We start from the raw sequence: 144,179 nt of genomic DNA on the forward strand, positions 1-144,179 counted from the left end.
AAGATTCCGTCGCAACGAAAAACGCCTTTCTTTTAGTGATGTCCAGCCCAAATCCTATATTATTTCAGTGACACTCTCTCCCATATTTCGCGATAATACAAAACGTGCTTCCATTCTTTGAACTTTTTCGATGTACTCCGTCAGTCCTACCTGGTAAGGATCCCACACCGAGCAACAGTATTCTAAAAGAGGACGGACAAGTGTAGTAGATCTGTCACATTTTCCAAGTGTTGCCAATAAAACGCAGTCTTTGGTTAGCCTTCCCCACAACATTTTCTCTGTGTTCCTTCCAATTTAAGTTGTTCGTAACTGTAATACCTAGGTATTTAGTTGAATTTACAGGTTTTACATTAGACTGATTTATGGGGTAACCGAAGTTTAACGAGTTCCTTTTAGCACTCATGTGGATGACCTCATACTTTTCGTTATTTAGGGTCAACTGCCACTTTTCGACCCATTCCGATATTTCTTATAAATCTTTTTGCAGTTTGTTTTGATCTTCTAATGACTTTATTAATCGATAAACGACAGCGTCATCTGCAAAAAACCGAAGACGGCTGCTCAGATTGTCTCCCAAATCGTTTATATAGATAAGGAACAGCAAAGGGCCTATGGCACTATCTTGGGGAACGCCAGAAATCACTTCTGTTTTATTTGATGTATGTCCGAATATTACTACGAACTGTGACCTCTCTGACAGGAAATCACAAATCCAGTCACATAACAGAGACGGTATTCCATAAGCACGCAATTTCACTACGAGCCGCTTGTGTGGTACAGTGTCAAAATCCTCCCGGAAATCCAGATATACGAAAAAGATCTGAAATCCCTTGTCAATAGCACTCAACACTTCATGCGAATAAAGCACAGATTAACGCAGCAAAATAACTACACACTAACACGTCAGCACCCGAAAACTTCATCACCAGGCATGACGCCACAATTTATTACGACTTTACCACTAACTCTATTCACAACATATTTTGCAGAGAATACGCACATACACCGTTAACTGTACCTGCAAAACTATATCATTGTACGGCAAATAGTTCAGGAGATATGACGTCATAAATATTGAGATGCGTGCAAAACCAGCTTTTACTTGAAAAGGAGCGCAAATTGCCACTATTATACTCACCCAGTGTTTGATACTGACAGTACTGAGCGACATCCGATAAACTTTAAACATATCTTCAACCCTTTTGTAAACTTTTGCTCGTTTACATACTTCACGTCAAATTCTTAACAGATTAATTCATTTGTAAAGTCATCATACGTTTGGAGCTGTTTAGTACATGGGAATTCGATCCTTTGAAGAATTATGTAAAGTGAAGGTGGAGCAGGATATTGGTGTTTAACGTCCCGTCGACAACGAGGACATTAGAGACGGAGCACAATCTCGGATTAGGGAAGGATGGGGAAGGAAGTCGGCCGTGCCCTTTGAAAGTAACCATCCGGACATTTGCCTGGAGTGATCTAGGGAAATCACGGAAAACCTAAATCAGGATGGCCGGACGCGGGATTGAACCGTCGTCCTCCCGAATGCGAGTCCAGTGTTAAAGTGAAGGTGGATGAGGAAGAAAGAAAGGGGAACGGAAGGAACTCGTAATATCAGCTGCATCGGGACATTTATGCGGAATCGGCGGCGGTGATGAAAATGTGTGACGGACCAGAACTCGAACCCGGGATCTCCTGCTTACTAGACAGTTGCGTTAACCACTGCGTCAAGTAGACACAGTGTTGCCGGCCTCTGTGGCCGAGCGGTTCTAGGTGCTTCAGTCCGGCACCGCCCTGCTGCTACGGTCGCAGGGGCTGTGGATGCGTGTGATGTCCTTAGGTTAGTTAGGTTTTAAGTAGTTCTAAGTCTAGGGAACTGATGACCTCAGATGTTAAGTCCCATGGTGCTTAGAGCCATTTGAACCATTTTCGACACAGTGTTCATCGAAAATGCACAGAATACCTCGGCAAGCTCTCCGGCCGACTCACATTCATACGTAGCGTCACCTGTCCAGAGTCCCCGACCACGTTCTCCATACTCTCTTTTTAGATTTTCGCCACAAGTCGGAAGATATTGTGCACCCGCAGTGAAGGCTGCGCATTTATTGCCCATCGAGGCGAATCAGTTATATGGATGTGTGGAGTCTACTCTTTTGAACATGTCCAGAAGAACAGTCTACACGCATTCATATACACTGAAGCGCCAAAGAAACTGATATAGGCATGCGTATTCACATACAAAGGTACAGGGTGTTTCAAAAATGACCGGTATATTTGAAACGGCAATAAAAACTAAACGAGCAGCGATAGAAATACACCGTTTGTTGCAATATGCTTGGGACAACAGTACATTTTCAGGCGGACAAACTTTCGAAATTACAGTAGTTACAATTTTCAACAACAGATGGCGCTGCAAGTGATGTGAAAGATATAGACGACAACGCAGTCTGTGGGTGCGCCATTCTGTACGTCGTCTTTCTGCTGTAAGCGTGTGCTGTTCACAACGTGCAAGTGTGCTGTGGACAACATGGTTTATTCCTTAGAACAGAGGATTTTTCTGGTGTTGGAATTCCACCGCCTAGAACACAGTGTTGTTGCAACAAGACGAAGTTTTCAACGGAGGTTTAATGTAACCAAAGGACCGAAAAGCGATACAATAAAGGATCTGTTTGACAAATTTCAACGGACTGGGAACGTGACGGATGAACGTGCTGGAAAGGTAGGGCGACCGCGTACGGCAACCACAGAGGGCAACGCGCAGCTAGTGCAGCAGGTGATCCGACAGCGGCCTCGGGTTTCCGTTCGCCGTGTTGCAGCTGCGGTCCAAATGACGCCAACGTCCATGTATCGTCTCATGCGCCAGAGTTTACACCTCTATTCATACAAAATTCAAACGCGGCAACCCCTCAGCGCCGCTACCATTGCTGCACGAGAGACATTCGCTAACGATATAGTGCACAGGATTGATGACGGCGATATGCATGTGGGCAGCATTTGGTTTACTGACGAAGCTTATTTTTACCTGGATGGCTTCGTCAATAAACAGAACTGGCGCATATGGGGAACCGAAAAGCCCCATGTTGCAGTCCCATCGTCCCTGCATCCCCAAAAAGTACTGGTCTGGGCCGCCATTTCTTCCAAAGGAATCATTGGCCCATTTTTCAGATCCGAAACGATTACTGCATCACGCTATCTGGACATTCTTCGTGAATTTGTGGCGGTACAAACTGCCTTAGACGACACTGCGAACACCTCGTGGTTTATGCAAGATGGTGCCCGGCCACATCGCACGGCCGACGTCTTTAATTTCCTGAATGAATATTTCGATGATCGTGTGATTGCTTTGGGCTATCCGAAACATACAGGAGGCGGCGTGGATTGGCCTCCCTATTCGCCAGACATGAACCCCTGTGACTTCTTTCTGTGGGGACACTTGAAAGACCAGGTGTACCGCCAGAATCCAGAAACAATTGAACAGCTGAAGCAGTCAGTACATCTCATCTGCATGTGAAGCCATTTCGCCAGACACGTTGTCAAAGGTTTCGGGTAATTTCATTCAGAGACTACGCCATATTATTGCTACGCATGGTGGATATGTGGAAAATATCGTACTATAGAGTTTCCCAGACCGCAGCCCCATCTGTTGTTGAAAATTGTAACTACTGTAATTTCGAAAGTTTGTCTGCCTGAAAATGTACTGTTGTCCCAAGCATATTGCAACAAACGGTGTATTTCTATCGCTGCTCGTTTAGTTTGTATTGCCGTTTCAAATATACCGGTCATTTTTGAAACACCCTGTACATCAACAGGCAGAATACGACGCTGCGGTCGGCAACACCTATATTAGACAGAAAATGTCTGGTGCATATGTTAGATCGGTTACTGCTGCTACAATGGCAGGTTACCAAAATTTAAGTAAGTTGGTACGTGGGCGTCCAGGGGTGCCCTGGGTTGAGGAGGGGATGGGTGGGGGTGGGGGTGGGGGGTGGGGGGAGTTACACGATTGTCCAAGGCAGATCCGGACCTTTTTTCTGTCAAGGAAAATTCGACTAATTCGAAACAAATAGATTTCAATAAATCTTTGTTTAAAATCATTGACTGAGAACTGGCGCATGAAGAGTTCAAAAAAATGGCTCTGAGCACTATGGGACTTAACATCTGTGGTCATCAGTCCCCTAGAACTTAGAACTACTTAAACCTAACTAACCTAAGGACATCACACACATCCATGCCCGAGGCAGGATTCGTACCTGCGACCGTAGCGGTCACGCGGTTCCAGACTGAAGCGCCTAGAACCGCACGGCCACACCGGTCGGCGATGAGTAGTTCCATTCGTTTAAAACTCAGCAAGCACGCTTAGTCGCCCTCCTACATACTTACGAGTACTTTCGATACTCCGACGATCGCATGCGCTGCACCGGCGCCTCGGCCATTAGAAAGTTGTGCGCAGACGAGTCACTCTGCAAGTGTACCTTTCATTCCACAAGTCTGGGCCGCAAGCGTAATGTCTCGATACTGCAGTACATTTATTTATTTCTCGAGTAAAGACCTGCTACCTGTTGTTATATCGTAAGTCGTACATTTTGTAATTTTACGTGCTATGTCGTACAGATTCAGTTTTATTACTGCTACATTTTTGGAGAACTTTATAAAAGGATAAAACCAGAGAAAAAAAAGAAAAGAAAAAAGGGGAAAAACAGAAAGAAGTACAAATCTATATACAGGGTTATCCATTGATCGTGACTGGGCCAAATATCTCACCAAATAAGTGTCAAACAAAAAAACTACAAAGAACGAAACTTATCTAGCTTGAAGGGGGAAACCATAGGGTGCTATGGTTGCCCCGCTAGATGGCGCTGCCATAGGTCAAACGGATATCAACTGCGTTTTTTAAAAATAGGAACCCCCAATTTTTATTACATATTCGTGTAGTACGTAAAGAAATATGAATGTTTTAGTTGGACCACTTTTTTCGCTTTGTGATAGATGGCGCTGTAATAGTCACAAACAAATGGCTCACAATTTTAGACGAACAGTTGGTAACAGGTAGGTTTTTTAAATTAAAATACAGAACGTAGGTACGTTTCAACATTTTATTTCGGTTGGTCCAATGTGATACATGTACCTTTGTGAACTTATCATTTCTGAGAACGCATGCTGTTACAGCGTGATTACCTGTAAATACCACATTCATGCAATAAATGCTCAAAATAATGTCCGCCAACATCAAAGCATTTGGCAATACGTGTAACGACATTCCTCTCAACAGCGAGTAGTTCGCCTTCCGTAATGTTCGCACGTGCATTGACAATGCGCTGACGCATGTTGTCAAGCGTTGTCGGTGGATCACGATAACAAATATCCTTCAACTTTCCCCACAGAAAGAAATCCGGGGACGTCAGATCCGGTGAACGTGCGGGCCATGGTATGGGGGTTCGACGACCAATCCACATGCCATGAAATATGCTATTCAATACCGCTTCAAGCGCACACGAGCTATGTGCCGAACATCCATCATGTTGGAAGTACATCGCCATTCTGTCATGCAGTGAAACATCTTGTAGTAACATCAGTAGAACATTACGTCGGAAATCAGCGTACATTGCACCGTTTAGATTGCCATCGATAAAATGGGGGCCAATTATCCTTCCTCCCATAATGCCGCACCATACATTAACCCGCCAAGGTCGCTGATGTTCCACTTGCTCAGCCATCGTGGATTTTCCCTTGCCCAATAGCGCATATTATGCCGGCTTACGTTACCGCTGTTGGTGAATGACGCTTCGTCGCTAAATACAACGGGTGCAAAAAATCTGTCATCGTCCCGTAATTTCGCTTGTGCCCAGTGGCAGAATTGTACACGACGTTCAAAGTCGTCGCCATGCAATTCCTGGTGCATAGAAATATGGTACGGGTGCAATCGATGTTGATGTAGCATTCTCAACACCGACGTTTTTGAGATTCCCGATTCTCGCGCAATTTGTCTGCTACTGATGTGCGGATTAGCCGCGACAGCAGCTAAAACACCTACTTGGGCATCATCATTTGTTGCAGGTCGTGGTTGACGTTTCACGTGTGGCTGAACACTACCTGTTTCATTAAGTAACGTAACTATCCGGCGAACGGTCCGGACACTTGGATGATGTCGTCCAGGATACCGAGCAGCATACATAGCACACGCCCGTTGGGCATAGTGATCACAATAGCCATATATCAACACGATATCGACCTTTTCCGCAATTGGTAAACAGTCCATTTTAACACGGGTAATGTATCACGAAGCAAATACCGTCCGCACTGGCGGAATGTTACGTGATACCACGTACTTTTACGTTTGTGACAATTACAGCACCATCTATCACAAAATGGGTGTTCCTATTTTAAAAAACGCAGTTGATATCCGTTTGACTTATGGCAGCGCCATCTAGCGGGTCAACCATAGCGCCATCTGGTTTACCCCTTCCAAGCTAGACGAGTTTAGTTCTTTGTGGTTTTTTCGTTTGATGATTATTTCATGAGATGTTTGGCCCAGTCACTATCAGTGGACCACCCTATATACAGTTTTGTCTGAATTTGTTGCTAACATAGATAACAATAATAAATAAGATGCACGATTAGTTGTAAATGTATTGTAAGTTAAAATTAAAATTGTATTTAACGAAAAATATGAGAGATGGCAATAAATTTTACTTATATATCATGTGAGAGTTCTTCCTTTTATACCTTCTATGTGTTTGGTATACATTTGTTACATACGTTGTCTTGAGAGTGGTAACACTTTATTAATAATGTATTGATTAATTAGGTTACAATCTGTTTCCGAACTTCAGGTAACAGCGGAGACTTGTAATTGATTTAATATGTCATACTCAGCTGCGTCAGGCGCAAGTGTTCGATAAAACTTAGAGCCAGTCACACCTGAGGTAGCAAAAGAAGAAGATATATTATATCTTCAGACAGTGTTACATCTTATGAAATGGTATAACAAACAACTACAAAGACAGTTACACTTTCGGACTGATTCGGCTTAATGTTGGAAAATCTTAACTTACTTTTACTAGATTTGTATGTGTGTCTCGTCTTCACATCCTGTGTGTGATATAGCATCTGAGTAAGAGTCTGTGTTTGGATCTGAGTCGTTTACTATGTACTGGAGATTTGTCAGATGTGGAGCCTGTCTTAGTCTAACGTATGACCTCTCCTGTTTGTACACTGCATGTAGTGCTCGCGATACTTCATCTGCGATGTTGTTCATAGAATTCCAGTCATCCTGTCTCAATATTAACTGTCTTATGTCTCGGTTCCCTAACCTCAGTGTTACGTGTCCTAGGGTATCGCAGATGAGCACTGTGTTTTCAGGTGAGCCATACTCACCACAGGCACAAGTGTGAGTCCACTTTAGGCCAAACCTATGGAGAGGTACAGGATGCGGGCCATGGCCCTTGAGGAAGTGGACCATGCCGCGTGTTAGGTTTATGTACTTCAAATTCATCTGCTCTCGAATACTGGGGAAGACAGTAGCTGTGTCCCATTCTGCCTGCCATATGTCAATCCTTCATTTGTTTAATTTCCGTTTGTCGATTATGTCTTGTCCAGGTATTTCCCTTATTTTGTCGTGTCTTCCCCTCTTCAGCCATTAGGCCGCTGTTTTGTGGCGAATTATAGTGTCCATTGGGAAAGCTCCAAGTGCAACACACAGTGCCTCAACCGAGGTCGTACAGTACATCCACTTACGTAAGTTTGTATCATTTATGTTCGTTAAGATTTCTTACTCGTCATGGTTTTATTTGCCTATTTCTTTTAATTGAACGCGTGTTAATAATCACGCTGTTAAGCGACCTAAAACTGTAATGACAACGTTCTACTCTTCTTTCCAGATGCGAAAAGCCAAAATGCAAATTCATGTTTAATTGCTATTTTCAAAATAAATATTCAGTGTTAAAAAGGGGGTGCCATAACAGGGAAGTGGTCTGCACAATTTGTTCAACAACCATTTCCATTGAAAACAAGGGTAGCGCGGGATACAGTGGAAATCTGCGAACTTGTCGTCGACAGACTGTATGTGCCCGGGAAAAAATTCGATCTGACCTAAATGTCTAGATTTTCGAAGTCTTTGTGTGGGGTCGGCAATTTAAGTGATGGCAGGGCAAGGCACTTAACGGCGTCACAACTTTGGGGTCATTAAGGGTGGCAGAGAACAGTCGAGACAAAGTGTTCCGAATAGCGCCGACTTTTAACGATCAGTACTAAGGGGCCAGTAGCCAACTTATCACGTCCTTGTTATACCTAGTGTATTGGGGGCTCATAACATACTAATTTATTTAGGTTACCTATTAATTATAGGATCTGTATACATATGCAGCCCGAGATGCCGCCCCACAAAGCAAGTATTGGCTCTTGGGATAAAATGTTTGACGACCACTGGTCCAGAGAGTTTGCGACTCAAGCATAGAAAGATTCTCTGAGCACGTCGTTTGCCCGGTGAGGAGAACAGTGGCGGGGAGAGAGGGGCAGCCATGGATTTGTTAGCAGCCCGTAGGACAATCCAATGAGAGTGCGATTCTAAATAACCTTTTTTCAAGTCAAAATTAGTAACTTCAACAGTATAATGCAATTTTTAAACGATTTCAACGCGTATTACCCTGAGGCGTTACTAGGTTTTGATCCTAACACTTGTGTAAACCAGATAGCTTCGTAACAGTCGTCTCTTCTGTATAAAAGGGTTTGTTATAGCTGTGAGATGCTTATTGTAAATAGGAACATGTCTTTCAGAACAAGAATACGAGGGGCGTTTGAAAAGTCCGTGCAAAGTCCGAGAGATGGCACCACCGGCGCGTATTGAGGTCATGTTTAGTTAGTAGCATCTTTGGAAAGAACGCACACCAAGTTTCAGCCAAATTGGTCTATTTCTTTGTGTTTGGCATTCGTGTGAATCAAGGAAGTCGAGTGATTGTCAAAAAATGGACGAAAAAGAATTTCGTGTGGTGATTAAACATTACTTTATGAAAGGCAAAACGCCTCATGAGACTAAAGAGAAGCTTGCTAAACATTAAGGTGACTCTGCACCTTCGATTAGAACAGTTTATGAGTGGTTTCAAAATTTTAGGAGTGGCCATATTGACACAAGTGATGCTGAACGTTCTGGACACCCTGTGGAGGTTATGACTCCAGAAATCATTGATAAAATCCATGATGTGGTAATGGATGACAGAAGAGTTAAGGTGTGTGAGATTGATGGTGCTGTGGGCATCTAGAATGAATGGGTACATAGTATTTTGCATAAACATTTGGACATGAGAAAGCTATCCGCAAGATGGGTTCCATGATTGCTCACGCTTGATCAAAAACGGCATCGTGTGAAGTGTTGCAAGGATGGGTTGCAGCTTTTCAGGAAGAATCCGCAGGACTTTAAGCATCGTTTCGTCACTGTGGATGAAACATGGATGCATTACTACTGACACCAAACACCAATCTAAGCAAAGGGTTACCAAAGGGAGAATCTGCACCAAAAAAGTCAAAGATCATTCCTTCAGTCGGAAAGGTTATGGCGACTGTCTTTTGGGACTATCTGGAATAGCGTAAAACTACTACAGGTGCATATTATTCATCGTTATTGGATCGTTTGAAAACCGAGCTGCAAGAAAAACGCCGGCAATTGGATCGCAAAAAAAGTCCTTTTCCATCACAAGAATACACCAGCACACACCTCAGCAGTTGTGGTCGCAAAACTATTGGAAATAGGATTCCAACTCGTTTCATATCCCCCCTATTGTCCAGACTTGGCTCCCTCAGACCACTATTTGTTCCCCAATTTGAAGAAATGGCTGGCGGGACAAAGATTTTATTCAGATGAGGAGGTGATTGCAGCAACTAATAGCTATTTTGCAGACTTGGATAATTCCTATTATTCAGAAGGGATCAAAAAATTAGAAGAGCGTTGGACAAAGTGTATAAGTCTAAAAGGAGACTATGTCGAAAAATAAAAAAGGTTTACCCCAAACATGTAAGTACTTTTTATTTTTGCACGAACTTTTCAAACGCCCCTCGTAAATTTTATTGTGGCCTTCCTTACCAACAACTAAAAACTGACTCTTTACTGTGCCATATCAATATCAATAGTTGATTTTCTTTTTTTCTGTGATATTTCTAAATAACCGCCACATCCTTGTCTCAAAGCTATGGGATTACATTTCTAAAGTTCCAGTGTTATCAATCACCAACAACATATCTGCTCTACTCACACTGACGCCAATCAGTCTCAGAAAAAAGCTGCAACCTCAAGGAAAATTATGTGAGGGCGTTCTGAAAAGTAATGCCTTCGAATTTTTTACGTGAAAATTCTTAAAACTTTAAAATACACTGGCGGGAAAAAAAATCGAATAATTAACGTAGAGTAATGAAATTTCTGGAATACATTTGTCTCGGTAACATATTTAAATGATTAACACTGCAAGATCACAGGTTAATGTAAGCGCGATATAAGCCATTGCAACTGTGAAATGCTGGTACATTAACAGCCGATATAACCGCCAGAATGTTAAAGGCAGGCATATATTGTGCTGTATAAGTGCAGTGTGTCAGTTTGTGGGCTGGAGTTCCATGCCTGTCGCATTTGGTCGGTCAATACAGGGATGGTTAGTGCTGGTTGTGGATGAGACTGGAGTTGTCCAAGGATGTCAGATATGTTCTCGACTGGAGATAGATCCAGTGATCGATCAGGCCAAGGCAACATGTTGACACTCTGTAGAGCATGTTGGGTTAGAACAGCGATATGTGGGCGAACATCACCCTGTCGGAAAACACCCCATGGCATGCTGTTCACGAATGGAAGCACAACAGGTCGACTAACCAGACTGGCATACAAATTTGCAGTCAGAATGCTCCCGCCGACATACGAAATCGCGCTCCAGACCATAACTCCAGGTGTGGGTCCAGTGTGTCTAGCACGCAGACAGGTTAGTTGGACGCCCTCAACTGGCCCCCTGATAACCAACACGCGGCCATCACGGGCACCAAGGCAGAAACAGCTTTCATCAGAAAAGGCAACAGACCTCTATCCTGCCCTCCAATGAGCTCTCGCTTGACACCACTGAAGTCGCAATTGGAGGTGGTTTTGGATCAATGGAATGCGCGCCTCAGGACGTCTGGCGCGGAGCTGGCCTTGAAGTAATAGATCTGTAACAGATCGCTGTGGTCACTGCAGTGGTTGCTGCTACAGATGCAATACGATGTGCCAGAGCCATACGCTGAACACGATACTCTTCCTTCTCGGTAGTACCACATGGTAGACCAGATGTACTTGAGGACAATATTGTGGAAATGGAAGAGGATGTAGATGAAGATGAAATGGAAGATACGATAATGCGTCAAGAGACTGACAGAGCACTGAAAGACCTGAGTCGAAACAAGGCCCAGGGAGTAGACAACATTCCATTACACCTACTGATGGCCTTCGGAGAGCCAGTCCTGACAAACCTCTACCATCTGGTGAGCAAGATGTATGAGACAGGTGAAATTCCCTCAGACTTCAAGAAGAATATAATAATTCCAATCCCAAAGAAAGCAGGTGTTGATAGATGTGAAAATTACCAAACTATAAGTTTAAGTCACAGCTGCAAAATACTAACGCGAATTCTTTACAGACGAATGGAAAAACTAGTACAAGCCGACCTCGGGGAAGATCAGTTTGGATTCCGTAGAAATGTTGGAATACGTGAGGCAATACTGACCCTACGACTTACCTTAGAAGCTAAATTAAGGAAAGGCAAACCTACGTTTCTAGCATTTGTAGACTTAGAGAAAGCTTTTGACAATGTTGACTGGAATACTCGCTTTCAAATTCTAAAGGTGGCAGGAATAAAATACAGGGAGCGAAAGGCTATTTATAATTTGTATAGAAACCAGATGGTAGTTATAAGAGTCGAGGGACATGAAAGTAAAGCAGTGGTTGGGAAGGGAGTGAGATGGGGTTGTCGCCTATCCCCGATGTTATTCAATCTGTATATTGAGCAAGCAGTAAAGGAAACAAAAGAAAAATTCGGAGTAGGTATTAAAATCCATGGAGCAGAAATAAAAACTTTGAGGTTCGCCGATGACACTGTAATTCTGTCAGAGACAGTAAAGGACTTGGAAGAGCAGTTGAACGGAATGGACAGTGTCTTGAAAGGAAGATATAAGATGAACATCAACAAAAGCAAAACGAGGAAAATGGAATGCAGTAGAATTAAGTCGGGTGATGCTGAGGGAATTAGATTAGGAAATGAGACACTTAAAGTAGTAAATGAGTTTTGCTATTTGGGGAGCAAAATAACTGATGATGGTCGAAGTAGAGAGGATATAAAATGTAGACTGGCAATGGGAAGGAAAGCGTTTCTGAAGAAGAGAAATTTGTTAACATCGAGTATAGATTTAAGTGTCAGGAAGTCGTTTCTGAAAGTATTTGTATGGAGTGTAGCCATGTATGGAAGTGAAACATGGACGATAAATAGTTTGGACAAGAAGAGAATAGAAGCTTTCGAAATGTGGTGCTACAGAAGAATGCTGAAGATTAGATGGATAGATCACATAACTAATGTGGAGGTATTGAATATAATTGGGGAGGAGTTTGTGGCACAACTTGACAAGAAGAAGGGACCGGTTGGTAGGACATGTTCTGAAGCATCAAGGGATCACAAATTTAGTATTGGAGGGCAGCGTGGAGGGTAAAAATCGTAGAGGGAGCCCAAGAGATGAATACACCAAGCAGATTCAGAAAGATGTAGGTTGCAGTAGGTACTGGGAGATGAAGAAGCTTGCACAGGATAGAGTAGCATGGAGAGCTGCATCAACCCAGTCTCAGGGCTGAAGACCACAACAACAACAACGCTGTGGTCACTGCAGTGGTTGCTGCTACAGATGAAATACGATGCGCCAGGGCCATACGCAGAACACGATACTCTTCCTTCTCGGTAGTACCACATGGTAGACCAAAGCCCAATCTTCCTGCGACCGTACTTTCTCGTGACCACTGCTGCCAGCAATCATGTACAGTGGCTACATTCCTTCAAGTCTTTCTGCAATATCACAGAACGAACATCCAGCTTCTCGTAGCCTTATCACATGACCTCGTTCAGACTCAATAGGGTGTTGAAAATGGCGCCTTTGTCGCCTTAAAGACATTCTTGACTAACATCAACACCTCCACGTCGAATCTCAAAGGTAACTAACGCTCGCGTCCGTTACAGCGTGTTTTTAAAGGAAATCTGATTTGCATCCTCGTAGTGGCGCTAGTAGTGCCACTCTTATGCGACTGGCGCCAAATCTGAATAGAGTGGAAACAGGCCTACCAACTTTCGTTTACATCGCAGAACCCCTTCATCGTGTTGTGATTTTTTTTTTTCGCTGTTGTAGAAAAAACTATTATTCTACATCTTTCTTCTTCATGCCTACACTCTTGTTTCTCAACATAGTCACTCTGGCGACGAACACATTTCTCCCAACGAGAGACCTTGATACCGTCAATGTAGAATGTTTTGAGTATTTTGACGGAGCCACAACCTCATCTCTTCTTGCACCACTTCATCACTACCAAAGTGAAGCCCTCGAAGGTATTCTTTAAGTTTGTGAAACGATGAAAATCGGATGGGGCCGAGTCGGGACTGTATGGAGGATTATCGATGACAATGAACCCAAGGCTGTTATAGATGTCGTTGCGCTCATGCTCGATCTGACATTGTCATGCTGACGGAGAGGATACTCCATGTATGGATGAAGTCTTTGATTTCGAAACTCGATTACAGCACGCTGTTTCTCACGCATGGACATAGTTACGTTACATCCCACCCTGTAATGCTCTACCGGCAGAGCGCTGCAAATTCGTAGACATGAAGAACAAAGATGTTGAACGTTAATAACGTTTGTTTTATTTAAAAAGCTGTAAGAGTTTTCACATAAAAAATTCAGAGGCATTAATATTCAGCACGCTCTTATATTATTTATTAATCTAGTGGCTAGAGATCAGATAAACAAAGCACAGATACGCTTATTCATCCGAACTCAAATATATATTCGGCATACAGTATGATCAACTTTATCCAGACAGTCTTATGTAACGCGCAACTGAAAAATTAGATATCAGTAGACACGGACCCGCCAGTATTTAAGGATATGTTGAGTATTTGGTTTAAAACGTAATCTCCAACGGTTTATTAAAAGACAGGGTATTTCAAAATGAATATACGGGTTTTAAGGCTGTGTAGCATTTATTACAAAATGGCTCAAAAGGCTCTGAGCACTATTGGGACTTACCATCTCAGGTCATTAGTCCCCTAGACTTAGAACTACTTAAACCTAACTAACCTAAGGACATCACACACGTCCATGCCTGAGGCAGGATTCGAACCTGCGACCGTAGCACCAGCGCGGTTCCGGACTGAAGCGCCTAGAACCGCTCGGCCACAAGGGCCGGCCATTTATTACATTTAACTTACAATTATAAATAATACATAAAATGAAAGAGCAACTTTAACAGTTTTTCTTAAAAGTTTTCAATGTGAGCACCATCGTCACACAACGAGTCGATAGGTGAGTTTTTCCAAAACCTTGATCACTATGCCTATAGAAATTGTTGCAACAGTGCTATTTCTGAAGTCGGATAGATCACCTGGTAGCGAAGGCATACACACATCGTCCTTTATGAACCCCCATGGGAAAAATCGCATGGGGTCAGATCGTGTGTGAACAAGAAGATCATATAAAACTAGTTCTGTCATACAGCGCCTTGCGGCCAATCCAGCGGTCGGGTACAACGTCGGTTAACAAGTTGCGTACTGTGCTATGCCAGTGAGATGGCGAACCATTTCGCTGCTGAGAAACACCAGTTATTGTTGCTTCACCGAAAAAGTCGAGAGGAGTCTCGTTGCAACTGTACCATCTCGTGGGGATTTCCTTACCCCCAGACACACAAATTATGTGTGTTCGCATTTCCATTTACGTGAAATGTCGATTCACCACTGAAGACGACACGATCCAGAAAATCTTCCTCTCATGCAGCGAAATTTCGTTGACAAAGCTGGCACGTAAACCGTAGTATGTAGGCTTTAGAGCTTGTAAGAAATGCGAACGACAAGGACGAACTGATTCCTTGGGACTACGCGTGATGGACTCTCACTCGTTCAAGTGTGTGTTTCATTCATTCTTGGTCGTCCCATACTCTTCCCTTTGCGCACGGGTATACAAACAAATCTGTTTGAGCTGCTCTTTATTTTTGATGTGTTATTTATAACTATAAGTGGAATGTCATAAATGCTACCAAGCCTTTCATTTTGAAACACCCTGTATATTCCTGGCTACTACGCTGTGGTCGGATGAATTTCCTGTTGAAACCCAACGTTTCGCCTTCGTCTGCGGTCTCGGTAGTCAGAAAATCAGAGTGAGCATCGGACATACGAAAAAGCCTCAACTCCTCCTTGAAGATATTACACTACTGCCCATTAAAATTGCTACACCACGAAGATGACGTGCTACAGACGCTAAATTTAACCGACAGGAAGAAGATGCTGTGATATGCAAATGGTTAGCTTTTCAGAGCATTCACACAAGGTTGGCGCCGGTGGCGACACCTACAACGTGCTGACATGAGGAAAGTTTCCAACCGATTTCTCATACACAAACAGCAGTTGACCGGCGTTGCCTGGTGAAACGTTGTTGTGATGCCTTGTGTAAGGAGGAGAAATGCGTACCATCACGTTTCTGACTTTGATAAAGGTCGGATTGTAGCCTATCGCGATTGCGGTTTATCGTATCGCGACATTGCTGCTCGCGTTGGTCGACATCCAATGACTGTTGGCAGAATATGGAGTCGGTGGGTTAAGGAGGGTAATACGGAACGCCGTGCTGGATCCCAACGGCCTCGTATCACTAGCAGTCGAGATGACAGGCATCTTATCCGCATGGCTGTAACCGATCGTGCAGCCACGTCTCGATCCCTGAGTCAACAGATGGGGACGTTTACAAGACGACAACCATCTGCACGAACAGTTCGACGACGTTTGCAGCAGCATGAACTATGAGCTCGGAGACCATAGCTGCGGTTACCCTTCACGCTGCATCACAGACAGGAGCGCCTGCGATGGTGTACTCAACGACGAACCTGGGTGCACCAATGGCAAAACGTCATTTTTTCAGATGAATCCAGGTTCTGTTTACAGCATCATGATGGTCGCATCCGTGTTTGGCGACATCGCGGTGAACGCACATTGGAAGCGTGTATTCGTCATCGCCATACTGGCGTATCACCCGGCGTGATGGTATGGGGTGTCATTGGTTCCACGTCTCCGTCACCTCTTGACGGCACTTTGAACAGTGGACGCTACATTTCAGATGTGTTACGACCCGTGGCTCTACCCTTCACTCGATCCCTGCGAATCGCTACATTTCAGCAGGATAATGCACGACCGCATATTGCAGGTCCTGTACGGGCCTTTCTGGATACAGAAAATGTTCGACTGCTGCCCTAGCCAGCACATTCTCCAGATCTCTCACCAATTGAAAATGTCTGGTCAATGGTGGCCGAGCAACTGGCTCGTCACAATACGCCAGTCACTACTCTTGATGAACTGTGGTATCGTGTTGAGGCTGCATGGGCAGCTGTACCTGTACACGCCATCCAAGCTCTGACTCAATGCCCAGGCGTATCAAGGTCATTATTACGGCCAGAGGTGGTACTGGGTACTGATTTCTCAGGAACTATGCACCCAAATTGCGTGAAAATGTAATCACATGTCAGTTCTAGTATACTATACTTGTCCAACGAATACCCGTTTATCATCTGCATTTCTTATTGGTGTAGCAATTTTAATGGCCTGTAGTATAAATGAAGATGGTATCTGTTCTTTCGGACATACTACTGGTGACCTTGGAGCTCTCGAAGAATGAAATTACAATGAAATCCAGACAATCAGCTGCTTACAGGCATTGATAAATATCAACGCGGACAGTTGAAACTCTGTGCTCTGACCGGGACTCGAACCCTCCAACTTGCTGTCCACACACTACATTTGTAGTGCCCCTGCCTACTACACTCCACATCGACTGTTGGTGCCGTGACTGTGAAGTGGAAATGCGAAGGAACAACCGAAGCTAAACCAACACCAGGCAGACATCATATACTGATGGACAGCGAACTTTGATCATTAAAGGGTGGAAGAACAAAACTTTCAACAAAGTGCAGATCAACTAGTACATTGACTGTACATAGGGAGCTAAAAGAATGGGGTACGATGATCCACCAGCGCCTCATAAGTCACATATTTCTGTAGTCAGTTCTAAGCAAGACTTCAGGAGGTGTACGAGGGGCGGTCGGAAAGTTTCTATCCCTACATAGTTTCCGTAATGTCTCACACAAACAACATCACCTGCTTTTATGGGTTTGTGGGTAAGCAAGTCAAATTTCGCGGCTCCAGCTTCGTTAATTTTGCCGCTAGGATGCGCTGTATACCCTAGTGTAAGCAAAATGGCGAATAACGAGAGAATCAAGAACCGTGCTGTGATTGAATATCTTTATTTGAAGGGAATGAGGCCGAAGGAAATTGCTGAGGGCATGCGGAATACACTTAAGGGCAGTGATCCGTCTTATATGAGGGGGGACCCAAAAGAAACCGGACTCCGAGGGCGCTGCCACTCGTAGACGTAGTGCAGGGTTCTCACGCTAGATGGTGTTAGTAGAGACCTTCATGAAACAGCTGTGCAGACGGCGTCAGTGTAGAGCTGAGCGTGCAAGTGTGGTATTGTGTTTCTCTGACTGTTGGCGGGTTACCTCTGCGAAGTAGTTATGGCAACTTTAAAGGAACAAAGAGTGTGTGTGAAATTTTGTTTCCTGCTGAAAAAAACTGCAACTGAGACACACCAGATGCTTCAGGAAGCTTTCCAGGAGGACGCTATGAGCCGCACACAGGTTTTCGAGTGGTTTGGGCGCATTAAACGTGGTGAGATGTGTGTTGAAGACCAAGCTCGTTCTGGACGCCCTTCAACATCGCGAAATGAGGAGAACATTGAAGAGGTCCACCAAAAGATCAACGAGGATCGTCGCCAAACGATCGACCAAATTTCAGCAGAGACGAATCAGTTGGAGCTCGTGCCAGCGGATTTTGAGTGAGGATTTGCACATGAGACGTGTTGCTGCTAAATTTGTTCCGCGCCTTCTCACACAAGAGCAAAAAACCATCCGCATGAATGTGTGTCAGGACTTGAAAACAGAGATTGCACGTGATCCTAACTTCTTGAACAAAGTCATTACAGGGGATGAGAGTTGGTGTTACGGATATGACCCAGAAACCAAGCAAGCGTCAAGCTAGTGGAGGACTCCCAACTCTCCCAAACCAAAAAAAAAAACAAGGCAAGTGAGGTCAAATGTGAAGACGATGATCATTGTCTTTTTTGATGTTCGTGGAATTGTGCAGCGGGAATTCGTACCCCCTGGCCATACTGTTAAGCAGCACTTTTACTTGGATGTTTTAAGGCGTCTGCGAGAGGATGTGAGGAGGAAACGCCCAAAACTTTGGCGATCAGGTGATTGGTTTCTGCATCACGACAACGCTCCAGCACACACGGCCTTACGAGTGACCCACTATTTGGCATCTCAGAGGTGGTCTGTCGTTCTCCACGCTCCGTATTCGCCGGACCTAGCCCCATGCAACTTTTTCCTATTTCTACGAATGAAAGAAACCCTAAAAGGGAGGCGTTATGACGATGTGGAGGCGGTAATAACAGCTTCGCAAAGGGCACTGGACAATAATAAACTTGAAGAGTTCCAAACATGCTTCCAACAGCGGGAAAAGAGACTTGACAAGTGCATCGCATGTAATGGAGAGTATTTTGAACGTGACTGAAGTAATTTTGTAAAAAGGTTCATCAATAAATTTTTTATGACAACAATCTGGTTTGTTTTGGGTCCCCCCTCGTACAACAGTTAAAAAATGGGTGTCCGACTACAAACGTGGAAGAACAAATGTGGAAGATGCGCCAAGGAGCGGAAGACCTATCAGTGATGAAACAGGGACTGCAATACACGATACGATTTTGCAGGATCGTGAAAACAACGTTTCAGCACATTGAAACCGCATTTGGAATCTCCCATGGGTGTGCTCATGACATTATTGTGTATATTTTGGGAATGTGGAAAGTTTCGTCTCGGTGGGTACCGAGAGACTTTAATGCAGGTCAGAGATGGGAGTGTGTGCAGTGTTGTGAAGAAATCATCCGCCAATTTGAAACGGATGAAGGCGGTTTTCTTGCAAGGTATGTGGCAATGGACGAAACGTGGGATCACCACTTTGTTCCTGAAACAAAACAACAACCACAACAATGGAAGCATCCTTCATCCCTCACTCCAAAAAAATTTCGGGTGCAAAAAATCAGCCTGTAAGGTGACGGCATCGGTCTTCTGGGATGCAGAAGGGGTAATTATGATTGATTACTTGCAAAAGGTCGTTAATATGAATGCATCGTACTATTGCACCTTCCTGCACCGTTTGAGAGAAGAGATTAAGAAGAAAAGGCGCGGAGTTCCTTTTCATCAGGACAATGCACTGGCGCACAAAGCCTTCGCAACACTGGAAAAACTGCGTGGCTGCGGGTTCAACGTCATCCGCCATAGTCTCCAGATTTGACTCCATCAGACTTTTTTCTTTTCCCAAACCTAAAAAAAACTTCAATGCACGATTTGGCAATGATGATACAGTGATTGATGCTTTGAACGCTTGGTTGCACTCGAAATCGAAGACCTTTTATTTGAATGGTTCGCAGAACTTATCTGAGCCTGCCCGCAAGTGTATTAGTGTACACGAGTATTATATTTAAAAATAAACTGGTATTATGAAATTTCTGTCATTCTTTATTTGTTAGGCTAGAAACTTTTCGACCACCCTCGTAAAGAACGACGCCATTGTGCAGTTGATGACTGGATAGGAGTGATCTGGAGTGTTGAATTACCCTCTACTCTGCAGCAGTGTGTTTCGCGGGAAGTGAGTAAGTGCTATTAATAACATTGCATTCCTTGAAAGTTCCTGGCAGATTAAAACTGTATGCCGGACCGAGACTCGAACTCGGGACCTTTGCCTTTCGAGGGCAGGTGCTCTATACCAGCCATTGCGTTTCTTTTTCACAATTTGACGATACTAATTATTTTTTAAAATATTATTGTGGTTTCTGTGTTATTAGTTACGATTCAAAATCACTGCATAAAACAACTTTTCCTCATTTTTTAAAAATTTTGCCAACCTCGAAAATACAGCGTTCTGACAAAGTACCAGCATTTCGTCAGAGGAAAAGTTTGACAACCCTTGTCCTACGGCAGTCCGATGGAAGGGTTTGATGCAAGCCTGGAGAATGCCATCTGACATGTGTAGTGCCACATGGAAGTACGGACGAGGTGGTGTTATGGTATGAAGGCGTTTTTCGTGTTTAGTGTGTGGTTCACTCGTTGTGCTTAAGAAAACGCTAAATACGAAAAGGTGTGTACACTTTTTAAGGCACTGTGAACTGCGTGCAGTAGAGCATCAGTTTCGAGTCGATGACTGTGTCAGCGTGACAATGCACTCTTTCATAAAGCAGCATCTGTGAGGCATTGGCTTATGGACAGCAACATTTCTGAAACAGACTGGCCTGCCCGAGTCCCGACCTCTGTCCAATGGAACACCTTTGGGATGAGTCAGAACAATGGTCTTCAAATCGTGGGCTGCATGCAGCCCGAATCCAGTAGTCTTGGGCCCAGTGGGTCTCAGTCGTATTTTGTAACATCCGTCTAGAAACTCACAGCCGAATCCAAAAACGCTAACTAACGTTCAGAGCTTCTTAAGCGTGTACCTTTCTTGCCCAGTAACGAACAAAATACTTAGAATGATATTTTAAAGATGAGCTTCAGTCTTGATTGACGGTGAATTCGGCCGTGAGCTAAGTAAAGTTTGCGCGTCAGGGGCAGAGTGATATGCAGCACGGCCGTTGCAGGGTTAATAGAAGTGAGAGGGGGAATATTTTATTGTTTGTCTTCCAGTGCTGAAGATTCACCAGTGTGTGTGCAACTATCACCGATCAACTACTATGGTATAAATGTCAAGCGGAAATCACATGGATTCGTGAATATGCATTATACAGACGATCATCTTCAAATGTGGTACGCATTTGTAGCAAATAATATGCAATCAAATTAGGGATCCTGTAATACACTTCAATGAGTAAAAGAAAAATGTCATTCAAAGCATTTAGTAAGGATTTGTGATTGTGTCTCATACTGCAGTTACTGTTATTAGTTGATTTGTGGAGGTTACCGGTTAATAGTAAGAATGGTAGGGGAAGGTGGTAAAGTGACCAGGGCGGGAATACCTATTTTTTGCCCACAGCGTTGCTACCTGCCAGGAAGTGGTCAAACTAATTCTAATATACATCGCCATTGTTGTCAGTGACACAGACAGACGAAGCTTGTTCAGCTATTTTTTAGTAAAAACGATTTTATTTTTTAGTTGCGTGATGTAAGTCATTTATACAGGGTGTTAAAAAAAGGTACGGCTAAACTTTCAGGAAACATTCCTCACACACAAAGAAAGAAAATATGTTATGTGGACTTGTGTCCGGAAACGCTTACTTTCCATGTTAGAGCTCATTTTATTACTTCTCTTCAAATCACATTAATCATGGAATGGAAACACACAGCAACAGAACGTACCAGCGTGACTTCAAACACTTTGTTACAGGAAATGTTCAAAATGTCCTCCGTTAGCGAGGATACACGCATCAACCCTCCGTCGCATGGAATCCCTGATGCAGCCCTGGAGAATGGCGTATTGTATCACAGCCGTCCACCATACGAGCACGAAGAGTCTCTACGTTTGGTACCGGGGTTGCGTAGACAAGAGCTTTCAAATGCCCCCATAAATGAAAGTCAAGAGGGTTGAGGTCAGGAGAGCGTGGAGGCCATGGAATTGGTCCGCCTCTACCAATCCATCGGTCACCGAATCTGTTGTTGAGAAGCGTACGAACACTTTGACTGAAATGTGCAGGTGCTCCATCGTGCATGAACCACATGTTGTGTCGTACTTGTAAAGGCACATGTTCTAGCGGCACAGGTAGAGTATCCCGTATGAAATCGTGATAACGTGCTCCATTGAGCGTAGGTGGAAGAACATGGGGCCCAATCGAGACATCACCGACAATGCCTGCCCAAACGTTCACAGAAAATCTGTGTTGATGACGTGATTGCACAATTGCGTGCGGATTCTCGTCAGCCCACACATGTCGATTGTGAAAATTTACAATTTGATCACGTTGGAATGAAGCCCCATCCGTTAACAGAACATTTGCACTGAAATTAGGATTGACACATTGTTGGATGAACCATTCGCAGAAGTGTACCCGTGGAGGCCAATCAGCTGCTGATAGTGCCTGCACACGCTGTACATGGTACGGAAATACTGGTTCTCCCGTAGCACTCTCCATACAGAGACGTGGTCAACGTTACCTTGTACAGCAGCAACTTCTCTGACGCTGACATTAAGGTTATCGTCAACTGCACATGAATTGCCTCGTCCATTGCAGGTGTCCTCCTCGTTCTAGGTCTTCCCAGTCGCGAGTCATAGGCTGGAATGTTCCGTGCTCCCTAAGACGCCGATCAATTGCTTCGGATGTCTTCCTGTCGGGACACCTTCGTTCTGGAAATCTGTCTCGATACAAACGTACCGCGCCACTGCTATTGCCCCGTGCTAATCCATACATCAAATGGGCATCTTCCAACTCCGCATTTGTAAAACATTGCACTGACTGCAAAACCACGTTCGTGATGAACACTAAACTGTTGATGCTACGTACTGATGTGCTTGATGCTAGTACTGCAGAGCAATGAGTCGCATGTCAACACAAGCACCAATGTCAACATTATCTTCCTTCAATTGGGCCAACTAGCGGTGAATCGAGGAAGTACAGTACATACTGACGAAACTAAAATGAGCTCTAACATGGAAATTAAGCGTTTCCGGACACATGTCCACATAACATCTTTTCTTTATTTGTGTGTGAGGAATGTTTCCTGAAAGTTTGGCCATACCTTTTTGTAACACCCTGTATCATTCTCGTTACCTCACTTCTATGGCGAGTAATAATTTGTTAACATATCAATAATTAAATAACGCCTTTTGGCCTGCACATGTAGTTCTTTGTTATTTATTTCAATTTGACAGGTCCTTCTGTGGATCACTCATGGGGACATGGCGTCCGATTGGGAAAAGAAGGCACAGTACGCATCGAGAAAAAGAGGCCAAGGTGTTCACCCCAATAAAAGTTGGTTACTTTCAAAAAAAAGCAAACAGTACCGTGGATAAAACTGATTTCTAAAACCATTTCATATACAAAGCTATCGTCTGCCTTTCTACCCATTTTTGCCAATTTTGAATTAATTAAGTTATATTACTTAAAACCGTCTATGTTATATTATTTTCGGCCTAATACAATACGCCGATTGTAAACGGTCTGCTGCAGACGCTCGGTATTCGTTCAGACACTAGGGTGTGAAGATGCTTAGAGAATGTACCCGGGATCAGAAAAAAAAGATGAGATCTTATTGCGATGACACTGGCCGCAGTACCCGCTTAGGTACGGAAATTAGTCACTACGTGGTAAGCTTCATTCAGTAACCATGGTTTGGTGAAAATTGAATCTCTCTTTGAGTGACCACTTCACACACTCCCCCCCCCCCCCCTCCCCCTTTCTTATGCGGCCCGACGTGTCGCCCTAAAACGTCAGTATTGGCTCTTAAGCAAAAAGGTTTGACGACAACTGAATTAGAACGTCGCTCCACACCCCAGCGGCCAACAATGAAGCTTATGTTCTCTGGTTTCGGTTCTTGAGGAAGAACGCGCTACCATTCAGCCACGTTATTGATAGTGATGCCAGCAGATCTCAAGCTGTCAAATGCGAAGGGTGGATACACGCCATACTGATGTCCACTGGGTGTCCAGATACTTTTGATCAGATAGTGTATGATCAGCATTTAATCACTATTATCCATCACAGCGAAAGACGGCTGAGTTACAACACTGTTCTCGTTTATCTAATTGGTTGCTTAATGGCAACACATTAAGCGCGAGTGCGCACTTCGCGAAATTGATTTGACTCAATTTTATCGCTGCAAAACATAAATACCGAGACAGAATACAATGCAATCTGACATACCCTCTAGTTGCTGCGATAATAATGGCTATTGTTTCAAACTTTTCTCTTCGACCACTGCAAAAATGGTATAATACTGGATACCGATCTGCGACTTCTTTACAAATACGGTGGATGTAGATTGTAAGTCATCGTGCAGCCGTGTGTGTGTGTGTGTGTGTGTGTGTGTGTGTGTGTGTGTGTGTGTACTGTAACGAACCATTTTGACAGTTTTAATGCCTGTAAATCCAGGCATTTTTAATTCTACAAATTATGCCATTCAAGTAAGCTCTAGTGATCTCCATGTCCCGAGTCACTGATTCAATGTGTCGACACAGCCGTTTATCCCTAACGAGTTTAGTAGAGTCGTGAAAGGTGAGTACGCTCATCGCGTCAGACAAAGGCAACATGTTTTTAGTCCCGGTCCCGCAGAGTTTTTGTCAGAAATTTCGGAACCAAATAATTTTCAGACTTAACAGCTTTGTTATGCTTCGTCAAACTGACGAACTTTGCGAGAAACACAAATGCTTCTTTTTTTTTCTCGCCACTTTTTGTACTGATCGTACGCTACGCACAAGCATGCGCTCCTTAACTATTTTTTCGAATGTTTCAGCTTCACCTTTTTGATTTTCCACTTAACAGTCCCTCCATAAATTTTCTCTATCCTCACCATTTCTTTCTGCAATCGAAAACTGCCTCCTCGGTTACGTTCCATTTTTACTTTTTCTTTTCGTAAAACGTCCTTCCAAGACGTGATGTGCGCCCTTTTTAAGACTAAAGGACTTTCAAACATCCACTGCTTTTTAACTTTCGCATCATCTGTGCAAACAGACCGCTGTCACATGCCTAAGACACTAAAACTAGACCACGCGGCTGCTACGGTCGCAGGTTCGAATCCTGCCTCGGGCATGGATGTATGTGATGTACTTAGGTTAGTTAGGTTTACATAGTTCTAAGTCTAGGGGACTGATGACCTCAGATGTTAAGTCCCATAGTGCTTGGAGCCATTTGAACTAAAACTAGACTCATTTTTCGGTATGCGGATAGTTATTTATCGCTCATCTCTTAGTAACAGCCCCACGTCTAACGCATTCTCAAATGTTTACTGAAAGCTCAGTCGCCTAAAAAGAAATCTGCAGGAAATATATTCCCAAGAGAAAACTTGGTATTTAGTTATGGAGCACATATTAATGAGCAAACTGGTGGCAACAATACAAGGGGCAGCTCGTGAAAAAATTGAGCATGTAAACGGGAAAAGTGGCAATCACCGGTACGGATGCGAATATTCATTCCCGTTGCAATGTATTCTCTATTTCATTTCCGTAAATGAAGAATTTATTAACCAAGCTGCTTTATGAATGCGACCCTACACAGGAACGCATCACAAATCAACTCTTCAAAACTTTCCTTCAATAAATGTTTATCTGCACGATTTGAACGCTACCAATTTAGGGGGAGGGTAAACGAAACAAAAGAATGTGCAGCATAAATGATACGTATGTATTCGTAATATCCTGTTGCCTATATTTCACAAAGGATACTCATATCCAGTGGCAGCAGTAGTTAATTATAGTTAGTAAAAACGTCAAGACGTATAAATTGGAATTACTAACTTGAAATGCCGTAAAACTGATTGAAATGATTATAACATTAAAGTTCACATCTAATATTATCTTCTCTCTCCCACCCCCAGTTTTCTGTAAATGAAATTAACCCTGACTGACATGAATCTATACGAGAGATCAATCTTAGAAGATGAAATGAAAGAAAGTGCAGACGTGTGTGGGACAACAAACCGCAAGAAACAATACAACCATTGTTCACTTTTTAACTCTTCACTCTGACATTACACGCACATTGCAACATGCAGTAACGTGGCTTTGTATAGTTGCAGATATACATCACGAGGCCATTGCTTTGAAAAATATTAACCATAAAACTTATCTGTCGACAGACGGCAATACTTTTCTTAGTAATGTTATTCTTGTGTTCATATTTCCGTCCAAATTATATCAAACGACGCAGAAAACTTTGAAACGAAGCGCGGCAAAACTCAAAAGTGACTTATCTCTCAAACTTCCATTTCGATACCCTTACCCATAAGGAAAGTTTTTATATATTTTGAACATTTTAATACAGCCGGCTGCAGCTTCCTAGCGTCACTCACACGGGTTAACAAAAATGCAAGTTTTTAGGAAAAAACATCCTTCAATGTATACTTAGCATATACACACTTAATTTCAGTCTCTCTCTCTCTCTCTCTCTCCCCCCTCCCCCCCCCCCCCACACACACACACTTTCTTAAATACAGGCCTTTTTGACTGCACAAGCATAATTACTTTATTAAATGGTAAGACGTCAAATGAAATTCTACATTACTAATAGTTCTCCTAATAACAGTTGCCACCGATCTGCCAGCAACCTGACTCCATCCAGCCACAAGATTTAATTTGGAGAAAACTTCAACAATGACATAATACTGAAATGTACGCTCTTACTTTCTTAATATGTTGCCTTTAAGTTAACAAATTTTCATACCGCCTAAACTTGTTTTCATCCGAAAACTCGCATCATACAATGATGGATTCAACTCAAAATCGTTGTAATTTTTTATGTGAATCTATCTTTTTCGTATCAGCTTCGTTAATTTTGCTAAAACGCACAGAGCACGAAAACTCACACCCACTGAAGGCCAGAATGTGTACGGAAGGTAATTTTATGCAATCTAAAATAGTGTTCGTTCGGAACTACGTGTTATCACACACTAAACACGTTTGATATTACCTAATCGAATTCACCATCCAAATTATATACGGATAATCTTCTGATTTTGCGCGAGAAAAAGTTTCAATAGCCCACGTTTTATGTGCTGTACGGAACATTGTCTCCCGTAAATGTACCAACAATTTCAATGCCACGTTTAATACGTCAGCACGCACGAAAATCTACGCCTCCAATCATTTCTTTCTTCTCACATATAAACAAAGTTATGTAGGTTATAGTCAACGCGTGCCAACGAAAATGAAAAACTTATTTCTCTAACACAGCTTCAGAAATTATGTTCAATGTATGTCCGTAACACAGCTATTCTCCACAAGAAATATTGTTATATCTAACGCAGAGGACCGAAACTGGTTACACATGACTTTACAGCTTTCTCATTTGATACACTTATCAGCGCAATGTCTGCTAAAACGCGTTGCTCAACGTCTACAGACTCGTACCACACCTCACTGGAACACTGATCTCTTTAGTTTAACCTTTCCTTGTCGTCCCACCTCCAGCAATCGCCTAGCTCACACTGAGCTTACCGCTGTTATTTTACACGCCACTCGTAATTGTTCGTACATTCTCTTTCAAATCGATGTCGTTGCAGTGTTCACAAGAGACGAGCGAGTCTATTACATTTGTGTCGAGCATACGTAAATATATCTGACAGTCGTGGGTACATAGTCTGCCGCAGAGCTGCTTTTGTCGCAGTAAATAATATCATTATTTTTACTGAGACCATAAGCGGCAACATATTCACAATTCCAACACGTCTGTTGTGTGATGGTGATACACTGATTATTCCACGACTATACGTCGCACTACTTCTCTTGGCTCAAGTATAAGTTTACAAGCTGACAAGCTGAATGTATTCATCCGCTAACCTCAGAACGCGTTTCGAGGGCAGGCAAATGATGTAGAATGCAGAGACCGTACCTTAATTGCTCGTAGCTGTGTAGACCCAGTGATTCGTTTTTAAAAGCATGGAGCAAACTAAACCGCTGCCGCAGAAGCTATTCATTTCTACTGTTTTGGAAAATAAGGATGAATTAGAGGAGGTAAAAATAATTGCATGTTTTATTCATGTTAGAATGTACAAGGCGGCCATAATGGATTGCTGGTTTTACTTCCTTCAACTGTCGTTTGATGGCGCTAGTATTGCTTTGCGAGGGCTATTTGAATACCTGTAAATGAAATCCCATAAATGAAAAAAAGTGTGTGTGCGTCTGCTGTGTTACTGCTACATGGTGAAATGTTGTGCTTCTTGATAAGAATATAAATTTTGAGTTGAAACAATATAACTTTTAGATTTGAAAGTTTTATGTATGCGTGTTAGTACAATACTCACTTTGGAAGGCCTTCTGAAAAATTACATTTATGTGTGGTTACTGAATGAGAAAAATAAACAGTCAATAACCACAGAGTACGTGAAATTAATTTATAAAACTTGTGTCGTGTGGCTGTTTCAATAAGTGTTGTTATTGTGGATAGCACTAGTGATGGAATACGTGTGACACCTTCATTGATATGTTGCTTTAATGTGTACACACTCCAGTGAACACTCTGAAAGTTGAACTGTAAATGCTTTTTAGTGTTTGCCTCAATAATATTTATTTTGTTCGGGTTCTGAGCTTAAGAACCTGAGAATTTTAGCTGCCACTAAATGGAGTAAGTTCTTAGTCATAAGCTTCATTGAATTAACCAGTATCAGACACATTAATGTAAGACTCAAAATAGTGCAGGATATAGACCACTCAATTTAGTATTGGATAGGTTTCAGTGTAAAGCTGTGTAAACAAAGTTTTCTCAAGATGTGTATTATGTTGAAGTCATCATTTCCAATTGCAAATCCCATTGTTTTACTGCCATTAAAACTATTTTCTAGTACAATAATAGAAATAGTTGATAATATGTGATAAAATTTTATGTTTTTACATAAATGAGAGGCTAAAACTTTATATCCACCTGTTACGTTATACAGCATAATTCATGCAACAAACATTGTTTTGAGTTGTCAGTAGATTTGATGCCTCTATTAAAGTAGTTATGTGCACATTCTCAGTATGTTCCTTTTATTTCCAGAAATATGAGAAGTGCTATGCATCACTGCAGTCACTGGTGTCTGGTCTTTCTGAGAAGGAGGCACAAAATGCACTTAATGCAGCTGTTTGCAAGGATAAAGTACATGAAGAGCTTTCTTTGGGCCTGCTGTATGCAATACTAACAGAACCTGAACGGGCACCTCGGTGGTATCGTGATCTTACTTTAGTTACCCGCGATGGACTGGCACATGTGCTTGCTAGTCTCACTCATCTTGTTATGGAACGATACCTCAGACTTACTGATAGAGCACGTTCCCAACTTTTGTGGCTTGTTCGAGAAATGATCCGTGCTTCTGTTGCTAATGTGGACTCACTTTGTTGGAGCTTGCAGAGGCATGCTGCAGGAGGAGATGTCTCGCCTCGTAACCTTGTTCTTGTTGAAGCTCTGCTTGATCTCTACACTGAAAACAGGTACTGCGAGCTACTATTTTAATGACCATATTGATTACCATTGTATTATAGAAAAGTTAAAAATATAATGATAAAATTAAAATTCATAACCAAATAAGAGGCATATCACAGTGATTACTGTAAAGTTGGTTCTAAACACTATCTCTTTTAATATTTATATAACTTTCGTTTTAAAATATGGTGAAGTAACAGCAGAAGAGTGGTTTTGTTTAAAGACCATTTTTATCAGATGTTTGGTCTCTATATTGAACCAGTGTCGATTTTGAGCTTTTATTTCAGCATTGTGTGTGTTTGTATAGTGCACTTTATTCTGTTTATACCACAAGTAATTATTTGTCACTGTTGTCAAATTGTAAGTAGAACCTATCAGATTTTCTATTTGTTGTCTGGTGTGATGTGGCAAAAAATATTTTTACTCTTTAGAGGATTATTACCATTTTGTCAATTATCACTTTGTGACTATATGCCTACAATGGAGTTTTCCTGGTTTATGTACCCCATGTCATAAAATCTGCTTATGAGGTACCAGTATCATTTTTGCCTCTTGCATTTTTTAATATGGGAACTCCTACATATCATGTTCTCTAATATATTTTCTGTTTCTTCTGAAGTTATAAATGTCCTGATTCCAGTGGGTTTAGTTCCAAACACCTTATGGCTTTTGTGAATATTTACGATTGCAGGTTGTGATATGAGTAGGATCTGAAGTAATTATTCAGAAATAGAAATGAAACTTATTTAGAAGAGTCTTGATTCTGCATCTGAAATTTATAGCTTAGGCCTAGGACATGTTAGAGGAAAAAACGTCTATTTTGTAAGAAATATATTTTGCTTGTAGTATGCAAAAGCCATGTACCTTGTGAGGCTGTAGAACCCAGTCTGCAATGCTGACTGCTTCCACAATACGTATCATTTTACATTAGGCAGATACAAATCTATTGAACTGACAATGTGTGTGTACTAAAACAAGTTTTCTACTTGCCTGTGAATGCAACTCTGTCACGCAGGTGCATTCCCTCTATTTACTTGCACTTTCCGAGCATTAAGGCAAGCCTTCAGGGTGCTATAATTAATCAAGATGTTAGCGAACACAAACAAATACATGTTGGCAGTGTGCTTTAGTTGACTGATGAGCATCTGGTATGAAAGAATTGAGAACTGTTCTTTGGTTGCATTCCATACTTGAGAATAGCAGCTTTGAAGTACATTACCATGGGAAAAATCAAAGAGAAATAATAGATTGTGGTTGTTAAAATTTTTAAACATAATTCAGGAAATTGATGCACCAGTGATGGAACATTGAATCTGGCAATTATGTTTATTTTTATTGTTGTTGGAGTAGGGCATTATTTTGCTGATATCTGTATTTCAGTACTATTTGTTTCCTGGAAAATTCCAATAAACTATGAAATCTGATAGCTTCTTAGGGGGTGTTAACTTTTCCCCAGATATGGAAGTAGGCCTATTGGTTATTGTGTAATATGAAGAATGCTCTAAATTTTGTGATTTATTGCACTACTTAGTAATTAACATTCGCAATAATTTGTCATTGATGAGGAGCTTAGTGGAGTCAGCTTCATCAGTAGAAGATAATAACTCACTGTAAAGTGTAAATTACCACCTTGTGCCTGTGCATAAATTTTAACCAGTTGTATCCTTTGGTTTTTTGTTTATTTATTCATTAATTCATTGTCATGTAACTTATACTGTACACTCGACAAAAGTTATTGTGAATATGTTTTGTAGGACATATACTATCGTAAGAAACTGCAGCTATGAATAAATTGTAAGTTAGTGTATATACACAATTTATTAGACTAAAAGATTGTGTTGGCTTTGTACCTCGTTGCTTATTTTCTTGTATGTTATTTATCAGCTGCAGCTTATTACGTAAACCATTTTGATTTCATGTTGCACCTGAAAAGCGAAGAGATTTTTTTCCCTTCCTTGTTGTAAAAATGAATACCAAAGATAGTAATGTCAAACCACTAAGGAATGTTTAATCATTACCCTCGTCATTTACATCTAGTTTAGACATCACTGGTACCACAGTATGGGAGGTAATGATTTTCATCCTAAGATTGTAAAGATGATGTCTGAATAATGTGCTTTATGCATGTTGCCTTAAATCTGTTGTTCATTTTCCTTCATCTGTGTTGATTGCAAGAGATACATTCTCTTGTTTAATAATCAAAAGGGAAAAAAATATTCTAATAATAATAGATTGTATGCTTTACAGTAACTTAAAAACATTGTGGTCAGTTGAAATATACTGAGAAATTCCTATTCACTTCTCATTAAGGCAACAAATTGCGGTCTTATTCTGTTGGTAATTCTTAAAATAACTTTTTGTGCCTCTGTCTGGTTAATTAATATTCTATATTTTCATTCCCTAGGGCATGGCTGGATAAGTTTCCGCTGCTGACTGCTGCTGCTGCTTATACATTTTTGCGTCTTATAGAGGACCATTTCTCACCATCACTGGCTGCCCTGCGGCAGCGTGAAGTTACATTCGTTGTGACATTGTTACGAGAGCGTTTCTCAGATTGCCTGGCCATTGGCCGTGATCTTGTACGATTGCTTCAAAACGTTGCACGAATTCCAGAAGTTGAGCAATTGTGGAAGGATATTTTGCTGAACCCACGCTCTTTGTGCCCAACATTCACAGGTCTGTAGAACAGCTTTTCCTTTCTTCTTGTCCGAAATAAGATAAAAATTAAATATTCCCACAGCCACTTTAATTCCACTCTTCAATATATTCCTGTTTAATTGTTTAACACACAGAGTCAGGTGGCGGAGTGGTTAGCACACTGGACCTGCATTTGGGAGGACAACTGTTCAAACCCGCGTCTGGCCATCCTGATTTAGGTTCTCCGTGATTTCCCTAAATCGCTTCAAGTAAATGCCTGGATGGTTCCTTTGAAACAGCAAGGCCAACTTCCTTCTTCATTCTTCCCTACTCCTATTGCTGTTTGGTCCCTTCCCCCAAATCAACCTACGAATAGTTTAACAGCAGGCGCTGTTTACTTAAAAATATTTTATGAGTTGGTAACATTCAGACCCAGAAGCAACCATGTAGATGTTGTCCTGTTCAATTAAGTGTATTTTACCCATCCCCCCCCCCCTTTTCCACACACACACACACACACACACACACACACACACACAGAGCTGAAATTATAAAGTGTTACCCAGATATAAAGTATGCTTTTTATCTGCAGTGTAATCTTCTAAAGGACAGAAAAATGTGTAAATACTACTCAAGAAGGTATATTAGATTACATCTACAAATTAGTAAGTTCAGTGCTAGTTTCTTAAGATAAGAATAATAAAAAAAGGGACTTATACATACTTTTGTTGAGCCCAGCATCAGAGAGTCAAAGAGTTAACAGGTACTTGTCTCGTCTTGCTAATATGGTCACCTATTGGTTACACAAACAAACTTGAACTAAGACACAATTATTCACCAGTATGTCTCATAACATTTTGGTGAAAATGTGGAAAACTCTGCACACAACACAAATGTGAAATTGGCAGTGTTGCAGTAAGAAAATATTTGGATCATGATTGGAAAGATTTTTTTGAATGTGTAAACAAAACGGGAGGAAAAAATGATTCACTGAACTTCATAAACTCGTTCACCTTTTTGAGATGAAAAACACTTTTTTTTTCTTCAATTATATATCTGTACTAAATGTGCCTTTCTAAAGGGTATGTTAACACAGCATGAGATGGTAGTATACTGAATTTATTCTTGTTCTATAGGTATCACAGCTATGGTGACTGTGTTTGAAAAGGATCTTCAGTATGAAGATAAATAAGAAGAAAAGAAAATTAGAACAAATTTTGTAGTTACTAAGCAGTACATCGTGGTATAATGATACATTCAGTTCATTTGCCATAAGGTTTTTATCTCCCATTATAAAGTTCCTTATAGAAGACAAATATGTATCAGTTTGTCATGATCATTTGTGATAGACCAAATGAGTCCTCAGGTAATGTGATGATAATGTCAGCTCTGATGTGGATATAGTACCTATATGATCTGATAAAAAGGAATCCCCAATTAATCACACAAATTTCAGAAAAATGTTAGTGGGATTCATTAACAGTCATATTTAACAGTTTGCTTTTATAACATTTAAGACTAATGGAACTTTCATTTTAAAATTAATTATATTTGTCATGATATGTGATCTCATGAAAGACACATGTTTTGTGTGTTGCTTTGTTGTGCCAGAGTAAAAAACAGTTAATATTCAGTTTTCATATGTGCATTGCTTGTACACAAATTAGTGAGTAATTATTGGATTTTTGGGCAGGTGTCCTTCAGCTGCTACAGTCCAGGACTTCAAGGAGGTTTTTACAGTCTCGTCTTACACCTGATATGGAGAGAAAGCTGGTCTTCCTCACTTCACAAGTTAGATTCGGTTATCACAAACGGTATCAAGAATGGTTTCAAAGGCAGGTGAGTCTTGTTTATAGCCAGTTTTCTGAATTAGGTAGATGTCTTTCTTCCTGACACAGTTGATAAGTTCTCTAAATATTGTGTCTAATTTGTTAATGTCTATCCTTTTACACAGCATTTTTCTTGACAAGTTTTATCTTTAATGTTTGACTATTGTGATGAGATAAACTATTTATTGTCTCCAGAATCAAAGAAAGAATATTGCGTTTGTGTGTGTGTGTGTGGGGGGGGGGGGGGTGATAACATTACTTATCCTGCAAGTTTCATTGTTAGTTGCTCTTCAGCTCCCATAAAGAACTGTCTACAGTGGAAGAAGAGAAATCCATGTAAAAACTGTCACATGTGTTTATACCCAACAAGCCATCTTTTGGTGTTAGTAGTGAAGGTAATTTGTCTATAACTGCCCCTTCCCTCTTTCCTGTTCTAGTTGTGAATGTCCCATGGGAAGAATTATTGTTTGTAAACCTCCAAGTGAGGCGGAATCCCTCCAATTTTACCTTCATGCTTTTTTTTTTATGAGATATACATTGGAAGAAGCAATTATTGGTCAACACTTTTAAGAATTTATGCTCTTGGAGTTGTAACAGTAAACTGGATTGTGATGCCTCTCGAATGAAGTTATGAGCTTAACAAGAACAAATGTACTACTATTGTTTTCAGTGAGCTAATTAAAGACTTTGTGTGGATCATAAAATTTACTCTGAAAACTTATGTATTGAGGAATTAATGGCTTCCTTCTGGTGTAGGCGGAGCCAGATCACCTACAATGGGTTACAATACCAGTTTTAAGTCTTACTCGCTCAGAACCATCCTTCTGTAAATAGATGTTATTAATTGTTACTTACTAAATGAAAAACTGTGTGAAATTTCATGTTCTCCAGGTGTATAATGAACAAAAATGGATTCAGCTCATTGATGAATGGATGAATATATTCAGTTTGGCTTATTGTGCCTTTTGAAATGTCTGCTATTGTGTTGACTGGTAAACAAGTAGTTCACGTATTTTCACTCCTTATTGTCACGTGGAATTATCTTCTGGAAAGTGTAGCTAAAACCAATGAAATATTTAACTGAATTTTCCATTGGTGCATGGCAGAAAATGATGATAATGTCAAAAGAGGAAGAAACTTCCTAATGTTCTGCAAAATTATATTTATTTAGTCACAAACCGGCTTTCAGCTTCTCAGGCCATGTTCAGGTGACAGGTACATGTCACAAACACAGATAAACAAGATATTCAATGTACAAAGGTATCATTTGTACAGAAAATACGAAAAGGACACCAGTGTTTACATGGGAATACATTCTACATGACAAAAAGTGTAATATTTTCCTAAATGTTTTCCTATGTAAACATTCTGCGTCATTTTTGTATCTTGTGTACAAATAATATCTGTCTATATTCTTTCCTGTATGGCATAATTAGCAACCATTTATCATCACTTGCTCTGATGAGTACACCAAACTATAGGGAAATGATCACACATTCGTATAAGCCACCAGTATACTAAGTTCATGAAATGAACACACTCTAACAAGTCCAGGATTTAGCAAAGTCAGCATAACAACACAACAATTCCAAATCAGTAACCACTTGAGACTGGAAACAAAGTCATCTTGGCTGTGCAGTGGTGCAATACAAACAGCTACAAACTACAACAAGGAATGACGCATGCCATGAGTGCAGGCCACAAGCTCAGCGGTGTACAATTGCCACCACAAGACACACACATATCGGTGGTGCCTCCCCTTTCAATGGTGGCCCGCAGCCACCACTCAACCTCAGTACTGACATGTCTGCATCTGTGCTTGGAAGGGAATTCAGAACAGTGTCAGATACAGTGTGGCAATACTGGAATCTCCCCCAATGGTTTGAGTGGCACGACCCCCACGGACAGAGTAGGACATGACACCAATTACATGGATTGAGGCTGGTAATAATCTTTGGGGTGCAGCTCATGTTGGCCCACAGGGAAGTGGAAGTTGCGTGTGTGACAGGGTGGTGCCAATGGGTTGGTCTCATCAGCACCTCGTCCCTAGAACACACACTATTCTGAGATTATTCGGAGCGGGCGGTGCCCGCCCGCTGTAGGGACAGGAACCACACACCCGATAGGATGAGAGGGAGGTGATCCTTCTCAGTTCACTCCCATCACTTGTCAGTATCTACTTCTCATGGATGCCTTGCACTAGGTCAAAGGGTAGAGGGGAAAGAAGCAGACCCAGAGGCTGGTGCGGTTTTGGGATGAGTCCAGTGGTGGTGCCACATCAGTGCCTGAGGACATTTCGGGATTGGCACATAACACTGTAGGCGGAGTTGATTCCGGTGACGGACTAGCCTCTACTGGCTGACCCCATCTTGAACATCTGTCGCCCCCTATGCCCACCAAGATGCCTCCTGGGATTCTGGCCAAATGTGCAGGCCCCCACGCGAGAGCCAGCACAGTAATGTGGTGGGGCACAGAGGCTGCACCGCCAGATGAAAGTGGTAGGCGCTTGTGCAAAATCTTGGCTGGACTATGTCCATTGACAGACATGGCCAGGAAGCTGCTGAGTGCATTCCTTGAGTTCACTGATTTCAAAATGTTTTCACCTCTGCGACTTGAGTGTCCTGAACAGCAGCTTGGATTCCAAACTGGATGCTGGGTGAAACAGGGCAGTGGTAGTATGTTCAGTACCATTATATCTACAAAAATCCCCGACTGCTGAAACTGTGATTGTGGACTGTCAGAAACCAATGTAGCTAGGGCTCCTTCTATAGCAAAGGTAGTAGATAAAGGCCAGGCCATGGGCCCGGAGGAAGCTGTAGACTGCCGCGCTACATATGCGATATTTTAAAATGCATCAGTGAACAAGAGCAATACCGCTTCCTGGAGAGGGCTGGTGAATGGCAAAATCTACATGTTCTCTTTGCCATGTGTGGTCAGGGTGGCGCCATGAGTTAAACTGCTGTGCTGCGGCCAATTGGCTATACACAGAGGCGTAGCAGTTTCAGATGGAATGTTCAGTGGCGGCACCAATGCCTGGCCAATACGTGTGATGCTGCACTATTGCTTTCATTTGGCACATTCTTCAGTGTACTGTGTGGAGGAGTTTCAATACGCGGGGGTGGAGCACAGGAGGGACAACAGCCCAACATTCTGTATTGTCTGTGGCTAACATAATGAACCTGTCTGTAACATTAAGTCTTTCCCTGAGGGAAAAGTAACTGTACCATTCTGGGTCCGTGTCTTTAAGCAAATGTTCAGACCAGCCCTGCTGCACTGTGGATGACACCCTGTGTAGGAGCACGTCCCAGCTTGTCTCTGCCGCCCCGTTGCCCACCTTAATAAGGAACTCATCAAGGTTGTGCTGTTGCTTTGTGTCCATGCAAAACACAGCATTTCATGTCTGTCAAAATTGGCGTCAGAACCACATGGCAAATGAGACAAGGCATCAGCATTAGAGGGCTACGTGTCATAAGTGTAGTGACTAAGAAACAACACCCACCGCTGCAACCATTTTGTTTGGAGTTTAGCTTGGGGCCCAAATGATGACAGGAGAGGCTTGTGATTCATAATCATTGCAACTTTGTACCATAGAGGTAGACAGGGAATTTCTGGACACCAAAGATGATGGCCACACCTCTTTTTCAACTGTGAATAATTTCACTTTAATGAGTTCAGTGTCTTAGAAGCAAATTGGAAAGGTTGTTCTGTGCTGCAGGCAAATTTATGTGACAGGACAGCACCAGCACCACAATCAGACGCATCCTTGGCCAGTGTTAACCATTCGCCCAGTTGGAACATCACCAATCAAGGGACCAACCTGAGGCTCTTTTCGGGTCTCACGAACGCCCGTTGGCATGCCTCTGACCACATAAACAAACCACCTTTTTTTTACGTAACTGGAGTAAGTGGGTGAGAAATATGAGCAGCACTTGGAATGAATTTAGCATAATAATTGATTTTACCCAGAAAGGATTGCAGTTCTTAAAGATTCTAAGGCACCAATAAATTAATAAAGGCAGTCTCGTGGTCTTGTGTGAATGTAAGCCTGTCTTACTTAAAATGTGGCCCAAATACTTGAGTGCCAGCTGGAAGAAACTACTCTTGGCGAGACAACAACATTGGTCATTGGCTTGCAGCCACTCAAAAAACAGTCATAAATTGTGCAAGTGCTGCTCCCTTATGGCCCCTGTATCTAACAAATCTCCAAATAATTGACACAATTAGGGATACCCTGGATGAGTTGTTCTAGATACCTCTAAAAAATTGCTGGATTGCTAGTGATCCCAAAAGCCAATCTGATATATCTGTGTGTGCCAAATGGATTATTAATCACCAGAAACTGTTTTGTAGGCTAACCAATAGGTAACTGAAAATATGCGTCAGTGAGCTTAACTTCTGGAAAGTATTGGGTACAAATGAACGTTTGCTTGTGCATTAAAGTTAAGCTTAAAAATGCCACAGATATGAAGTAACCCATGAAGCTTTTGTACAGTAACCATAGGCATTGCCCATTGATTAGACGACACTGGAGAGATAACATGCATATTCTACAGCTTGTCTAGTTATGCCTTAACTTGTTTGCTCATGGTAAGAGGTATCAGATGAGCTCTAGAGAATTTAGTCACAGCCGAATGATACAACAACATGTGTGCTTGAAAATTCGTAGCACAACCTAAGGTAGGTTCAAACAACTGTTTGAAATTTTCACACAACACATGCAGTTCCAAATTGGAGTGCATTAGAAATCTGATTCGCCTGATCTTGAATTTGGAACCTGAAAAGCGCGAAAGAATTGAGACCAAAAATGTTAGTAGTCGTCCAAGAATTATCTGCAGGAAAGGTTAGTTCTGAGCTATGTTTCTGTATTTAGCCTGCACCCCATAGTGGAACTGAATGGCCGTTGTACATCAGCACTTTGCACTACAGTGCATGCAGTGGCAGGGAGCCAATGCACCAGTAAATATCCCAATTAATTATGGAGGTGGTTGTGCTGGTGTGCAGCTGGAAGACTACCATTACCCCGTCGCTTGATATACTGCATCCCACCTGCTGTTGTCCTTGGCAGCGGCAGGATAGCATGCTAGCAGCTGAAGTTGACACCCACCAGCCCAGGCAGTGATGCTAGTGATGATGAGAGCCGCACTCGGGACATGCTTTGCCATCACAACTTGTGCTGGGGTTCTCATACGATGACTGGAGAAAAATTCTTCAGGAGCCATAGCTTACTTTGGGACATGCCAACAGTGGATTAAGCACTTCTGTCTTTACATATCATCAGTGTGGAGGGTGAGGAAGTAGTACCTACTGAATCCCATGGCACCGGACTACCAGACACATGGGAGCTTGATGAATCAGTTGAAGACGTTGACTGAGAGCCAAGAGACGAACAGTGAGCACAACGGTGACTAACTACTGAATCCTGTATCACCAGACGCACAAGAACTCGTTAAATCAGATGATGACCGTGACTGGGAGTCATCACTTGATCGAAGAGTATGATGACAAGTAATACTGCTACCGACATTGAAACCAGAAGAATCATCGAACAGAGCTTGTGCTGAGGCAGTCACTTCTTATGCCTTAGCAAAGTTTCTAAAGCCTTTGTACTAACTGCAAGATCTGGAGCCAGGCAGATTATAATGTATCAAATTAAAGCATCTGCATAAAACATATCACATTTTTGACAGGCCATGCTGCATAGGATTATTTACTTTGCTTAACACACTGATTGAACTTGAGGCTAGCTGCAACAATGTGTGTTTGATGACTATAATATTCAGTCTGCTAACTTCAGAAAACTTCAAACTACCAGGATGCACTTAATTTTTGCACCACTTCGTACAGTTTACTACTACATGACAGAAACAGTGCACAACGGCGTTCAGGATCATCTGTTTGACTTGCCTTGCTGTGTAGTTCAAAGTGTCATAAATAGACATTCTATCTCTTGCTTTCCTCATCAAAGAAGCGAATGGTACAAGGGGAAGGCTTAGAAACTACAGCTGTTGCCTCAGCATCCATAGGTCACTAAACGAAACAGCACAGTCGGAAAGTTCCTGGTCATCAGTTTTCTATCCTGCTTGGTGTAGGTAGGAACTATTTATTGTCACTTGCTGAGGGGGCTACAACAAACCACAGGGAAATGAACACTCATTCCTGTAAGTCCACATGAGTCTTGAGTTCATGAAGTGAATGAAGCACTGATAAGTTGACATACCAGTATGACAGTTCCAAATCAGTAAGCATTTTAGATCAGAAACAAACTAAGTCAACTTCGCTGTGCAGTGGCACGATACAAACAGCTGCAGAGTGCAACAAGCAGTGACCCACAAGCCCAGGCTACAGTTTCATCGGCAGTCACTACCATGCAATGCCAAGTGAGGCGAATACATCGGCAGTTGCTCTGCTTACAGGAGTGGCCCGCAGCTGCCACTTGCGGCCTTAGATGTGTCTACATCTGTGCTAGGTGGGAAATCCGAATCACTGTTGGATACAAAAATATACCTTGCACATCATGTTTATTTGTGTTTACGACATTCAGTTGACCTGAAGCTGTCCTAAGAGACCAAAAGCTGGTTTTTAGCCAGATAAATATAATATTGTCGAGCATTAGGTAGTGTTTTCCTTTTTAATATGAATGAAATGTTTATTTAGCAAAATGAAGCAATCCTGATATTGTGTAAAGCAGATAAATGGACGTCTTGGAATGGTGTCTTCAAGGAACTTGGAATTCCTACACTCACTACGCAATGTGTCCCCTGCTAAATGGTTGTTGTAGCTAATAATAAAAAGCTGCTTCAGATGGACAATTATTAACACTTTCACAATACAAGGCACAAAAATAATATACAAGTACATTTTCTCTGCTTGTTTGGGGTTTAATGTGGGACATATGTTCTCAAGCAAAGACCTTTAACAGACTATACAAAATAAACATTTGGAAATTCCGGCAAATCCAAAATACAATTTTAAAAAATCTCATTCACTAACCACACAAATTATCTAAGTTATATAGATCCCAGGAGCAAAAATATCTGAAATATCTGTTAGTAGCTTGAAAAGTAACAATTTCCAAAATGGATGAACATCTGTTCTCACAGCATATAGATAAATTATGTTCTTTGGTATCTGTGTTCTCCTGTAAACATTAAGCTAACTGTAAACCAGTAGCTACTTAGTAGAACAGAAGAAACATCACTTTTTTCCGCTCATGGCCACTGCTCTCCAGCTAATTCAGTTATGTTCATTTATAGCATATGTAAGCACACACAATACAGTAGTTCCATAGTAGTCAGTTCCTAGTGTAGTATACAATAATTTCTGACATATAGAGATGTTCTGGGAAGATTTCAAAAATCTTATCAATCAACCTACTTGGTTGCAGGATTTGTCCATTAGCAACTGAAAAATACCACATTTTTTAGACAAATGTTTAATAAAGAAACTTGAATAATAGAATAAGAAGAAAATATGTAAATAAGAGGAAATGGGAAAGAGGTTTCTTGCTCAGAGTCCAAATAAGGCATACATTAAAACTGAAAGTTTGATACATGAGGAATCATGTTGATAATGATTTTATTATCGGTTCTATTTTCAATGGGGCAGTAGACAGGCGAAGTAGGACACAGGGACAAAATTCACAAATAACATTTAACCAGTTTGAGCTGTAGTTATTGAGGACAGTTGGTTCCTCTTTTGTATTTAGATATTTGTTTCTGGTGTTGCTTTCAAAGTTATCATCATTCATTTTGTAATATATGTATGTTTTTTACTTTAGTTTCTTGTCTTTCGTTAAATGGTTTTCATTTCATTTATACCTGTATGCCACAAAAATGGAGAAACAGGAGTGCAAGGCTGGTGAATGAGGTTTATTATTGAGGTTATTGATTAAAAATCCTAAAAATTAATAGAACTGTAAATACCACAAATTATTTTTGTTCCATTCTTTATTGGTGATACCTAAATTAGCAAGTTCTGTTTTTAAGGCAAGGAGAAGAATACAGTGGCTCGTTGGACTTATCTTCATAAAATTTTGTTTCAGTACCTGGCAACACCTGAATCACAGTCTTTACGCTGTGACCTAATCCGATTTATTGTTGGTGTTATTCATCCGACAAATGAATTACTGTGTTCTGATATCATACCACGATGGGCTGTCATTGGTTGGCTACTTACAACATGCACATCTGTTGTGACTGCTTCGAATACGAAATTGGCATTATTCTATGACTGGTTGTTCTTTGATTCGGACAAGGACAATATAATGAATATAGGTATGTCTGTTTCAGTGTGTGACCAAAATTAGATAAGCTGTGAATAACTGATGTGTGGCTGAACATCTGTATATATTTCACTCTGTCCACATGCTTCTTTTTGTGACATTCATTTCTGAATTATATTACTTGTCAAATAACATGGTTATTTTTTAATTTGTATTTATTTTTGTTCTAGTAGTTGTTCAGTATTTAACGTTTTTTCTCCTTGAATAATTTTACAAAACTGATATACTGATCATAGAGATACCACAATTATGTGTTAGTGTTCTATTCAAGAGCTAGATGATCTGTTTTGGAATCCAATCCACTGAACCATTCTAGAGCTTGGCTCTTTCAGCCAAGTCGCAACAACTTAGGAGTGTGGCAGAGGAGGGCGGGCGGGGGGGCTTTCAATTAACACACAAACTTTTTTTGGTTAGTTCATTTTTTTAATGTGTTGATTGTCATGACTGCGATAGAGAGCACTAAAAGGGTTTCCTGTTTGTCATGTCACTTTGTGTTCATGTTTCGATGTGTGTTTCCGTTAAGTGTTTGTGTTCCTTCTTAATCTTTTGCATTTTTTGTGGTTTATATTGGTGTATTTGTTTGCATTTGTTGTTGTTTAGGTGACATGATTGATGCTATTGTGAATATTTTCTGTATCTGTACATAATTGATCAAGTTACTTGTCAGAGTGTCTTAATACCCATTATTCACTGCTGCTTGGAGCCTGTTACTGTATTAGATGTATTTCATCATGTATCGCTGATTTGCTATCCATTTGTGCTCATCTGTGAACAGTTATTTGATGAGCATAATGTACAGGTGATTTTTGCAGTTAATGCTGTATTCCTAATCATTTAATTCTTATAATGTTGTTTGATTACATCTGTAGTTCTTTAATCTGTTGTTTTTTTTTCTGCAGAACCAGCAATTTTGGTAATGAACAACTCAATGCGGTCCCATCCAGCTGTAACTGCAACTCTACTTGACTTCCTGTGTAGGGTGAGTTCTTTGTAACATCTCTTCTTCGAATTAAATCATAATATTCCATGTTGTACATTTCCTTTTTTAAGGATGGATATGTACTTCTAGATAATAAATCCACAGTTTAGAGGATAAAAGACTTGACTTGATTAATAGTAGTGTAACACAATCTACAGTGCATCTCTCTGAGGTATGAAGGGGAAGGAACTGCTGAATGAAGTGTCAATATTAATGTGAAGACAATGAAAAGAAGGATAAGTGTTTAATTGCAGTAACTTAAGGAGGTCTTCCACAATACAGAACAGAAGCTGAAAGTAATAATTTAAAGAAAAGCTAAAAATTCATGCTCCAGATTGGTAAATAATAACTCATTATATTAGACAGAGAGAGAGAAAAGTGATGTAAGTCGGAGGAAAAAAGAGCAAAAAATGCAACATGCTAAGTTAAATAAAAAAATAACAAAACTAAAAAAGGAAGGCCAGGAACAAATGTGGATGCCAAATGTGAGGTGTGTTTTAGGAGGGGATACAAGTTAAGTGAAACTTGTAATCATCTTACGACAGAAATGCATTTGGTCACTTAAGAGGAAAGGGCAATTCCATGTCAAATCAACAAGTGCTACAACCTGACCTTCTCAGATATTTCTTAAATTAAGTATGCATATATTACTCATAAATCATGAAACAAATTAATTTTTTCACATTTTTCTGACGAAAAGTTACTGAGTAATGGACCTTCAAAACCCGAAAAAATGACAAATTTTTGACTCGCGGAACAATGTTGTTTTCTTTACAACTCGTGTTCTAATTAAGCTAGAACAATAAAATTTACTTCATTAGAAAGCTCTTTTAAAGAGCTTTTATATGATACCAAACACCATTAGTTTAATATATATACACAAACGGTTAAAAAACACATCATTGTTGAATTTACTGAATTTTGAAAAACTGTATTTTTAAAATTCTCAAAAAATATATGTGAAAGATACACTTTACATCTACATATTCTGAAAGTTACAACTTGGGATGAGCATGGGATCACTATCAAAAGCAATTTTACGTTAAGGGTGGTGCTTTAAAAATTTGTAAAAACTAATTTATTTTAGATATTAGGCCTACTTCTCACCAGCTGTATGTTGTTGTAAAATGTGGAAATTAAAAATAATTATAATTGATAAAAGAACATATGTTTTATGCTTGTGTAATTAATGAATACAAAATGAAAACTTTTTAAAAAAATCACAGAAAGATGAATACCTGAGATTAGACCTAAATTCAGTTAGTAATTACTATTATTTACAAATAGGCGTCCTATTAGTGCACTTCTTCATACTTTGAACTAATCAGTCTATTGCACATCAACATTTCTGCACTGGATAACTTATATGTTCGCCCTGTAGCAGTTTTAGGGTTCACGATTGCCACTATTTCCCTACTGCTTATGGAAAGAATGTCTGGATGACTTGGAAATGTAAAAGATGGTGACGGTCCATGTGGATGTAAGAAACTAACTGTGCTTTCATCCTTCCCCTGATTTTTTTTTTTTCAAGTACACAGGTTAACCACTAGTTTCCATTATAATCACAAGCAACATATCCTTTTATGTCCTTGAACAGTATTGTATCACTCTCAGAAACTGTCGCCAGTTCAATTTTACTATCATCAGAGTTTGAATACACTTTTGTAATTATTTTGTCCTTGCTAAAAGCAATAAAAGTGTGAAGTTTTTGATTCCCTACAATTTTGCAGCATTTCTCAAATCTCTCCTTAAGTTTCATTTCTTCATTTTTGTGATCTTCTTTAGTAGCATACTTGAAGTTCATTCCTTCTATGTTATCCTTGAAAAACATATAAAGTTGTTTTGGTGTTATTATTTGATCAATGTATGGCTGTTGCAGACTTGCTCTAGCTGCAAGTCGTTTAACTGTTCCACCAACACCATCACTAGCTCCCTTCCCATGCGAGGCGGCTGAAAACTGCCATTCAGCTTCAGTCTGGAAATCATCTTCATGATGGCACAGGTTGATAAAGTTCTTCCTATTTTTATGCTCCATCAGAGAAATAATATATATTTTTTGGTTTTCTACCGAATTTAACAGTCAGGAAGTCCATCAAGTACGATTGGAACAAATGCACAGCAACAGTCTCATGTCTTAGGCATTCTGATATGATTACAAGACTTGTGTGCTCGAGTTTGTTCCCATCCTTGTAATAATCAACAATGGGATGAATCGTTGCTTGCATGTTTGTCCAGTGATATCCTTGAACTTCATCCTGGATGACAAAGGAGTAATTCTCAGAAAAGTCACAGATCGCTAAGACCTCGCCTTCTTTAAGTTCATTTCTCAGTCTCTTTTCGAAGGTTGATTGTTGACTAGCAACAAATGAATGTCGAGTAAGCGATTTTAATTTATCACAAAAAAAAAAAATCAGTAAAATTGTCATATGATTTTATGATTGTTTCTAGAGATGTGTGATCAACAGAAACCCATTTCTGATAAGTTATATTATCAATATCATTAGTATTCAACATATCTTGTAAATATGTCTTAAATGTTTCTGGGCCAGGGCAGAATTTACATTCACCAAAATGACAAGCAGGTAATGACGGATTACATACAACTCTTGCAATGCAGTCTTTGTAAGTTTTTATTGGATTATCTTCATCCTTTGTCAGCTGAGGAATGTTACATCCAGTCAGCTTGAGTTTGAAGTTTTAGTGGGTAGTACACACACACACACACACACACACACACACACACACACTCTCTATGTGTACCACTAAAAACACAATTTTTGGGACGTAGGTCTGCAAACTTCGAAAATCCAATGTAGAGCTCTGGATGATTGTCTTTAAAGTTCATGAAAATTTCTTTCAAATTACTTCAAACTAGCCGTTTTTGTACTTGCAGTTTTTCTCCATTATCTCTCACAAGCACAAAATCTTTTATCCCAGGCATTGCCCTGCTTATCTCATCAGAACAATAAAAGTTTTTAACAAAATCAGCAGTTGTTCGATCACGAGTCTTGCCAGGTTTTGGGTTTGGTGAAGACATAATTCCCTTGGCCTTCACCAAATCTTTTGTTCTTCGAGCCATGTAATTTGTTACGTTAAATTCATCTTGAAGCTTCTTAACACTCCAGCTTTTAGGTAAAATGGTAAGAATTTCCATCTGTTTACTTCGAGATGTACATGTACCAAATTTATCTTTTAGCTGACTGATCATCTCAGATTCTGCATAATCATGTACCTCTTCTTCTTTTTCAGAAGGAAGCAATAATACCTTTGTTTGAATTGTTGAAGTTAATTTAATTAGTTTTTCCTTAGGATATTTTGCTTCACACAGTTGTTTCTTCTTAATTGGCGATTCACCAACGAACTGCAAAGAAGCATTCAACCTTTCTAAGGCCACACTTGCTGCAATGTCTTGTACGTCACTATCACATAAAACCTTTTCACTTTGTTGTTTCACCACAGAATACAGTAGATCATCGTCATTTTCTGTGCTAGACGTATAACAAATTTCTACTCGTGCAATTTTTTTACGGCGGTTGTTACACACTTTTTGATTTAAAGTTAAGAAAGGTTTTCTTGCTATCATCCATTGTGAAACAGGCCGTAAGTTTTTCTTGTGGTTATTGTGGCCCTTTTCATTAAATGGATTATAGCACAAAGCTGAAATTTTAGGCATTTTATATTTCTCAAGTGAAGAAACTAATTTAAAAAATTGTTTTTGAAGTTGAATGCCCCAGCTTTTTATATTCAATACTACACAGTATTATTTCTCTATTCTTTCACTTCCTGTAGAAAAAATAATTCATTACGTTAATAGTATGCAAACATTAACTGGTTGTAGGCATACAAACTTACAGACTCTTGTGAGGTTTGTACAAAAGTACCTTTACGCTAGATTCAAAACACATTTCAGAGTTAATCACATAATTTCACTACAGCTGCCTCACAACAAAAGAATGTGTGGGTCACTTTTAACAATAGGTGAAAATTGCTGACAATATTAACCAGAGATAAAATACTGAATAGATTGCAGATAGTAACAGCAAAGAATCATTTTATATATAATCTTTAAAATGAGAGATAGCTTCTTTTTTCCCGTGGTTTTACAGCTATTAATAAATAGTTAGCACTTAAGTTTAATAAGCAGTTATTCATTTCAAAAGTACAATTTGTGGACCATGTAACAAAATCTAACACTGTAAAATTTTCGTGTGTAGCAAAATAATAGAAATTCACCTATCTGACTGTGATTTTGGAGAATCGTGGTAAACATAAAATTGCTTTTGATAGTGATCCCATGCTCATCCCAAGTTGAAACTTTCAGAATATGTAGATGTAAAATGTATCTTTCACATATCTTTTTTTGAGAATTTTAAAAATACAGTTTTTCAAAATTCGATAAATTCGACAATGTTGTTTTTATAAACAATGTGTATTTATATATTAAACTAATGATGTTTCGTATCATATAAAAGCTCTTTAAAAGAGCTTTCCAATGAAGTAAATTTTATTGTTCTAGCTTAATTAGAACATGAGTTATAAAGAAAACAACATTGTTCCGCGAGTCAAAAATTTGTCATTTTTTCAATTTTTGAAAGTCCATTACTTGGTAACTTTTCATCAGAAAAATGTGGAAAAATTAATTTGTGGTATTATTTGTGAGTACTATAGGCATACTTAATTTCATTTAAATCCAAGAGGGTAAGGTTGGAAACGATGGTTTCATTTGTTGATTTGACGGGAATGACCCGAAAAGAACACTGGTAACAAATAAACATAATGTGTTTTAATTCTCTATCTTGCTTTCCCTTTCAGAGCAAAATACCACAAGGGGGAAGATCACTAAATTATTGAACTCTTATATTTGTCAACAAATTTAATTATATTTATGATGGGAAGAGAGAGAGAGAGCCCTCCTCACACCACAACAGATGGAACATGTCAGCGTGCCTTATACAGGCTGTCGGTGTGATCTTAGAGCGCCAAAGTGACGGCCTAGATGTTATATTGCGAGTACATCATTTTGGGTGTGTAAAACAGCTGCCACTCAAGTTAACTGCCATAAGTAATGTTGTTCGATAGTCACCATTTACTATTACAGTTGTCAACTATTGACGGAAGGGCCACAGAAATCTGTCACTTGCCAATTTAGTGCTAGAGAAAAACTGGTGAGGAGCTGAACCATCAACCAGGATCATCACCACACTTTAGGATATAGAAGCCATGATACCATCTGTTTATCTCCACTCTACGCACCTTTCCACGCACAGAGATTAGTGTGGTGCAGGAACACTCCAATTGGATACCCGAAACATGAAGAACTGTCACATGAACTGATGAGTTATGTTACACATTGTTGTGTATCAGTGGTGGGGGTACATATTGAAAAATACCCTAGATAATGTATTCTGCTTGCCAAGAGAATATTGTTGAGCAAATGGTGCTAGTATTATTTTGGACGTTTACAGGGACTGAAATGGGCTACTCATATGTCTGCCATAGTCTTGCACCAGTGAATGATAGAAGACCCTACTACCTGATCATCAACATTTGCTTGTTCACCTACAGCATTCTACAGCTGACATATACTTTCTGCAAGAAATGCATTATCCTATTGCACCCAAGTTGTTTTATAGTGGTTTGAGTGTGTTGTATTACTCTCCACCACACGTTACCTCTGAGCATATCTAAGATGCCACTGAGGCAGACAGGCACAGCTCTTACCCAGCTCAGGCAGTCTTCATGAGTTGTGGGTGGTGATTACATATTCACATATCAGGATGTCTGTGTATCGTTTCACTGTCTTGTGAAGTTTGAGAGGCACCATTTGTTGTTGCTGTAATCAGGACAAAAAAGGGTTATATACACTACTAGGTAGATTTGTTTAATGCATCCTCAGAGTCTTTCATGGCAGCATAACTGGATAAAATCTTCTCGGTTTTCAAGCTTTGTCAATTCCCATAAAATTCTCAAGCTTTCGATGGCTAGCTCCAGCTTCGTCAATAGGAGTAAAACTACTGACTGCCAGGGCTGGCTCTATTTCCCACTTATATACCTATGATTATGGCTGCTGGCACCAATCGGAGGGGGCTGAAACGACGAGTGTTGGAAGGCAAGTTGAGCAGCTCCAGCCTGCCACGGGACCGAGTGATGTCAGGTGGTGCAAAGGGCCAGCGCCACATTTGAAACTGCCGCTCCTGCCTCCCTGCAAGCGTAAGCATCCACTGTTGCTTCCTTTCGAAAACTCAAGAATTTTATTTGAATTGATGCAGCTTGAAAACCAAGAAGATTTTATCCTGTGTTTAGTGAAGTTACTTATGAATATATACAGGTTATTCTTTTGATGAAAGCTTAATTCACTGTGTGAGTGGTACAGTAGTAGAATGTTGACTTAGTAATTATGGGCCACATTTTTGTCCAGTTTTATTTTTTCCCCCAACTTCATTTCTCAATATGTTACATAACTCAGTGGCCTTATAACAATGGTAAATCCTGTCTTTTCTTTTTCAAAATTAATCTGATCTTGCTGCCTGTGGATCAGTGAAGCATATTTCTTAATAACTGCCCTATACAGTTGTCACCAAATTTTTGTCATCAGAGATCCAATAAAACTCTCAAGATTTAAAGAACAAATAATTATAAATAAGAGTATGCACTGAAAATTGACAAAGGTTAGTTCAGTTTAACAGGAGATAGGTTAGGAATATCTCTCATGTCATGTAAGATTAAGCTTGGGAGAATTTGCCAGCACACCACTTTTTACTTATTGTGAGCCTCCAGACATTGACTGACAAGATCTTCTCTGTGTGTATCATAATTGTCATGCTGTAAGACAAAATTGATATATTCATTCTTGTGTAAATTGTCTAATATAGTGATCTTTGATATCATCCTTATTTCTCTGGCCTTAGTCAGTCACAGACCCATGAAGAAGTGAAAGTACGTCTACGCCTTCTGCAAGAGTGATATCACATTATACAAACACCTATCCACTTGGGTACCATGCCATTTCAGTGATATTATATGGGTGGCGACACCGCACTGTTTTTTGTCAGCCCACTGCACATAGAAGACACAACTTGTGTGCAGACTGTTGTATCTCGTCTTATGCACATGTGGGTCCTCAATTGGTTGATGGGAGCATAGAGCATAATGCATTGTTAACATAAACACAGACAGTTATCTTTTATTCTAAGTACTTGTAACGTTAAGAAAAGAATGAATAGGTATCTTTCTGGTAGCAGTTGACTATAAATGTTCCTTGTGAAGACATATGCACAAGTTCTGAATTATCAGTCAGACTTCATGTTATAAATGATAATTGCAGAAGTCTGTAAGCCCTGGTCAACAAGTACATGAGGACAATGAATAGCACGTACAAGAAGAAGCCACAAGTGAGCACAGGAGAAGCCATTTTTATTACTTAAATATATTTGCCACTGGGCCTCGGAGTGGTTGGTCCCTTGCAGATTATTGGCGACAGTGTTGATGTAGCACCCCTTTTGCCACAGTGGTGCTTTTAGGAAGCACAGTGGCGACTAGCATCGCACATATTTCAAAATGCAGTCAACCGGCGGTGGTCGATATCACACAGACAAGTTGGATTTACACATCTAATAAGTCAAATTCTCATTCACCCATGATTACGGTACATATTTTCATCTCTAGTTTGTAAGTGTTAGGCTTATGCTGACCTGACATGCAAAACCAACTTAATGAAAGTGTATGTGAACTATTCTTGCAGGTACTGCTTGGCAATAACATCCACAACATGTACTATTGGTGTGAAATGTTCAACTGCTTCCTTGAATAATTACTCAAATCTGTCAGTCTGTAATAGTGAGTGTTGCCAGGAACTGACCTCAACTGTCATTTTGCAAAGTATTCATAATTCTTTCTCAAATGCCACACATAGAGCCTTGTCTAGCATGGGCATGGATAGCAGCAGGCCGTCAACATAGACACCCCCCCCCCCCCAACCTTTCCCATGCCACTTCTATATGCCAGTCAAAAAGTTAATAATCAGAGTGTAATATCTGAGATGTACATTTTGCTTGCTACACAACACTCTCCACCCTTCACCCCATCTCAGTCAGTTCCAAGTGCAAGACCTTAATAACCCTCTCCCACTTCTCTTCCTGCCTCCCCTTCCTATGCAGACACTAACCAGTTACCTTTTGTCCATCTCTTGCCAGTCTTCCTAGGCATCTGTCTCTCTGCATATTTTGTTTGTACTTGATTTCCTTCTCACTTCCTTCAACATTACTTTCTTCTTCAGTCTCTCTTCTTGCCTCTCTTACTGCCTTTCATCATTTTTATAGACGACCGTCTTTCCATCAGTCTTGCATACCATTCCTCTCTCATCTCCCCCTACTAGGGCCCTTTGTTTTAAGTAAATTTATGTATTTTTCATGTGATGGTCCATTTAAAGGTAGGAAGCCTTACACTTTTGAGAATAGATTAGTTTGGTTTCTATTTGATTATTTGATATCTTTGCCTTTTGACATAGCTATGTTGTAAATGTTACTGAAATGTTGCAGGTCACTGCCACCTATATAACAACTCTGAAAGAAAATGTCTGCATTTTGTGTCTCTTTAGTTGATATCCGTCCACATTTGGCTTGTTACTTGTGTTATTTTTACAATGTGTTTGGTTGTACATTCTATGTCCATACCTGATACAGGGTTAATTTATTAATGTAATAATTAATTGAATTTCTTCCATGTGCTAGATTTTCAAGCACATTTTTCTCTTGTAGTATATAACAAACAACTTATTCAGTGAACAGAATGCAAATACATATTATTGTTAAAAGGTGCTGTGTTTGATGAATAGTGTGCGCGACAAAAATTTAAAAAAGATGAAAATAAAGAAATGTTGTCCTAATGTAAAATGCTGAAAAAAATTACTTTGTTACAAAAAAGTATTTTTTAGAACTTTGTTTTTCTTTCAATCCATGGAAAATATTAAAGCAATACATTCATAGTTAGATAAATATAGAAAAGGCATCTATATAGGACAGTCATATGAAAACAACGCAGATGGATAAAAGTAAGTAAACTGTTCATTATTTTTATAAAGTAATAACCATAACTGTTAATATATTTAACCCACTGTGTTAAAAGACAGTGCCTTCATGGAAAAATGTTTGTGGTTGCCTACACAATCACAGTTTTACCCAGACTTGCATCTCTTCATCCTGAACAAATTGATGGCAATGTTTTTCTTCAGGGCTTCAAAATATGCGGAAATCACACGGGGAGAGAGATTGGGACTGTATGAAGAATGTGTAATGGCTTTCCAGCGAACCTTCTGTAGTGTACTCGAAACAATATTGGCAACATGTAGGCCCACCAACATGTTTTGTTGGGAAGTTCTTACACATTCTCCATACAGCCCCAATCTCTCACCATGCAATTTCCATATTTTTGGAGCACTGAAGAAAGACATTCATGGTCGTCAACTTGCTTTGGATGAAGAGGTGCAAACCTGGGTAGAGTTGTGGTTCCATAGGCAACCGCAAATATTATTTCATGAACCATTCACCGTCTTGTCTCACAGTGGGCTAAATGTGTTAACAATTGTATTGATTACTTTAGAAATAATAAATAGTTTACTCGCTTTGTTTTTCAATCTCTCTCATTTTCATTTGACTGCCCCTTATACTTACCACTTGACAAGAAGCATTCAGATGAACTGCAGATGACCACAATGCTAGCTTAACACCTTTTAGGTAGGGTTTTCTACTTAAACCTTTAATAGTTGTCAGATGACTGAATCACAAATTCTGAAGGCTAGCATTTTTGTCATCTGTTCTTGTCTCGTCATCTACCTCTTTGCCTTTATTTTGAAGTTAATTTTCTTTGTTTGTGAAATATAATTTTACTAAATATTCTGTGATTACTTACAGATTGTGCCCAACTTTTATCCTGCACTGGCAGAGAAAGTGCGTGCTGGCATCTATGCATCCCTCCGTCAGATCCTAGATAAACGAGTACTGCCATCATTGTTTCCCTTGTTTGATAACCCCAAACTGGATGGAGAGCTGCGTGCTATGGTCCACGATGTCTTCAGGGAGTTCTGCCTGCCACCTTCTTCAGAAGGTATTGGCTCAGAACGTTCCTTGTACTCTGTCTCTAGGCGTGCATGGATACAGCCAGGCAAGTGGTATATCTGCTGTCTGAGATGCTCGCGTTGACAACCGAGAAGGCTTCGGGCTTCAGAATTATGCTTTTAATTTATTTATTACAATCCAGACTGCTGTCAAATGATGCCTACAGTCTGCTGCAGGTTTTGTGTTTTATTATGTGTGTTTTGTTGGGTCATTTTCAGAAGATGAAAGTGTATGAATTTTGAAAATGCTATGCCAGTGTTGTGTTAGCCATGTTGAATTAGGAAATGTTATTAGTGGCGTTTGGGCATGGGTTCCTTCTCTTCTTCAATAGAATACACAATGAAAGTGTAGAGGGTGGGTGTGGGGAAACTTTTTTCGTTCATATACAATTCAGTTTGAGAAACACTAGTCTTATTGAAAAGAATATTAACTATGTATATATATAATGGTGTTGTGTATATTATAAAATACATCATTTTGACCTGTGCTGCAGTTTTAAAATTTGTTATTATTTTTAGCCCCAGTAATATTTCAAACTGTACTAGAAAAATTAAATGTGAACATTTTCAATAAATTACAATGGAAATTCTGGGTCCAATATAAACAGTGCAGTGACTGACAATAACCACTCACTGTATTGAAGAGGTGCCAAGCAACGGACAGGCACACAAGCAAGGAGTTGGATTTGTAGCTTTTGGCCCAGCTCTCCTACAAGATATGCAGTTGTGAAGTTTGGAAAGTAGGAAAGCTCTGTTAGCAGAAGTAAAGTTGTGAGGATAAGTCGTGACTCATGTCTGGAGAGGACAGTTAGTAAAAGCAAGGATCTGGGTTTGAGTACTGCTCTGGCACAGACTTTCAATCTGCCAGGAAGTTCAAACTGGTATGTTAACAGTGTGGAGAAAGCTAGTGTATCATTGTTTAATGTGGCTGTCTCCATGCTAGTGCTACAGTAAATAGTTCTATAATTGCTGTTTTTGACGTTAGGGGGAACACTGAGAAGAAAAGAGTGCATTTAGTGGTATGTTTCAAGAAAGTGGTGAATTGGTAACACTCTTATATTCGTTATCCTATCCAGTTTCCCACATCTGTTTCATACCTACGTGCACTGCCTAGTTTATTTCACTGTTCTTTTCTGAGTATTGATCTTGTACTAATTTTTCCTCTGATTTTATTATTTTGAGATATCCACATTTTTTTCCATTAAGTTCCATCCCACACACTTCTGTTTCTTTCCAATGGTGTAACTGCAGCTAGGATCTGCTCTTGACTGCTCCTCAGCACAGGTCCTATGTTGTTCAGACTCCGTTTCTTCTGGTATAGTTGTTAAAGATTGTTTTCTTCACCTTCTGTACTTGCATTAAGTTCAGTGCCATACTGTTTCCATCACTTAACCAACAGATTATCACACACATTTTCTTTTCTCCAAATCCATCAGTATTTCTGTTATTTGTTTAGAGACATAAAACAATACTTCTTTCATCTTGATACAGTTTGCCTCAGCAGATTTAAATTCACATTTTTGAAATACAACAACACACACACATTACAAATCTTTTCTATACGTGGCTCCAATCTTTCTTGGCCCTTACTTCTCTTGCCAACATATTATGTAACCTTATGTTTTCCATTAAGCTGTCATAGTTGATTTTTTTTTTTTCCCCCTAACTCACTTGGTGAGTGAAATGGCACAATGGTAAGACACAGAAGTTATTCAGGAAGGCAGTGACTTATTATCTGACTATCCAGATATAGGTATACAGAGATCTCCATAAACTGCTTAAGGCAAATACCAGGATGGTTTCTTTGAAAGGGCATAGGCGATTGCCTTCTTAATCCGAACTTGGGCTCCATGTCTAATGGCCCCATTGGTGATGGGGCATTAAACTTCACTCTTCCTTCCAGTTCACTTAAGCCTGTCTTGATGAGATGTGTATTAATTATTAAATAAACACTTTTTTAAATACTCCATAGTTACCAAGTGTGAACTGAAAAAATTTCCAGTTGCCACCATACAAAAAATGTATACATTATTGCAGTTTACCTTTCAGAGGCCTCACCCATTTGATTTTTTCCTCTTTGCTATACTTAAGTTTACCCATTCTCTAATCATGCACAGGTTGGCATGTGGATGTTTGCATTCATTTTTAATACACATCAGGTATTCCTGCATGCTACCTTACACAGTTATTGAAATATCATTGCCTGACAAATAAAGTGAAACACCCAGAAGGAGAGGAAGAAATAAATTTAAACCTAACAATTTGAGGAGGGGTGTGATGTTATTTTAGCAAATACAAAATTGAATCAAATTTACAAAGAACTTGGCAGTATGACCACCTCTGGCCTGGATGCATGTACTGATTCTGTTGGGAAGGGTGTCACAAAGCTGTTGCATCCTATCCTAAGACAAGGTGACCCACAATTGTTGTAACTGACCCTTGATATCCTGGATAATGGCATTGGGACAGGGTTGACAACCAAGCTGACTCTATACATGTTCTATTGGGAACAGATCTGGGGTTCTTATTGACCATGGGAGTACCTCAACATCACGCAGACAGTTCATAGAGACTAATCATGTGTGGACAAGTTCTGTCCTGTTGAAAGTTATGACATGACACTGTCAAATTAGAGGTAACACATGAGGATGCAGTATATCTGTGACGTACTGTTGTGTTTCCGGAGTTACCTCAATTACTACCAGTTGTGACGTGAAGTCAAACCTGTACACCATGAAACCAGGAGTAAACACCACTGTGCTACTCCAAGACATTGGAAGTATGGGACTTCTTCCCAGGTTGTTGCCATACTTGCTGTCAGTGATCATCCAAGGAAGTTCAGAACTGTGATTCATTGTTGAACACAATGTGAAGCCATTCATCAGCAATCTGTACTTTCCAGTCGTGGTGCTAGTGCAAATGCAGCTGTTTTTGTAGTGGTATTAACGGCAACCTATGCGTGGGAAGGTCTGTGACCAGTGATGTTGGATGGCACGGAATGTTGCAGGGAGTCTGTTAATTGATGTCGGGTGGCAGGTGCAGATGTGAAAAGGCTACATTGTACTTGGTGTGGGGTATGACCTCTCTTTTGGTGGTCAGTCATGGTCGACCAGCACCTTGGTGATGAGTATGCCAGCCCTCAAATTCCCATGCAGGTCAACGCTGGGTCACAGCCACATCTGAGTGCCCCATAGATCTTGGTATTTGACAAATCGACCAGGAGGTCGAATGAAGACCCACAATGATGAATTTCTTTACAAACTCGTGTCAGATGTTGATGACGCTGTCGTATTTGAGTAGGCGGCATCTCCGTGTCCTTCCCCGCGATCGCTTTACATCTGATGCTGTTCAGGGCCCTTATATATCGTACCTCGTCTGGTAACAACACTAAACACAAACAACAATAATGCATTCTGGTGACCATTGTACGTGTTACACGGAATTGCAGCTGTGATCATTTACATACCCTGTGCTGTTGTGTATGAAGTTACATTCATATTTGACCATGCCTTCTGAGTTCTTCACATGTTTCATCAGGCGGTGTATATGGATGACAAAAGCTTTTCTTGTAACGTAGAATAACATCGTTCAGACTAATAACCATTTATAGTGTTCAGAACAGCTTTTTATAATAGCTTAAATTTGACATCATCAAAAATAACATTGATATACCTCAAATTTTATGCTGGCTCCTTGTTACATTCATTTTCCACTTAATTCAGAACTTGTTTATGGCACAGTTCACACACTGTTTTTAACATTAGATTTATGCACTCCGTCAATAGAAAACATCACAATTTTTTAAAAAACTGTATGTTAACAACAGGAGTCAAGTTAGAAGATCCTGGAGTCAATGTGAAGGATGAGCCAGCTACCGTGACAGACCAGGATACTAATCACGATGATGCAGTGGATGGTGATGGGCCAACTGCTCCAGGTAGCGTCCAGCACAGCTCTGAACCAACCTTTAGTGATGATGATGAGGATCCACAGGGCTCTAGTTCTGCTCCAGTACTTACACCTGCCACAGTTCTCAGTCGTACACATGCACCACGTCTGCACTCTCTGGACGAAGAAGATGACGATGACATTCCCCTTGGTAAAAATGAAACTTTAAACATATCTGTGAACTTAACACCAGTTATTGCTACTATAAATTTAGAAGAGCTGTTGATGTTTGGTTTTGTTTCTCAGTTAGTTCAAAAGTAAAATGTTTGTCTCATATTCTACGTGCTGGAATTTCTGATTTCTACTTGAAAATCACAACTGAGCTACCAACAAGAAACACTGAAAGTAATAAAATATTGTCGATAGCTTTGATTAAGCATAGGCATATCAACCCTCTATTCAGTGGGTTAGCGTTCAGTCTGCTGTGTGCTGTTCCACTTTACTTTGCTTGTACGATTCCCTTACTTTTATGTTATATAATGACAATATTATGAAAAGGGTAGATTGCCACTTACCAAATAGTGGAGATGAGTCGCAGACACCCACAACAAAAAGACTTCTAAACAAGCAAGCTTTCAGCCAAATGGCCACATTCTCTCTCTCTCTCTCTCTCTCTCTCTGTCTGTGTGTGTGTGTGTGTGTGTGTGTGTGTGTGTGTGTTTTGTCTAATTCAGAAGAAGGCCATTTGCCTGAAAGCTTACTTTTTTAGCAATCTTTTTGTTGTGCCTCTCTGTAACTCAACATCTGCACTATATATGGTGAGTGGCAATCTATTCTTTTCATAATACTGTCATCATTCCATCCTGGATTTTCTATTTTATGTTATATACGTTGATATATTAATTTCAGACACTAAAATACTATTGAAAAATCAGTAGTGTATTAACTTTAATTTTCTTCATTATACAAGGCAGTGGACATTAAATTTCGGAATACTTTTTTCACAGCAAAAGTTCGTCTCAAAGAGAAGCCAACTGCAGATTCTGATGCAGATGCAGATATCATTCAGCAGTTGGATGGAGATTTCCGGTTAGCTGTAGAGTCTCTACATACTGAGACAGACAACGAAGCCAGGTAAACAAATTTTTGAATATAGTAAACGTGCTATACTTTCATTTGTACATGTTGGTGAATGTATGATTTTACTGTGATGTAGTAGTAAACTGTCTAAATATGAGACAAATGTATCCACAAGTCATAATTTTCTGGTAATTTAATACATGCAGCTTGTGAGCAGTCAATAGAGCAGACAAAGCTCCAACTGAGGCAAAATTACCCTTCAGTCACTCATAATACACTGACAGTATACTTCAAAGCATTAAAAATGTCTTCTTCTCTTGCAAATACATAGCAAGAGAGCCCTTCTAGCATTGGAGAGTCCAGTAATGCATAGAAGTTGTCACAGTAGCCAAAGGAACATAAGTAAGCACATTGTAAGACGCTGTACTGTCCCCTGCTATGCTGTTTGATTGAAGGATTGTTGAACTAAAATGTAATTAATGGTTCACCTATTTCCATCCACTCAGATGGTTTTGTGTGTGTGTGTGTGTGTGTGTGTGTGTGTGTGTGTGTGTGTGGACAGTAATTTCTTAGGGTGTTGGAAAATGTGAAAATTAATGGGAGCAAGATTTACCAGAGTGCAAGACAACCCTCCACTTTTGAAAAGGCTTCTTGAGAGATTTTTTTAACATATTGTGACTTATCAGAGTCACAAACTGTTTTATTGACAAAGTATCTGCCTAAAACATCAATGTTATACTTATTCTGAACTTAGGCCATTTATTGTTTGTCTATACAGTGGAACTCTGATGTTACATTCGCAGATTTTACATTTTTCATTATTCTAAACCATAAAGTAATAGCCTTCATGAAAAACCCGTGCTAAAAATTCTCTGATTTTACGTTTCTTCCGAGTAAGGTTTACTTCAGTTCTACAGTCTTACTTGACATCTCACTTGACTTCATCCAACTAATGTAGTTTCATGTAACTGAACAAGATAAAAGTGGCTCAAAAGACAGACTGTTTGCATGATGGCTGGTGGTGGAGTTAAGAAAATATCTTAAGCTGTTGCGGGGAGGGAAGCTCTGACAGAGGAAATACTGACGTAATCCACAATTAGCGTTGCCAGAGCAACTTACAGTGTTTAGCTTCACCACGCAATTGTGATACAACTACTGCTAGATTATGACAGCATTGGAAAAATACGACAGTTGATACGACGTGCTCCAGAATAAGGCAGTACGTGATGAAGGAGACTAGCTGCCATCTTATAACCCAGTCTTGTCTTTTTGCGTGTACTTCTGATATACTGCATTCAGCAACAAGATCGATCATCGACCTTTTAAATTCAACCGCTGAGTCTCAAAGCATACGCTCAAAGAAACAGCTATTTCTGGTTAGAAGCTGTTATTGGCTCCTGAATTGTTACATCACCTAACAGTCCGCACAGCCACCACACCACAATAACACTCCGAACTCAAAAAATTTAGCACTGACCTAACGTTACAGTTGGTAGAAGAAAGGATCAGACGGGCAATTTTTTAACTGTAACACAGGCAATACTGCATGTGATTGGGATGTTGCAGCTTATGTTCTGTTTCTTTTTGGTTTGTAGGTATAGACAGAAGTACTGGGATTTTTATTAGGTTGGTGTACTTTTCCATTTTTTTTTCCAATTTTTGCTATTTCCCTTGTCTTCCTGGACCCAAAAGTGCAAAATATATTTTTGCAGATGCCAGGCAATGGAACGGTTGGTGCAGCTGATAGTCCAGGAAGATGACATTGACTCTGAAACTACGGCTGTTCTGGGGCAGTGTCTTGCTGTTGTATTAAAAGAGCAATTTGAAGGAACAGTTTTCCCAGAGGAAGTCAGTGATGAGTAAGTATTCAGTGTGTAACGAATGCTCATAATAATTGCAATTATTTGTACAGTTGCTGAAAATTACAGCCATGAACAAATAATAAACTTGCACAATAATTTTGTGGTAGCATGTTTGTTTTTCTTTATTTACATTAAATTGACTGTTGTAATTCTGACATTACAGGAGCATAGAGGACAGTATTGGGAAGCCACTATTTGTACTATTACGGAATCTTATTCAGTTGCCTGAAGATGATAGCAGGCGGTTACCATTGCTAGCAGTCCTTGCAGAACTGGCGCCCCAAGCACAACGTGTTGGCTACTTACTCCTGTACTTCCTGAAGGCCTGGTGAGTGCAACCATCTGTTGTTATATTAATTGTGAGACGGTGATGTGACAAGGATTGATTGTGAGTGCAGTGATCTTTGAAACAGTTGTGTTGATCATATATATCCACTTCCAGTAATCAAATTGTGCTGATGATAGTGCTCTGGCTTTTAATGGAAGATTGTAGTTATATTGTACTATACCAAAACTATTGAGTGAAAATGGTACATGCAACAGAAGCTCCTAAACTGAGTATTTTGAGATGGAGGGGGGGGGGGGGGGGAAGGATGGTACAAGATAATGACTGAGCAATGTGTTTGAAGTCAGTGTGTGGAACCTGCTTATGTTTTCTTACTGCTGCATCAACATTGGTAGCAATACTTGAAAAACAGTACACAGTCTTCTGTGATGTATTCAGTAAAGTGTACCATTGTTTACAATTCATGACTGGCTGTCGATGATAGTTCAGTACTCGTTACTGGAACTTCTGATGATTTGTATTTAATGTATTATGCAGCAGCATGAAGTGCTCAAAAAAAAAATCAAGCAAATGCAGAGGGAAAAGTTTCACAACATGCATCATCCTTACTGTAAGAAACATTTTTACAGTGAATAGAAAATTATAGAAATATCTAAAAACAAAGATGATGTGACTTACCAAACGAAAGCGCTGGCATGTTGATAGACACACAAACATACACACAAAATTCAAGCTTTCGCAACCAATGGTTGCTTCATCAAGAAAGAGGGAAGGTGTTATAACCTTTAATCACTAATAAATTGCGTGGATATACAACTCCGTATCTGTAACTCAACTGCCGTGCCGTGACATGCGGCCAGCGCCGTTCATAGCCAGGTGGCGCTCCCGCGCTCAGCCCAGCTGCGGAGTGCCTCTATCGCCGTGTTCGCGTAGTGATGTAGCGGCACTTTTAAATCTCGTGGCACTGTCACAACAGAAGGAGAGGGAAAGAAGAAAGGATGTGGGTTTTAAGGGACGGGGTAAGGAGTCATTCCAATCCCGGGAGCGGAAAGACTTACCTTAGGGGGAAAAAAGGACAGGTATACACTCGCACATTCTCACATATCCACCTGCACATACACAGACACAAGCAGACATTTGTAAAGGCAAAGAGTTTGGGGCAAACTTAATGGGGTCATTGTGGGGATGTTGTGAGGGTGACATGGTATTATTAGAAGGTGGAAAATGTAACATGAGGCTGAAATGCAAATGAAAATAAAAATATATGGGGAGAGATGAAGGTGAACTAGAGAGCAACTGGAGATCTGGTGTGAAAAAAGTCGAAAAAGTGTTGGTTAAAGCTGAGCTATGTTGATCCTGTGGTGAACTTTGGTTGGTAAACAACGATGTGCCCAAAGGTTAGGTGGTTGTGTTGCAAACTCTTTGCCTTTACAAATGTCTGCTTGTGTCTGTGTATGTGCGGATGGATATGTGTGTGTGTGCGCGCGAGTGTATACCTGTCCTTTTTTTCCCCCCAAGGTAAGTCTTTCCACTCCCGGGATTGGAATGACTCCTTACCCTCTCCCTTAAAACCCACATCCTTTCATCTTTCCCTCTCCTTCCCTCTTTCCCGATGAAGCAACCGTTGATTGCGAAAGCTTGAATTTTGTGTGTATGTTTGTGTTTGTTTGTGTGTCTATCAACATGCCAGTGCTTTCGTTTGGTAAGTCACATCATATTTGTTTTTAGATATTTTTTTCCCACATGGAATGTTTCCCTCTATTATATTCAGAAAATTATAAAAAGTTACCTGTCGCCATGCCGTTGCGATGGAGCACATTACCAGGTGCTCATTAGATATGTTTGCCACAGTCATTGAAGTCTGGACATCTTTTTGTCCAGGAGTTGTGGTTTCAATGTGCTAGTTCACTATCTCATTTTGATATTAATATCTGGGAGCATTTGAAGAACAGATACTCTCACTGTTGGTTTGGAGGGTGGGGTCCTGTCCCACATCTAGTGTGATAACTGAATTGCTGTGCAGTAGATGTTTTGCTGTGAGGTTATTTTTAGTCGGATTGGTGTGTAACAAACCAGCAAAAATTGAAGAAGAACAAGTTATTAAGAGTCCTAGCTGTCTGTATCGTTTTACAGCAGGGAAATCTGAGAGACTATAGGAAATATTTAGGGGTTTTTGTCAGGTACGTATTGAGACTGGCATTTGCCTCTTCGAGCAATTGCTATGAGCTTAAGTTTGTTGGACGGTGTGTTATTCATTCTTATAAAAACTTCATATTTGTTTGCATGACAGGAAAATTCAACCGTGAAAACTGATTTATTGAGACAGAATTTCTGGCAATTGTGTACTATCAGGAGACAAAATGTTTAATTCTGCAAATAGATACATATAAAAAGTGACATGCTACCTGACTTTCAGAACTAATAGTTCATTCCCAGCAAAGGAGTGAGTGATAGAATGAGGAAGTTCAAAAAGGAAGGGCAGGTTGCTCAGACCTAATCTTATTGATATTTCCCTCCACCTCACTGAAACCCACATCCAGACCTCAGTTCATATAAAACCAACCAATAAGCAACAATCCCTACACTTTGACAGCTGCCATCCTTACACATCCAACAATCTCTTCCAAACAGCTCAGACATGCACAGCAAATATACCTGCTGTGACACTGAATCCCTCAACAAGATAAAACACATTGAGAGAGAAAAGTTTCACCACAAGAATCAATAACATCCCTCAGGCTTTCCTCTCCTATAACTACCAAATTTCCCTGGCAGTAGCTTCCTCTCACTCTCCAACTAATAGTTTCCACATCCAAAAATCTCAGAAACACCCTCTTGTCACCCAGTACACTAGGCCTATTCATTTGAAACTTTACTCTGCAAAGGTTACTTCCTCATCTCAAGTCCAAATATGAGATCCTCTTTCCCTGATATCCTCTCCACGTCAACCACTGTATCCTTCCATTGTCCTAACCTTTGTAACATCCTAATCAACCCTACCCTAAGGCTCCTGTCCATGCAATTGACACTGCTGTAAAATCTGCACCATGCACCACCCATTGCCATCTGCTCCTGCCTACTAGTGGGTAAATCCCACACAGTGCATGTTTTTATGAACTAACTTAAGCCCATTGCTCAGTTGTCTAGGCATGACCACCACTAAACAAACTGATCGCATGAACAGGCGTAGAAGTAGTGTCAGCACCCAGTTGCTTGTTGAACGTACTCTGCAGCATGACTCAAGCCCTGAACATTTTCTACACAATGCATGCTATCTGCACCCTCCCACCTGATTCTGGTTTCCGTGATCTCCAAAGATGGGTACTTTCCCTCAAACACATCCTTGCAGCCCAACACCCTCCTGGACTTATCTCTGGTTACATATCCCCCCCCCCCTTTACACTTTTTTATTATATATTTTTTTATTTATTATGAAATTTTCCCCAGTTCTTAATTCCACCATTCATTTCTCTTCTCCCAAATCTGTCTTTACTTCTCACTCTGTCCTTATTGTTTCTAGACAGAAGCTGGCACATTGCTTAGCAGTGTAGCATCTCTGACCTCCTTTCTCTGACACTTCCTCCTTGATGTTTGTCTGCCTTCTTCTTCATTTCAGGTGGGTACCTCCCGTACTCGGGTCTGAGTCACCTGCCCTTTTTAACCTTCCCCACTCTCTCCCTCTTCTCTTCGAAGAAGAAAATGTTAGTTGTTGAAAGCTAAGCAGAGTGTCACTTTTACTTTTCTGTGTGTCTGTCAGCAATACTCCACATTTTGCCTCGTAAAGATAAGTACTGGCCAGCAGTTCTGTCTTATTTATTTCCAAGTGTTGACATGTTATTCCAAAGTACTCATCTTTGTATCCTCTATTATGTATATAAAGTTGATCATTAAGGTTTGGGACACCCTGTAATTAACTAAAAGTTCTTCTTTATAATAATGTAAATTTGCTGTTTTAGCTAAATGTATACTTGCTAATCAAGAAGTAATTTACTTTTAGTTGCACAGCTGCTATGAACTTGTTGAATTTTAAAAAATATATTTTTTTCAAAACTAAAAATATTTTGTTACATCATAATTAATGAGTTTTGTCTTTTATTAAGACCTTATGGGCTCATAGGATCTATGGTTTTAACAGTCAACAACTATAACAGTTTTGATTAATGCCTTTTCATTTTCAGTTATTGTTCTGTGTTCTCCTGAATTGAAGAATTTAAAAGTAAGAGGACATCAAAGGAGGAAAGATTTGTAGTACAAACCTGTTCATTTTTAATTCGAATAAATTTGCATTCTTTCTGTGCAGAGTAGATTTCTTTCCAGTAGGTGATGAGGATAGTTGTGATCTTATAATTGCAGTGTGAAAGATACGTCATTATCTCGTCCATTCTACATCTACATATCGTCGCTAGGCAATGAAAACCTCGTAACTCAAATTGGTCAAATTTTACAGGAGAAACAAAAAACTAATTATAGAAATCACATGAGGACCTGATTAGTTAAATGTAGTGGTTTCTGCTACACCATATGGATCCGGTCATTGGTACATAAGACTTTATTATGCACTTCAAATTGTCTGCTGGTTTTTGGAGTTACGAGGTTTTCACAGTTATTTTTTTGGTAGTGATGGAGATAAGAGGCATGTAATGAGTGCACGGTTAAGAATTGAAATGACCTTGTTTTAAAAAAACTTACTTAAATTTTACATTATTTGTGTATTATGAAACGTCTGTAACGATACATTGTTACAGATATAAAGTGAAATGAATAATTTCACTTTGATCAAAATATTGGAATCTGGATGTTAATAAATTGCAGTGTTTAAAAAACATAGAAACAATGTTGTTAGCTTTAATTAACCTTTTCTTACTGTAAACATATGTGCAGTTTATTAACATTTATTATTGTTACTATTGCTGCTACACTGACAGTCATAGGTGGCTGTAAACAAGTATAATTTTGGCTGCATTTTTTAATGCACGGACATGTTCTCTCATTACAAATGTGAGGCAGTGTGTCATAAAATGAATGCACGTCCTTAGGAAGGACCAGCTTTAGTTGTTGCAAATGCGTAAACTTTTCTGCGCTGATCTTTAGTGGTGAACTGTAGAGAGGGGGCACTGTAAGTGAGCTGGGTATGTTTGACATCCTTCTTGGAAGTGGTTCCCATGTATCGCTGAATTTCAGTTTATATTCCATTTTTCTGGAGGGATCATACTTGAGACACCGGGTATCAGTCACTGTTGGATCCCCAATTTTGGATCCTGGCCGAATAGATGAATACAACGAGAGTTTATCATAGGACTTGAAAAACGTGTGGTCCAAATAATTGACAACATAAGGTCTAGGACTTTGTCTTGCGGTAGCACAAACTTCTACATAGCCAGCAGGAGTATAAATGTGGCTGTTTTTTAACTTCCTTTCTATGGTGGAGTGCATAGAATCACACTCCATTTGAGTGTGACCTTTCTCCAGAAATTTTTGCACTATTGTAATGCCTTTCTGATTGGCGAGATAAGCCAGTGCATTACTCATGACTGAGTTTCGATTCTGGTACGTGCATCCGTCGCTATAGAAAATAGCTTCTGAATCATTTTGGACGTACGTTTCTATAAAATGCACGAGTATACTGGCAAATTCCGAAGCTGTTAGTCCACCTTCACTCTCGTGCCAAAGGTAACAATAACCATCGTTACTTTTTAAATCATAGATGGTAAAGTTGTGGACCTTCAGTTTGCTTTTATAGTACAGTGCAGATGCTTTTAGTCTGGGAGAAAGGAGAGGTGCTTGAAGGTCCATTGTAAACACTCTAGCTGATCCTAATTTATCACTGTTTTTCGCTTCCCTTGCCTCAGTTTTTCGGGCCATATGCAAAGAGTATTCATTGTCTGAGGGATTGCCTGTCTGGTGAGAACAACAAAGATCGCACTGGTCCTTTTTAGGTGAAAATAAGTTAAGATTATTTTCATCGAATACCTCGCAGAACTGTTTGTAAGCAGCTGGGATTTGTCCTCTTTTCTTGCAAAATTGTATATATTCCCTATGTAGTTCTGATTTACTCTGCCAGTTAGGTTCCAAGTAGAGTTTTGTGGAAGAACGACGGCAGTAATGCGATTCCAGTTTCGGCAACTCTGCAAAAAATTCTGATGCTGATTGTCGTCCACCTGAAACTTTCGTTGGTCTCTCCTGCATTTGAGGCCCTTCTGCAAGCGTTCTTCCTGATGCACTAGATGCCCATGTTCTGACACTCCATTCGCCTAAGCACAAAGTATTCAGAAACATAGTCTTGCAGACAGTTTTTCTCTGTCCTTCTACTACAAAATTGTAATATAGTGTGTTAGAACGGTGAGATTTATTAGATTCTGAATTATTTCTGCGTCTTTTAACTGAAACGTAGTAGACATGGCTTCTAACAAAAATTTTTCTTTCACCCCAAGACATATCCTGCCAGAAATGATTAAATATTCGCTGTGTCTGCTCCTCTGTAATATCCTTGCAATTCCTGTTCTGATTTAAGGAAGAATGTTTACAAGTACATCGTGGTTTTATTTCCCTCCTGCTCCTGCTCGTTTTTGGTCTCTTTTTGCCAAACTCATCTTTTTGCATTCCTAAATAATCCTGTCCCCTCATACGTTTTTCTTTCTGCAAACTTTGAAGTGATTGATTGCTTTTCCTTTTACGGCGCTGCTTAGTACTCTTCACTCCCACATCAACTTCATCATCGTCGTCTTCCTTGCTCTTGTTACTGCTATGGTCATTTTCGTTTTTATCTGGATCGTACGCATCACTACTGCCACTGGAGATATCATCCTCGCTGCTGTGTTCGAAAAGACTTTCAAACTCAGAAGTGGAATTCGCCTCTGTATTGGCTTCTTTTTCCGCATTATCTGTAGTGTAAACCATAACGTCATCAATAACATTTAAATAATTTAATCACCCCAACTTCCAAACAAGGATCTTACTTCCAGTTACAACAATATAAACTACGGTTTACCTCCATTTTGTAGGTCTACCCTTTCTTTTGGTGTAGGACAAGGAGGAACCTGACTAGAATCTTCTTCCGGTGATTTTATACGATATGATCCGTCGGCTTGTTTCACAAGGTGAAGAGTGAATTTACTCTTTTTACCCATAGCTGAAAACAAAGTAGTTACTGTAGAATGTATAGGATTCTGTTCAGTTCTAAAATTAGAACCTCCTATGTACCGAGCGCATCCTGCTTTACGCGTGATGAAAAACTCATAAGTCAACATTGTATTTAATGAGGTCATTATTAATTCTGTATATTAAAATACAATACATAAATACCTAGAAATACTAACACGTACCTGTAGCAATAAAGCAGTGTTGGGTCTGTCAGTCAAAAACGTTACTATCACGTCAAAAAACGTTTAAATCTCGGAGTATGTGTTCGCCCTGCACACTAACAATGGCGATTATCGGAGGTACGAGGTTTACAGCACAAACTACATATCGCTGGAGATGTGAGGTTTTCATTATTGCCGCTAGATGGCAACACCGTTCAACTCGAAGATGGAAGGTTTCAACAGCCTATGTGGCATAATTTTCTACATTTGGTAATGCAGTTACGTGGATTTCATTGTCAGATGGAGTTACGAGGTTTTCATTGCCTAGCGACAATATATACCCTGTTAGCCACTATAGCAGTCTGCTACAGAGGGCACAATTCGCTCCAAAGTCATATTTCCCCCCCCCTCTGTTCCACTCATGGATCGCGTGTGGGAAAAACGACTGTCTGAACACCTCAGCATGAGCTCTAATTTACCTTATCTTTGAATGGTGATCATTGCGCGATTTGAAATTTCATTGTAATAATATATGCTCTACATCCTCGGCGAAGATCAGATTTTGGAATTTAGTGAGCAGCCCCTTCCATTTAGCACGTCGTCTATCTGCAAGTGTGTCCCACTTCAAACTTTCTATGAGAATTGTAATGCTCTCACAATGGCTAAATGTTCCAGTCACGAATCTTACCGCTCTTCATTGGACCTTCTCAATCTCTTGAATCAGACCCAACTAGTAAGGGTCCCATACAGATGAACAGTACTCTTAAGACTGGACAAACCAAAATATTGCAAGCAATTTCCTTTGTTGAAGAACTGCATCGCTTAAGGATTCTACAAATAAACCACACTCTAGAGTTCGCCTTAACCCATACTTGTGTAATGTGATTGTTCCATTTGATATCATTTCGAATAGTCACACCCAGATACTTGACTGATGTTACTGCTTCCAAAGACTGGGCATTTATTTTGTACTCGTTCATTAATGGAGATTTTTGCTTTGTTATACGCAGTAGGCTACACTTGCTAATGTTGAGAGATAACTGCCAGTCATTACACCACACATTTATTTTCTGCAAATCCTCATTGATTTGTTCACAACTTTCGTGTGATACTACAAGGTGTACAACTTTGCTTCCACCATTTTTTCCCCAACATTTAACGCTTTAATGAAACAAATTGGTTACACGCGTATCATTCAAAGTATTTTCATTCACTGGCCACTACTTTCTCCCATCTTTCAGCCAGTGTACGAATCCCACATCAAAAAAGTTGTTTATCTTTTGAAGCGATCCACGAATCAATCCAATGTGTGACTTCTTCATGAGATCAGAAGTGTTAGTCAGGCAGGCCATGCACCATTGATCTAAACAGGTGATAGCCAGTGGGAGCAATGTCTGGAGAGTACAGCAGATGAGATAGGACTTACCAATTTAACGTTTCCAAGTACATTTTAACGTCTTTTGCAACCTGGGGTCAAACCTCATAGTACACGACACCAAGCTGGTCCCACCAAATGCAAAGCATGATCTTGGAGCCGTGAATATTCGGTTTGGCCGTCGATGTGGAAGCATGGCCGGGATATCCCCACGATTTTTTGCGTTTAGGGTTATCGCAATAAACCCATTTTTCATCCCCAGTCACCATGCAGAAATCCCTTCCGTTTTTGTCTCCGAAGCAACTGTTCACAAACGCACAACGCCATTCAATGTCTCTGGGTTTCAGCTCATGCAGGACCCAAGTTCCTTCTTTTTCAATCATGCCCATAGCCTTGAGACATTTTAAATGCTCATAGCCTTCAGACATTTTAAATGGTTTGCTGTGCCAATTCCACTAATTGTGCCAATTCTTCTTGAGTTTGACACGAGTCTTCACTCAGCAACGTCTCCAACTCTGCATCTTCAAAAACATTCTCTCTTCCACCACTGTGCCAGTCTACAATGTTAAAATCACCGTTCTTGAATCGTTGAAACCAGTCACAACATGTTCTTTCACTAATAGTGTCCTTACCATACGTACTAGAGAGCATTTGATGAGACTAAGCTGCTGTTTTCTTCATATTGAAACAAAACAGGAACACCTTCTGCAAATGAGGAGGATTAGGCTCGTAAACTGACATTTTCAATCAAGAACAACTTTATGATGCGAACACAATGTTTGAATGAGGTTATGTTGACCGAAGTCCAAGCAAACTGCGTGATGCCTGCGATCTGTTTCTTTCGACCTCTACTTACCGTTGTCGCTATCGGCAAACAGCGGAAGCGAAGTTGTACACCTTATACTTTCCTGTAGACTACAGCATCATTGGCAAACAGTCTAATGCCGCTGTCAATACCTACAACCAGATTTTTCTATGTAAATCGTAAAAAGCAGCTGAACTATTACGCTACCCTGGGGCACACCTGATATTACGCTCGTTTCTGCTGAAGTCTCCCAATTCAGGATGACATACTGCTCTCTGTCTGTTAAAAACTTTGTATCCAACTGCATATGTCATCGGATAGACCATAAGCGTGCACTTTTGGAGCAAGCGACAGTGCGGAACTGAGTCGAACGCCTTTCGAATGTCAAGGAATATGGCATCAACCTGGGAGCCGGTATCTTGAGCCTGTTGTATATCATGCACAAAGAGAGCCAGCTGTGTCTCGCATCACCACTGTTTCCTAAAACCGTGCTGGTTTCTGCAGATGACCTTCTCAGAGTCTAGGAAGGTCATTATGTCTGAACACAAAATGTGTTCCATGATCCTGCAACAAATCAATGTCTGTGAAATTGGCTAGTAATTGTGTGCATCTGATTTTCTACCCTTTTTATAGACTGCTATGACCTGGGCCTTCTTCCAGTCCCGTAGAACTTTCCGCTCTCTGATAGATGATGGATAAGAATGGTGCTATATTGTTAGCAAAGTCAACGTATAATCTTACGGGGATACCGTCTGGGCCAGACGCCTTCCTGGTGTCTGAGGATCGTAACTGTTTTACAATCCCAGGTACACGAAACACTATGTCAGCCATCCTTGCGTTTGTTCAGCTGAGAATTGTGGGGATAATGCACCTTGAACCTCATTTCCCTAAAGTTTCTACTGTTGCCCATTGACCCTCCTGAATTTATTACTATTAGAGTCAGCTTTTAAGTTCCACACAAGTGTCCAACACCAGATAGGCATCCCCTGAATTGTAAGTACACGAGGAATTTCTATTTTATTGCACGTATCTACCACATCTTTTTTCTTCCACTCCTATGTCTAACATGAAATCCTTATAGTGAAAAACTTTTTTATGAAGTAGGCAAAAGCAGGACTTCAGTCTCACTATCCTACCTTCAAGAATAGTATTTTGTGTGATCTATTCTTAAATGTGCTTGTTAAAAGTTTTGGATACCCATATCGCTTCCAGTCAAAATCACGAAGAACCAAGTTACATGCATTAATATTTTATCTATTTGCATTCTTCTAGCTTCACAGTCTGCAAATGATAGAACTGATTAATAAGTATATGGATCAGTTATTGATCTCCTTACTTTTTATTTTGTATGCTAAATTGATTACAGCTAAGCAGATGAAAAGATTCTCTAATTTTACATTCCCATTGTAGTAACTTTTACAGCCAAGGAATGAGAAGTCCTGAACCATTTCGATTAATTCATTGTGAATCTGAATTGTTATGGCTACGCTCTGTTCACTTTTGCCTTTGTAACTGTGATGAGACACTTCATCTCTTTTAGTTTCTCTAATGAAATTTGCCTAAACGTATTAAATGTCCTTAATGTTTCTCATAATCATTATTCATATCTGGATGAGACTAGTCAAACCAGCCTTTCTGTACATGTCATGTATATAAATGATGAAAATCACCTATAATATTTGTAGAGATTTGTTTAATTTTCTTAGGATTTCTGAGTTATTCAGTGAATATTGGTATTATGGATTTTCATTTCCAATGCTTTAAAAATTTAAAATGCTATCATAATCTATTCATTAAGAGGTATGAGCTTGTGTTTAAAGTTAAACACAATAAGATAAATATTGCTGTTAGAAAATATGTGTGTGTGTGTGTGTGTGTGTGTGTGTGTGTGTGTGTGTGTGTGTGTGTGTGTGTGTGTGTGTGTGTTTTAAGCAGAGTAACTGATGGTGCAGAAATAACTGGACTTTATGCATCCAGTATTTGAGAATGAGCACACTTTGTGACTTCCAACAGACTTTACACGTAATTGCTCTCCGAAACACTTTTTTGAGTTTCTCACTGTGACTGAAAAGTTTTGCAGTATAAAGCCAAAGAAATAAAAAAAATAGCTATGGTACATTGTTGAAACCACTTCAATCATTTGTTAATAACGCTGTTTATTAACCACAGATGCACATTTAGTATCACTGAAGTGTAATTTCAGTTTAATTATATAAGCAGTCTGCACAAGCCAACATTTCCACTGAAAATACCAAATATTTCCATCCTGTTAAACATGCTCTACCAAGTGGGTTCTGGTCAGAATTTATATAATGGCGTGAGATAGATCGTGATTAAATAGCTCTGAATAGTCAGCTTTCAGATGTTCTTTTTGGACTGAGTGCAGAAAGCACAAAACATGATCTGATTTATAGTTGAGTTAATTGTTTACATATTAGTGCAATTTCTGTTTCATTTGTCCACAAAAGAATAATTATTGAAGTAGAAAGCATTAAGTTGCAGGTCTGGCCTTTTTTTCTTGACTACATACATCTGCTTGGTTTGCATAATGTTATTTTGTGATCTCTTTTTAGTAGCAAAATTGTATTGTTTGGAATTTTCACATTTCATTGGTGAAGAAAATTAATTCAGCATTAATTACAGTCTTCAGCAAAATAAATGTAGTTTAAAAAAGTGTGACTGTGTAGTGCAACAGAATATAAAATAGATGATTACATTTATATATATATGCCCCATAAAATGCCAAAACATTGTCTTTAATACTTCTCTTTAGTATCTAAAGCCGCTAGTTTCTGTTGATTGTTATGAAGTTCGGTGAAACCTCTATATAACGTTTTTCAAGGGACCACAAATTCTGAACACTGTATAGAGGAAAATACTATAAAGAGGAAAGCTTCCAAATAATAATTATAGGGCATTACTGAAGATCGGGATACCACTAATCAGCTTTGACAAATGGTGCCATAGATGACATTTTAAACTTTCACAATACTGTAGTATGATATTCATTTGCAAATGATCAATGTATCAAATGATTAGTTTTTTGTAATTAAAACATGGGGCCCGGTAGGTTGATGGGTGAAAGTAAATAGCGCCAAAAAGATCACAAGCAGAATGTGTGTCACATGTAACGTGACCAGGTTCTGCCGCTGACATATGAAACATGCTGAGTGCAGGCTTTCCGAGCCAGTGCAAACTGTGGATCCACAGAACGGAAAACGATGTGTCTACATCCAGTCACTTAAATGTTATAAAGAGGTAAATAATTGACCAGGGGTCCAAAAATATGAGCATTACATGGAGGAAATTGTAATATAGAGGAAACACAGTAAAGAGGAAAATTTAGCATTGTTTATATGGGCTTTTAGTCGGGACAGAAAAAAACAGATGTAACATAGAGGAAAACATTATATGGAGGAACGTTATAAAGAGGTTTCACTGTATTTAATTGTTTTACTGTAATGTTTTTATGAAATGAAGCAGTGTAATGTATAACATATTTTCTTCTTATATGTTACTAGCAAACTGAATGACGGAAAGGCATCAGTCTACAAGGATTTCTGCCAGACAATGGACAAAAAGCTTGAAGATTGCCTCCTGGAAGATCTTAGGGTAATACAACAGTTTAATAAAACAACCAATTTTTACACTTTTTAGATTTTAGTGTTTGTAAATAATGAATTGTTGATTTAGTTAGATATGTACATGCGTCTCCAAAGTTAAATGAACAGTGTTTTAATAACAGAGACAGTTTCAGTGAATTCAAGATATGTTTCTCATTATTGTCATGAACTTCTGTGGTTGACTGATGGAAGTGAATGCACTGGCAGAGAGCAGCACAGAGTGAGAGGTTGGGGACTTGAAATGGGAGAAGTTGATAGGACCGAGGGGCGGAAACTGTTCGATGAAGGGCATGGGGACAGTAGGTTGCTGTAGGTTGAGGTCGGTATGATTTGGGGAGTAGAGAATATGTTGTAAGGCTAACTCCCATCTGCGCAGTTCAGAAAAGCTGGTGATGGAAGTGAGGATCCAGATGGCCCGGGTCATGAAGCAGCCATTTAAATTAAGCATGTTATGTTCAGCTGCCTGTTGTGCCCCAGGGTTGTCCACTTTGCTCTTCGCCAGAAATTGGTAGTGGCCATTGTCCTGGTGGACAGCAGTTTGGTAGTCATATCAATATAATAAATCTGTGCAATGACTGTAGCAGGCTGTGCAGATGAGAGTCATCCTTACAACACATTCTCTGGTCACAAAATTACCCTGGCCTCAGCCTATAGTAACCTGCTGTTCCTGCACACTACTCCCAACAGTTTCCATCTCCCCTGTCCTATCGCCTCCTCCCAATTCGCGCCCCTCACGCTCACTGCATACTGCTCTCTGCCATTCCACCAACCGGTCTTTTCCCTTCTCTGCTCCTCTCTTTTTCTGCCCCCCCCCCCCCACCTCATCCCTCCCTCTCCTACAGACATCAGACTCTGCACCTGACAGCCTTGTCCTGTCACCCAGTTTCTGCATGCTCCACCAGCCAGTGATGATGCTGACGACTCTCCCCCACTTGTACCCTGATATTCCTCCCTCTTCCCCACCTCATTGTGCCTGTCTGAAACTCAGCGTGCTATCTTACGTGAGTAGCAATCTATCCTTTTTATAATATTGTCGAAGTTACAAAGTGTTTTTTTTTACGTAAAGTACCTGCCTAAAATTTAACAATGTATCTATTCCAAACTTATGCCATTTGTCGATGTAACTGATAAGAGGTGAGAAAAGAGGCAGTGAATTTTCAATGGTGAAAATCAAACCCTTCCTTTCTTCGCTGTTGTCACAAATATTCAGCTGTTACATCTGAATATGTTTCAATTTCCGACATTATGCTTAAGATTGTGAGAAAACAGCTGTATTCACTGAATACATAGGGTATTTTGTATGTATACTGATATGAGAGTGTGACAATATTCCTTCGTCTGTTGCTTCCAAACATGTCATCTGCCAGCTGCTCTCTCATTGGCTATGTAAACCATCAGGTGATACAACCCCCTTTGTTCCTTTCATACCTTGACAACATTACTGCACAAAATACATAAGTATGCAGTTGGCCCTTATCTAGACTTTTACCATCTGTGTGGTGTCACCCACAGAACAACGTCTCACGCGAAAATTGGTACCTCACAATGGCACCACAAGGAAAGATAGTCATTGCCGATGCATCAATCAATCGGAGACGTCAGCGTAGACACACCCCTATGCGCTTCCTTACGCTGCCACAGCTGGAAAGTATTTATGTCCAAGTGCAGTGCTGCTCACCCAGTGTCTATGTAATCAGCACATACTAGTAATCATCACTAATGATGACAGTATCTTCATAGCACAGATCCAGCTGTTTGCAGATAGAACAGTTATTCTGAATTCCATATCATGTTACAGACAGCTGTACTCTGTTGTGATTCTCTGATTCTGCAGTGAATGTCGTGGTAATGTTATAAGTGTCGCGATGGCATCAAATACGTGTCATCTGTATGGCCACTAATTGTTTCCAAATTTAAGTATTTACAATGTTAGTGTGTTGTAATGTCTGTTTGACCTCCTTCTGAAGTACTCTAGTTGCTGCAATACACCACAGCCTCCTGTAGAAATAAATGCTTACTATAGCTGATTATTCATCCAATTTTAAGGTTAGTTCAATTCAGACTACAAATGGGGTCAGGAAAACTACAGTTTTAACTTGGTAGATATTCATAAAAAGCTGAGGCACATGGTACAAATTCCCTTGGTTGGGAGTTTGATGACATTTGGTGCCGCTTCACCACTCCCCTCCCCACATTCTTCCAAGTTCTCAGGCAAGCTGGTATCACTGTTCCCCCTTCATCCCCTACAATTTTTTAAAATAAATAGTGGTGTTTTTTAGCTTCATTTGGCTGCTTGAGTAATTTTCTTCACAGTTCAAGAAGTCTTGTTTTGTGCTCAAATCTTTTGATCACTTTGCGATCTAGTGACTTCTGTTAGTATTATCTCTATCAAGACGTGTCTTATTGTTTTAACATACTGTGGATTTTATTAACAAAAATAACTGTATTAAACACAAATTGCAGTGTCTCAGATGCAGGTCATATGTAACAAAAATACCTACATGTACACGGCTACTGTACAGTTTACACTTAAGTGCCTGGCAAAGGGTTCATCCAACCACTGTCACATTATTTCTTTACCATTCCACTCTCGAACAGCGTGTAGGAGAAACAAACTCTTAAATCTTTTGTGCAAGCTCTGATTTCTCATATTTTATTACAGTGATAATTTCTCCCTGTGTAGGTGGGTGTAACAAACTATTTTCACATTCGGAGGAGAATGTTACAGACTTAAATTTCCTGAAAAATTCCTGTCGCAACAGAGGACGTCTTTGATTTAATAGCTGCCACCCCAACTTGCCTATCATATCTGTGACATTCTCTTCCCTATTTCGCAATAATACAAGGCGAGCTGCCCTTCTTCTTTGGACTTCTTCGATGTCCTCCATCAATCCTAATTGATAAGGATCCCATACTACATAGCATTGCTCTAGAAATAGCAAGACAAGAGTAGCATAAGCAGCCGCTTCAGTAGACTTGTTACATTTTCTAAGTATTCTGCTAATAGAACCTCTTTCATTTGAATTTCCAACAACATTATCTATGTGATCATTCCAATTTAAGTTATTTGCAATCGTAATTCCCAGGTATTTATCTGAAATGACAGCCTTTAAATTTGTGTGTGTTATAATGTAAGCGAAATATAAAGGCTTCCCTTTAGTATTCATGTAGGTCACCTTGCACTGTTCATTGTTTATGGTCCATTGCCACTTTTTGCACAATACAGATGTATTGTCTAAATCTTTTGCAATTGGTTTTGGTCTTCTGATGCGTGTACTAGATGGCTGCTCTCTCCTAAATCATTTATATAGATTAGACACAGCAGAGGATCTATAATACTTCTGTGAGAAATGCCAGATATCACTTCTGTTTTATTCAATAACTTTCCTTCATTTGCTACGAATGAATCCAGTTGCACAGCTGAGATTATTCTCCACAGGCACGCAATTTGATTAGAAGCTGCTTGCAAAGGATGGTATCAAAAGCCTTTTGGAAATTTAGAAATATCAAATCAATTTGAGACCCACTCTCAATAGCACTCATTACTTCGTGTGAATAAAGAGCTACTTGTATATCATCAGAATGATATTTTCCGAATCTGTGCTGACTATGTGTCACCAGATCATTTTCCTCGAGGGAATTCATAATGTCCAAATCCAGCATATGTTCCAAAATCATGCTGTAAATTGATGTCAGTGATATGGATGTGTAGTTCATTGGATTACTTGTACTTCCTTGATTGAGTATTGGTGTGACCTGTGCAACTTTGCAATCTTTTGCACATCTGGCAATCTACTATCTTTAGCATGGGTCTAGCTGCTGTAATTTATTCTCTTGATAGCAATTACTGTCAGTTTAATATGATTTATTTTGTTTATTAGGGATTTATTGTTTGATTAAATTTCTTTCTTATTTTGTGTAAATTTTACAATTTTGTTTCTAAGTTGATTAAAAGTGGTAACGTTGTTAATCATTAACATAAAATGTGGAAAAGATTTGAAATGTTCATTTTCAGTCCATGTGGTAAATCATTACAGTCTCTCATATCTAAATAAAATATAGCACCAGGTTCATAGACAAGTAATATTTTTCGAAGAACAACATCTTTACCTTTGACTGGTAGCTTTACTTAAAAGTCAGTGTGGTTATTTATATGTGCATACATGGCAACACTGTTTGGGGACTCCTGTTAGAAATTTCTTCAAGTACAGGAGAATGCAGGTGATGGGATTTAGTGCTATTTCCAACTGTGTTTTGTGAAACTGTCCATTTTTAAGCAGAGCTATAGCTTGTTGTTGTGGCTTGTTTGTAATTTCCCTCCATGTCCTTTTCACTGACACCACATCAAATGTCAAGTGATTGTATTAGAATACTCAATACCGTATAGAGCACTGTGGCTTATTGGAAAAATCTCAATCCCATTTGAATGCATGTATCGTTTGCCCAGCCCTAAAAATAAGTCTTTATGTAACTTCAGTTGTCAATGCTTCACCTGTAAACATATTAACCTACTAGCAAACCTAGCAATGCTTTGAAATTGCTAAATATTTACTGAAATTGGACAGACATTGTAAACTCCAGCTCCGCCCTTTCTCTGTCCATCACCTCCTCCTTCCCCCTTCCTCTGTCTCTCTCTCTCTCTATGGCCATACTGCCCCCTTTGTCCCTGCTCTGTCCATTTCGTCTTTCCCATTCTCTGTGGCCATTTCCTGCCCCCTTCCTCTCCTCTCTGTTCCTTTCCTCTTCTCCCTTCTCTCTGGACTTGAGCCTTGTTTATTGTCATTGCAAACAAAACTTTGTTTGGGAATTGAAATTGCTTAAAATGAGTGGGTAAATAGGTTGGAATCATTGGTGTACAGGGTATGAGAGCGACCTGTCCAGCTGCGGGATCTGTGAGAACACTAGCTTCAATGACAATATTTTGCATAGTTTTAATTTGTGAATGGGTGCAACTACAAAGTTTGAGATGATTCAGATTCTGTAATAGCATACCAATCATAACTCGAAAATCCATAAATATGGCTTCCCAGTTTCCTGTTGAAACTATGAGGAAGAAAACAAAACAGCACATTGTTGTGTGTATAGTTTTTGTTTCATCTTAGAAAGAGAAAGAATATATATGGAAGAAACAATTTGTTTAATGGTTTAAATGTCCTGCTATTATAGTTAAAACTGGGAGAAAGAAAACTAAATCGCCAACTTTCACAGCACAGCATTGTAGAGCATTTTCTCTCTTGAAGTTGGTTTTAACAGAAAACCTGTACATTGTTGTTTAAAAAATTATATAGCCTTTGTCCATCTGAATGTTTATTAAAAATATGAAGTAAATCCATCAAGAACATTTCGATATTTTTGCTAACAATGTCTTGTCTCTATATAGTAGGATAAATCACAAAATGTAAGAACGTTGACCCTAGCAGCAGTAGTTAATCAGTAAGTTGATCCCATATTTTTTTTAATTAGAAATTTGTGAAATAAAACCTCATCTTGTAATTGGTTAAATACAGTAATTGACTTTGGAAGGGCCAAGAGCAAGAAGCTGTAGTTATCTTCAGAAACTGAAGTGGACTGTGTAGTTTGCCCGGGTTATTTAATCATCTAACACAATTTTGTTTCGAGGTCTCTGTTTTATATATTGCCTTCAAAAAGGTCTTATAAAGAACAATACATTTTGTCTTCACAACAACTGCAGCTTCTTTTCACAAAAGTTACACCCTCTGGCCTACTACTAACTAGAACTGCTAACAACTAACACCAAGCATAATGTGAATATAAGTATCAACCAAACAATGCTTTCTTTTGCAATAATTGTCACAGTATAATTTATTGTAGAATTATCATTATAAGCAGAACAGAGAATACTAACATTCAAATTATTAATAAACAAATTGTTTGATTTACTTTCTATAAATTGCACATAAACAATATAAAAGTCAAAAAATGTTATAAGTAATTTTTATATAATTTCATATTCATGTGACTAGTTTGCAAAATTGTTTAGTTCATAACAAATGACTAAAATATTCAAATTTACATTGCTCACAGTTGCAAATTAATTTATATACATTTTTATTTTTCTACTGTAGTTGTTTATGTCCAGTGGTATCAATAGGTGTATAGGTAGCTAGATTTCATTATGACACATCACACAGTGATGGTGTTTGTTGTATGGTACTGTGGATAAGAATTCACTCATATTCAGCATCTTCCATTCAACCTACCAGATACAACTTGATTCAATGTTTATCTAATTTTAAGTGGGCAATACTTTTTTGAGTCTAGTGGTATTGTCAACTATAGCAGTATGCTCGGCTTCTTCGATGTACCAGGATATAAGCTGAAGAATATGTTGTGCAGAATTTTTAGCATGCATGCAGACAGCATTTTGCATTTGCTGCTCAACATTTGTAATCATCCTCTCTGCCTAACAGTTTGATTTGGGGTTGAAGGAATCCATTAGACATTGTGTAATCTTGTTGTTTGTAGAAAATTCTTTAAACTCTTGCCACAAACTGTGGTCTATTATCTGTTACCAACATTTGCAGTAGGACTTTAGTAGTGAGATTTTGGCTATATCTCGTAACTTTGCTTTAACCAAAATACAGGACATGTTGACTGCGTACAGAATGTTGGAATATGCATTCACATTGAGAAAACCATTGTAAATCTAAAAGCAGCCCACTATATCCGAAGTTAGTTTAATCCCACTGTGTGAAAGGTGGAGACTCGGAGATGTAACATCACAATGAATGCCGATTTAGATTCACACAGATATGCCATTCATTTTATGGCAGTGCCGATTCTTGGCCAGAAACAGTAATGACTAGCAATTTGCTATATTTATAATACTTTGCAATGACTATGATGGAGCGGATATTAATCTCCCCCTGCAACACCAAAGAAATAGAGGCCCAGAAGTTGATACGTCCTATCTGCACTTTTTTTTCCCCCCCTGGCTCCTATATGTGTTGAGTGCTTTCAGAACAGGTTCTCGAATCTTGTGAGCAATTTCAGCTTCATCTGCTGGAAACACTGGAAGTATTTGTTGTGTCCACTTGAAACATCAGTTCCTCACAGGTATTAAAAGATTTGTTTGAAGGTGCCCATGATGTGGTCTGTGTATTGATGTCAGCTTGGTGCACTGTTAGCCAACAGTGGAGTTAATAATGGTAGTTGTGAAGTAGTAGTGCCCATCTCTGAAGTCACTAAGTCATTCATTCTTAAACGTTTTGGTCATGCCAAAATTGGGTAACTTAAGATTTATTGTCTGTGATCAGCTGGACTTTTATCCTGTATAAATATTGGTAAAATTGTTGCACAATGTCTATCATTCAGTGTATGAATCTTTGTACCAATCTATATCCAGTGTCTTTGATGCCCATGCAGTGGAGCAGTCCGAACTAGTTCCTTATGGGAGAGTACTACTCCAATACCTCACTGTGAGCTATCTGTAACAACTCGTAATAGCTTGGCTGGAACCATATTGGAAAATGCGTGGTATTGCAACAGTTGTCACTTCAGTTTCAGTTTATTGCTCACAATACATAGTTTTACAAGCATGTGCATTTTCAACTAAGTGTAAAGTTTTTACAATTACAATTTTTTTAGTTTACATTATTTCTTATTACATTATAATTCATAATAAATTCAAGTTATAAGGGCACTTTTGGATAAGCCACTGCTTGACTCGCTTTTTAAAAGTATCCCCTGCCAATATTGTAATTTCATTTGGTAACAAGTTATTAAAAACAACTCCTTTGTTATAAGGGCTTTTCGCTGGTAAAGTTCAGCTTCAGTTAACCATATGAAAGTTTTCTCTGCCATGTTTCATAAGTGTGAATATCCATGTATCTTTTTGTGATCTTAGTATCTTCTTCCACTAGCATTATAATTTCTAGTATATACATGGCATAAACTGTGAGAATATTGTGTCTGATGAATAGGGGTTTGCAAGAAGTTCCTGGGTTTACTTTTGCTATGATCCTCAAGGCTCGCTTCTGCAGTATGAAAACTCTTTCATATTAGTTTCCCACCCCACAGTACTATTCCGTAAGCAAGAAAGTGTACTCTAATCCATAATATACAGTCCTAAGCGTTTCAGACTTAAGATATGGTGATAATCTTCTTAATACAGATAGTCTGGGTGTTATTTTTTTCCAGAAGTACTCAGCTTGCTGCTTCCATGAAAGTCAATCATCTATGCATAAACCCAAGATTTTACAATCTGTAAAGGTTTTTAATAGGTCTTTACAGGTTTTTGTAGAATTTCAGCAATCACAGTATTTTGTCTGTGTGGACCACTTGGTTTGAAATGAAGAATATTACTTTTTCTGTGTTTACGTTTAGGTTGTCTCAGACTGGGCTCACATAGCAGACACCAGATGTATCATCTGCATACATTGCTTATTGTCAAGAGAACTTGGTAAATCATTTACATAGCATATGAATAGGACTGGACCGGAAATGGAGCCCTGAGGAATATCAAAATGTATATTTCTTATACTTGACCTTCTCCTCTCCAGTATTTCTCCATTAGTGTTTATAATCTCCGTGCACTGCTGTCTAACCTTTAAATGTGTTTCTAAAAATTGCATGAGTTTTCCAGTCACACCACTCTTCACAATTTTTGATAAGAGCACCTCGCGATGTACTCAGTCAAAAGCCCTTGAGAGGTCCAGGAATACTCCTGTTGCTTGGGATTTTTCATTTATTTTTTCAAGTACATGATGGAGGATTTTTTTTTTTTTTTAATTTTATTTTCTGTATCAGTTAGCTGAAAGATGAGATTAGGGCAATGGGTCTGTAGTTCTATACATGCTTTATTTCCCCCTTTTTGTGTATTTGTTTCACTACAGATAGTTTTAACTTGTCAGGGAACACACCATCTTCGAAAACACAGTGTATTAGATGAACTAGTGGTTTCATTAGTTCATGTTTACATTTCTTCAACAGATATGGAGAAATTTCATCTAATCCTGCTGATTTTTTGTTTCTGAGGCTGTCAATTAGCTGCAGAATGTCATATGTGCTTACTGCGGGTAGTGCACTGCAGTTCTGATTGTTACTGGACTTAAATGTGTACTGTACATCCTGTTTCATAAATACATTATTTTCGACAGTATCTATGAAGTAATTATTTAAAAAATTGCTCACTAGAAGAGGATCAGAGATATCATTATTCACAGTTAATTGTACATTATTAATTTTAGTTTCCATTTTATTGTTTCTGATTTTATTTGCAATTGACCAGCAAGTCTTCGAAACATCTGAACCTCGTATCTGTTGGCTGATTCTTTCTGATTTTAATCTCCCGATTTCTTTGCGGTACTTATATTTGTACTTCTTGCAGAATTCTTTATGTAACTCTGAGTTAGTCAGTCTGTGTAAACTATACTTGTTTTCCATTTTTTCTTTCAGATCTTTTGTTTGGCTCTGCTTAAATCAGTCAGAATTTCTGTGAACATGTTCCATTTATTGTAGACCTCAATGGCAGTCATAACTGATTCCCATGTTTCCCGGCTTAAACAGTGTCTTAGTGTAGCAATGTTATTTGCAGATAGTATTACATTTTAGCACTAGTGTTTGGTCTAAATGATCTGAGAGGTGACCATTTATGATGTATGTTGAAATGGTGTGGTCATAATTTGTAATAACATGATCAGTTGGACTACTATGTGTGTTAGCTATTCTTGTGGGTACTTGACAAGATTTACCCTTCTACAGCCTGACATTAATTTACTTAAAACTCCATCAAGTGATTTCAGAAAAGCATCAAACTTTCCACGGGGGGAGGGGGGATCTGTATATACACCTATAACATAGAAAGGAACGTTGCAAAATGTGAGTTTAAGAACTGCAATTTCGAAATCTTTGTCAACACAGAAATTGTTCCCCCGTAGCACTTTTTCTGTTGTGCTTGTGAACTTACAATTTCTTGCATAGATGGCATCACTACCTTTATTGTGTGTTCTACAGTAGAAAGTAGCTAGATTGCAGCCTTTAAATTTGCAATATTGAATGTTGTCCATTGTTTTCTGGTGTTCTGTAACTATTATTACATGTGGAGATAGTCCTGTGATGAATGATTCAAAAGCATCTATTTTGTTTCCTAAACCCTGTACATTATAATGCAAAAGTGATAAATTATTCTTGTGTGGACTGAAGTCTGTTTGAGACACATATGAAACACACTTGCATTTGGTGTCGCACTGGTGGAAGGTTTTATTGTACTAAAAAAACATTGCTCTAGTCCTGCTGATGTATTGTTTTACTGACTTGGCATTTCATGGTTGATTCCCCCAAGTATTCATTATTTTTGTCCTTGAGAGGGATGGGCTCTGTAGCACAACACTGCACATTGACTAAATCTTTCCCTTGTCTGTTGATATGTAAGCCATGGAATGTGTCGAATCTTCTTCCTACACAGCTTATGTCCACAATTGTAACATTTTTTGATCTTATGCATATATTTAGGATCTGTGTATTTGCGCTTCACAAATCTTTATTTATACACGATCAGATTGGCAAGTCATGCCAGTGTGAAACAGCGAAGATGATTATGTTTGAGCTTCTCAGCTCATGTAGCCTTCTTTTGAGTGAGATCACCAGGTCTTTCATTTAATCTCCTTGTATGTGTCGTCACATTCTTAGGACCCTACAAATGGTACCTCTTTCTGGTGCCACTGGTGTAGTGGTGTTAGTTGGTTTTTGCTTAATGAGTTTTACACTATAATTGATTTTATCAAGTATTTACTGAATTTATCCTAATTTGGTTGCTGTGAGCCATCTATCTCCCTCTCTGCTGCTTCCCAATACTTCCCACCACCTCCTAGTGCCCTGCACATGTCTTTTCACTCACCACAGCCCTCCCTCCCTTCTTACACTTTACCCACAGTAACCTATTTGGGCAACCTCTAATAAACAGTATTGATTATTACTACTTATTTAACAATTCCACTATCAATGTTGTTGTTGTTGTTGTGGTCTTCAGTCCTGAGACTGGTTTGATGCAGCTCTCCATGCTACTCTATCCTGTGCAAGCGTCTTCATCTCCCAGTACTTGCTGCAACCTACGTCCTTCTGAATTTGCGTAGTGTATTCATCTCTTGGTCGCCCTCTATGATTTTTACCCTCCACACTGTCCTCCAATGCTAAATTTGTGATCCCTTGATGCCTCAGAACATGTCCTACCAACCGGTCCCTTCTTCTTGTCAAGTTGTGCCACAAACTCCTCTTCTCCCCAATTCTATTCAGTACCTCCTCATTAGTTATGTGATCTACCCATCTAATCTTCAGCATTCTTCTGTAGCACCACATTTCGAAAGCTTCTATTCTCTTCTTGTCTAAACTATTTATCGTCCATGTTTCACTTCCATACATGGCTACACTCCATACAAATACTTTCAGAAACGACTTCCTGACACTTAAATCTATACTCGATGTTAACAAATTTCTCTTCTTCAGAAACGCTTTTCTTGCCATTGCCAGTCTACCTTTTATATCCTCTCTACTTCGACCACCATCAGTTATTTTGCTCCCCAAATAGCAAAACTCCTTTACTACTTTAAGTGTCTCATTTCCTAATCTAATTCACTCAGCATCACCCGACTTAATTCGACTACATTCCATTATCCTCGTTTTGCTTTTGTTGATGTTCATCTTATATCCTCCTTTCAAGACACTGTCCATTCCGTTCAACTGCTCTTCCAAGTCCTTTGCTGTCTCTGACAGAATTGCAATGTCATCGGCGAACCTCAAAGTTTTTATTTCTTCTCCATGGATTTTAATACCTACTCTGAATTTTTCTTTTGTTTCCTTCACTGCTTGCTCAATATACAGATTGAATAACATCTGGGAGAGGCTACAACCCTGTCACACTCCCTTCCCAACCGCTGCTTCCCTTTCATGTCCCTCGACTCTTATAACTGCCATCTGCTTTCTGTACAAATTGTAAATAGCCTTTTGCTCCCTGTATTTTACCCCTGCCACCTTCAGAATTTGAAAGAGAGTATTCCAGTCAACATTGTCAAAAGCTTTCTCTAAGTCTACAAATGCTAGAAACGTAGGTTTGCCTTTCCTTATTCTTTCTTCTAAGATAAGTCGTAGGGTCAATATTGCCTCACGTGTTCCAATATTTCTACGGAATCCAAACTATTCTTCCCCAAGGTCAGCTTCTACTAGTTTTTCCATTCGTCTGTAAAGAATTCGCGTTAGTATTTTGCAGCTGTGGCTTATTAAACTGATTGTTCGGTAATTTTCACATCTGTCAACACCTGCTTTCTTTGGGATTGGAATTATTATATTCTTCTTGAAGTCTGAGGGTATTTCGCCTGTCTCGTACATCTTGCTCACCAGATGGTAGAGTTTTGTCAGGACTGGCTCTCCCAAGGCCGTCAGTAGTTCTAATGGAATGTTGTCTACTCCCGGGACCTTGTTTCGACTCAGGTCTTTCAGTGCTCTGTCAAACTCTCATGCAGTATCCTATCTCTCATTTCGTCTTCATCTACATTCTCCTCTATTTCCAAAATATTGTCCTCAAGTACATCGCCCTTGTATAGACCCTCTATGTACTCCTTCCACCTTTCTGCTTTCCTTTCTTCGCTTAGAACTGGGTTTCCATCTGAGCTCTTGATGTTCATACAAGTGGTTCTCTTTTCTCCAAAGGTCTCTTTAGTTTTCCTGTAGGCAGTATCTATCTTACCCCTAGTGAGATAAGCCTCTACATCCTTACATTTGTCCTCTAGCCATCCCTGCTTAGCCATATTGCACTTCCTGTCGATCTCTTTTTTTGAGACGTTTGTATTCCTTTTTGCCTGCTTCATTTACTGCATATTTATATTTTCTCCTTTCATCAATTAAATTCAATATTTCTTCTGTTACCCAAGGATTTCTACTAGCCCTCGTCTTTTTACCTACTTGATCCTCTGCTGCCTTCACTACTTCATCCCTTAGAGCTACCCATTCTTCTTCTACTGTATTTCTTTCCCCCATTTGTGACAATTGTTCCCTTATGCTCTCCCTGGAACTTTGTACAACCTCTGGTTCTTTCAGTTTATCCAGGTCCCATCTCCTTAAACTCCCACCTTTTTGCAGTTTCTTCAGTTTTAATCTACAGCTCATAACCAATAGATTGTGGTCAGAGTCCACATCTGCCCCTGGAAATGTCTTACAATTTAATGCCTGGTTCCTAAATCTCTGTCTTACCATTATATAATCGATCTGATACCTTCTAGTATTTCCAGGATTCTTCCATGTGTACAACCTTCTTTTATGATTCTTGAACCAAGTGTTAGCTATGATTAAGTTGTGCTCTGTGCAAAATTCTACCAGTCGGCTTTCTCTTTCATTTCTTTCCCCCAATCCATATTCACCTACTATGTTTCCTTCTCTCTCTTTTCCTACTCTCGCATTCCAGTCACCCATGACTATTAAATTTTCGTCTCCCCTCACGACCTGAATAATTTCTTTTATCTCATCATACATTTCATCAATTTGTTCATCATCTGCAGAGCTAGTTGGCATATAAACTTGTACTATTGTAGTAGGTGTGGGCTTCGTGTCTATCTTGGCCACAATAATGCGTTCACTATGCTGTTTGTAGTAGCTTACCCGCACTCCTATTTTCCTATTCATTATTAAAGCTACTCCTGCATTACCCCTATTTGATTTTGTATTTATAACCCTGTATTCACCTGACCAAAAGTCTTGTTCCTCCTGCCACCGAACTTCACTAATTCCCACTATATCTAACTTTACCCTATCCATTTCCCTTTTTAAGTTTTCTAACCTGCCTGCCCGATTAAGGGATCTGACGTTCCACGCTCCGATCCGCAGAACGCCAGTTTTCTTTCTCCTGATAATGACGTCCTCTTGAGTAGTCCCCACCCGGAGATCCGAATGGGGGACTATTTTACCTCCGGAATATTTTACCCAAGAGGACGCCACCATCATTTAACCATACAGTAAAGCTGCATGCCCTCGGGAAAAATTACGGCGGTAGTTTCCCCTTGCTTTCAGCCGTTCGCAGTACCAGCACAGCAAGGCCGTTTTGGTTAATGTTACAAGGCCAGATCAGTCAATCATCCAGACTGTTGCCCCTGCAACTACAGAAAAGGCTGATGCCCGTCTTCAGGAACCACACGTTTGTCTGGCCTCTCAACAGATACCCCTCCGTTGTGGTTGCACCTACGGTACGGCCATCTGTATCGCTGAGGCATGCAAGCCTCCCCACCAACGGCAAGGTCCATGGTTCATGGGGGGGACCACTATCTATCAATATAAGGCTGTAAAGAAAACATAAATACAGAGTAAATTATTTCTTAAAATACTTTTTGAAACCTAATCGATACTTTGTATAGAAATGTAACCATGTTTGTAGTTTACTGTAGATAACTGTCGTGTAAATGACGGATTTCAGAGTTATACCTGTAACTCACATTACTCTAAATGTTATTTCTGATATTTGTTGCATGCAATTAATTTTGATTTCTTGGTGTCTTACAGTTATGCCAGGAAGAAGATGTGAGGTTACTTGTGTGGTTGCTGCCTGAGGTATATGCACAGTTTCCTGCAGTCGCCGTGGGCAATGCTCAACTGCTGCAACTAGTTGTATCTGCAGTAGATGCCTTGCAGTTACAGGAACTTGTCTGTCATATTCTCCAAGGACGCCTCGTAATGTTTCGACATGATGGATTTCGTGCTCTTCTTTCTGCATCACTTTCATGGGAGACGTTCGAGCAGTACTGTTTGTGGCAGCTTGTAGCAGCACATGGCATTCCAGTTGATTACATACTACCAATTCTGCCACGCCTGGAATTCACAAGACACGCTGAGGCTTTGACTTCTATTCTTTTAATGCTGAAGCAGGAAAGGTAATCTCCCACATTTTCTGTAAATTCACAGCCACTTTTTTATTAGTTTCTGTAATTTTTTTTTTTTTTTTTTTTTTTTTTTTTTTTTTTTACTTCAAAACTTGGTTTATATATTATTTGCAGACATCCAGAAACATCCGTTGTTATGTGGCTCTCAGCATTAGTACAAAGTGGATGCTCTTATCAACCCATATGACTGGTCAATCTATTGTACTGTCACTATGAAAAATGTATTGAAACCTTATGTAACATAACAATGAAGAGGGAAAGATATCCTAGACTTTTGAGACAAACCATCTGCAGTAGCTGCAAAAACATAAAAGTAGTGTAGATTTTGTCAAATCCTTGCTGACGTGATTGTGGTAAAATGCAATGGGAAATGGGAGCAGTAGAGAAAAGAACGATTAATAAGTGGAACTGAGACACTACAGATTATTGTTAGTTAAGAACTGGAATTCAGATTTGACCAAAAGATAACCATGTCACAAAAATAATATGATAGAAAAAATGAAAGCCAAATGTGCAGGATGTTTCATGTATGATGCAAGTGCTGGTGCCTGCTATTGCTTGGGAACCAATACCGAGGAGGCAGACTCTGATCATCACGTACACTCTACCTCATTTCTTGGACTTTAGCAGTATCATACGAGGTGCCTGGGGGATGTTGCTAAGCCATGTCTTCACAATATCCTTTCTTCCAGGAGTCCTAGTTCTGCAAGAGTCACAGGAGAGCTTCTCTGAAGTTTTGAGACAAGGTAATGCCAGAATTAAAGGAATTAAAGCTGTGAGGATGGGTCGTGAGTCATGCTTGGGTAGTTCAGTCAGTAGAGCATTTGTCCGTGAAAGGCAAAGGTTGTGAATTCGAGTCTCAGTCCGGCACATTGTTTTAACCTGCCAGGAAGTTTCATATCAGCACACACACTGCAGCAGAGTGAAAATTTCACTCTGGAGACATCACCCAGGCTGTGGCTAAGACATGTCTCCACAGTATCCTTTCTTACTGGAGTGCTAGTTCAAGTTTTGCAGGAAAGCTTTTGTGAAATTTGGAAGGCAGGAGCTGAGGTACTGCCTGGTGGAATTAAAGCTGTGAGGACGGGTTGCGAGTCGTGCCTGGATAGCTCAGGCAGTAGACCACTTGCCCATGAAAGGCAAAAGTCCCGAGTTCGAGTCTCGATCCGAAATAAAGCAGTGCTTCATCAGGAGAAAGGAGCCTTTATGTTTTAACCTCTCTGTCCCAAATGGACTGCAATAGCCAGTTGCAGTACTGGCATTGAGCAACAGAATCTCAATTAGTCAGTCGATGCCCTACCATTTCTTTATTACGTTTCTGTTCAATTTTGTCTCATCTGTGTGTGCAGATGCTACTTACACACCAGTCTGAAGTATTAAATGGCACAATGTTTTTCTCAAACTTATTTCCAAGGGTGCTCCTAATTTGTCTAGTTCAGCTAAAACTAATATGGCACCTGCCAAACTTCGAGGAGTGGGCTGGAGCATGGGTAGTGAGCAGAGCTTTTGGACACAGTGCTTATTCTGTATGTAAAACACTCTGTATTAAATGTTAAAAAATAAGGAGAAGGAATAAGTAAGGGGAAAGAGTAACGAACTTTTGTGCTTCATTGTCATCTGTACAGCATCATAAACATGTCTGCAAAAGAGCAATTTGAGAAATAACTTCAGCTGCTCCAAATGAAGGCAACTAGTGTTGAGCTTATATATACAATACTTACCAACATATTGTGATTTCATTTTAAAAGGAATCTTCATAATTAAATTAATAAGATGAGTGCCAACTTGCAATGTGAAAAGTGTATGGTTAACTGAACAACTCTGAAAAAATAGAAAGGAGGAGGTACGTAGTTTTGGCCCCATCTAATTTTTAATTTAAATTGTCCCATAAACCTGAAGCAGCTCAATACTTGGTCATATGTGACTTAACCCATCAACACATCCGTAGTAATCAAGAAGTACACGAAACTGATCCAAGTAACACAAATATGGCTTTACTCATAAACTTCTGATGAGTAATGGAAATAAGACTCGTGTGACTCCACATGTAGCAAGACAAAAGAATTGTACAGAAGGTGCAACATAACTGATACACAGAACAGCTGATGTGAGTGGTACAAACTAAAAGAACATAGTGGTGGTAAGTCAGCACTGCTCCACACCTATATAGGTCCGAGTCGCCGGTAGACGGTGTGATGGAGACAGTGTGCACGCTTCCTACAGGCAGCCTGTAGTGGCCGGCCTAAGCTAGTACATTTGGCAGTTGATTTAAGTACACACACACACACACACACACACACACACACGGTGACACTACATTCGGCATACTCACATGCACATGCACTAGTAGCAGGATAGTGCAGCTTCTTATACCTAGCTTTTAATACCTTTGTTTTCCTTTATGATGGAAGCGGCTTTCATTTCAAAACACAGTTGCAGTGATATTTTGTTGTTGTTATGTGTAAACTTATTTTATTATTGGTATTAGACATAAAATGACTTAGGCATAGAGCAAAAACACAACTTAAAATTTGAGAGTTGATAATTTGCACTATAATTTATCAAAATAAAAACAGTCAAAATTTTTGCTCTAACTGAGATCCTTGGATTTGTATTTTCTCCTTATATTGAAAGTAAGTAGATGAAAATCCAATACTATTTATTGACCTTTAACCTTTCTGAACAGCATTACATCTCTGTCTACAAAGGAAAGAAGTGAGAGAGAGAATCTAGAAAGATGCATGGGAGACGAAACTACTCTAGAAGCAGTAGGTCCACACAAAGTAGAGTTTGAAAACAGTGAAATATGGTATTTGAATTCTACTGAATTTAATTGTGTTGAGATAAAAAGGGCTGCTGGTAATCAAAATTACTTAAAGGCAATGCTAAAGTAATGAAAACAATTTTCTGTCCCAGTCTCACGTTCCGATTTATCATTTCCATGCATCCCCTGAAGATTCAAAGGGACAGGGATCAATGCTTCTTTTCCTCAAGATGCTTTTCAAGTTTTAGCAGGTTTTTTGTTATTCATTCTTGAAGGGGCAATCAAGTGTATTCCAGAAAACAATAAATGACCAGTATTCTGATAGTTCTGAGTAAGACATCTTAATCAAAACACCAGCAGAGCAGAATTATAAGACAATCATTCTGAGTATAAAAGTGGAAAGCCTCTCAAGAGCAAGAAGAAAAACGCACAGCTCCACAGTTGAAAAGAGATCAATTGAAATGTCAGCCATGTATTGACTCAGTATACTAATGATTTAAATCATGATAAAAAAGTAAAGGTAACTATTCAGCCACAGCACATGAGATCAGGGCGACTGAGTGCTGGGAGGTAGAGTCAGCAAAGGAATGGGATAGGAATGTGTCACATGTCAGATCACTCACGAGCTGGGACAGGGAGTCAGGTGTGTCACACAATGGATTGGAAGGGGAATGGAACAGAAGAAGAGGGAGAATGTGGAGAGTGGTATGTGAGTGTAAGTAGACTGAATGAAATGGGGCAGAGGTGGGGACACAGACGTGGAGGTAGGTGAGAGGGGTAGAGTCTTGTGGAGATAGAAATTAGGAAGATTTTGAGAGTGAATTACCATCTATGTGATACATAGAAGCTGGTATTTTGTAGGAGAGGGTGTTCCATATGGCACAGGTTGTGCCCATTGAAGTTGACCATGTTGTGCTCAGCATTGTGTGTTACTGCTGGGTGTCAGCTAGTTTGGCAGTGGACATTCGTTCTGGTGGACATATCGTATTCATGCCCACATTAAAGGCCTTATGAATACGAAATGACTGCTTTCGCAGGTCTCTCCCTGCTACTGATGGGATAAGATATACATGTGGCAAGACTGAAATAGGATGTGCTGCGTAGGTACGTAGGACAGATCTTGCACTTGGGTCTTCCACAGGGATATAACCCATGTGGCAAAAGGTTGAAAGTAGGTGTAACGCAGAGAGAGATAAGGACATTTCATAGGTTGGATGGATTGTGGACTCAAGGCAATAAGGTGGATGCAGTATTTCTTGATTTCCAAAAAGCATCTGATTCAGAACCGTACCACTGTTTATTTTAAAAAAAGGTTGGATCGTTACTAGTGAGGGCATAATGTTATTTGGATGGAGAATTGTTGACAGGTGTAGAAATAACTTCAGGCATGTCCCATGGAACTGTATTGCAACCCTTCTTAAGGGCCATGTTTCAATTGGATGTATCAGTTACCCAAAAATTCTCCTCACAGTTTTGCACCACCCACCACATCTTCATCTACTTTCTCTTCCTTTTTCATAATATTGTCTTCAAGTTACTTTCTTTTATGTAGCCCTTCCATACATTCCTTCCACCTTTCAGCCTTCTTTTTTCTACCACTTGGTATCTGAAGTTTTCTGCTTCTCTCTTCTCCAAAATTTTCTTTAAAAGGCGACAAATATGTTGTTAAAGTGAAGTGTTGCCATGGTTCACATTTTTAATTATATTGTCTTGCTTTTGACAAGAGTTGCAAAAGAGGTTTTATTTTTTTCTTTTCAGTTCCCTATTTTTCTGTAACTATTTTTTAAGTTTACAGAAGAAAACAATTAGAATTTCTTTTCTTCTGTTTGCACACTGTGTGTTGTATAAATGAGTTATGTAATAAAATTTGAATGTTATGTTTATTCTGTTGTGGTTTTTCTTTTTTTTTTTTTTTTCCTGAAAATAATCTGTACTCACATTGTTCCAGGCCAACAGAAGAGCTCCTTCGGGTAATTCTATCAAGAGAAGTACGAGGTGGGGATATGTTTGTTGTGTCAGCATTACGATGTTGGTGCCGTGAGCACGAGGAATTGTTATGTCGCCTCGTTGCTCAGCTACTGACACCTGTTGGAGGAACAAATTCATCACCTGGGAAACGAAAACGTGGTGGTGGGAATCAGCAACCAGGAGGAAAACCATCACCGAGTAGTGGTACCCCTCCTGTAGAGCAGGTACTCGGGCATCTCGACCATTTGCGGCAATCCTGCAAACAAAATGGTTGCCGACTGTATGGGTCAGAGGTGGTACAAAGAGCCCTGTTGCAGGTGAGAGACTTTTGGTGTTCAACCAATTCAAGTTTTGCAAATAATAACTTTTTATTTTTCACAGTCTCAACTGCAATTAGTAATGTAAGAGACAGAATGCTGACCAGAATGTACCTTCAGGGGGCAAAATATTTAGTACTGCTGATATAGATATGTATAAAAATAAAAGTATATGATGCTGCGTTGAGCTCTCAGAACCGTTAGTTTCTTCCTTGGGGGAGGGGAGAAGAGTAGGTTGTGAAAGGGCAAGCTACTCAGGCTCCAGGAAGAGGAGGATCCAACTGTAGCTGTCCTCCTGAAGCTAAGTGCTGGCCATAAACTCTGTCTCATTTAATAGTTTTCTCAATTGAATTTTCCTTGTGATATAATTAATTTCGCAGTGTTGCTGGCATCAGAGAAGGAAAAATGAAGCTGTCATGTTGCACAACATGACACAACATTACATATAGATTGTGCTATATGACAGCTTCATTTGTCTGAGTATAGGCTAGTCAGTAATGTATTTTTCCCTGTTTGTACAGACCTGATGATGATCGCAATAAATTTAAGCTGGGAATTCTCCAAAATTATTAGTTGTGATTGTGAAAAGAAACAGGTATAAGTCAGTGTATAATCACCGACATTATGAACAGTATGTCTTGTTTCATAAATATTTGAAGAATTAAAAACATGTATGCAGACTAGCACACACTCATTCTACAGAAGTGTTACTGGATAATTGCTTAGCTTCTGGAAAACTAAGTATGACAGCTTAGCAATAATAATCGCTTATTTTTATGTACTGCCAACTATTCAATGAATTCTCTGTATAAGTAAGATCTACTGTTAATAAATAAGAGCTACTTAATCGTGTAGTAACAGCTTGAAAGTTATTTATGAAATATAGAACATTAACAACCTTTTGAAATTTGGGTTCCTTCTGATTTTATTAGAAAAATGGCACTTACAATAATTTTACTGTGATGTTAAGTATGTTTTGAAACATAGAGACACAGGAGGATGGGGGTACCAGTTAACTCCAGGGTTATCAGGTCCCTTTTTTATTGTTGGATGTCACTGAACCGAAAACAAACATAAAAAATAAAGTGTCACAAAAATAAGACTGGAAAATCTGAGATGTAGATAGCAGAGGAGATGGAAGTTTGCAAAGGAAATAAATTAGAAAAGGGGAGATGGGACTGAAAAGGGAGAAAGAAGTAGACAGCAGCAGGAGGAACAGGCACAAATTAGGGCTGAATGACTGACAGTTACAGGCACATGCTAAGGTTATTCTTTCCTTTATATTCTGGAGTACATTCTATGCAGGAAAAAACTAGCTACATTTTGAAGTAATCACAGCTTCTGCTGTTTTGTTTCAAAATATGCTCTTTTTGTTACCGTAGTTTCCATTTATAAGGCTCATTTGGAGTCAATTTGGAGTAGACATTGATAGCAGGTAGCCTAGGAGATGTTGCGCTTTGATGACAGTCATAGAAATATAGGAATGGCTGAGAAGAAATTTAAGGTTTTATGAATTTAGAGAGTGAGAAAAAGCTATAAGAGTTGATCGGAGGAAAATAATGTGCATCAAGGACCTAGTTTGGTAATGGGACTTCAGGAAGTCATAGCCAAGGTGAAAATTTTGTTGATGCATCCACGTAGGACAATGCATAGTGTAATAAATGTCCCTCTACTGTTGTTTTTATGGATCTTCTTTGTTAGAATCCAGTAAGGTAATACGGGAAACCTATTTGTAGCTGAGGAAGTGACATGCAAAGACGAACATGCCCACTAACTGCAGTTTTACACAATCAACATAAATCTTATTGAGGCACATGTAAGAATGAAAATAACAACATATTGCAATGCAATTGCCTTTACTTTTATGCTAAAAGGCAGTTCATATCTGTAAATCAAGTCTACACTGAAAATATTACTTTAACAAGTACATTTAAATATGGACATATTCTCATTTCCCGGAACATTTTGGACATGTTCAACGCTGAATGATTTCCAAAAGTGAATGTGTTGTTTTCTGAAAACAACTTAAATCCTATTGTATAATGCTTCTTACACTATGTCATATTTGTAACAATTTAGCATGTGATATCATGGGAAAAAATAATAAACTGCCAACTATAACATTGATAGTCACTGTTTTAGTAAAAGTTCTGATTTTATTGTTCCTTCGCAATTATTTAAAATGTTTCAAATCACTATAACAGAATACAGTGATGTAACAGTGGCATTACCTGTTATTAGAACAATTCTTTGAGATAACTGTTACACTTAAACATATAAACCAAAAGCATCTACATAATTTTCTCTATCTCTGTATGGAACAACATGGGACTATTGTAAATGATAGATTTATACCAACTTATGTCCTCTTGTTTTTGCCAATCATCTCCAAAAATAGTTTACGGTAAGCTAGCAACATCTTTCTTCTTGTCATCTGAGAGTGTGTGGCTGAGAAGTACTGCAGCTTGTGGTTAAGAGAAGAGATTTGTAATTGTCCATCTGCATTTCTAAAGAGACTTTTGCCCCTGTACATAATGCTGAGACCTCTAGGATGCAATCACTTCCATATCAATATGAGTGTTTCACATAGCATCATACTGGTATATGAAAATTCATTTCCTTTCAGTTCTGTGATCTAAATTTCATAGACCCTCTGATATGGATTTAATGTCTATTGCTCTCCATTCTTTAACAAGGTTTCTTACGTCATCCACTGACTGGTAGAGCTCATTACATTCCTCTTATGTTACAAAAATTGTCCTTTTTATAGAAGTTTCAGTACTCTACCAAAAATGCAGTCAGTAGGTAATAATTATGTCCTCATAATAGTAATTGTTAATATTAGTACTATGCAGTATTATTATGAGGGAGCAAAGAAGCATAAACTGATCCTAACTTCTCCTCCGTGTGGGAATGTCGACTGTGACTGAAATGGAAATCACCCGACTGGAATCAGAATCTCCTGTTGGCCACAGTGAATTAGTTCTTCTCTGCATGTAGAGAGGATTGTGTTTGCTGTGTACCAGGCTCATATATGGCAAATATTCGATTTCACTTAAATTGTGTAATGTATTTAAATTCTGCTTATCTTATATGCACTGTTCCACTCCATATCTCTTTTAAATGTGGACACATTCACCTGTGCATGTCACTGTCACAGTTATGAAAGGCAGTCAAATGAAAACCGAACACCTGCCATAAGGAAACCATGGAATGATTCCATTCAAAAATAATCACCACACACATTAAGACATTTATCACACAGGGAGAAATGACAGTCAATTCCTGTTTTGCGGAACATGGTTTGCTGCTGACAGATCCACAATTGCACCCACTCCTGTTCTTCCTCACCAGACTGAAACCGACATCCATGCATGTCTGTCTTCAACTTGCCAAAGAAGTGAAAATCACAGTGAAAGATCCAGGCTGTATGGAAGATGTTGAAGTGTTCCCCAACCAAATCCCTCATGTGTAGCCTTTGCCTAATGGGCAATGTGGGAGTGGGCATTATCATGCAACAGGATGATTCCATCCAACAGCCTAAGGGCAAACAGCAAAGCCAACAGTGGAAACATCTCACCCACCAAATAAATCCAAAGCTGTTCACACAAGTTCCAGTAAGACCCTGATAACTTTCTTCTTTGACTGCAGGGGTCCTCAGTTGTTGAGTTCCTTGAGTGTGAAACCATTGTCAGTGCACTGTCAAAACACCAAGGAATGGTGTCAGATGGAACCATTCTGTTGCACAATAATGCCCATCCTCCCACACTGCCAATCAGATGAAGGCTATAATTTAGAGATTTGATTGGAAAACACAGCAACATCCTGCATGTATTCTGTGTTTTCCATCATATGTTTTACATACTTTTGGCGAGCTGAAGAAAGACATGAGTGGACGTCAGTTTCACTTGGACAAGAAAGTGCAAGAGTGGGTGGACAAGAAAGTGCAAGAGTGGGTGAGGTTGTGGATGTCGTAACACATGTGGTGATTACATGTGAATGGAACCATTCCATGGCCCATTGTGATGGGTGTTCAGTTTTCATTTGACTGCCCCTTATAGATTGGTTGCACAACCGATAGACATGAAACCACTTTGCAGTTCAGCATTACTGAAATTCTGCTTTCTAAACATTTTTGCTCAGAAGTAACACTTCATATACAGATTGGCGAGTGAACAGGGCTCAGTTATAAGGCACTGCTGTTACCCAAGGTAGTGAGACAAGCATTACTACAACATTGAAGATTGTGGGAAGACACTTATTAACTGCGATGTTATCTGTGTCCATGACTATTGTATAACTATTTCAGATAATTTTTCACCATCATGTATGAAGTTCTGGGTTTGGTTTCATTATCAACATCATCAGCTCTACTTAAAATACAATGAAATGAACATTTTCCAGTGGTGTGTAGTTAATATTATTTTCCTGTTGTTATGATTAAGAATAAACTGTGTTAATGTTAAAATGTAGGCTCAACCAGCTTTCACAATGTAAAAGCACCAAAATTGATGTATTCCAAAGGTGCTATCCACCATTGTCAGATGATAGTGGCTTGCTCTTTTGAAATGCGTCAATTTTAGTGCTTTTGCATTGTGAAAGGTTGTTGAACACACATTTTAAGATTGATTTTAACAACCACTACCTCATATCTGTCATGGATGATACCAAGTAAACTGTGTTTATTGTTTGTGTTGCATTCAATCTTACCAAATGACTAGCACATTTAACAAAAGTAAATACAAATTTTCTGTAGCGTAATTTGTATTCAGAAATTTAGAGCAGCATATAACCCAATAGTTGTTTTAGTTATTTATGCAGTTGAAGTTTTAACACTACAGTGTTGTATTCTAATTGCAGGCACAGTCCCAGTGCAGTGATCCACAGAGGAAACGTTTCTCTGACCTCTTTGCCCTTGCCGAAGTAGAGGAACTGGAACCCCGGGGTCGGAGAGGAGGTGGGGGAGGGGGTGGTCGTAAACCAAGAGGGAAAGGGAGGCAAGCAACTCGACCATCTGATTCTTCAGAAGATTCTAGTGAGGTAAGAAAGTGGTCAAACCTTGTACATTTTAAAGTTTTTTAATGTATGAATCTAGACAACTGTGCTCACATAATTGGAGTTGGAACTAATCCTGTCAGCATGTTTTTCATAGAATACTGTGGTTAATGCAATTGTCCCGGTACACTGCTCTTAAAGTTCTCACCATGGTGGTGCGAGATGAACATCCATATGACAGTATAAGGAAAAGATAGTCTGCTACACACACACACACACACACACACACATTTTCACAAATACAAGAACATCTCACACATACATGACTGCCATCTGCAGCAGCTTGAACGGGTCCAAGCTCCTGTAGATGGCAGTCGTGTGTGTGTGTGTGAGATGTACTTGCTTGTGTGAATGAATGTGTGTGTGTGTTTCCTTTTTGAAGAAGGCTTTGTCTGAAAGATGATGTGTAACTGTCTTTTTGTTGTGCCTGTCTGTAACTCAATGTGTCATCTTTACGGTGAGTAGCAATCTGTCTTTTCCTTATGTTGTTGGTATTCCAACCTACAGTTTCCATTGTTTGAACTTCCATATGAAATTTTTTAACTTACTAATGGCCTGAAAGTGTAGTACATTTTTCTGTCTTCATTATATTAGGGTTACCCAGGAAACAATGCCCGACATTTTTTTGTTCTACAATTATATATTACACACTTGAAATAATGTTGTTTTATCTACCCACCCTATTTTTCCATGTAATCTCCTTCCAGATCTATGACTATCTTCCAGAAAGACAAAAGGAAATGTACATCCCGTCGGTACCAGTCATTGTTCTGGTCACGAAGCCACTTCTTCACTGCACGAATCAGTCCTTGTCACCCTCAAAAAGTCTTGCGCAAATGCAATCTTTTACTGGCATGAACTGAGTGAGGTGGTGCAGTGGTTAGCACACTGGACTCGCATTTGGGAGGACGACGGTTCAATCCCGCGTCCGGCCATCCTGATTTAGGTTTTCCATGATTTCCCTAAATCACTCCAGGCAAATGCCGGGATGGTTCCTTTGAAAGGGCACGGCCGACTTCCTTCCCTAATTCGATGAGACCGATGACCTCGCTGTTTGGTCTCTTCCCCCAAACAATCCAGTACTGGCATGAAAAGTGGAAGTGTGAGGCAGTTAGGTCAGAGCTGTAGAGTGGGCTGTATAACACAGTCCAACAGTATTTCGCAATATGTTCAGAAGTCCTCAAACTTGTGTGAGGCCAAGCATAATTGTGTTGAAGTGAAACATTCCCAGGGTGGTTATGGCACTGAAGTCAGTATAAACATTTAGTGTGAATAATGTGTTCACATATGCTTCTGCACTGTTGGTACTGCCTTTTTGTAACCATATCAATGAGAATCACATCCTCACAGTCCCAAAACACAATCTTACTGGCAGAAGCTTTGAGTTTTCTTTTGCACTGAAAATGGTAAACCCAGGTTTCATCACCCATCACAGTCTGGAACAAGAAAGCCTCCCCTTAGCTTCCAAATGTTGCAACAACTCGGAGCAAATGTTTTTTCTCTGAGTTTTGTGTTGCACAAGACAGCATGTAACTCATCATGCACATACTTTTGAGTATCCAAGAATGTGGATAATTGCACCCATACTTCCTTTGCTGATCAACAGCAGCAGCACCACCCAATGCCAAGACGTGATGCAGTGATCCTTGAGAATGAGATCATCAGCATGTTGGTCTGTTATGTGTATGGCATGACAGCTGTGGACGGTCTCCCTGGTTGCTGTGAATCAGAGGACTCTGGCAAACTGCCTTCTGATGGTCTCACCCTCTGTATCGAATGACTCACTACACTCCTCTCAACTGCAGATGCACCACAGACTTACAACAAATGTTCCTGAATGTTCGCAACAGTTTATTTGTGTGCAGTGAGAAATCCAATGATGACATACTGCTCGTACATCTTGAACCAGTATCATTGGTGCAGCTACAGTGTTTGTCAGAGGAACTGGAAATTTTCCTTTCACACTAAGGAAGCTTCAAAGAATTCATACATATTGTCTCACTTTAACAAAATTGTTATGTGCTGAGGAAAAAATGTGTGGCATTATTTTCTGGGTGCCCTCATAGTGTAATGGCCTTTATTTCTATTGAGATACTAAAAATATCTATTCGCTACTGTATTTAGGTAAGTAAGTAGAAAATATATGTTTTCTGAAATATATTTTATATATTATGGTGAAGACAATTTTTAGATCTACTTTCACTAATTAGAAGTACTTTATCCTACAATCTGGATAATACCCATATCATTTTTTCTTGTTTGTTTTCATCTAGGAAGTTTGCTAACCCTTTTCCTACACGTGTATTATTTCCATGCCTAAGAAAAATGGGATGGAATATAGTAATAGCATACATCCATACTCCGCAAGCCACCTGACAGTGTGTGCCGGAGGGTACCTTGTGTACCTCTATCGGTTCTCCCTTCTATTCCAGTCTCGTATTGTTCGTGGAAAAAAGGATTGTCGGTATGCCTCTGTGTGGGTTCTAATCTCTCTGATTTTATCCTCATGGTCTCTTCGCGAGATATATGTAGGAGGGAGCAATATACTGCTTGACTCCTCAGTGAAGGTATGTTCTCGAAACTTCAACGAAAGCCCTTACCGAGCTACTGAGCGTCTCTCCTGCAGAGCCTTCCACTGGAGTTTATCTATCATCTCTGTAATGCTTTGTACTAGTGTAGAACTGTCGCTACATATATACACCTCTGATCTCTTCAACTATGATGGTTCATTTTGTATAAAAATCTAATGTTATATGCTTTTATGAAACTATGTCATCTTGCTCACCCATGAAGACTTGTTTGTTGTAACGTCTTTAAAACCCAGTCCCGTAGATTCGAAAATTTTGTTTTTCAGAGTTTCCTTGTTGACTTTGAATTGTTGGCCGTGAATGAATTATTCTCAAAGGTGGCTTTTCTTCTCGCACTGTTGTTAATATACAGAAACTGCTGTCTAATAACACAGTTAACCATATTGTCAATGGAATATTTATTATGTGGACTTTGTTTCTAGATACCTGAATTCCACTATGCTCATTGTCATGTCCTTCCTACTGTAATTACCACACCATTGACTTACTCCATTTGAGTGCACATTCTGTCACTTTTTCCTTCTATGCTGTCACTCTTGCTTCCATCACATTATCAGTGAATTTATTATGCTAACAGCAAGCGCGTTGTAGCTGCTCATGAAGGCATTTCCTGAGCTCGCAGTCTGTACTTGGGCCATGAGGTACTACTCTGAACCAGACTGTGGCTGTGCCTAGTAATGTGACCAAGTTAGTTCCTGACATGGCCAGGAGTGAAGCTTGCTTTGCCAAGTTATATAACACACTTGTTTACTTATTTGTAAAGCGTCTCCTCTTTTTTGCGATTGCCTGTCACTCTTGCAGAGCCACAGGTAGGACTGCTACTACTGCAACCAAAATTTTACTGAGAACTGAAGCCACTAGTGGTATTATCTGTTCTGAACTAATGTGCAGTAATTATTTTAATCTCAGCTGGAGGAGGACAGGCATTACGTAACATGCCGACAAAATACAAAAGGAGAATACTGAAACCTCTGCAGGGAATATTCTAAGCACACCTGCAGATTAAATAATTTAATTGCTTTCATACAAAATTCTCTTGGTTAGAAATCAGCCTTTGTCAGTCAGATAGGTATTGGTATTCTATGTGTAGAATGTGAGACGACATGTTTCATAATGTCTTTGTTAACACATAACTTTAAGCTAGATGCACTTTGGGTTGAAATATACCAAGAAGGTGTGGACTGGTGGTATATATAGGTCAGTTAATGACGCAAAAACTGTAATATTCATTCCAGAATAGTTTATGATATTCATTGACTAAAAGATTTCATTATAAGCAAGAGTGTAGCAATTTAGGAGCAGAATGGGGCAATAAAACTGAAAATCTTCTATGAGACTACACAGGAAAAGGGAAAAAAGTTGAGAGTAGAAGCTTAGGCAAATAAGAACTTGGAGGGGGGGGGGGGGATGTTATGGTGGCTAGTATAAATAAAAGTAAAGAAGAATATATCCAAAAACAAAGATGATGTGACTTACCAAACGAAAGCGCTGGCAGGTCGATAGACACACGAACATACACACAAAATTCAAGCTTTCGCAACAAACTGTTGCCTCATCAGGAAAGAGGGAAGGAGAGGGAAAGACGAAAGGATGTGGGTTTTAAGGGAGAGGGTAAGGAGTCATTCCAACCCCGGGAGCGGAAAGACTTACCTTAGGGTGAAAAAAGGACGGGTATACACTCGCGCACACACACACACATCCATCCACACATATGCAGACACAAGCAGACGTATTTAAAGACAAAGAGTTTGGGCAGAGATGTCAGTCGAGGCGGAAGTGCAGAGGCAAAGATGTTGTTGAATGACAGGTACGAGCGGCGGCAACTTGAAATTAGCGGAGATTGAGGCCTGGTGGGTAACGGGAAGAGAGGATATATTGAAGAGCAAGTACCCATCTCCGGAGTTCAGATAGGTTGGTGTTGGTGGGAAGTATCCAGATAACCCGGACGGTGTAACACTGTGCCAAGATGTGCTGGCCGTGCACCAAGGCATGTTTAGCCACAGGGTGATCCTCATTACCGACAAACACTGTCTGCCTGTGCCCATTCATGCGAATGGACAGTTTGTTGCTGGTCATTCCCACATAGAATGCATCACACTGTAGGCAGGTCAGTTGGTAAATCACATGGGTGCTTTCACACGTGGCTCTGCCTTTGATCGTGTACACCTTCCGGGTTACAGGACTGGAGTAGGTGGTGGTGGGAGGGTGCATGGGACAGGTTTTACACCGGGGGGCGGTTACAAGGATAGGAGCCAGAGGGTGGGAAGGTGGTTTGGGGATTTCATAGGGATGAACTAACAGGTTACGAAGGTTAGGTGGACGGTGGAAAGACACTCTTGGTGGAGTGGGGAGGATTTCATGAAGGAAGGCTCTCATTTCAGGGCAGGATTTGAGGAAGTCGTATCCCTGCTGGAGAGCCACATTCAGATTCTGGTCCAGTCCCGGAAAGTATCCTGTCACAAGTGGGGCACTTTTGTGGTTCTTCTGTGAGTGGTTCTGGGTTTGAGGGGATGAGGAAGTGGCTCTGGTTATTTGCTTCTGTACCAGGTCGGGAGGGTAGTTATGGGATGCGACAGCTGTTGTCAGGTTGTTGGTGTAATGGTTCAGGGATTCCGGACTGGAGCAGATTCGTTTGCCACGAAGACCTAGGCTGTAGGGAAGGGACCGTTTGATGTGGACGGACGTGTGAAGCTGGCCATTGGACAGATGGAGGTCAACGTCAAGGAAAGTGGCGTGGGATTTGGAGTAGGACCAGGTGAATCTGATGGAACCAAAGGAGTTGAGGTTGGAGAGAAAATTCTGGAGTTCTTCTTCACTGTGAGTCCAGATCATGAAGATGTCATCAATAAATCTGTACCAAACTTTGGGTTGGCAGGCCTGGGTAACCAAGAAGGCTTCCTCTAGGCGACCCATGAATATGTTGGCGTATGAGGGGGCCATCCTGGTACCCATGGCTGTTCCCTTTGTTGGTATGTCTGGCCTTCAAAAGTGAAGAAGTTGCGGTTCAGGATGAAGCTGGCGAAGGTAATGAGGAAAGAGGTTTTAGGTAGGGTGACAGGTGATCGGCGTGAAAGGAAATGCTCCATCGCAGCGAGGCCCTGGACGTGCGGAATATTTTTGTATAAGGAAGTGGCATCAATGGTTACAAGGATGGTTTCCGGGGGTAACAGATTGGGTAAGGATTCCAGGCGTTTGAGAAAGTGGTTGGTGTCTTTGATGAAGGATGGGAGACTGCATGTAATGGGTTGAAGGTGTTGATCTACGTAGGCAGAGATACGTGCTGTGGGGGCTTGGTAACCAGCTACAATGGGGCGGCCGGGATGATTGGGTTTGTGAATTTTAGGAAGAAGGTAGGGGTGCGGGGTGTCGGTGGGGTCAGGAGGTTGATGGAGTCAGGTGAAAGGTTTTGCAGGGGGCCTAAGGTTCTGAGGATTCCTTGAAGCTCCGCCTGGACATCGGGAATGGGATTACCTTGGCAAACTTTGTATGTGGTGTTGTCTGAAAGCTGACACAGTCCCTCAGCCACATACTCCCGACGATCAAGTACCACGGTCGTGGAACCCTTGTCCACCGGAAGAATGACGATGGATCGGTCAGCCTTCAGATCACGGATAGCCTGGGCTTCAGCAGTGGTGATGTTGGGAGTAGGATTAAGGTTTTTTTAAGAAGGATTGAGATGCAAGGCTGGAAGTCAGAAATTCCTGGAAGGTTTGGAGCGGGTGATTTTGAGGAAGAGGAGGTGGGTCCCGCTGCGACGGAGGACGGAACTGTTCCAGGCAGGGTTCAATTTGGATAGTGTCCTGAGGAGTTGGATCATTGGGAGTAGGATTAGGATCATTTTTCTTAGTGGCAAAGTGATATTTCCAGCAGAGAGTACGAGAGTAGGACAGTAAATCTTTGACGAGGGCTGTTTGGTTGAATCTGGGAGTGGGGTTGAAGGTGAGGCCTTTGGATAGGACAGAGGTTTCGGATTGGGAGAGAGGTTTGGAGGAAAGGTTAACTACTGAATTAGGGTGTTGTGGTTCTAGATTGTGTTGATTGGAATTTTGAGGTTTTGGAGGGAGTGGAGCTGGAAGTGGGAGATTGAGTAGATGGGAGAGACTGGGTTTGTGTGCAATGAGAGGAGGTTGAGGTTTGCTGGAAAGGTTGTGAAGGGTGAGTGAGTTGCCTTTCCGGAGGTGGGAAACCAGGAGATTGGATAGTTTTTTGAGGTGGAGGGTGGCATGCTGTTCTAATTTGCGGTTGGCCTGTAGGAGGATGCTCTGAACAGCCGGTGTGGATGTGGGAGAGGAAAGATTAAGGACTTTTATTAAGGATAGGAGTTGACGGGTGTGTTAATTGGCTAAGTTGATGTGTAGGTGAAGGATTAGGTGGGTGAGGGCAATGGATTGTTCAGTTTGGAACTGATGGAAAGAAGGGTTGCAGCCAGAGATGGGAACTTTAAGTGTGAGGCCTTTGGGGGTAATGCCAAATGTTAGACAAGCCTGAGATTTCGTCTTTCCCTCTCCTTCCCTCTTTCCTGATGAGGCAACAGTTTGTTGCGAAAGCTTGAATTTTGTGTGTATGTTTGTGTTTGTTTGTGTGTCTATCGACCTGCCAGCGCTTTCGTTTGGTAAGTCACATCATCTTTGTTTTTGGATATATTTTTCCCACGTGGAATGTTTCCCTCCATTATATCAAAAGTAAAGAAGGTATCACAAAAGGCCTGGACTGGAAAAGGGGGGAGGGGGGATGGAAGTTGGCTGAGGCTAAAAGTGAACTGAATTTAACATTGGGGGGTACTGAATAGGCTGTCTCTCTATTCCAAGAATTAAATTTTTTAAAATTAAAGGTCAGTAAACTGAATTGTATCAGAATAATCGTAATATAGCTTCATACTACTTGTGTTTCTGTATAGCAAAGTAACAGAAATAATTAGGACCAGTAGAGTATAGAGCATAAGGCCTGCAAACATATAAACATTCATAATATAGAAACTATGACTGCCTAACTAGGATCATCGAAAAGTCATTGTTTGTAACTGAACATGGAGGAGATGCAGGAAATGTTTGGATAGAATGGGAAAGAAAATTTTTGTGTTTCAGTGTTCTTGATAAAGAGCGAGAAAATAGAAGCAACAAGAGAATATGTCATAAATGATGACCTGCCAGATATAGAAGACAGGTTCATTTGCTGTAGACTGACATGTGATCTAGTTAATTGTGTATCAAGTAATGAATGAAACAATTTAACAATTTCTGCAATAGCACATTTATTAACAATTTCCTGGTAATGTAAATAAGCTTTGTAGAATATAACATAATTTCTTCACTAAATGTGTTTAATGTATGCATTAATTTTTGTTTTGTTTTATTTATAAAGGAAGAGGAGGTGGTGAAGCCAAAGCAAGCGAAAAAGAGGAAAAAGACTAACCCAGTAGGCTCGGACAGTGACTGACCGCACAGTTATGGTGAACAAAGTGTGTGGAGCTGGTGACAGAACCTCAATGGTGCCCTTCTATATGACTGACAAATTGGTGGCCAAACCATAAAGTTGGTGTTGTCAAAGAAGGGCGTATTATTATGACTTCATATTCTCTTGATGGGCATAGATTTATGGTGCTCTTCCTCTCCGAGTTGTTTTGCAGGGTAAACTTGATCATGTGTACAGTAACATACTTTTGTAAATAAATGAACTGACCATTTCGTGTGTCAGTGAAAACCCTCATGTCTTAGTGTTGTTTTGGACCCAGACGGCAACAACATTGACCCTTGTTTATGTGTAACGTGCGAGTGAAAAACTGGATTTGGTGTTCAGAGTGTTAACAGATTTTATAGTTACAATTTAATGACGGCAGAACGTTGGCATGAAAATATTGCCACTCCAGAGGACACATTCATTCCTGCACCTTGTAGTGTTGTTCTACTAGGTGAACATAGACTATATTTTATGAAGAGTGGTTTATTGTATATATTTACATTGTCAAGCACTCTTCTTAGAGTGGCTCATTTCATTGTCTGGAGTACGATGCTGTTCAGTGTGCTGTTAATTTTGACTGAAAACATTTCATCACGGAAACAATATAAGCTGTAAGTTTGAAACATGTATGTGAACAGTCACAATTTGCATGCAGCTATTCCCTTTAGATAAATAATCATTACAAGTGCCTTGATTGACAGAATGTGGAATAGCATTTGGCAAGCTTTAATAAAAGTAGCACCATTTTAAATTCAGAACTTGAGCTTCTGAAGAAATTGCAAATATTTTTTTTAACAATGTTATTATACGGGTGCAGTTCGCATGGACTGTAAAGCAGTAAATAAGAATGCAGTAGTTTTTAGTAGCGTGCTAGATCCTGAGTTTTTGCTGCTGCTATAAAGAATTTCTCCACGACGTAGTTTATATTTATTAAACATTGCTGACAGGTAAGAGCTAATAATCTTATGGAAATGAGATAATTCAAGACTATACTGTCTAGCATTTTATGAAGAAAAATTAAACATGCTGTCAGTAAGTGTTATCTTGTCAGTATGTTTCCAGATAAAACCTCACAAACTGTGACTGGTTCCAAGGCTACATATGTACATGTATATGTGCAGAATTCTATCTTTATTTGGAATAAATAGAAGTAAATGTCGTAAGAGAAACTTAAATTGTGATAAAGATGCATGTAACATTAAGACAGAGGAGTTACACAAGAGAATCGTGCATTCCACTGAGATGTGAATAAAAATGAGAGGGCATCATCATAAAAAAATCAGTGCAACTTGTGTGCCTTCCCTGTTAAAACTGTCTCTTATCTGCACTGTGTTAGTTGTTGGATATTTCCTTATGAACTCATACCAAGTGAGATAAGAGAATTGTATAAAATGAAGTTATTCAGATCATACCTTGCATTTATATGATCTTACTACTTTGTTAACTTCTTTGCCGCGTGAAACTTGTAGCTCTATTTATTACAGTGTAATTATTGTAAATATTAACTTAGTAAGAGGAAAAATTACAGTGAAATTTTTCTTGTTCAAATTGTACAGTACATTTTCCACCTTGTCATTATTGTGAAATTTTTGTATTTGTGATATTTGTGATGAATCAAAAATTATCTTTGTATTAATGTTTCGTATCGGACAACTGTTGAAATGTATAGTAATTTTGTCATACACGGACAGATCACGAATTTTATCATTTTTAATATGGCTGCATTTGGCAGCCGAAAACTAGAGAGTTTTAATTACCTCCTTATTTTCATTACTTTTGTGTAAATATATTGTGAATACATTTGAAATGTTGTGAAAAACTCCATTTCAGCATTCTGCACCTGTGATACAGGTGTTAGAAGATAAAATATTTTTTAAACACAGTTGTAGTTTATTACCTAAATGAAAAAAAACTTGGTATCTTACTCTTTGTTTTCAGAGTAATATATGAAACTTTTGCCAGGCATCAGAAAAAATGACAAGTGGAAGAATTTTTTGGTATGTAGCTGCCTCAGTTGATTTACAGTGCCTCCATATGTTAATCTGCGCAAACTGTTTGCTTTTGTTCTCCCTGCCCTCCATTACAGTCAACCTATTTCCCTCCTTTTTGTGATGAACATATTACTGACATTACAGGTAAGAGGTATACATTCACTTTATTAGGACTGAATGATAAACGAAATGAATTTCATAGTGCAGCACGACAGAATTGCAATTAATTTTGAATGGAAAATAATTACAATAGGATAACTGTTTGGATCACATTTCACATTTTATTTTTGTACCTAATAGTTTATTTATTATTTTTCAGATTGATGACAGGGTTAAACTAACTCATAAAATGTGGTAAAAGATTCTAAAAACTGTGGACACTGATAATTTTCTGTAGAATTGTTACTTGTGAGTAGGATTTCTTTTACAACTATAAAATTATGTAATACCACTTGCTTTTTATTGTGCACAATAATATGAATTCCATTTGTTTTGCGATGGTCTGGTGTGATTTATAATTTCTGTAAAATATTCGGTAAACATCTCCTGTGTTTCCAAAATTAATCTTTCAGTCTGCACCAGAGGGTGAGATTTGTGAAACTTCCTGTTACATACAACTGCATGTTAAACAGAAACTAGAATGCAGACCCCTGGCTTTTGTGGATAATGCTGTTACCAATCATTTTATTCAGGCAGAATTCGCTGCCTTTTTATTTAGGCTCAATTTAGTCAGCACCTCTTGTATACTTTCCAAGCTTCGAAGAAGTTCTGCTTACTTTGCCCTTAATAAACAAAGACCTGGGTTTGAGTCAGGAAGATTCTGAACTCCTTTATTGCGTATAAAAAATTGAAGAGAATGAAAAAACTGTTTAACACGTATATGACTGGACTAATAATTTTTGAATTCTGAAATTCCACATCCACCTTGAATGTCTGCCCTGTTGTGTAAATTGAAGACTTTTATGGCAAGAAGCTTTTGTTGTTGTAATTGCAGCTTAGCCCCTTGGTTTATTTTGATTGTGTGCTGCTGATGTGGCATAGTCTTAAGGTTAGCCTTTTGACCCTTTTCCACATTATTAATGCATGGTATTCTGTAATTAATATGTGTGCAATCATATATTACCAGGATAATGTTATATCTTAGGACTATGTTTTTTGGTTATTGATTGATTGCCTTAATGACAGTGAGATAGTACAAAATGTAGATAAATGTTAATTATAGGATGAAAAGGTTCATCAGAATATGGATAAAAAATTTATATTATTTCTTTGTATTTTATGAACTGATGGCTGTGAAATAGGATTAATGAACTTCAGTTTTTTGTTCTTTATTTTTTTCAGTCCTTGCCACCTTCTAAAAAAACTCCCAGAAGATTTACAAATCAATGGAGCCATTACTTATACCAGCAATAACATTCTTACTTAAAGCTGAGAAACACACACATTTTTCAAGAGATCACACCCAACAAGAATTGTGGTCTTAAAATTAATTTAAAGCAACACTCGTACAGTTTTCGTTGTAAGATAATCAGTTCTTCATTATTGTTACTATTGTGCATCACTTATCACTGATTTTTAGTCCATCCTTCTAATAGATAATCAGTATTTTATAACAGGTTCCATACATTGCTCTTCAACAATTATTATTCATTTTTGCGAGAGCAAAATCGGAACTGGACGGTCAGCATGTAGTACTGATTAGTTGTGTGTCAGAACGAACAGAATACACTGTGCTACATGTGCATTATCTTAAGCCCCTGATCTGGTAGAAATAGCAAACATGATCTATTAATGCATTGCTCTGCACAGTCAAAATACATTATTTACACTGCTATTTAATTTACAGTGTAGCCCTAGTTTTCAGCATGAACGACAGGTAGATGAGCACTTTTTGCTGGCAAATAGTACTAAATGTGGAATGAAGCTGTTGGAATTACACTCTGTAGCTGACGGAGGGGGCAGGCTGTCTCACAGTAATTCACAGAACAGCCACAGTGAAGTTTGACATATAGTTGCTCGGTTGCTTTCAATGGAATGAAAGTTCTGAAAAAATAAGAATCTTTATTAGCCGTTCAGTATTTTCTTATACAATGGGCTTTGTCAATTTGTGAGCACTTGAGGTCAGCCTGATGTATAAGCATTGCTGCAGTAACTTAGTCATTCAGTAGCATGCAATGTTCCGTAGTTCCCACATTGATTGTTTGCAATGATGCCATTTGTTCAGTTACATCATGACAGCATGCAGCGACTTTTGAGGCAACACTGTTGCTGACATTCTTAGTACTGAATTTGGCAATTTTTTCTATGCTAATCAAGTAAATCTTCTTTTACTCATGACAACAGCAGGTCAAGTCAGAACAGGCAGTCTATTGTTAAGCTTTTGTACAATGACTGTTCATAAGATTTAAAGTGTCATCTTGTTGCAACATTTCAAAGATTTTAGTACCGTTATCTCTATGATACTTCTCCCAGAAAAGGGAGTGGCAGCCACACCTGAGGACACAAAGTAATTTCTGTGAATTGTGTCCCTTCACTTTTGTGCAAAGAGAGAAATGTCAGGGAACGAGATTTTGATTGTAATTGTTGAAATGGCAATCTATGAAGCATCTGCTGAGAGAACTCAAAATACGGAGTACTTTGGTTATCAGTTGTACAGCGTGAGCATCATTCGATAATGAGGACTTGGCTCAAAGAAATGGAGAAATACACTTCTAAGGATACACTCAATATGCTTTCAGGTGGAGTAATTCTCTGGACACAAAATGCATTAACCTTGCTAGTAGCTATACTGGACACCCAAGAATATTTATTTCATCTCTAAATTCGTTGCACTAAGAAATGACATTGTCCCAGGAAGGAGGAGACTCGCCCGTGAAACATAATTTCTACTTGAACACACCATGGAATAACAAAAATGGCTTCTCCCAATTCAGCTCCATAGCTGGAAATGAAAATAAAAAAGAAAAAGAAAAAAAACGATAGTAGCCCTCTCCAGTCCCAAACTGCAACTGGATGTGTCCCACAACTCAATCAGAATCCAGCCATGCTAAAAACTATCAATTCAAATACAGAATATTAGGTAGCTACAATCTGTTGTCCGATATAGGAGATAACAATTTTAATATGAATTTAAATCTTTCATCTGATATAATTCACATTCCAAATTTCTCCTTGGGTTCCTTTACTGATTGCAGATTGACTAACGTGGAAAATAGGCTACAACCCTGACCCACCACCTTCTTGGTGACTGCTTTCTTTGTCTCAAATAGCTGCACTGTGGTTTCTGTACAAGTTGTAAATAACTTTCTGCTTCTTTCATTTTGTCCATGCTACCTTCAGAATTTCAAAGAGTGTAGTCCAGTCACCATTCTCAAAAGCTTTCTCTAAATCTGCAAATGGTGTAATGTAGGCTTACATTTCTTCAACCTGTCTTCTGAGATGTAGGATCAGTACTGCCTCATATACATGTACATTTCTCCTGAACACAAAATTATCTTCCCTGAGGTTGGCTTCTACCCGTTCTTATGTAAATAAATCACATTAGTATTTTGCAACCAGGACTTGCCAAACTGGTGGTTCAGTAGCAGTCACATCTATTATCATTTGTCTTCTTTGGAACTCGAAGTATTACACTCTTCGTGAAGTCTGAGGCTATTTTGCCTATCTCATATACCTTACATACCAGGTGAAATAGGTTTTTCAATACTGGCTCTCCCAAAGATCTCAACAATTCTGAGGACCTTCTTTCCCCTTGGTCTTTCAATGCTCTGTCACAATTTTCTTACAGTATCATATTTCCCATCTCATCTTCACCTACTTCCTTTTCTCTTTCCATAAGATTGCCATCAAATTTGTTTCCCTTTTATAACCCTTCTATGTATTTCTGTCTTCTTTTCTTTTTTTGCATAACACTTTCTTTTCTCCAAAGCTCTCTTAATTTTCTTATTGGCACCATCTATCTTTTCGCTAGCCATGAGCATTTCTACAGCCTTGCATTTGTTCACCAGCCATTTCTGCTTAGCCATTTTCCACATGCTCCTGACTGCCTTTATTATTTGATCTCTCAAAGCTATTCATTCATCTTCTATTGAATTTCATTCCCCTCTTACAGTCCAACATTGCCTACTGTTCACTCTTCAGCTCTCAAGAAGCTCTGGTTCTTTCAGTTCATTCAGCTCCCATCTCTGTAAATTGATATATTTTTGCAATATATTTAGTTGTACTCTATAGTTCATAACTAATATGTTGCAGTCAGAGTCCCCATCTGCCTCTGGAAATGTTTTACAGTTTAAAACCCAGTCTCAAAATTTGTGTCTTACCATTATATAATGAATCTGAAACCTTCTAATACATCCAAGTTTCTTCCACATACACAATCTTCTCTCATGATTCCTAAACCAAATGTTCTGGCAGTGCGATTTTTCATTCCTTTCCCCCAGTCCATGTTCTACATTTCTTCCTACTCTTTCTTTTCCTGCTATCAAATTCCATTCATGCATCACAATTAACTTTTCATCTCCGTTAACTGTCTGAGTAATTTTGTTTCTCTCATCACACATGATTTTAGTTTCTCCATCTACAGAGGTTTTTTTTCCGTGGAGGGTGTTGACTTCATGTTTACCTTTGCTGTGATAACACAATGCAACAAACTGCAAGATCACAAAAAAAAGTTTTTAAAAATGTAGGCATTCTTTGCACATTTTGACTTCCTGAATTCTAAAATGATACTCAGAATATCATATCTCCCATTGTTTTCCAACAAGTCACGTACATTTTCAATAATGAAGCTCAAAAGCGGTGTGTAGCTTTCAACTGTTCAACACTTTCTCCTCTAGCGACACATAGCAAACTGTCACATTGCAAATGGCGCTGCCTGTCCATCACTGTGTTTATGGAAGGAAGTAAGTGTTAGTGTACAATTTCTAGCTGATGCTGTGTAAATTTGTTATATTTGTGGTCTACCATGCCTATTTCAGAGTGAAACTAGGCGACAGCAATAAAGCATGGGCTCCACAGGGCATGTGTGTAGAAGATTTATGATACTGATGGCAGGAAAAAAGTCATTGCAATTTGGCATCATCATGATCTAGCAGGAGCAACAGAATCGTACCAACGACTCCTACGTTTGCTCATGTAAGATTACTCGTTTTAACAAGAAGACTATTGAGTGAGTATCCAAACAACATTCGCTCAGCACTTCGTCTTGTTCCTCGGGCCTGGATATACGTGTACCACGGACTCCACAGCATCAAATACGGGTGACAGAGATATTGTGTAGGAGACAGATGATACTGACTTTGAAGTAGTTCTGTTCACTCAGCCAGATTTAAATAATTTAGTTCATGATCCGGTATTGATAGAGGATAAAGCAGAGATCCTAGGATCAAGACCGTATGAAAGACGTTTGTTAGCAGCTGGTACATCTGTTACATTTTACCGAGAAAGGGACTTGATATTCACACAGTATTTTGCTCAAAACGTCTTGTTAGTATACTTCATTGTTGTACAAGGTTTGATGGATCAGTTCAACATTGTGTATGTGCCAGGTGACTGCAGACTCTTTATTGACTCAACTAAAGAAGGCAGTTCTGCTGCACAATGGTAACGTGTATGCGGCCGGCCATTCAGTGCACCTCAAGGAAAAATATGACATCATGAAGATATTCCTTACTACCATTCATCATGAGGATGACAATTGTATGGTGTGTGGTGATTTTAAAGTGTTGAGTATGCTTGTAGGACAACAATCAATATGTACAATGTTCCCCTTTTTCTCTGTGAATGGGACAGATGGACTCGGACAAACATTGGAAGTGAAATATTTATGGGAATTACTTTAAAAGCAGAGAAGGACATACTTTGAGAAAACTGCTGCTCTTACTCTTACACTACTATGTTACTGTTTTTATCTGTTACTCCAGATTAAACACTTACATAACTTTACATAGAAGTGTCATCTTCCTGTATACTGGTGAAGTTAAAGTGCTATAAATAATAGAGATATTAATAAGCTGATTGTTTCTCCAGATCTGAGGTTTTCCAGTCTGTTGTCTGCCAGCAACCTGTTAAGACTTCTGTGTCAAAATATAAAATTCTGTCCTGACATACATAGCCTATAAGGAAAGTACTTTACTCTAAAGTCAGTACTGCAATTAGACTGTTGTTATTTACAGTGTTATATTTACACTGTAAATAAACAACAATCTAATGGCAGTACTGACTTTAAAGAAATGTATTATGACTGTGGCCCCAAATTATGAAAAAAAATTGTGAAATTACTTTACTTCTAGAATTGTGGTTGCAAATTTCAACGTCATACTAAATTCACTCACAAATACTCATTTCACCACAAATAAAGAAAGTCAAACTGTCATCAACTTGAATATTGGTTCAAACATAATAGTGCTGTACTTGGCGTGACCCTCTTGGAGGTGAGTGTGGTGTGCCTTACTCCAACGTTTGAACTGACTGATCAAGCCAGTTACAGGGAGTGCTACAGCTTAATGTGGACTCCAAACCACATTGCAACTTGGCATTTTTGGCAATAATAAACATTGCCATTAGATAAAGAACTGGAAACTGACAGATAAAAATCCTAATATATATGTACCAAAAAATGTATTGCCACACAAGTGCAAGAATGTTAAGGTCCATGAAGAGACTGTGTTCAGTTATCAGATATTGATTTAACACAATGTTCTTACTGCACACTTCTACAGAATAAATATTTGTTTGATTTATTTATATGGTCCTAAATTATTATGTCCTATGACTACATTAGTCAACCACAATATTATTGCACCTGGAAGTGAGGTTGCTTCGATCAGCTTATTGTGATATTTCATGAGGTTATGCTGAACCACTTGGTAGTATATGCACAGCTGTATTAAAATCATTCACCATACGATGTGTTGTCCTTAGTCACCACTGTACTTGTTTATTGTAATGTCACCATGTGTTCCCAATAACAGTCATGGGAGGCCAACTGCAATACAGTGGAACCTCGCATAGCAAGCATAATTCACTCCAGAATCTTACTCATGATGTGAAACACTCGCTAAGTGAAACAATTTATCCCATATAAATTAATGTAAAATATGATAATGTGTTCCATGCAGAAAAAGTACTAAAATTTTATCATATTCACACCATTTATTCAAAGCAAATTATACATCCAGTATTATGTACTTATTCACAATACATAACTAATTCTGTTTTACTAGACTGCTACCTACTTCTTTCTGCCAATGCTTCAACATCTGGCAGAAACGCGACACAACATTATTGTCAAATAAATTTGTAGCACATGTAACCATCACTTTATTGGGGGGGGGGGGGGGGGGGGGGTGATGATTTTTCAATGTATGATGCAACTGATTCCTGTGTTTTCAGCATTTCTCTTATTGCACCAGAAGATTGCTGCATTGCTGTTACTGCCCCCTCCTCCTCTGAAAAACTCCTCTCCTCAACTTCCTGCTGTCAAACACACTGCAACTCCATTAGCTCTTTGGTGGCCATTTCTTGGCTGTGATCTTCCACAAGCTCATCAATATCATTTTTATCCACTTCTAATCCCTTGCTCTTGGCCAGAGACACAGTAATCTCACTGACGACAGGTTCTGACTGAAATGCCTCAGATTCACATTCGACAACTCACTCTAGCTGAAGCTTCTTCCAAGCAAAAGTGAGAGTTCTCTTGGTAACTCCTGCCCAGGTCTTTTCAGTCATCTTGGCGCAGGCAACAGTGTTGAAGTGATATTTCCAAAACTCTCGGAGAGTGAGACTGGTAGCTTCAGTCAACACAAAGCAATGCTTGAAGAGTGCTTCAGTGTAGAGCTGCTTAAAGTTAGAAATAATCTGCTGGTCAGTAAGTTGGAGTAATGAGGCAGTGTTGGGAGGCAGAAATTGGATCTTGAATTTAAATTCTTCAAGAAGGTGGTCTTGTAGGCCTGGAGAATGGGCAGGAGTGTTGTCCATAACAAGCAAGACATGGAGTGGCAGGGTCATCTCAAGCAAATATTTTTTCACTGATGGGTTAAACACTTCATTGATCCAATCACAAAAAAGATCACGTCACCCAAGCCTTGTACATCACATTTAATCTATTCTTCTGGACTTTGCACTTCTTGAGCACTTGTGGGGTTCCTGAATGGTAAAGCAGCTATTTAATTTTCAAATCACTGCTTGCATTGGCACAGCATAGCAGTGTGAGACCGTCTTCCATTGGCTTGTGGCCGGGCAATGCATTCTCCTCCGCTGTTATAAAGGTACACTTCAGCATCTTGTTCGAGAATAGACCCATCCCGTCGCAATTAAAAACCTATTGTGGCAGATTACCCTCAGAACCTACGAGCATCGTGAAGTTGCTGATGAAGTTCTCCTCTGCCTTTGCATCAGAGCTGGCTGCTTTGCCATGCCTCTCAATGCTGTGGATGCTGTTTCTTCTCTTAAACTTCTGAAACCACCCACGACTTCCCTTAAACACCTCTTTGGCAGCTGATGATCCTGAGGTTGGCAAAAATCATTCTCACCTTCTCACAAATGATGTTCTCGTTAATAGTTTCACCTTACAATTGCTTTTCATTTATCCAAATGAGGAGGAACCTTTCGACATCATCCAGAATACGAAACTGTTGTTTGGATGCTCTTGTCACCCCTTTTAAAGCATCTATCTCCTTAATCTTGCCTTTGTTCTTGAGGACAGTGCAAATAGTTGATGTAGACCGATTGTAGGTGCGTGCTAAATCAGCAACGCTCACAGTATGTTCGCATTTTTCAATGATTTTACGTTTTATTTCAAAGGTCGTTTTCCATCTCTTATGGTCACCTTTTTGCGACCGTATCTTCGGGGACATTTCTACGGAGGGTATTAAAATATGCACACAAAAACCACTATGCGACACAAGTTTAGAAAAATGTGTGATCATAAGCTGAACTAAGATGGTAGCAGAAACAGCACAAACCTAGTGTGCGGTATGTACTAAAGACATTGTTCATATGCCGCTGCCAACAATGGAAGGTTTTCATGTTGTTGAACATTCCCCCGTCACACGCGAATGGCTGGTGACATCACACTAAATCATCACCACCCATTATGCGAAACATAGCTCGTTAAGTGAGTCATTGTTTTACAATTTGTTTTGCTCGTTGTGCGAATTTGCCATTATGGAAGGTGCTCGTTAAATTAGGATCTGCTGTAGTATCATAGTCAGGCAGTACTGTTTGGATGGATGCCTAGTAGTTATATAAGTGGGAGGTACATTCAGTATGTTCCCATTGATATCTATTTATGGTACCTGTAAATAATTTGTATTTCTTGGGAACTATGAACTATGAGTTTTTGTAATAAAAGGAGTTAACCTGTTTGCTGTGAGTCAGCTGTAAGCATTTTTCACAGTTTACTGTGTCTGGTATGGATATGTTTGAACTCGTTGTCAGTATATTTGTACCAGTAGCACACATAACAGTATGTGAATGTCTTTGGCAAATCATTTATGTAGCAAGAACAGGAGTGGGCCAAGTAAAGAACCTTGCAGAACATCAAAGTTAATATTTACATATGTTTACTTTAGTGTTATTCCTGTGGTAGTATTTCTTAGTTGTTTTTCTGTTGTGATATGCTCCCTCCATCTAATAATGATTTTGTAATCTAGACAACCATTGGCCTTGACAAGGTCACAGCATATGCCAAGCAAGCAATTTTCCTTCTTAATTTCTAACAGGATTGAGTTTGTGAGGCGTCTGTTGCTTTCTCTGTATTGACAGACAATGGAAAGACCAGAACAGAACAACAACAGTATCATGAAAAGGATAGATTGTTACTCTCTACGTAGAGGAGATGTTCAGTTGCAGTAAGGCACAATGAAATGACTGCTTATGTTTCATCTTTTGGCCAGAAGGCCTTCTTGTGAAGTAGAAACACACATGCAATCACAACTGACACACACACACACGGCCACGGCCATGGTCTTTGGTCACTGTGACTGGACTGAATCTGTACACCTGATGGGAGCAGCAATCCAGCGATGGGGGTAAGGAGGCAGCATGAGGTAGGAATGAGGGCCCCCAGCAGAGTGGGATGAGGGAAGGTGTAGTTCTGCTTGTGGGGAGTGTGCAGGGACATGGTGGGGGTAGGTAGGGCCTCTAGGTTTAGTTGGTGGGAAAGGGGAGGGCAGAGAAGGAGAGAAGGGGAAATGGAATAGTGGGTATGTCAGTGAAATGGAAGGCTATGTTGTGCTGGAGTGGGAGCAGGGAAGGAGATAGGTAAGTGGAGGACAGAAACTAGTGAAGATTCAGGCCAGGGGGGTTCGGAAATATAGGATATATTGCAGAGAATATTCCTACCTGTGAAATCAGAAAAGCTAGTGTTGATAGGAAGGATCCACATGGCACAGGCTGTGAAGCAGTCATTGCAGTGAGGAATACTGCGTTAGACAGTATATTCAGTGCCTCGGTGGTCCAGCTGTCTCTTGGCCACAGTTTTTCGGTGGACAGCAAAAGACCATGTATAAATCAGCTCAGTGGTTGCAGCTTAGTTTGTACATCACACGGCTGCTCTCAAATATAGCACTGCATTTGTTGGGATAGGAAATCCTGTGACCAGACTGGAGTATGGGACAGGTCTTGCATCTAGGCCTACTATGGAAATATGTACAATGAGGTAAGGTGTTGGAAGTAGGGTTGGTCATGGATATTGCATAGGTCTGGTGGGTGGCAGACTACCACTGTAGGAGGGGTGGGAAGGATAATGGGTAGAATATTCCTCGTTTCAGGATACAACAAAAGGGAACCAAAACTCTGGTGGAGAATGTGATTCAGTTGCTCCTGTGCTGAGTACTACTGAGTCATGAGAGGAATGCTCCTTTGTGTCCAGATGATTGGTATGTGGGAGGTGATAAGTGATTGGAGAGACAAAGTAGGGGAGACCTCCTTTGGAACAAGTTTGGTACCACGCTGTTGTTGAACCTGCTACCCAACATAATGTGCGTCACTTCAATGAGTGCTTCACAGTCTGTGCTGTCTAGATCCTTCCTGTCATTACTAGCTTTTCTGAATTGTGCAGGGGGAAACTCTCTCTGAAACATAACCTATGTTCCCCTGGCCTCATCCTCCACTTAACTATCCCTCTTCCCTGCTCTCATTCCAGGACAACACAGCTTTCTGTTACACCAATGCACCCACTTATTGTTTTCCTTCTCTCTATTTCTCTCCTCTTCCACAAGCGCCCCCCCCCCCACTTCTCCTCCCATCCAGCTGCATCTAGCAAACCTAGCGTGGCCCCACAATGCCCTTGCACACCCCACAAGCAGCACTATACCTTCGCCCATTCCTATGTGTTATCACTACCATCTACACCTCATGTGGCCACTTTACCCGCACCATCAGATTCCTGTCCCATCAGGTGCAGATATGACTCAGTCTGTCCACAGAAACCAGACACAGTAGTTGTGTGTGCATGAGTTGTGCTTGTGTGAATGTGTGTGTGCTTCAGAAGAAGCTAAAAAGTAAGTTGTCTTTTTGTTGTGCCTAAAGCAAAGAAATAATTTCTGCACGATAGTTCAATACAAAAGACAGCAAGTGATTTTGTTGATATTATGTGCACTTCTTTCATCTGGCATGAGTTTCTGTTCCTTTGCTTTGGCATTAATAAATATGGCCTGTGTTCAAACGTTTAATGAGCTACAACAAGAAATATTTTCTTGTAATATTTCGCTCTCTTGTTGGAAGAAATGACTGACAGTACTGTTTCAAATACTGTGCCTGATTCCAGAGACAATACAGAAGTTTCTTTAACATGTTGTATGATCTTTTTTTGTGTATCACTTTGTATAAATTGCAAAATATCTGTAAACTAACTAATGTTTAATCAAAAATGAAGCCTGACTTTAGTTGTCATTTAGAAGACGTGTGTTAAAATGCTATAACACCCTTCACCGCCATGTGCAGCGAAACTATTATCAATCTTTTTCTTCTTCCCCTTGTTCAGGAGCCTTATAACCAAACTGAGCCATCCTCTTCTTATTATTGTAAAATATCTAAGAAATTTAAGGGGGTAGGACACAAAATGGACCGACTTGGAGCAGGAGAGGCACCACAGGACATTTTAATTTCCACTGTCTATACTTTTACAAATAAATTTGTAAAACTTTGTCAGGATTCACACTCATAGCAGTGGAAGTACAAAATAAAATTTTTTACATGTGAAATTTCATCATTTTTTCACTTACTATTGGCTGCATACAAACCATACTTATAGGTGTATGAAATTAAAGAATTTTCCAAATTTATTAAGAACTGTGGTAAACATTGAGACAATTAACTATAAAATTTGAGTTTTTTCTAAACATGAAGTTTAAAATGTAACAGCTCACTCGTTTTTTCATAAATTAAATAAATTCTAGAGTTTCATACACCTGTAAGTATTGTTTGTAGGCTGTGCAAAATTCAATGAAGAATCTCTCTTACTTATGAAGAGTAGTGTACCTATAGCAAAAAATGACGAAAGTTCACATGTAAAAAAAAAAAAAAAAAGATTTTGTGATGTTTTTGAACTTCCACTGCTATAGGTTTGAATCCTGAAACCTTTCAGGTCATGCTTTTTCAATTCAATTTATTACTCATAAGACATAATTTTACATGCATGTCCATTTTCAACTAAGTATAAAGTTCCTACAGTTACATTTTTTTTAGCTTACTTTATGTCTGATTACATTTTAATTCATGACAAATTCAAGTTGTAAGAACATTTTTGGATAAGCCACTGCTTGACTTACCTTTTAAAACTATCCCCCATTAATATCTTAACTTTATTTGGTAACAAATTATTAAAAACAGCTCCTTTGACATAGGGGTTTTACGCTGAAAAAGTTAATCTTCTGTTAAACATGTGAAAATCTTTTCTATGCCGTGCTCCGTAGTTATGAATATCCATGTTTCTTTTTTTGATCATGGTGACTTCTTTCACTAGCCTTATAATATCTAGTATATACATGACATAAACAGTGAGAATATTATGTCTAATGAATAAGGGTTTGCAAAAACTTCCTGGTTTTACTTTTGCTCTGATCCTCAAAGCTCGCTTCTGCAGTATGAAAACTCTTTTCATAATGTATATTAGTTTGGCATGCTCCACCCCACAGTACTATTTCATAAGACAAGAAAGGATGCACTAATCCATAATATACAGTCCTTAGGGTTTCAGAATTAAGATATGGCAATAATCTTCTTAATACATATAGGCTTGATGCTATTTTTTTACAGACATAATCAACTTGCTGCTTCCATGAAAGTCAATTATCTATGCATAAACCTAAAAATTTACAATCTGTACAGGTTTTTGGTTGAATTTGATCAATCACAGTATTTTGTCTGTTTGGACCACTTGGTTTCAAATGAATAACATTAGTTTTTTCTATGTTTACTTTTAGTTTATCTCTTTCGAAGTGAGCCCTTACCTTTTCAATAAAGTTATGTATCTCTTCACCTAGGTTGGGCTCATTGTCTCCATAGCAGAGACCAGATGTATCATCTGCATGGTCAATTGCTTATTGTCACGATAACTTGGGAAATCATTTACATAGTTATGAATAGGACTGGACCTAAAACAGAGCCCTGAGGAACACCAGAATATATATGACTTACCAAACGGGAAAGCGCTGGTAGATAGGCACAATAAAAAACACACACATAAAATTTCAAGCTTTCGCAACCAACGGTTGCTTCGTCAGGAAAGAGGGAAGGAGAGGGAAAGATGAAAGGATGTGGGTTTTAAGGGAGAGGGTAAGGAGTCATTCCAATCCCGAGAGCGGAAAGACTTACCTAAGGGGGAAGAAAGGACAGGTATACACTCGCACACACACACATATCCATCCTCACATATACAGACACAAGCAGACATATTTAAAGGCAAAGAATTTGGGCAGAGATGTCGTTCGAGGCGGAAGTGCAGAGGCAAAGATGTTGTTGAATGACAGGTGAGGTATGAGTGGCGGCAACTTGAAATTACCGGAGACTGAGGCCTGGTGGATAGCGGGAAGAGAGGATATATTGAAGGGCAAGTTCCCATCTCCGGAGTTCGGATAGGTTGGTGTTAGTGGGAAGTATCCAGATAACCCGGACGGTGTAACACTGTGCCAAGATGTGCTGGCCGTGCACCAAGGCATGTCTAGCTACAGGGTGATCCTCATTACCAACAAACACTGTCTGCCTGTGTCCATTCATGCGAATGGACAGTTTGTTGCTGGTCATTCCCACATAGAAAGCGTCACAGTGTAGGCAGGTCAGTTGGTAAATCACGTGGGTGCTTTCACACGTGGCTCTGCCTTTGATTGTGTACACCTTCCGGGTTAACGGACTGGAGTAGGTGGTGGTGGGAGGGTGCATGGGACAGGTTTTACACCGGGGGCAGTTACAAGGGTAGGAGCCAGAGGGTAGTGAAGGCGGCTTGGGGATTTCATAGGGATGAACCAAGAGGTTACGAAGGTTAGGTGGATGGCGAAAAGACACTCTTGGTGGAGTGGGGAAGATTTCATGAAGGATGGATCTCATTTCGGGGCAGGATTTGAGGAAGTCGTATCCCTGCTGGAGAGCCACATTCAGAGTCTGATCCAGTCCCGGGAAGTATCCTGTCACAAGTGGGGCACTTTTGGGGTTCTTCTGTGAGAGGTTCTGGGTTTGAGGGGATGAGGAAGTGGCTCTGGTTATTTGCTTCTGTACCAGGTTGGGAGGGTACCGTATTTACTCGAATCTAAGCCGCACTTGAATCTAAGCCGCACCTGAAAAATGAGACTCGAAATCAAGGAAAAAAATTTTCCCGAATCTAAGCCGCACCTGAAATTTGAGACTCGAAATTGAAGGGGAGAGAAAAGTTTTAGGCCGCACCTCCAAATCGAAACAAATTTGGTCCATTGTAATATGAAACACAATTTAGGTCGAATGAATGACGATACAGTACAGTAGTTTGGTTCGAGTCGTAAGCTTAGCAGTTAAGCTTTACCAGGTAGCCATTGCTATGCATCAGGCGTTCCGTCCGTATTTATACGGGTATCTTTCCTTTTTCACGTGCTTCGTCTGGTTTGAATAGAGTGCTTATTTTTCTTTGATCTGACAAGTGTTGTTTTCTTTGTTATAGGTGTTTACGTCACTCTAAGTTGAAAATGCATTATTGTACTGTGTCATGCATTGTTTGTCGCATTCTGATACCGTGTGTTTACGAACTGTCGCCACTCGCGGCATGGCTTGCTTTTGTGCGCGCTACCGCCGTTTACAATAAAAAAAAAGAGAGGAATTGTCTCATTAGTGAAACAATGGCAAGAGACTGCTATTTGTTGTTACTTACACTGCTGCTTTCTTTGATAATAATCAACAAGAACCAAATAATAGACTGCGTATGATAGAAGATGTTCTGAACGAGAGTTTAGTTAAAATTTTTCTCATCTTAGATTTAAAAATTTACTCATTTGCCGTGCTTCATTTCTGACTGTATCACTATTAGGCATAAGAATAATACGAATATAAACATGACATGATATGTATATTCTACCGCGTTTGCTGTTGTCTCACAACTAGTTTCGCAGTTTATTAGGCAGACAGGATCTAAATGAAATAGCAGCAAACACGAAAGAATACATGGCAAAATGTTTATATTCGTATTATTCTTATGGTGAAGAGAATACTGCATGTGATTCACAGTTCATTAAAGTTCCTATTAGCAACCATCTCTTCTCACAGGTAGGAAAAAATTCAGAACGTAGAGTTGGCCATATTGACAAACATCACAAACAGTCTTTTTCAGTCGGATTTTCGTAGTACATTGAAATGCTGCTACATTCGAAGATGAACAATATGGAATTTGTATTTACTTCGTTGGATAATGTATGAAAATGCAGTGGTCGAAACTCGAGGCGGAGGAAAAAGCTCGTCTTCCACCTTTTTTTAAATTTAATTACAGAGGCAGAGGTTTTGGCGCCACTATTTATCTTTGTGCCTGCGAAGCATGCCTGTGTAGCGCTACGTATATTCGACGGCAGAAGTTAGTTGTGGCGGCACCTACCAATATTTTTCAGAACTTCGCTTACTTTGCACTCGAATCTAAGCCGCAGGCGGTTTTTTTGGATTACAAAAACCGGAAAAAAAAGTGCGGCTTAGATTCGAGTAAATACGGTTGCGGGATGCGAAAGCTGTTTACAGGTTGTTGGTGTAATGGTTCAGGGATTCAGGACTGGAGCAGATTCGTTTGCCACGAAGGCCTAGGCTGTAGGGAAGGGACCATTTGATATGGAATGGGTGGCAGCTGTCATAATGGAGGTACTGTTGCTTGTTGGTGGGTTTGATGTGGACGGATGTGTGAAGCTGGCCATTGGACAGCTGGAGGTCAAAGTCAAGGAAAGTGGCATGGGATTTGGAGTAGTACCAGGTGAATCTGATGGAACCAAAGGAGTTGAGGTTGGAGAGGAAATTCTGGAGTTCTTTTTCACTGTGAGTCCAGATCATGAAGATGTCATCAATAAATCTGTACCAAACTTTGGGTTGGCAGGCCTGGGTAACCAAGAAGGCTTCCTCTAAGCGACCCATAAATAGGTTGGCATACGAGGGGACCAGCCTGGTACCCATGGCTGTTCCCTTTAATTGTTGGTATGTCTGGCCTTCAAAAGTGAAGAAGTTGTGAGTCAGGATGAAGCTGGCTAAGGTGATGAGGAAAGAGGTTTTCTGTAGGGTGGCAGGTGATCGGCATGAAAGGAAGTGCCCCATTGTAGCGAGGCCCTGGACGTGCGGGATATTTGTGTATAAGGAAGTGGCATCAATGGTTACAAGGATGGTTTCCGGGGGTAACAGACTGGGTAAGGATTCCAGGCGTTCGAGAAAGTGGTTGGTGTCTTTGATGAAGGATGGGAGACTGCATGTAATGGGTTGAAGGTGTTGATCTCTCTTCCCATTATCCACCAGGCCTCAATCTCCGGTAATTTCAAGTTGCCGCCACTCATACCTCACCTGTCGTTCAACAACATCTTTGCCTCTGCACTTCCGCCTCGACTGACATCTCTGCCCAAATTCTTTGCCTTTAAATATGTCTGCTTGTATCTGTATACGTGAGGATGGATATGTGTGTGTGTGCGATTGTATACCTGTCCTTTTTTCCCCCTAAGGTAAGTCTTTCCGCTCCCGGGATTGGAATGACTCCTTACCCTCTCCCTTAAAACCCACATCCTTTCGTCTTTCCCTCTCCTTCCCTCTTTCCTGATGAGGCAACAGTTTGTTGCGAAAGCTTGAATTTTGTGTGTATGTTTGTGTTTGTTTGTGTGTCTATCGACGTGCCAGCGCTTTCGTTTGGTAAGTCACATCATCTTTGTTTTTAGATATATTTTTCCCACATGGAATGTTTCCCTCTATTAATTTATATATATATATATATATATATATATATATATATATATATTCCTTATACTTCACCTTCTCATCTCCAGTATTTCTCCATTAGAGTACATACTCTCCGTGCACTGTTGTCTACCCTTTAAATATCTTTCTAGCAATTGCATGAGTTTTCCAGTGACACCACTCTTTGCAATTTTTGATAAGAGCATGTCATGATGTACTCTATCAAAAGCCCTTGAGAGGTCCAGGAATACTCCTGCTGCTTGGGATTTTTCATTTATTTTTTAAGTACATTATGGGCAAATTGTACTGCTGCTGGCGTGGTACTTCGACCTCTTCTGAAACCATGCTGGAAATTGCAGAATTGTTGTAATGTTCCAAGATTTTTTTTAAATATTATTTTCTCTATCAGTTTGCTGAAAGTTGAGATCAGGGTAATGGGTTTGTAGTTCTGTACATGCTTTATTTCCCCCGTTTTGTGTATTGGTTTCACTACAGATAGTTTGAACTTGTCAGGGAACACACCATCTTCGAGAACACAGTGTATTAGATGAACTAGTGGTTTCATTAGTTCATGTTTACATTTCTTCAACGGATATGGAGAAATTTCATCAAATCCTGCTGATTTTTGTTCTGACGTTATCAATAAGCTGCAGAATGTCACATGTGCCTACTGCAGGTAGTGTACCGCAGTTCTCTTTATTACGTCACTCAAAAGAGGGCTGTATATCCTGTTTCGTAGAGACATCATTTTTGACAGTATCTATGAAGTAATTATTAAAAATATTGCTGACTAGAAGAGGATCAGAGATAACTTTATTATTCACTGTTAATTGTACATTATTAACTTTAGTTTCTGTTTCATTGTTTCTGATTTTATGCAATTGACTAGCAAGTCTTCGAAACATGTGAACCTCGTATCTGTTGGCGGATTCTTTCTGATTTTAATCTCCTGACTTCTTTGCAGCACTTATATCTGTACTTCTTGTAGAGTTCTTTATGTAACTTTGAGTTAGTCAGTCTGTGTAAGCTATACGTGTTTTCCATTTTTTCTTCAAGATCTTTTGTTTTAAAATCTAATGGCACAGGTTTTGTTTTTTTCTGGAGACTCACCTTTTTTTAATGGTATGGCTGTATTTAAGTGCTCCGCCGTAATTCTGTGAACATGTTCCATTTATTGTTGATCCCAATGGTAGTCCTAACTGACTCCCATGATTCCTGGCTTAAACTGTGTCTTAGTATAGTAATGTTGTTTGCAGATAATATTCACCTGTGCTCGTACATTTTTCTAAGTTCAAATTTGGTATTACATTTTAACACTAGTGTCCGGCCTAAATGATCTGAGAGGTGGCCATTTATTATGTCTGTTGAGATGATGTGGTCATAATTTGTGATAACATTTTCAATTGAACTACGACATGTGTTAGCCATTCTGGTGGTTACCAGTCCACAAAGATCTTTAGCCCCATAATACAGGACACAATCTGTAAATCCTTTGCTTTCCTGACCATCATGTAAAGTGCTGATGTTCAGATCTCCCAGTATGACAAGATTTACAATTCTACAGCCTGTCATTAATTTACTTAAAACTCCATCAAGTGATTTCAGAAAAGCATCAAAGTTTCTGCAGGGGGATCTATATACACCTATGACATAGAAAGGAACAGTGCAAAATGTGATTTTAAGAACTGCAGTTAAGAAATCTTTGTCAACACAGAAATTGTTCCCCCATAGCACTCTTTCTGTGGTGGTTATGAACTTACATTTTCTTGAATAGATGGCGACAGCACCACCTTTATTGTGTGTTCTGCAATGGATCATAGCTAGGTTGTAGCCATCTAATTTGCAGTTTTGAATGTTGTTCACTGTTTTCTGGTGTTCTGTAACTATTATTACATGTGGAGATGTGATAAATGATTCAAAAGCTAATATTTTTGTTTCCTAAACCCTGTACATTATAATGCAAAAGTGATACATTATTCTCGCCTTGACGGACGTCTGCTTGAGGCACTATGAAACACATACACTTGCATCTGGTGCTGCGCTGGTGGAAGGTTTTGTTGTCTTAAAAAAACATCGCTCTAGCCCTGCCGATGTACTGTTTTGCCTGACCTGGCATTTCGTGGTTGATTCTCCCAAGTATTCGTCATTTTTACCCTTGAAAGTGATGGACTCGGTAGCACAACGCTGCACATCCAATTTGCTGGTCACTATTTCTTGGATCCGTTTTATAACTAGGTCCTTCACTAGTCTGTTGAGATGTAAGTCATGGGATGTGTTAAGTCTTCTTCCTACGCAGCTTATGTCCACAAATGTAACATTTTTGAATCTCGTGCATATATTTAAGATATTTTTATCTGCGCTTCGCACTTCTTTATTAACATACGACCAGACTGTTAAGTCATGTCGATGTGGAACAGAAAAACGATCACGTTTGAACTTCTCAGCTCATGTAGCCTTCTTTTAAGTGAGATCACTACATCTCTCATTTCGTTTTTTGCTACATCATTTGTTCCCGCTAAGAACACAAAAAAGTCGTTATTTGTTGTTGCTGTTTTCATGTCATAGTTCATGGATATCACTCCACTTAAGCACTCCGTCTTCAGGCCACGAATGGTCTCCCAGGACCATCCGACCGCCGTGTCATCCTCAGTGGAGGATACGGATAGGAGGGGCGTGGGGTCAGCACACCGCTCTCCCGGTCGTTATGATGGTATTCTAGACCGAAGCCGCTACTATTCGGTCGAGTAGCTCCTCAATTGGCATCACGAGACTGAGTGCACCCCGAAAAATGGCAACAGCATATGGGAGCCTGGTAGGTCACCCATCCAAGCGCCGACCACGCCCGACAGGGCTTAACTTCGGTGATCTCACGGGAACCGGTGTATCCACTGCGACAAGGCCGTTGCCAGTTCATGGATGTCACTGCCTGAAATTTTACGCCTAGTTTCACTATGCAAGTTATATTGTGACTGGCTCTAGACTGTTATGTTCCATCCTTGACTATCTGCAAATAGATTTATGTTACACGTTTTCGATGGTTGAAGATAGCTGTTATTAGGCCTGCCGGTACTTGGATGTTGCGTGGTGGCACTCTTTGTTTTGTCTTTTTTGTCCATATTAGTCGATAATCCAACTTAAGGAACACTTGATTTTAATTCACTGTAGGCGACTGCACTCACGATTGAATTGTTTTTTCCCTGTGGTTGAAAGCGACTCTGTCGTTCTTTGTTTTGTGATGTCCTTTATCTTTCAATGTGGTTCGACGCAGCTCATTGAGATATCACAATCTATAGCTGAACGCACTTCAAAAGGATTCTCGTGCACAAAGATTGTGTCACCGGTACTTTTACCGTTTACACGATTTTGCAGTTCTTGCGTCCTGTTTTTGTAAGTGACTTTAATCCAGTGACAAAGTTTTACGAATTTATTTGTAAAAGTATAAACAGTGGAAATTAAAATATCCTATGGAGCCTCTCCTGCACCAAGCCAGCCCGTTCGACGTCCTACTTCCTTTAAAGCGCCTTTCCTTGCTGTCACCGACTGTACGCTGCGGCTGTGGCTGGGAACAGGCCTTAGGAAATATTGGCGGCTGCAGCTACAGAACATGGAAGTAAGCAAGGGGCAACTAAGTGTGGCGTAGTGTGACAAGGGGTGTGGGAGTCATAAGCTTCATGATTTTACATGTATAATGTTTTGTTTTGTTTCGTATTACAACTCTGAACTTCAACTCTGATGAAAACTTTAAAACATTACCCATTATATCATTATTATTTACTAAGGTTTAAATTTGTTTCTATGACTTCGGTACGTGGCAGCCGCGCGATGTGATCGTTGTTCATGCTCGCGCGTCGGCCGTCTTTGACATGCGCCGAAAGTAGTGTTGTCAACTGAGTGGATTTCCCACTAAAACTAGTGGTTTCTACCCTCTTTTTAGTGGCGAAATGTTGCTTCTAGTGGCTGGTGGATTTTATAATGATTGAGTAGAATTTAGTTTCAGTTACTAAAAACGCGATCTCTCATCCACTAGCTATTTATATGTTTCGAAATATGTTATTTCTACTTTACTTGATTTCAGGAGCATTTAACTTTTACTGCGAAGACAACACTGATGCATTACCATCTGACATCAAACGAACCATCACACTCGATAGACTACATGCGGGGATTCCCTGTAGAATGAACAGTATTTAGTAGCACCTAGTATAGTTCATTTCACGAGCGAAGGCGGCTTGCGCAGGTGCAGGGACTGCAGCAACCGGTTTCAAACAATGGGTGCTCACTTATTTCATTGTCGCTTAGAATAACCACTGACCACTTGTTGGCTCACATCAGATGCGCAGAAAAAGTAACTCGACTGTTGTCGTTCGTCTTGTGCATTTGACAATAGTGACTCTCACTGTATGGTATTATTTCACGACTTCATACGCGTATAACTATGCCGAAACCACAATATACGCAAAAGTTTCGGGATTCTTGACTTCGAGACCCACATTTAAAAGGTTGGCTTCAAGTTATTGAAAGTACTACGGATCAGGTAGCGAAGTGCAAATTTTGTGGTACAGTTTTAAGGAGTCACTGTGGAGATTTGAAGTGTCATGCGATGTCAAAGAAGCATCTACAAAATAAAAAGGTAAGCTTTTTCAGAAATTGATTAGTCATTCATTAATCAGTTTTTACATCTTTGACCACTCTTTGACTAAGTAAATTGTTGCAGGTTGCAACTATGCAGCCTAAAATTGCTTTTAAGTCAGAGCCCATTGCGAATTAAAAAACGGAAGAAGCAAGACTTGCATTATCCACTGCCATGCATTCTAGTATGCGTGTAGTTGGCCGTTTGGGAGAGGTAATTAATCCCAGTCATGAAAAAGATATCTAAAAAGTTCAGCTACACCGATCTAAGTGCACCTCAGTTATAAAAAACGTATTAGCACCGCGTTTCACTGACGTTCTAAAACAAGACTGCAAAGATCAACCATTTAGCTTATTAATTGATGAACCTAAAGTTGACACTCGGCGCGCTGGCTGATGGGAGCGGCTGTAAATTGGAAATGCCTTTGCAGTCGCTCCGATCAGCCACTTTGTTTGCCCGTTTAATACATAAATACTTGGGATTGATTATAATTTATTACAGTAAATTTCACCTAAAATAGTGTCTACATACCTTGACCTTGCTGAACTGCACGAATGTAATGCTGAAGCTCTATTGTCTCTGCTGTAAAGAAGACACTTCAGCGATTCGATTTGCGACTTGAAAATTATTGGGCATTGCTACAGATAATGCCTCTGTCATGGTTGGAATAATTAATGGAGTATTTACGAAATTGTAAGAAGGTGTACCGCACCTGATTTTAGTATGTTGCTTATGCCATTCCTTGCAACTGGCTGTTTCAGCTGCTGCAAAAAATTTTTACCGAGAAATTTGGAGTTTTTAATTAAAAAGACATATGGCTGGTTTAGTCGCTAAATGTTGTGTGAAATGCCCAAATTCAACGTGTTATATGCTTGCATGTAATTGTAGGAAGAAACCACACTTACCGGAAAACTCTTAAGATATTGGTATGCAACAAGTGGAAGCGTTACCTCAAACAGTATCTAAATCAAGACTAGTCAGGATACTTCTAGCAATAAAATTTAAGTACTACAATCAGTTCAACAGCTTGATGATGTTAGCACGCGATGCTGGAATGGCGACAGATGAAGCAACAAGAAGAGTAACAGCATCAAGGAAAGACATTTAACGGGAAAGAAACATAATGAAAAGAAATATCAGCGACAGGAAAAAGTCCTGATTCTAAAAAATAAAATGTCTAGAAATTTATGAAAGTAATTTCGACTTAGCAGCAACTCTTAAAATTCGAAATACTGTTGGTCGGCCTAGAGAAGAAGAAAGTAATCCCGGTTTACTTGAAGTCATAAAGGAGTTTGCAGTTTTTGGTGGTGCACCTGATGATCGACGTCGCAGTGAAATTATAAGGCGTTGCAAAGCATTGGACGACTAACAAGCCGTATTTTGTAAACTAGGCTGTACTATCAGTCGAACAGGTTAGACTGAAGACACCTTCCCAGACGAATAGGAAGGAAAAAAAAACGCGTGGTAACTGTTCCTGTTAAATTGTGCAAACCAGACTCTACGCTTCATGTAAAGCATAAAAATGGCAAATTCTGTACAGCTACTATAAGAAACCTTGACTCTTTCAATTTTGGGCTCTGGTCAACTATTCTTTTTATATATGTATGACAAAACAGGTATGCCATAGGCATTACAGTTGCAAATGCTTAAATAACAATATTAATGCATGTGGAATAATCGGGTCTACTGCCGGATGTTTGTGTCCCTTTGGCACAATATTTCGGCCACGTAACTCGTTGCCTTCTTCAGGTGCTACCTGCGGTGCCACAGCGACACAAACATCCGGCAGTAGACCCGATTATTCCACATGTCAAGATCTCGCCGGGAAAGCCTGAAAAGTTACAATGTTAATGCACTTTGAGTACCGTGTAAAATTAATGGATCAAGATTTCGTGGTCGCTGAAAAACATAAGCTTACTCGCAACTTTTATGCAGGTATTATACACTGAAGAGGCAAAGAGACTGGCACACCTGCCTAATATCGTGTAGGATCCGTGCGAGCGCGCAGAAGTGTCGCAACACGACGTGGCATCGCTTCGACTAATGTCTCAAGTAGTAGTGGAGGGTACTGACATCATGAATCCTGCAGGGCTGTCCATGAATCCGTAAGAGTACGAGGGGGTGGAGATATCTTCTGAACAGCACGTTGCAAGGCACCCCAGGTATGCTCAATAATGTTCAGGGCTGGGAGTCCCATATCATTCCAACTGCACGCCCGAGGCAGGATTCGAACCGGCGACCGTCGCAGCAGCGCGGTTCCGGACGGAAGCGCCTAGAACCGCCCGGCCACAGCGGCCGGAGGTGCGTCGCTATTCTGCCAACATTTACTGACAGTATAGTGTGTATGTACCCATGTTTCATCAGTATACACGACGGGCTTCTTCGCAACTTTCTCGTTTTCTCTCAAAGTTCTAAGGAAGCATGCACGCCATGCTACAATGTACACTCTCTCAACCAGAAATGTTAGTCTATTTTTACAAAGTGGTTCGTTTCACCGTGAAGTTAATGATTGTATCCTCCTTCATCCAACTGTAAAGCTTTCGATGTGATTTTTAACGTCGTAATATTCCAAGAACTTTCTCTTCAATAAACACTTATCAGAGTCGTCGAGACACTTCGTTTTCTTCCTCAGTCTCTTCTTCCTTGGTGTCACAATGTTCTGACCACTCCGTCTGGCTTTCTCAATTTCGTGCACAACATTACGCACTGTCCTTACACGCTTTCCTAATGCAGCTGCTGCTCTTTCCAGAGCTCTTTCTAACGGTTTTAGCAAACCTTTTCGTTTTTCTCCTCGACAGAACTGAATTATCGTAGACTTTTCCGTCTGAGCGTACTCCTCGATAAAGCATATGTGCGCGATCACTGTCCGTTTCAGCAAATGCTAAAAATACACAGCAGTAGTAACACACTGTGACAATAACGTGAGTGTACAATGCCGAGCCACTTGCGTCATTCGTGTACTGTCGAGTTTTGCCGGACGCCTTCGGTTCCGTCAGTATGTAAACAAAGCTTAGTACCGCATTCTGCCAACGCCACCTAGGTGGCGTTGATTCTGCCGTCGGCAATTGTAAAAATTAACATCTTTGGATCTACGAGCTTCATCACATTTGAAACAAGATCCGAACGATGGCTGTTGCCCCACGGGCAAGGTATACTTAGTTACAACATCGTGTGGAATCTGTGCCCTATATTTTTCACCATACAAAAACACTAATGTAATCACATACGCCCAGTAGGAAGATTCATCTTCAAAGAATTGCAGCTAGACATGCCAGGAAAGATGATGTAGATACAAAGGATGTTCCTAACATTATCCAAACCCAGTCATAAATAATATAGAGAAATGGGTACAAAGTCCATGGACCCAAGAAGATTAAATTTTTCATCATTCATTTGATTTATTACTTTTTGTAAATTTTCTAAAACATTTGATTCGTTCTTGATTTTATGAAAAAAAGACGTTATATAGAAATATATAAATAATTTTGGGAGTGCTGTTGTAATTTAATAATTTCTACACTTAAAACTGCGAAGTATGTTACATCGCACCAGGGCGGGTGGTCACACAAATAAGACCACTTGTGACAAGGAGGGGGTGGAGACTCCAAAAGTCATGAAATTTGTGTGACGAAAGACTGTAGGGCGTGGTTTGTGCCCGGACCTCCCCCACTCCCCTTCTGCCCCTTTGGTACCGACCGCACTTAGCGCAGCACCAGTCTCACTGCTGCTTTTATCCTTGTCTTTTTGTTTATTCACTGCCTCACCTCACCTGTCTATCGGGCTTGCTTCAGATTTGTTACATTTCAAATTAACAACAGCATCTTCATTTTACAATTGCTGATGGCAGTACACGACACACAACTTTGTTTACGTACAGAGGGGACCGAAGGCGTACGATAATACTCGACAGTTCACGACTGACGTACGTGGGTCGGCACTGTACAATCACGATACAGTCATAGCTCGTTACTATTGTGCGGTCCATCCCCGGCAGCTGAATGCCAGCACGGTAGCTCAGCGTGTTCAGTCAGAGGGATGCTCGCTCTCTGTAATAAAAAACTGAGTAAAGGAATCAACGATCAATGTGAATGGATGTCTTGTGACGTCCGGGCAGACCATACTCCGCTCAGGGACTGGGTGTAGTGTTGTCCTAATCACCATCATTTCATCCCCATCGACGCGCAGTCCGCCGAAGTGGCGTCAAATCAAAAGACTTGCACCTGGCGAATGGTCTACCCGACGGGAGGCCCTAGTCAGACGACATTTATTTTACTTTCGTATGCACAAAATGCCATGGCCGCTAGATGCGAAGTTGGCTGGGTAAACATGGGGACAGTGGTAGTAGTGGGGGGTCGCAAGGAGCGCTATAGGGAAAATGCTGAGCTCTGGATGGGAAAGTGCCATTCTAAATTGAAGCCATGTTCACATTTTTTGTAAGTATTAAGTGGAGCCCCTTCACGCCCACACTTGCATGCTGAGCATTCAAAAAGATCTACTGTCACCTCTACTTTCGTTAGTATCTTAAAATAATTCCGCCGAAAATGCAGCGATCTATTTTGGCCTGGCTTGTTAATCGTTTCTAACTTCCAGAGAAATGTCATGGGTGGCGAATTTGGAGTAAAACCTACGCATTTCTCTGGTTGCCATGTCAAAATTTGCTTCTTTTGCCAAAACACAGCGGAGTTTACACTATCTTGCTCCACTAACATGTGCAGGTACAGCTGCGAGAGAATTCTGAAATAGTGGTTTATGAAGTTTATTAAGTGAGGAACTGATGAAAAGTAAAGTCAGTAACTTACGAAAAAGAACATCCTCGGTACAAAAAAAACGCGTAATGTCTTCACACATGTTGTGCCAAAACCCATAGCATTTCTCGTTTCGCCAGCTATCGATAGCCCTTAAAAATTACATTCTTTCTCCGAAAACGCCTGTAGTTATTGGAATAACATGGTAGGTAATGCAGTTTTACATAATAATTGTGTTTAAAAATACTCTCCTCTTTGCATGCTATCCTTTGCCAAAACCTCATTTCGATATCTGAAACCGTTTATGAAATGTGAGTGAGTGTTGTGGATATTTGACTCTGGCTTTGTCGCTGGCGCAGCACGATCGCAAATAAGTGACATCAGATCAATTTTCTCGAGATTGGTGACAGATACATACCTCTACCCAATTCTAAAGAAAAATTCAATATGTTGGCCAAATTCCATAAGCAAAAACATATTATGTAATATGCACCAAAGGCAAAATCATAGTTACCTCTGTTTTCCATTGTACACTTTTCGGAACTTCACACAGCGTCACTTTCACGTAAATGTCACAATAACTATGACCCTTAACGGGAGGTTTACTATCTTTGGCCCGAAAATAGCATGATTTTTGAGAATTTTTTTCTCGGGATTTGTTATAGATGTCAATGTTAAATTTGGTCAAAATGTTTATTGATATTTCCTCTACAAACTAGAATTTTTTCGACCGGAAATGTCGAAGAGTAAAGGCGGAAGTACCGTCGGAACGAAACAAAATTTCGATGTAGACCTCGACGCGCGGTATGTCACAGGTCAGCCGGTTCGTCCGAAATCAAAATTGAGTTGACGTTAGTGAAGTATATAAGATTCTTTAGGAGTTGTACCTCGCTTAAGTTATTTGGACCACAGGAAACAAAATGGGGGCCAATTTTATGAGGACAGGTTACAAAACTTTTTTATTATTTTGGTGTTTAGGAATTTTTCTGTTTCGAACTTGACATTAAATGAGAAAACAATTTTTGTGGGAACATTAAATGTGAATGCATTTCTGCACACAGCCAATAAATGGGAGCCAATTTTGTTCGGAGGTTACAATATTAGAAAAATTCACTTAATTATTATTTTTTTGTGGGGAGTTTACACTTGGCTCCATTAACATTTAACAAATTTTGTGGGGAGGTTACAGCATTCTGTGCAAAGGTTGTAATGAAATGTAAGACAAGTCAAAGAATTTTATTACATGTATAAAAACAAACAACACTGTAAACAATATATGTATCAAGTATACATTGTTACATTCAAGGTTTCAAGAAAAACAACAATATAATAGACAATATACATACAAGGTACACATTATTACATACATTAGCAACAATATTGCAGCATCATTTATAATATAATACATCTTTTAAAAACTTATAGCTCAAGAAATTCATTTAAATTATATACAGTATGGTTTCCCTGAATACACGAGAGCTGCCAATATCCTTTTTCTTTTACATTCACTGGGGGATTACTGTAATTTTTTTTTATTTTCTACTGGATAACTCTTGTTTGTACTATATAGAAAGTTATTGAGTCTTTGTGAAGGCTTTGCTTACGTCTTGTGTCGCAGTTAGCTTCGAAAAGTTTTTTGTTGTTGATTAAAAATATCATCAGTGAACTGATGTACTGACTTTTGGGTCTCAGTGTTCCAAGGAGCTTGAGCAGGTGCCTACACGATGTCCAATTCGTAATAACACAGATAGATTTCACAATTCGTTTTTGCACTTTAAAAACTTTTCCACTTTTGCATCATTACCTCAGAATATTATACCATACCAGATCAGTGAGTGGAAATATTGCCCTGTCAACATAGGGCAAAATAGCTGTTAGTGAAGAGCGTGCTGAATTTAATTCCTTTAGCAGGTGATAAATAAATTCATTCCATAACAATTTATTATACATTCATACACTTAGGAATCTTATATGTGAAGTTTAATTTATTTTCTGACCCTTGATGTCTATATTCCAAAATCTTGTAGCTAGTTATTTGCTGTTTGAAACGGCATTAAATTTGTTTTTGAAAGATTTAATGATAGACTATTTGCTGTGAACCACTTATATACTTGTTGCAATACTGATTCAGTTGTAATGTGCATTGAGGATTTCACTCCCTTGATCAAGGTGCTTCTATCATCAACAAATCTTACTGTATTTGCATTGTTATTTACTGGTGCTGATAGGTCGTTACTGCACACTAAGAATATCAGTGTTCCAAGCATCAAGCTTTACCGAACACCATATTTAACAGTTCCCCACTCAGGTTTTATTGTGTCACATGCACCTAATGGGGCAACTCTTTGTTTCTGGCTACGTAAGTAATATCCTAGCCATACTAGTGGTTCGTATTTGATGCCCTTGTGTGGGAGTGTTTGACTGATATTTTACAGTTGACACAGCCAAAAGCTTTAGCACAGAAAATCCCCACAGGAGACCTTCAACACTTCAGTTAACCTCGGATTTCTTTTGTGAGATTACTCAGGATAGCCTTTGCGGAAGCCAAACTGTGACGGTGTCAGAAAGCCTTTTAGTGTTCGATGTTAATATAGCTTGTTGTACACTATCGTCTCAAATATTTTTGAAAGGATTGGCAGTTGAAGATAGGCTGATAGATATGACATGTTTCTCACCTCCTTTGTGTATTGACATCACTGTAGAATGTTTTAATCTATAAAAGAGCACTCCAGTTTTTGTAGACTGGTTACTTAAATAGCACAATATGTTGCTGATAAAGTCACCACATAGTTTTAGCGTCCTGGCTGATATTTTGTTGCACCCAGAAGAGTTGGTGCTTTTTAGGGAGCAGATGGCACATTGTTTTTTTCATTAGGTGCTGTGGATTTGAAGTACTGTGTCATCACTGTTGTACGCTGGGTAGGATGACGCAGTTGTATGGTCTGTGAGTACAATGAGTACAAACGAATGGAAGGTAGAAATGCTACTCATATATGAGGAATGTGGGTTAGCAGAAAAGCAATTGCAGTAATGTTTTCCTATTTACCATCTGAGTACAAGTAGTACAGTAAGATAATAGTTTTAAATGATTGGTTGTGTACACTAAAGGTCATCCTTAATTAAAAACTATAACATCGTTACTTTTCTTTTATTGTGATGGAAGGTAAGTGTAATGCTACTGAGGCAGACGATCTCCACAACGGGCGATACCCTGATGAGAACACACCTTACTGGCGGCTATTTCTTCGTCTTATGACGCTTCAGGAAACGGGACGTTTCCAAGCCAACGCAGTCACCGTAGAAGCCGCTGTGCCTCAAATTTCCTTCCTCATCACGCGTTATATAAGAAAACATCTATTTTGTACACACACAAATTCCCTCACCTGATTTCATTACGGGAAATTGAGAAAGCATCCTCACAAACAATTTTTTGAAAAGCGCGAATAAATAACTATTATTATTATGAACTTCTCGTCCTACCTTTAATGATGGAAACTGCACTTAAAACATATCCTTTACATAAAGTGAAAATATCGTGATGTTAGAAATTATTAATCTGAGATCATAGATATATTTTATTGCTACGAAAAATTATCTGTGATATGGCTACTACATATTTTTCTTTCTGAGTCAAAATAAATTGAAAATTCTTTTAATTACTTTGTAAGGCACAAACCAAAGTTAATGCTACGTTCTGCTAGTGTAGTTCTACGTAAAGATAAATTTTCAACAATCATAGATAACCGTACTGTGTTACCTGAAAATCGGACTTCGTAAAAAACTTTAAAATGCAGATTGTTCAGCATATAGAGCGCGAGAAATGAAAGAACATTAATTTTAAGCTACCTATGGAATTAAATTACAACACGAATTTCAATCCCTACAAAATATTAGCCGTATTTACATAAATTTTAAGCAGAGGAAAAGGATTCCGTTTCAGACCGAGAACAAATTTTTAAAATTCATCATTGATAAGTATTATTTAACGGTAATTCAACTTACATGAATAGGCAGGGTAACTGAACTTACATGAATAGGCAGCAAGCGTCTATACATCGAATTGCATGCAGAGGCATAAGTTCAAGACGAGAGCTAAGCAACAAGATCAAAAAGACAAGCGATCAGATAGAGATACCACAGTGTCTTACTTTTACATAATAGTCCATTGAATCTTTATGTCACCGAGAGATCTAATGTTTCAAGACACTACCTGCGGAAAATATTCTTTATTAGCTTATATCTCTGTAATTACTTTTACCTCTAATTAGAGGTGTCACATCTGCCACTATTATTATTATTATGGTTCAAATGGCTCTGAGGTCATCAGTCCCCCAGAACTTAGAACTACTTAAACCTAACTAACTTAAGGACACCACACACATTGAAAGATGGCTACACTAAGTCACAGCGCCAGAGATTGCGCCAAAGAGTATTATTCCGCCGCCTCCACTGGCAGTAGTTGTTCAGAGAATGTCGAGGGCAGTTGTAGTTCAGAGGTTGCCGTGGACAGTGCTTGTTGACAGGAGGTCGAGAGCAGTACTAGTTGAGAGCATTTCGTGTGTAGTTATTGTTCTGCTGGGCGACAGAGTAGATGATGTTCGGTTGGTGTAATGTATATATGGAAGATGTTGCAATGATCACAGTGTATGTTTCGGCAATATAGATGAAGGTAACAAAAAATTTTTTATTTCAAATTTCCTAAATAACAATGCCTCTTGGTCACAGGTTCAGTCAACAAAACATCTGGCTCGTGTTCATGTATTAGACTGTAATTCTGATTTCTATGTGCAATTATAGTATTTCTGGTTTTTCAATTAGTTCATTGTAAATGGTGTTTGAAATATCTTGTCGTATTAAGGAAGAACCGTGCTAGATACGTGTGCATTGAATCACACTACCACACACAGAACAGTTACACTTGTGCCTTGTCGTTTCGTAGCTTTTATAGTTGCAGGGGACTTAATTAATGAATTGTGTTAACGGAAATTTCCTTTAATTCTTTATTGTTATTTTATGCAGTCAGATTGCGTACTAATACTAGTCAGGGCCAACCGGTTACGAGACTTCGTAACCGGACATGCAGCTACTAAAATTATATTTTCATTTAATAATTAAGCCCCCATGCAACATCCATGCCCGAGGCAGGATTCGAACCTGCGACTGTAGCGGTCGCGCGGTTCCAGACTGTAGCGCCTAGAACCGCTCGGCCACCCAGGCCGGCCATTATTATAATGATGATCACTATTAGTGGTAGCTGTGATAGTACAAGTACTGTCAATATTAACTTTATTAGTTCATGGTCAGTATCATTTACTCACTCTTGCCACTTCAGATACTCATATCATTTTAATACAATTCGTCGTATTAAAACTGTTATTTCTTAGGTACTATGACGTAAAACTGGTATTGTACAAGGGTTGCCCTGAAAATAATGCACCTCATTTTTTTAGCCGAAAACAATGCAACGAATGCGAAACGTTACGTGTGTGTTATTTGAAGTCCCGTGAGTGTGCGCGCCAAGTTTCCGTCACTTCCGACAGAGAGCTTAGCTGCAGGACAATTTCAAAATGGCGTCTGTAGGTGAAGTACGTTACAAGCAACGTGCCGCCGTTCTATTTCCCATTGCATTGAAAGAGACTGTGGGGAATATTCACAAACGATTGTGCAAAGTCTATGGAGAACCTGCTGTCGACAGAAGTGCCGTTGGTCGCTGGGCAGGGAGGGTGAGGTCATCAGAAGGCGGTTCGGCGGAGCTCCACGATTTGCAGCGGTTGGTCTAGGAGCAGTTCAGTGTAGAGATGGGTCGAACTCGTTGATTCCCGTGAACTACTTCATTCATTTCACTCTTTGCCGTGAAGCGTTCAAATGAAGTAGTTCATTCATGAAGTACGGAAGCCTGGCGGAGTTGCCCAGTTCGCCGCTCAGCCGCGGCTACGCTCGCTTCGCCTCGCTCGTACAATAAAGGTTCGTAATACTTCATAATTTTACCAACAGATGGCCAACTATGCAGTAACGTGCACGCAACGTTCTACGCTCTTACAGTGTCTGAGCTAACTTAAATAGAGCGTGGTCGAAGGGGACAAAGGAAAGATAAACAGAGAAGCCTGTCACATATAAAGAAGGTATTACATTTAATCTTGCTCGACATTTTCTCATGAAACGCCCAAAAAAGTCTTTATCAGCCAAGTGAAACATTATTTGTTGTATTCATGGACTGAAAAACTAGGGCTACCAACAAAATGCAGTCCAATTTCATGTTCCTTTTAAAATTTAATCCAAAATAGAGTATGTTTACCACTATCACAAAGTCTATATATCTACGTTAAGTAATTATTCAGAAGTTTTCCTGTAGATTTTATTTTGTTGAGAATAATATAACCCTCCAAATTCAAAACGTAAACTGTCACCTGTAGTAATTGGTACGATTTCAGGTAAAATCCCTCTTTCAGTGTTATTAACAAAACTTTTATTTTCATGTTGGCTGTGCGTTCTCACACAGCCAGCCTCTTCGTTTGTATCTGTAATATTAATCTGTCCGAAAGCGCTGCCAACGGTAGGCTACCGGTAGACGCGAAGTATAAATCAACTACACAAATAGTCACGGCCCACGGGTAATGATGTCAGCACTGCAGGAAGCAGCTGACGCTGCCTTCCCATCGCCCCTCACCTCCCCAACCCCTCGCAAACCTGTAGTTTCCCACAAACGCCGCGCGATTCGTCGACAGGCAGTAGAGGGGGGACTGAAGTGAAGGGAGAATGAGTGACGTAACGCCGATGTAATAGGATAAGGGATAGGGGAAGAGAGTGAGTGAACTTGAAGAAAGTGTGGAGTGTGTTATCTGTGAAGAGTTTGAAGTACCAGTTCATTGAAATTGAGTGGTTAGTTCACACTTCACTGGAGTGAAGCGTTCATTTGAACGACTCATTCACGAGCTCCCCATCACTAGTTCAGTGCGGCTCTCGCAGCCGAGCGAAGCAGATGTGCGGTGTGTGCTCTCCGCTGTCAGAGAGGGCCCGCGCGCCTTGTTTACTTTCTTCGGCCGACACTAACGTGACGCCGTAGCGCTACAAGACCCTGGCAAACCAATACAGAAGATCAACCTTGAAATTCACATTTCGGAACGACTTTACCCGACTCGAAGTCGAACGCTTTTTAAAAGAGGAAGCCGAGATCCCGGCTGCCGACATTGTCGGCATTCACTTTTCGATCGTCAGTAGCACGGTCTATGTAAAGCTCATAAACGAAACTACATGCGACAAGGTGCTTCGTGAGATGAAACAAGATCTCCGCTTCTGCCACGCAGATGGCAATGTTGGCAACGTCAAGGTCGGCCACGCCGCAATGGGACTGCGGACTATACGCATATTCGAACTTCCATTTGAACTCCCGGCCGCAGAAGTTGTAGCGGCGCTCCGCCCCTACGGCACGGTACACGAACACGTGGCTGAAAAATGGACCCAGTTTAAGACGTATCCAGTACTCAATGGAGTACGCCAAGTGCGCATAGATCTCTAACGACACGTGCCATCCTATCTACAGATAGGAGGATGCCGAGCCATAGTTATTTATGACGGACAGCCGAAGACGTGTTCCGGATGCGGCAAGGCAGGTCACCTTCGTTCCGAGTGCCTCCAGCGTCGGATCACACAACTCCCACCGAAGGACGTTGCACCACCAGCGACGAAGACTATTCTACCCGTGACTTACGCGGCGGCGCTCACGACGTTCTCCACACAACAGACACAGCCGACCGTTTCAGCGGTACAGGAATCACTTTCCACGGACAAAAACCTAGATGATCCGCCGACCTGGCCAGTGGTGGAAAATAGTACTACGACTCTGGAGCTACCGAACGCGACAGACATTGACGACAGCAAGATGGCAATTGATTCCCTTATTGTACCGACCGAAGCGTTTGTTCCGGCGGAGCGTGAGTCAGTGCCGTCTTCTGACAATGAAGGCCATGTACGGAAACAGCGATCACCGAAACGCCGAAAGCGCCGTCGTCGGACCGTGTCGGAACACAGCGGTTCGCATTCGGCCGGGGAAGAACAACTGACCACTCAAGAAGCCAGCCGCGAAGCTGAGGCTGTTTCCACTGACTCCAACCTTGCAGAACAGACAGAAAAACATGCAGCTTTCGACCATCAGCCCATTGACAGAAACAGTGAGCAGCGGGAAGGTACCAGTGCAGGCAGCGAAGTCGCCCGGTCCCTTACTATCAAACATTCCGAGGATATGGAACATGACCAGACATCCGCGCCCGCTTCGTGGGCCGAGGACGTCGAGACACAAGATCCCGATCCGCGGCCAGCTGAGGCGCCGCCGGATCATGCCGCATAAGCAGCACAAGGAGGACCGCGTTCGGCGGGGGGTGACATCACTTCCGATGTTCGCTTCTCTCCAACTTCAACATGGATAACCTCGCCCAAACAACGCGTTGCCAGGCTTACCGCCTGGCGACAATGAATATCAACATGATCAGTTCTCCTGTCAAGATCCAACTTTTGAAAGAAACCATACGAGCCATGGGAGTTGACTTTGCTTTCCTACAAGAAGTGAAAACGACTGCACTCCCGCACTTTTACGGTTACGCCAAACATGTGACGCCCGGTAGCCCTGCAGACACCGGAGTGGCAATATTAGTGCGTGAAGGTATTGAAGTTACCGACGTCACTTTTCTTCCCTCCGCGCGAGGAATAGCATTTAAGACACTCAACATCCGATTCATTAATGTTTACGCGCCGTCGGGTACCACAAGACGTCACGACCGCGCCAGATTGTACTCCACAGACGTCGCTCCCCTTTTCCTTGGACGATACAACCACAGCGTCTTCGCCGGCGATTTTAATTGCGTACTTCACCCCAAAGGACCAAATCCCACATTACATGCCTTGTCCGGAACTGGGTGC

The 144,179-nt window shown here is 39.9% G+C and overlaps 1 protein-coding gene across 2 annotated transcripts; it reads left to right on the forward strand.

The window, feature by feature from the left end:
• The first annotated feature begins 27,830 nt into the window (after positions 1–27,830).
• On the forward strand, positions 27,831–108,223 carry LOC126198888 (integrator complex subunit 3). Of its 2 annotated transcripts, none has more exons than XM_049935497.1 (16): positions 27,831–27,995; positions 29,020–29,450; positions 31,847–32,118; positions 33,773–33,918; positions 41,950–42,181; positions 43,089–43,168; positions 53,077–53,326; positions 57,106–57,378; positions 58,175–58,301; positions 59,960–60,106; positions 60,273–60,437; positions 73,398–73,488; positions 88,002–88,369; positions 93,091–93,427; positions 98,288–98,467; positions 106,432–108,223. In XM_049935497.1, exons 1-16 carry the CDS (start codon positions 27,921–27,923, stop codon positions 106,504–106,506), a joined length of 3,249 nt encoding a protein of 1,082 aa, XP_049791454.1. In that variant the 5' UTR covers positions 27,831–27,920; the 3' UTR covers positions 106,507–108,223. The 2 variants fall into 2 exon arrangements, with proteins under 2 accessions (XP_049791454.1, XP_049791455.1); XM_049935498.1 differs by having other exon boundaries at positions 53,077–53,269.
• Positions 108,224–144,179: the final 35,956 nt, after the last annotated feature.

This window comes from Schistocerca nitens, chromosome 8 (genome assembly GCF_023898315.1).
Source record: "Schistocerca nitens isolate TAMUIC-IGC-003100 chromosome 8, iqSchNite1.1, whole genome shotgun sequence".
Taxonomy (NCBI): Eukaryota; Metazoa; Arthropoda; class Insecta; order Orthoptera; family Acrididae; genus Schistocerca; species Schistocerca nitens.

What these genes read in the sequence shown, in the direction of transcription:
- LOC126198888 (XM_049935497.1), top strand. Translation starts at nt 27,921, where the DNA reads ATGGAGCAAACTAAACCGCTGCCGCAGAAGCTATTCATTTCTACTGTT. An exon ending in TGACGATGACATTCCCCTTG is followed by an intron (nt 57,379 to 58,174) that starts GTAAAAATGAAA and finishes CTTTTTTCACAG; the next exon opens with CAAAAGTTCGTCTCAAAGAG. An exon ending in CTGTACTTCCTGAAGGCCTG is followed by an intron (nt 60,438 to 73,397) that starts GTGAGTGCAACC and finishes ATATGTTACTAG; the next exon opens with CAAACTGAATGACGGAAAGG.